Source organism: Cajanus cajan, chromosome 6 (assembly GCF_000230855.2).
Source record: "Cajanus cajan strain Asha chromosome 6, NIPB_CcT2T_4, whole genome shotgun sequence".
Taxonomy (NCBI): Eukaryota; Viridiplantae; Streptophyta; class Magnoliopsida; order Fabales; family Fabaceae; genus Cajanus; species Cajanus cajan.
In genome coordinates this window covers 61,053,071-61,197,249 of record NC_138522.1, presented here as the reverse complement: position 1 = coordinate 61,197,249, position 144,179 = coordinate 61,053,071, and the positions used below count along the sequence as shown (strand labels likewise).

General features: G+C 32.2%; 9 protein-coding genes, 2 long non-coding RNA genes and 1 pseudogene across 25 annotated transcripts; 8 read left to right on the top strand and 4 right to left on the bottom strand.

The window, feature by feature from the left end:
* Nucleotides 1-7,092: 7,092 nt before the first annotated feature.
* On the bottom strand, nucleotides 7,093-9,839 carry LOC145958879 (uncharacterized). The gene is made up of 3 exons (XR_014434422.1): nucleotides 9,617-9,839; nucleotides 9,383-9,488; nucleotides 7,093-8,834 (listed from the first exon to the last, which is right to left on the bottom strand). It is a non-coding gene; the product is annotated as an uncharacterized LOC145958879 (long non-coding RNA).
* A 7,359-nt stretch (nucleotides 9,840-17,198) lies between these two features.
* On the top strand, nucleotides 17,199-17,855 carry LOC145958801 (uncharacterized). Its single transcript, XM_083076347.1, has one exon. It carries the CDS (start codon nucleotides 17,199-17,201, stop codon nucleotides 17,853-17,855), a length of 657 nt encoding a protein of 218 aa, XP_082932473.1.
* Nucleotides 17,856-34,754: 16,899 nt separating this feature from the next.
* Nucleotides 34,755-35,986, top strand: LOC109797713 (uncharacterized). Its single transcript, XR_002239720.3, has 2 exons — nucleotides 34,755-35,117; nucleotides 35,386-35,986. It is a non-coding gene; the product is annotated as an uncharacterized LOC109797713 (long non-coding RNA).
* A 9,649-nt stretch (nucleotides 35,987-45,635) lies between these two features.
* Nucleotides 45,636-48,783, top strand: LOC109796589 (phenylalanine ammonia-lyase 1). Its single transcript, XM_020356267.3, has 2 exons — nucleotides 45,636-46,112; nucleotides 46,859-48,783. The coding sequence occupies exons 1-2, from the start codon at nucleotides 45,739-45,741 to the stop codon at nucleotides 48,606-48,608; spliced, it is 2,124 nt and encodes a 707-aa protein (XP_020211856.1). The 5' UTR covers nucleotides 45,636-45,738; the 3' UTR covers nucleotides 48,609-48,783.
* Nucleotides 48,784-55,118: 6,335 nt separating this feature from the next.
* LOC109795700 (uncharacterized) lies at nucleotides 55,119-78,253 on the bottom strand. Of its 13 annotated transcripts, none has more exons than XM_020355207.3 (18): nucleotides 78,042-78,253; nucleotides 73,985-74,085; nucleotides 73,617-73,759; nucleotides 70,398-70,588; nucleotides 69,925-70,049; nucleotides 69,525-69,827; nucleotides 68,485-68,634; nucleotides 67,638-67,892; nucleotides 67,359-67,499; nucleotides 66,993-67,292; nucleotides 66,635-66,808; nucleotides 63,886-65,035; nucleotides 63,523-63,707; nucleotides 62,436-62,540; nucleotides 60,499-61,260; nucleotides 58,972-59,403; nucleotides 58,664-58,865; nucleotides 55,119-55,589 (listed from the first exon to the last, which is right to left on the bottom strand). In XM_020355207.3, the coding sequence occupies exons 2-18, from the start codon at nucleotides 74,054-74,056 to the stop codon at nucleotides 55,504-55,506; spliced, it is 4,776 nt and encodes a 1,591-aa protein (XP_020210796.2). In that variant the 5' UTR covers nucleotides 74,057-74,085; nucleotides 78,042-78,253; the 3' UTR covers nucleotides 55,119-55,503. The 13 variants fall into 13 exon arrangements, with proteins under 13 accessions (XP_020210796.2, XP_020210793.2, XP_082915351.1 ...); XM_020355204.3 differs by lacking the exon at nucleotides 78,042-78,253 and adding an exon at nucleotides 74,779-74,866; XM_083059225.1 differs by lacking the exon at nucleotides 78,042-78,253 and adding an exon at nucleotides 74,746-74,764.
* Nucleotides 78,254-88,667: 10,414 nt separating this feature from the next.
* LOC109796673 (adenosine kinase 1) lies at nucleotides 88,668-91,555 on the top strand. Its single transcript, XM_020356420.3, has 12 exons — nucleotides 88,668-88,820; nucleotides 88,934-88,987; nucleotides 89,128-89,174; nucleotides 89,437-89,468; nucleotides 89,559-89,660; nucleotides 89,757-89,824; nucleotides 89,995-90,071; nucleotides 90,180-90,277; nucleotides 90,351-90,421; nucleotides 90,507-90,573; nucleotides 90,674-90,857; nucleotides 91,147-91,555. The coding sequence occupies exons 1-12, from the start codon at nucleotides 88,738-88,740 to the stop codon at nucleotides 91,287-91,289; spliced, it is 1,026 nt and encodes a 341-aa protein (XP_020212009.1). The 5' UTR covers nucleotides 88,668-88,737; the 3' UTR covers nucleotides 91,290-91,555.
* A 1,787-nt stretch (nucleotides 91,556-93,342) lies between these two features.
* Nucleotides 93,343-95,794, top strand: LOC109797712 (uncharacterized). The gene has a single exon (XM_020357830.3). The coding sequence runs from the start codon at nucleotides 93,538-93,540 to the stop codon at nucleotides 94,939-94,941; it is 1,404 nt and encodes a 467-aa protein (XP_020213419.1). The 5' UTR covers nucleotides 93,343-93,537; the 3' UTR covers nucleotides 94,942-95,794.
* Nucleotides 95,795-100,479: 4,685 nt separating this feature from the next.
* LOC109796385 (protein SMALL AUXIN UP-REGULATED RNA 12 pseudogene) lies at nucleotides 100,480-100,857 on the bottom strand (annotated as a pseudogene).
* Nucleotides 100,858-106,984: 6,127 nt separating this feature from the next.
* LOC109796855 (Translin family protein) lies at nucleotides 106,985-110,678 on the bottom strand. Its single transcript, XM_020356677.3, has 7 exons — nucleotides 110,327-110,678; nucleotides 109,917-110,013; nucleotides 109,694-109,809; nucleotides 108,732-108,776; nucleotides 108,299-108,324; nucleotides 107,938-108,073; nucleotides 106,985-107,467 (listed from the first exon to the last, which is right to left on the bottom strand). The coding sequence occupies exons 1-7, from the start codon at nucleotides 110,628-110,630 to the stop codon at nucleotides 107,355-107,357; spliced, it is 837 nt and encodes a 278-aa protein (XP_020212266.1). The 5' UTR covers nucleotides 110,631-110,678; the 3' UTR covers nucleotides 106,985-107,354.
* Nucleotides 110,679-114,234: 3,556 nt separating this feature from the next.
* Nucleotides 114,235-120,402, top strand: LOC109798061 (serine/threonine-protein kinase PCRK1). Its single transcript, XM_020358264.3, has 5 exons — nucleotides 114,235-114,538; nucleotides 115,047-115,444; nucleotides 115,956-116,216; nucleotides 116,969-117,091; nucleotides 119,286-120,402. Exons 2-5 carry the CDS (start codon nucleotides 115,061-115,063, stop codon nucleotides 119,799-119,801), a joined length of 1,284 nt encoding a protein of 427 aa, XP_020213853.1. The 5' UTR covers nucleotides 114,235-114,538; nucleotides 115,047-115,060; the 3' UTR covers nucleotides 119,802-120,402.
* Nucleotides 120,403-131,285: 10,883 nt separating this feature from the next.
* Nucleotides 131,286-137,000, top strand: LOC109797555 (OVARIAN TUMOR DOMAIN-containing deubiquitinating enzyme 12). 3 transcript variants are annotated; one of them, XM_020357627.3, is made up of 11 exons: nucleotides 131,286-131,401; nucleotides 132,466-132,882; nucleotides 132,981-133,135; nucleotides 133,722-133,795; nucleotides 134,059-134,113; nucleotides 134,563-134,637; nucleotides 134,747-134,820; nucleotides 134,931-134,979; nucleotides 135,573-135,657; nucleotides 136,240-136,296; nucleotides 136,668-137,000. In XM_020357627.3, exons 2-11 carry the CDS (start codon nucleotides 132,543-132,545, stop codon nucleotides 136,727-136,729), a joined length of 1,026 nt encoding a protein of 341 aa, XP_020213216.1. In that variant the 5' UTR covers nucleotides 131,286-131,401; nucleotides 132,466-132,542; the 3' UTR covers nucleotides 136,730-137,000. The 3 variants fall into 3 exon arrangements, with proteins under 3 accessions (XP_020213216.1, XP_020213214.1, XP_020213215.1); XM_020357625.3 differs by lacking the exon at nucleotides 131,286-131,401 and adding an exon at nucleotides 131,423-131,592; XM_020357626.3 differs by lacking the exon at nucleotides 131,286-131,401 and adding an exon at nucleotides 131,618-131,766.
* Nucleotides 137,001-138,655: 1,655 nt separating this feature from the next.
* LOC109797605 (RNA polymerase sigma factor sigF, chloroplastic) lies at nucleotides 138,656-143,200 on the top strand. Its single transcript, XM_020357699.3, has 9 exons — nucleotides 138,656-138,807; nucleotides 139,036-139,178; nucleotides 139,768-139,892; nucleotides 139,998-140,201; nucleotides 140,302-140,590; nucleotides 140,674-140,904; nucleotides 141,166-141,306; nucleotides 141,511-141,711; nucleotides 142,654-143,200. Exons 1-9 carry the CDS (start codon nucleotides 138,780-138,782, stop codon nucleotides 142,939-142,941), a joined length of 1,650 nt encoding a protein of 549 aa, XP_020213288.1. The 5' UTR covers nucleotides 138,656-138,779; the 3' UTR covers nucleotides 142,942-143,200.
* The last annotated feature ends 979 nt before the right edge of the window (nucleotides 143,201-144,179 follow it).

The following is a 144,179-nucleotide window of genomic DNA, read 5'->3' as shown; positions in this document are numbered from 1 at the left end:
GTTACCATTAGCATCTAGGTTTGGAGTGGAAATTAGTGATTTTACTCATTAGTCATCAGTGAAGACCCAAAGCCTGATTTCAAGGAGTGTGACCTTGTAAGTGAAGTGAGAACATAATCTGGATTGCATTGTTTTTTGGAGCCACCTTGGTCAATGTTGCTACATGACAAATTTGAAAGAGTGTTATACAACGAGAAACAATAGGCTTTTCCTAGCTGATTTTGGTGTCGACAAAAGGCATAGCATTAGATCAAATGATAAAGTTTGATTAGTAGGTCAAGACAATACAGGGACATACATGCATGAATTATAAAGTTTTTGCAAATATATATGGGTACAGAGAAACACTTGTTTATATAATTAATGCTATATATCAATAGCTTAATTATCTTTTTGAAAGATATATAGAACAACCACCACCCCTTTGTTTACTACGTTTGTTTTGCAAACTTCTGTGTTTCATACTGAAATACGCTAGAAGCTTCTTTAAATTCCGGAACGGGGCAACTTTTCCTACTCAACAAATTTACAACTTTTCGAAAGAAAACATGATTATGAAAAGTACTCACAAATGGGTTACTTTATTTTTTTTCCCTTTTGTTTTTATTTAAGATTTCCAGATACGAAAACCAATTTTCAATCGGCTTGAGTCAAATAAAGTACTCCAAAGCAAGGAACAATCATATGTAATAAATAGGGTAGCATGTGCTTTTGATTGCTTTATTAAGAGAACATTTGAAAATGTAGCATATCCCTTGCATACCCACGTTTTTGGATTGGAGACTATGCATGACCCACCACAACTCAAGTTTAAGTGCATCTCTCTCATGTATTTAATCCTGTTTCTTATATTCTTTATCGCACATATATGCAGCTACCTTTTTATTAATTGTCATGAAAAAATTGTGGGAAATTTTTAGGGTTTACTCTCATTTATTTTATTTTCTTAAAGTTTTGAACCAGCTTTCTTGTCCCACGGCATGGGATACATATAAATTCGTTTGTCAATATAGCATTTAAAGTCGCAATAATTGTTTTAAAGGTGACATGAAAATCACATTGGTGCACTTTTGACAAAATTATCATCGTAAATAGTAAAATGGATAGAAATTCAAATATAAAATTCATATAGATTTATAATATAATTGATTGATCTAATTTAATGCTAATTAAAGAAAATAAAAAAAATATTTATTTTAAGAATGCATAAAAAATAAAGAACATATTTTTAGAATTTCAAGAATAAGAATACAAATTAAAAATAAGAATTAAAAATTAATAAATAAAATATGTCAGAAATTAATTTTAATGACTTTTCTTACATGTATCTTTGTCAATTATTATTTTAATTTTAATAATTATTAAGTTAATTCAATAGCCAACAAATATATTTTAACCATAATTTCTTAGGCAAAAATTTATTATTTAAAAGAAATCTCAATTCTTTAGAGACGTTTGTTAAACAACCCACATTAAGATTGAAGACATAAAAATTGACTAATAGAACTTATCATATTCCTAGTAATAAATGTTATTTGTATTATTCTTCAAATTGTAGTTTTAAAGGAGTTTCTCAACCTTGATTAATTCTATGGGATCATGAGTGTAATTAAGCCAAACATGCATTAAGAAAAGAAAAATAACAATTAGCTAAATAAAAATTTTTAATGGATAAGAACAAAAAAAAGTTACATGAAGTAAAATAGCTATGTCAAACCCAAATAATAGATAACTTAGTCGCTCAAGGAAATTCGCTCACAAATGCAAATGGAGATAGTTGAGGATCCGTGATTAGAAGGTTGTCACTCCATTCTCTCTAATCTTTATAAGTAATACTGGAAAATTAAGTAATTCACTACATTTCTCGAACTCTAATTTTATAATGTCTTAAACATTTTGAATTAATTTGAAATCTGTTGGGATAGGATTTTTTCATATATGAAAATATGTGATTTAAATCTTTAAAACATATACATATATTTAGAAGAAACTTAAAATGGAATAGATGTATCTATGGATAATTCATTTTGAAACAACTAATCCCTAGATACACAATTAACATGACATGATATTTTATTTCAAAATTGAATCAATTTAAAAATACCTAAAGTTAAGAGTTTCTCATTGGGTGATGTTGCTCTAATACCTAACCAAAGGGCAATTAAGATACAAATCAAAAAGATGGTTGTTGCTACTAGACGTCGAAATGGTTGTTGGTACTAAAAAGGGTATTGTTAATAATCTTATGGGTGGACTTTTTCTACGTAGGACTGCTTAAGTGACAGGTTGACTCTCTTAAGCTATCTTGATGATGTATTTTTATTAGCCCGCTTAGAGTGCTTAAATAGCTTGCTTAAACGAGTTTTTATGGTGTTTCAAAAGTGTCTTTTGAGTTGACTCGTTTGAAATGTCCAGATAATTCGCTCATGAAGTCGTTCAAAAATTTGTAGTTAATTATTGATCAGATATTGGCTATGTCTTTGTGAAACAAATATTTTTAAGCATTTAAATTTTGCTACATAAGGGTATCACATCGGAAAAAAACATGACATTACATAAATGGTGAAAGAAAAGGAACATTATTCCTTGACAATAATTTTAAAGAAACATCATCCATTTCAACACTTAGTGATTTCAACTTACAATCATATCTATACACATCTATAGCACAACAAATAAGAAGAAAAATACAAATTGCAACCAAATATTGCACTTCAATCAATCTTAATCACACTAATTCATAAACAATCATCTCAATTAGTTATTTAGTATAAAAAGTTAATTTCAAACTTCAAAAATCTATGAAAGGGAAAAAGAAATTGAATTGTTGAATAAATTCTCAATCAAATGAATCATGCAATGTAAGAAATAAATAATTAAAACATTTAATGGACAAGTATGGGTTCCAAGAGCTACATACTCCTTCTGTTATAATCATGAGGTAGAAGAATGGTTTAAATTTTAGAATTTGAATGATCAAAATCTTCCAATATTTTATAGATGGAGATCAATATGCTTTAAATTATCATTTGTTACTAACCAATTAACTTTTCTAATCGAGACTTCAAATAATAAAATATTATAGAAAATTTTCTGTCATTAATAAGATAATTGTCATGTACACAGGATCAAAGGATTAAACTTTGTTGCTTATAAAAAGCTATAAATATTTTTACCATGCTAATATATATAAAATGGAGACAATCAAATGACAAGAACAAAACTAAGTGTCTAATGGTGCCACATCCATATACCAAATTATCATGAATACTAAACAATGATTAATATCAACAATATTAATATTCTAAAATACCAGGAAGACCAATTCTTACTATTCAAACATCACTAATTTTTTAATGTCAATTCCTGGTATGAACGAGGCAACCGATCAGTAATGATCGGAAGAATTGCACTCGTGAATATATTAATAAGACTTTTATGCAACAAAAATTTATAATCCCTAAATTAATAATTAGGATTGATATAAATTAAGAAAAACTTGCTCCAACAATCAAGTCAATCAATAATTCATTAAAATTAGAAATTAGAAATGGAAGTTAGTTCATACCTATATTGTTGTGCATTATGGGTTACTACACATATACACATGTCTCCACATTGATGAGATATTGTTTATTTTGGGCCTAAACTCTCATGGTTTTGCTTTTGGACATCACCCAAAAGGTCTCTTTACCAATGGGGACAATTATGTGTATATAAACTCATGTGCATCCTCTTGTTTGAACGATGTAGGACTTTGTTTGCATACGAACAATCCTCCCCTCAAACAAAGGACCACAGTTTAACTCATCCTCTGCCGCGGAAATTACGAGTATTAACTGATGGTGGCCCCACACAGCTCACCCACAGAGCTTACCCACAGAGCTCACTCACGCTCAAAGTGCTTGCACCGCCGCTCTATCATGAGCGCGGGACATGCCTCCTAATCTTCCATGTTACCAGGAAGGACCACGGTTTTACCCCCTTCCCCTGCAGCAAAAACTACGAGTATTATTCGATGGTGACCCACAGAGCTCACTCACGCTCTGAGTGCTTGCACTGTTGCTCCATCATGAGCGCGGGACACACCTCCTAACCTCCATGCTACCAAGAACTCACTCACGCTCTGAGTGTTTGCACCGCCACTCCATCATGAGCGCGAGACACGCCTCCTAACCCTCTATGTTACCAGGAAGCCTCTCTTCCACATGGACCCACCGTTAGAAAGACTTTCGATACAAGGAATCCCAAACTTGGATCCACCTACCAGCCATCATGCCATCATACTCGTTAAGTTGGTCACCTGATCAGACATCAGCTCTAATACCACTTGTTGTGCAACGGGAGTTACCACACACATACACATGTCTCCATATTGACAAGATATTGTCCGCTTTGGGCCTAAGCCCTCATGATTTTACTTTTGGACATCACCTAAAAGGCCTCTCAACCAATGGAAATAACTGTGTATATAAATCCATGTCCATAAATACTCGTGTTTTGTTAGTGAGATAGACAATTATCTATGAGATGAATGATTATCTATTAGATAGATAATTAATTTTCTTTTTGGATTGTACACAAAATATTTATTAACTTCTATCAATATTAATTTTTTACTGAAAAAGTTGGTGTCATCTCTTATTTACATATTTTTTATTTACAAAAGTCAAACTTATAACTTTTTTTTAACAAATTTAAACTCAGCTTTATATTAAACCATGACTTATCGTTAATTAGCCCTCTAATAAGAACGTTATAAAATAGGAGAAGAAGTCTCGCACTCTCCTTGTATAAATTTCAGGGAAATGCTATAAGGAACAAGAATCTAAATTACAATGCAAATACTTGTACGCTCCACCATTCCACAATACTATAGCCTCTTTAATTAAATACTCACCAAATATATATAAAATGGATAAAACTCATTAAACCACAAATTCAGCAGGTGTGTCGAATCTGTCGCATACTCTTTTTTGGAGGTTAATTATCTATCATGCCTACATAAATTTTAATTTGTGTCATGCATACACAATGTGAAGGGGATTATAGCCAAAGAAAGAATAGCGATCATTCCGGAAGAAAAGACAAAAGCAAATGGTGCATATTTGAACATGGAATGTAGTTGACATTTGACAACCTTAAAGACTATTTGTCACTTATTTTTGAGACAACGTGATACTCAGACTGCATTCTCGGCACTACACACTACTAAAGCTGCTTCTCGGAACTTTCTTTCTTTTTCTTTTTTCCTTATTTTCTCGTCTAACATCTTTGATATATTTTTGCGTATAGTTTTTCTTTTCTTTTATATTTTAACCTTGAACTAGTAATTGGCAAGCTCAGTAATGAAATTATTGGTGTAAGGAGGCTGAGGGGGAATAAAACAGGTGTGAAGTGAATTAAAGGAAACGCTACCATTTATTTTATGGTTGCATTAATAGATATGATAATATTGGTATATTAAAATGTGTATTACTATGAAAGCAAGCTTGGAATGGTAGCATAATGTTAAAGGATATATAGTCCATGCTAGACATGATAGTAAATGAATGAGTTTGCCACTTCGTTTAGCGGAATGAAAGCTTTATGATACATTGTTTTGAGTTAATATATATTTCTGATTGGCTTTGCTTGGAAGACAGACAGATTTCCAGAGTGCATGATATTAGTTAGGGACTCTACTCTACTCTCTAGTTGTGACTTATCTCTTACATGCATGCGCTCTCTTATCATTACATTTAATCAAATTATTCAAAACATATAATATGCCCGTGGCAACTCTAATATGCATAAATCTGCATGCCATGTACCAACTTCGATTCATTTTGTAACGTTTAATAGAATTAATCCCTTTAAATTAGTAATATAGAAAATAGCAATAATTATATAATTAATCAATTAGTTGAAGCATTGTAAATCGTAAATTTGATTAAACATGATAAATTGATACCAAAAAAATCATCCATTTGAACTAAAATCGAAAACAAGTTTTAGGAGATCAAAAAAAAATCGACAACAATTTATTAATTTGAATACAACTGAACTCGATTCTTTTAAATAAGAAATTTAATTCAAATCTTGTAAATAAAAATTTGTGATTAAAAAATAAATTTTTACTAAAAATAGTTATTTAAATTTTCTAAAAAAAATTATTCATTTTCAAAACTATTGAACATTGGTAACATAGTTATACGTACAAAAATGATAAATTAATACTTACATATGCAAAAATAACAACATATAATTTTTTTTCTATTCTTTTTATCACGTCTTTCATTTTTTGCTATTTCTTTTTATTTACTCATAGGGTATTATATAAATGATTAGTTTTGTAAGTGGATAATAGATTTGTAATAGTTGAAAAAAAAAAGGTTTGTAATATCCTCTAGAACTTGGTTGGAGAATCTTTGGTTGAAATTGTGGTGATGTTGGTCAAAAGAATATGCTCAAATGCTCATGATTCCCATGCCTATGGTGATTCCATTTATTTCTTGGCCGCCCAAACTTCCTGTCTTAACTATTATATTGGGACCCACCTTAGCCATTTATAAAATTTTCATCATTTCTCAAGTTTCATTCATATATCTCAGACTTGTTATCATTAGTTCATTACAATTGATTCCTCCCTATCATTCTCTTTTTCCCCACTTTTTTAAGAAAACAAAAGTCAATTTTCAATAAATGGTTGTGTACATATATGATCCCCTTTTCTATGTAAGTATATTTCTTTCCTTTTGGATCCGTTAGATGTAATTAAATGTGGGGCAACTAACAGAAATAATTCAGACAACATCTTAAAATTGATAACTAAAAATTAAAATTGACAACTAAAAATTAATATATTTTTATTGGATATGATTAAGTATTACATTTAGAAAGTTACAACATAGATCATAAAAATATTTTAAAATAATATGATAAATAGATTAAAAAAAATGTATTTATGTTTCTTTTTTCAAAAGTATTACGTACCATAGTTTTCTTTTCGGTGCATTTGAAGGTATCAAGATAGGTCCATAAACATTATTATATACGGAAGGTTTTTATAATTACACTTCCCATAATTTATAAATATGCTTCTCTCTCTCTCTCTTCATTATCTTTCTTTAAATATCCTTCTATTTTATTCTCTCATGAAGCTCTTCTGAACCACTTTTTCACTCACGTCCTACCCCTTTTCTCCTTCGTCTCTCACTTTCGTCTCACTCCTTTCCTTCACCGCTCACTTCTTTAAATAATGATATTCGAGAATCGAGATCTTTTGCCAAAAATATATATACTATTTTGTAATTTTTTATATTATTAAAAAGATGGTTCTATCATAATTGTACGAACACGCATATCTTAATTAAAAAATAATGACCATTTTTTTTAAGAAAATACACAAACTTGATTAATCGTCAAAGATGTCAATCTCATATAATGTATTAAATAAATCACAAAAAGTTATTGATGAAAAATATAATTTAATACATTCATCCGTTCTTTTTATTCGTGATAGGAAAATGTGGTATATTCTATTATCTTTTATAAGGAAAAAAAATGGGGGATAATAGATGTAAAAGATTTAAATAATAATAAAAATGAGACTAAAAAATAGAATTTAAAGAATGATAAAGATGAAAATGTGAACATAAATTTTTTTTAAAAAATGAGATGCAAGTGTTTTGATAAAAAAAAATGAAAAAATAAAAAACAAGAACGATAAATTGAAACATAGTGATAGTGGCCAAAGAAATAAAGTAACGGAGGAAGAAAAATGGGGTGAATAGAACAGAACATTTCCAAAAGAGAGTTTATTTTCAAAAAAAAAAAAAAGAAGAATATTCAGAAATTATTTAAAAAATATATAAATATATTTATTAATAAGGAGAGGTGTAATTATCATTTGTGAATTTGGAATACACTTGGGTTATACTTTTCTTAAGACTGTTAGAATCGATTTGGGTCCGAATGTTTTGTAGAAGTACACAAGAAGCCTTTTGCAACAGGTTTTCTCTCAAGTTGTAAAAAGATGCATCAAGTTTGAACCAAAAAATATGTCTTAAAAAGCGTTATGCCAAACAAAAATACCTCAAAAAAATATTGGCAGATGATAAACACACCTCCACTCTCGTATAAATACACTTCTTTTTAAAAAAAAAAATTATATAATGTCTAAATTACTCTTAAAAAAATAAAATTCCTAAATTTACACCTCCCTTCCCCGTATCCCCGTTCCCCGCACTCCCCTTCCACTTGTGATTTGTCGCGGTTATTTTAGCAGTTTCTGGCGGTTAAAAACCGCCACAAATCGCAGGTAATTTTTTATAATTTTTTTTAATATTCTAATGCTATTAAAATAAGCATTTGTTAAAGAAAATCTCAACCAGTATTTGTTTCCTATCAATTTTAGTGCTGAAAATAACATTTCTATTTTTCAAATTTGAATCAGCAAAACTGCAAGTGAAGCAGTTTTGACGGTTAAAGAATGAAAAACAAAAGTAACAAGCACCATTTATAAGGGCTGTGATCTAGCATCAGAATCACCCGTTTCTCTATTTTGAGATATAAAAAAACCCTACGAAAAAGGAAAAAAGCAGAGTGGCAGCCTGTGATCTCGCACCAACGTTACTCACAAAACGCTCTCAACAACGTGTCGCCCAACCAACATCGTTGGTGACACGCCACTAAAACTAACGTCGTTTCTCCCTTTATCACCATCAAACACGAACATAGTTGCATAACCCATCAGTTATTAGGTCCTCAGGGGTTTCAGTTCCACGTATAGCAATTACTACAGATTGTAGATTATGTAGAACCACAATAAAATATGCAGCCTCACATTTGACCTGGCATGGGTATGAAACAATTTTTTTATTATAAATAATTATATATAAATTCAACCAGTATAATATAAAAACAGAAATATTCATAACATCATGCATAAATTGAGCATGTTATCATCTCCAGTTGGGTAGAACTGAATTACCTCACATTTCAAAAATTAAATTATTATCTTTTGGAATAAAATTACTGATTAGTCCAAACGAAAAAAAAAGCGGCAGTTAGTCCTTGATTTTAAGTTTTTAATAAAAGGCCCAAAGTTAAACAAAAGAATCATACTATTGTTGGTAAGTGACATCTTCCTTTTGTTTTATGTGAGTTTTTATTTTGTTGTTGATGATGAGCTCCCTTCAATAAAATTTGAACATAAATGATGGCAACATCATTTAAGCAATGTTATTTATTATTACTGATATTCAAGCCCCTCTTCGATTTTGTAAAACTTCACGAGATTTTGTGCAGAATTTTATTATTTCACATTTTTGTATGGTAAGCCTCTGTGTCCTATCACCAAAGCATTGCAGAGAACAATCAAATATTTAAATTCTCTAACCTGGTTGACTCGCCCATGTCTAAGCACTTCTGGAGGCAAATTGACGTACTTTAGAAAAGCTGCAGCATGACCTCGCCACCAGTTATCACCATCCAATACTGGTCGACTATGAAGATGAAATAGGAACAATAAATCACAATGTTGAAGATGAAAATTTTTGAATTTGAATATTGAACAAGGCATAATGTAAAGGGAGAGATTGAGAGACAAAGAGAATGGAGCAAAATAGCATACTTGAGAGCCAATGAGTTCTAAAGAAAAATATTGACACAAGTATTCAGAAACAAGGTTCAAATAAAAATGCATTTTGTGGCAGTTTCAAACCGCCACAAAGAGATTGAATTTTCTTGAAAAAGGCCAGCATTTACAAAATGTCCGCCACAAACGATTTTTTTCAATCGTAGATCCGGCGGTTATTAATGAGGCGGGTGATGCAATTTGTGGCGGTTGGCGGTTAAAAACCGCCACAAACTGCCAAAATAACCGCCACAAATCACACATTTTTTTGTAGTGGAAGGGGGGTGTGGGGGGTGTGGGGGTGCGGGGAAGGGGGTGTGGGGTGCGGGGTGCGGGGAACGGGAGTACGGGAAAGGGAGGTGTAAGTTTAGGAATTTTTTTTTAAGAGTAATTTAGACATTTTATATATTTTTTTTTAAAAAGGGGATGTGTTTATACGAGAGTGGAGGTGTGTTAATCATCTGCCAAAAATATTTACTTGGATTACCAATATAGACTGTTGGGCCGAATTGTATGGGAAGAACTCACAAGCCCATAAATGAGGCACAACTAATGTTAAAAGTAATAATAATGTTTTAAAACTTTCTGGGACAAATAATTCGGTTGGAATATAACACCACAAGATTTTCATCTTATTGTGTTCGCCTTGAATTGGAGTAATGATTAACGGGAAGAATTGAGATATTTATATTTCATAATCACATTAAATTTTTGGATTTAAAAAGACGAATAATTGTAGAAGTATTTGTTAATAATGTTTTTAAGGATTGTCAGGGTGCATCAGACATCATGCCATATATAGTGTTCTTCCAACTATTGAACCCTACTTTTGATTGAACTATTTATACATGGGTAGGTTGCTAAATAGAAAAGATAACTCTTTTTAAAGTCCCCATTTCTAAACATTAGGTTATTACTCGCTAGTTATCAATTTTGGACTTTGATATAATGGTTATTGATACTTAGGATAATAGTTTTATCCTATACTTAAATTAAAGATATTTATAAATCGATAAAATTTAATAAAATAAAGGGAAAATATTTAAAATATTAAAATTGAATTTTATATTTTTATTTATAAATTTATATACTAGTCATGTTTACATTTTGATTTATTATATTTGTAAATTTATTACATAACTTATACTTTAGTGATCATTTATAGTGTGTTTGGATAAAGAATTTTACAAATTCAAGGAATTTTAAATTCTTGGTATTTGAATTACTTTGATTTCAATTTCTATCATTCTTAAAATATTTTGTTTTGATAAGTCAATTTAAATTTCTCAAATTTTAAATTGTTAGGTTGGATATAATAATTTGATTCTATCATGATAAAATTGATCTTAAAAATACATTTATATGTTGAGATTTTTAAATTAAATTTTTTAAAAATAAATATTAGCTAATTTTTAAATATTTAATAATTTAAAAAATTAATATTAAATAATATTTAATAATTTTAAATATATTTTTGAATATTCAATAATTAAAAACATGAAGACATAAGAGATAAGATAAAATATATAAGTGAGATAAGAAAAAAAAAAGTATGAGGAATTTCAAATTCTTACTCTTTTGAGAGAATTTGAAATTCTACTATTTCAAGAAATTTCACAAATACTTGAATTTCAAATTCCTTATAAATTCCTCATCCAAACAAGGTATTTCACCTCAAAGAATTTGAAATTCTTCAAATAAACGAATTACTCCATTTAAATTCTCCATCCAAATACTCTATTAAGTAAATCTATATAAATATAATTATAAGTTGTCTAATTTTTTTTAATACTTTATATTTGAAGAGTTATATTACTATTAGTTATATAATGACTTATTAATGAGATATTAATATTTTAAATTATTTTATTATACATCTTACAGTTTATTAAATACCTTTTTCAAAGAAAAACAAAGCTAAGAGCGTAACACTAAAATAAATCTTATCTAAACCACTTTATATGGGAGTAAATTTAAATTTTAAAGTAAATTAATTTTTATATATTAATATATATATATATATATATATATATATATATATATATATATATATTAAATATGAACGGTTATATTATGAGAAAGTATTTTTTAGAGACTATTATTTGATGAAACACTTTTAAATATTTTTTAATTTTTTATTTAATTTATTTTTTATATATATCATATTTATTTATTAATTAAATTTTAATATTTTAAAATAAACTATTAATAATTAAAAATAATATTATGTTTAATATAAATTATTTATTTTAAGTATAAAATATAATTTATATATTTAAAAATATCTATTTATATAAAATTTAAATATAATTTGTATATCCAAATATAATATTTATTTGTATATATAATTCATAATAAATTTTAGTCATATTCATATATGACATATTTAGTCAGTAAAATACACAAGTTAAAATTTTTTATATTTATACATTCAAATATATTCATTTCATCGTGAATTTTAATTATAATATATATATATATATATATATATATATATATATATATATATATATATATATATATATATGTGTGTGTGTATTAAAATATTTTTTATTATTAAATTTAAAGTTAATTTGATCATTACGTGCATATCGCGGAGAAGAAAGCTGTTGCGTATAATATTAACTATTCAATCTCCTGTTCTTCACGTTGCATTAATAATGATTTTTTTATGCAAATTAAAGTCGAGGGACCTTAATCAATCGTTGTCCAATTTTCAAAGTTTCAGTGTATTATTGGTGATTAAAGACAACCAAGTGTTGTAATTTAATAGTTATGGAGTATGAATTAACCTTCATTTTAGTGAAAATTCTTTTCTTATTTGCAAGTATTCAATATTAATTCATAAAATTTTAATTATATCTTTCAATTTTAGATACTTACTTACATTATCAATAACTCAATAAGACATATTGTCAAAAAAAAGTTTTTGACCTAAGAAATTTCACACTTAAGTTTAATGTTTTTCAGTATCAAATATTTATCTAAAATTTTGAAATCAGACTCTAATATCACTATTGAATATTCAAAATTCATATACACACATTTATTTATTAGATAATATTAGATATTTTAATTAAAGATACTTTAGTGATTTTATTATTATTATTATTATTATTATTATTATTATTATTATATATATATATATATATATATATATATATATATATTACTCTCTTATGTATTGTTTTATCGATGAAATTCTAACCTCTTATACCGTATGGTGGCCGACCTGGCCGAATACCCGACCCCTTGAACACTTGGACCGAATACCCGACCCCTCGAACACTTGGGCCGAATACCCGACCCCTCGAACACTTGGCCGAATGCCCTAACATACCAACCACTTGAGAATCAAACGGAATATATCGGTATACTCGGCCAAAACCATGTGCCTACTCCAAGACGATTACAAAGAGCTTAATTAACGTAATGCATTGGATTAGCCCCTTAATTTCCCGGGGCCCAGTCCCTAATCACGGCCCAATAAGAAGTCCTATAAATAGAGTCCCAACGAGGTACGTAACTAACTTTCACCTACCGCATTTATTACGTCGAGCACTTACTTGAGCGTTGGAGTGTCTTTGCAGACACACCCCCCTCACACCGGACTACCCGGATAGGAACGAGAAGACCGAGATCCAAGATCCGACCCGCTACAAGGACAATTGAAGTGTGTTTCCTAACACAGGAACATTTGGCGCCCACCGTGGGGCCCGAAGAGACATTTTCAGCCCCCTAGAACTCTACAACTGAGACCGAGGCATGGTAGTAACTCGCAAAGGACAATCAACGACAACTCAACCAATCCCAAACCCCGAAAGCAATCCCGTTATGGCCAATCAAGAGCGTTACCCGTACGGAATGCCTCAAACTGAGCCGGAGCCTGTGATACAAGAGGTCCAGCCGAACTCTACTCGAGACCAACATGATCTCCACAATGATTTGCGTACATTGCGCGAGGAAATGGCCGCCATCCGAAGGCAGAGAGAGGCCGACACAAGGGAATTGGCCGAGTTGCGATGACAGAATGCCGAGCTCCGAAGCCTTAACCAAACGTATATACCGTCAACCCCTACCCTCCAAGAGGAGTCGGCATATCATGCCCCGACCGACCACGTGACCCGAACCCCGATCACCTCGTTCATAGCTAACAAGGCCGATACCACCACTCACTCCCTAAGGCATCCTTTTTCCCGAAGAATAATGGAAGCAACCCTGCTAGACCATTGGAAAAGCATGCCGATTGAGAAATACGACGGATCATCTGACCTCGAGGAACATTTGAACGTCTTCTTGACTCAGGCGACCCTCTCCACTCAGGACGACTCAGCTTTGTGCCGAATATTTCCCACATCGCTGAAGGGAAGAGCATTGAGCTGGTTCACGAGGTTGCCGAGCGCCTCCATAGACTCGTTTAGCGAGTTGTCGTCCCAGTTCGCCCTACAATTCGCAACGAGCAAGCCGTACAAGACGACCTCTTTAGCCTTGGCGGGGATCCGTCAAGAGAAGAAGGAAAACCTAAGAAGCTTCATGGACAGGTTTAACAAGATTGCGATGGAGATTGGAGATCTTAATCCCGCCGTGGCATTGGATCGGCTAAGCACGGCCCTCAGGCCGGGACCATTTGTGAACAGCTTGTGTAAGAAGCCCCCAGTTGATATGAACGACCTCCGGTGCCGAGCAGAGAAGTACATGCAAATGGAAGAACTTGCGAAGACCCGGAACCAGGCCAGGGTCGAAGAAAATTTTAACCAGAAAGAATCTGGCCGAGAGCAGGTGAAAAAGGTGCACGTCGAGCCCTCGAATACTCGCCCCCCAAAAGGACCTCGCTACGCGGCATACACTCCCCTCAATGCGAGTAGAGCCAAAGTGATGGAGCAGGCCCTCGCATCAGAAATCCTTGCAATGTCGAAAAGGGCGAACACACCCCCAGAGCCGACAAAGCCAAGGCGTGCCGATTTCACCGAAACAGGGGGCACTCCACCGAAGAATGCTCTGCCCTGAAGGACAAGCTCGAGGACCTTATCAAACAGGGTCACCTCAGAAGCTTTATCACCATTCAAGACCACACGTCAAGGGAAAGAGACCTCCACTCTCGTGAAGCTCGTCCGCCGAGAGACCGACGTCGTCGATCGCGTTCAACCGAAAGGCAGGATCGATCACAGCGCCCCAGGGGAGACGATGACCGACCACGGAAGGTGATCAACACAATAGCCGGAGGTTTCGCCGGAGGCGGGTCCACCTCATCGGCACGAAAACGACACCTCCGGGCCGTCCGATCAATAAAAAGTGTGAACCAATCGAGGATGCCCAGAATTCCGCCTATAACCTTTTCCGTCCAGGATTTCCGAGGGGTCGACCCCATACAAGACGACCCCATGGTGATTTCGGTCGAGATGCACAACTGCATTGTGAAGAAAACATTGGTCGACCAGGGGAGCTCGACCGACATCTTGTACTGGAATACTTTTGTGCAGCTCAGAATCCCAGAGGAGAGCTTAGAGTCATACCACGAACCACTAGTCGGCTTCTCGGGCGAAAGAGTGATGACGAGGGGATGCATCGACCTATATACCCGCTTCGGGTTCGACCAACAGTCTTTCCGGGAGATCAAAATCCGTTACATTGTGGTGCACGCAAACACATCGTACAACATTCTTCTTGGCCGACCATCAATCAATGCGCTGGGGGCCATTGTTTCGACACCTCACCTATGCATGAAATTTTCGTCAAGGAATGGGCAGGTAATCACCGTACACGCCGATCAGAAAACAGCAAGAGAATGCTACCTTTCTAGCTTGAAGGTGCAACCGATGGCCGTCCCCCATGAGACGACGAGAGGCGTAAACGTGGTCCGACAAGAGAGGCTGAGTACATCGACCTTGACCCTCGTTTGGGAGAAGAAGAGCGAATCGATCCCGCAGAGGACCTTGTCCCGTTTCAGCTGGGGCGAGAGCCCGAACAGGTTACTCAATTGGGATCCCAACTGAGTAAAGCTGATTCTGACCGGATGAAACGAGCAGTTAGAGATAACAAAGACCTATACGCATGGACGGTGGCCGATATGCCGGGGATAGATCCAAACTTCTTGTGTCATCGATTGGCTGTATGCTGGGACGCCCGACCGGTTGCTCAAAAGAAGAGAAAGATGAGAGAGGAGAAAAGAAAAGCTGCGAATGCCGAGGTACAAAAACTTTGACATGCGAGGTTCATCCGAGAGGTCACATACACCACGTGGCTGGCTAATGTGGTGTTAGTGAAAAAGTCGAATGGGAAGTGGAGAATGTGCACCGACTACATCGACCTCAACAAAGCATGTCCTAAGGACGCCTATCCACTCCCATGCATTGACAGACTCGTTGACGGCGCTTCCGAGCATGCTATATTTAGCTTCCTAGACACCTACTCCAGCTACAACCAGATCAAAATGCACCCAGCCGACGAAGAAAAGACAGCGTTCATAACCGAGAATGCAAATTTTTGTTATAAAGTAATGTCGTTTGGGTTGAAGAATGTCGGGGCTACCTACCAGAGGTTAATGGACAAGGTGTTTCACGGTCAGATTGGCCAGAACATCGAGATATATGTGGATGATATGGTGATAAAGTCCAACTCTCTGGCCGAACACTTAACCGACCTGGCCGAAATCTTCGGTGAGCTCCGCAAGCACAACATGAGACTCAACCCTGAGAAATGTACCTTCGGGGTCAAGGGAGACAAATTCCTAGGTTTCATGCTATCGGCGAGAGGCATAGAAGCGAACCGAGACAAATGTCAGGCCTTGCTGGACATGCGAAGCCCAAGCAACCTAAAGGAATTGCAACGCTTCTCTGGAAGATTAGTCGCCTTATCCCGATTCCTCCCACGGTTAGGCGACAAAATAAACCCCATGACAAAACTCCTATGGAAGGCGTCGGTCTTCTCATGGGATGAACACTGCGAAATAGCCTTCACGGCGTTGAAGACGATCTTGGCGACACCACCGACCCTTACGAAGCCTGATCCTCTGTGCCCGATACTTGTATACTTAGCCGTGTCCGAGGAGGCGATCAGCTCGGTTCTCGTGCAAGAAAAAGAAGGCAACCAAGCTCCTATATATTTTGTCAGCCGACTTCAACAAAACTCAGAAACCCGGTACCAGTTGATCAAAAAGGTGGCGCTCGGTCTAGTACACACTTCCCGACGCCTGCGCCATTACTTCCAAAGCCACCGAATCGTCGTACACATCGACTGTCCCATCGCTAAGGTATTATGCAAACCCGAACTCGCCGGAAGAATGATGGCCTGGTCGATGGAACTCTCACAGTTCGACATCACCTTCAAACCAAGGGGACCAATCAAGGCTCAGTGTTTGGCCGACTTCATAAATGAACTTCACCCACATGGCCAATTCGAGGAACAGTGGTGGACCCTCCATGTAGATGGATCCTCAAACAGCCAGGGGAGCGGGGCATGAGTGATCTTAGAGGGACCGAGAGGGATAACCTTGGAACAATCGTTGCGTTTTCGGTTCAAAGCCTCGAACAACCAAGCCGAATACGAGGCTCTATTGGCAGGATTGAGAATGGTCGAGGACATGGGTGCATCAAAAATCAAATGCCAAACCGACTCCAAAGTGGTGGCCGAGCAAGTTGGCGGAAGCTTCCAAGTAAAAGACCACAACATGATGAAGTACTATCATGCCTATCAAAAAATGAAAGCGAGCTTTCAAGAGGTGCAGGTCGAGCACATCCCGCGCGAAGACAACACCCGGGCCGACCAGTTAGCTAGGCTTGCCGCGACCAAGAAGCCAGGACATCTGAGAACGATCATTCAGCAAGAGTTCGATCGCCCTAGCATCGATGCAGAAGTGGTTGCAAATGTCATTGCCGACCATGCCGATCAAAACGACTCTGAAGACTGGCGAACCGAAATCAAAGAGTTCCTCATAAGTGGAGTCACGCCAACCGACCAGACCGAGGCCAAACGATTAAGAACCCAAGCCAGTAGATACGTTGTCATCGCCGGCCAGCTGTACAAACGCGGTTTCTCTACCCCGTTACTTAAGTGCCTAAATTCCGCCGAGGCTGACTATGTGACGAGAGAAGTGCACGAGGGTATATGCGGACTGCATTCGGGGGCAAGGATGACCGTATCTAAACTCCTACGAGCTGGGTACTATTGGCCGACCATGAACACCGACTGTGCAGCGTTCGAAATAGATGTCAGCCATGCCAGAGACATGGCAACTTGATTCATCAACCGGCCGAGCAGCTACATTGCATTCCTCAAGCCTGGCCGTTCGCCACGTGGGGGGCCGACATACTCGGACCCTTCCCAGTTGCCAAGGGACAATGCAAGTTCCTCATCGTCGTCGTCGACCTATTCACCAAATGGATCGAAGTCGAGCCCTTGGCACGCATTTCGGCTCGTCAAGTCCAGAAATTTCTACGGAGGAACATCATTACCCGGTTCGGTGTCCCGCACACTCTGGTAACCGACAACAGCCTTCAATTTACCGACCGAAAACTAAATGAATTCCTAAACGGCTTGGGCATACAACATAAGGTCACGTCGGTCGAACACCTGCAGACGAATGGTCAGGCCGTGTCGGCCAATAAAGTCATCTTGGCAGAGTTGAAGAAACGCCTTGGAGAAACAAAAGGGGCATGGGCCGAGCAGTTACCCGAAGTGCTATGGGCCTACCGATGCACCCCTCAGTAGACTACGCAAGAAACTCATTTTCGCCTAGTCTATGGATCCGATGCAATGATCCTAGTGGAAATCGGAGAACCTTCGTTCCGCCGAGCCCACTACGACGAGTCGAACAACGAAGCCGAGCTCCGGGCAAACCTGGATAACGTGGAAGAAGTTCGAGACCAAGCACAAGTCATGGCCGAGGCCACCAAACAACGTTACAAAAGAAGATTTGACAGCAAGGTAAAGCCTAGAGAATTTCGCGAAGGCGACCTCATTTGGAGAGCCACAGGCGAGGCAAGGAAAGATCCGAGACATGGGAAACTCGCCCCAAACTGGGATGGTCCCTTCCGAATCCGACACAACCTGAACAACGGAGCGTACAAGCTGGAGAACCAATTCCGAGAACCTGGAATTCTTCTCATTTGAAAATGTATTACAGCTGATGTAACAGTGCACTCTTTTCCTTAGCCGACTCTTTTTTCCCTAAGGAGGGTTTTGGGTCGGCAAGGTTTTTAACGAGGCACTTCATTGATAAAAGTTCCAAAATCTCATTATATCGTTTGCAATTTTATTGTATGCCCAGGTCGAGCACTACCCATGGAAGCAATGACACCGACCAACATTTGGTCGACGACGAAAAACACACTCGTGCCCCAGGCCGAGCACTACGCACAACGCGTACTAAACCCGAGCAATCCTCAGTCAAGTTTGAAATGTGCACTCGCGCCCCAGGTTTCCCTCCCGAGTACCCTCCTCGGCTAAGGATGTGCCTGGGCCGAGCACTATGCCGACGATGACGACACCGACCAATGTTCGATCAACGACGAAAAACACACTCGTGCCCCAGGCCGAGCACTACGCACAACGCGTACTAAACCCGAGCAATCCTCGGTCAAGTTTGAAATGTGCACTCGCGCCCCAGGTTTCCCTCCCGAGTACCCTCCTCGGCTAAGGATGTGCCTGGGCCGAGCACTATGCCGACGACGACGACACCGACCAATGTTCGATCAACGATGATGTAGTAACCCAATTTCATCCGGGAAATATTAATTTTGTTCTTAAAAAATAGAAAAATAGGTATATGCAAAAAAGAATAAAAAAGGACAAAATTTCAAGCCCGGAACGGGCCGTTCCAAAACCAGAACGGGCCATTCCAACTTTCCAAAAGGTACTAAGATTGCAGGTCTGGAACGGGCCGTTCCCAATCTGGAACGGGCCGTTCCAGCTTTCCTAAAAGCCCTAAAATTTCTAGCCCGGAACGGGCCGTTCTGGATTCAGAACGGGTCGTTCCAACCTTCCAAAAAAGGCTAAATTTCTAGCCCGGAACGGGCAGTTCCAAAACTGGAACGGGTCGTTCCAAAACTGGAACGGGCCGTTCCAACCTTCCAAAATACCTCTAATTTTTGGCCCAGAACGGGCCGTTCCCACAACTGGAACGGGCCGTTCCCAAATTGGAATGGGCCGTTCCAATTTTTAAAAAAAGACCTATAATTTTTAGGCCGGAACGGCCATTCTCGAACTATCAAAATACCTAAATATTTTAGCCCGGAACGGGCCGTTCCAAAACTGGAACGGGCCGTTCCGAAAATGGCCGTTGTGAGTAAAATTGCCACCCCGGAACGGGCCGTTCCGGATTCAGAACGGGCCGTTCCGGTCCCTCCAGAAAGTCTATAAATAGCGCCCGTCCCCTTCCCACACACACATCTCTCCCCCCTTGGCCTTCCCAAAGGATACCCTTCCCACACACATCTCCACCTTCGACCAGAGGGAACCCAGAGAAGGAGACCCACTTCTGTAGCGAAGAATTGTGAGTATATTAAACTCATTTCTTTTTCTTTTTTTTATTTTATTATTTTTATATTAGTAATATCTTTAGTCCTTATTTAAATTCAAAATTTGATTAAATATCATAATATAGTTTTAAAATATTTAATATAAATATATGAAATTATTGTATTAAAAATTTTATTGGAGGAATGGTTAATTAGATGTGACATCTTTTTAACCTTTGAATTTAAAGTACAAGTTGTGACAGCTTATCTTTAAATTTTTCCTCCAAAAACAAAAATGTCTGACTAAGAATTTTTAACATCATAACATCGCTAGCAATAATTATAATTAAAATTTTATTGAATTGACTTTGGTGTACACCTTAGTTAATTTTATATTTTTAAGATGAATGAGCTGAGACAGTTCAAGAATCTTATATTTAACAAAAATAAAATTTAATTAAAAAATATCAACACACAAATATTTTTTACAAAGAACTACGTGACTCTGATTCTTCATTACACATGAAGATACGTAGGAGCAAGAACTAAATCTTGTCGAGCCAAAAAAATAAAAAAATATATTATCCTCCTTTTTATATAACAATAATAATTTTAACCTTTTTTTCAATGCATAATTTAAATTAGTTAAATAAAATATATTTGATAATTTTAGTGAGATAAATATTTTATAAATTATAAATAATTAGTTTAATTAATTAAAGGTAATCGTCTTAGGACGAACGTTGTGAGGTGCTAATACCTTCCTCATACGTAATCGACTCCCGAACTCAAAAATTTAGTTTTCGCAGACTATTTTCTATTTTATGGTTTTTCCAATGTTTTTCCGTAAAAAATAACATTGGTGGCGACTCCTCTTTTTCAATTTATTTTTCGCCGTCCCGTCGCGACCGAGGTTGCTACAGATGGCGACTCCACTGGGGATATTTTTGAGAGTCAAGCCTATAATAATTAGTTAAACTAATTAATAATTTTTGAAAATGTTTATCTCACTTTTATTTTTTTATATTCCTTATTTGTTGTTTGTCTTATATGCATGAATTATATAAATAGGTGTTGTGTAATTTGAACTTTAGGATATAAGGATTTTATTTTATTTTATCATATGTGCTATGTTTTGTAGATTGGATAGTATAAGGTTGCTCCCTTCACACACTTCACTTGCATAATTTTACACACGTTTATGAGTGGGGTCCTATGCCCGGACTTGAGTGCAACTTAGGATAGTAAGAGGTTGAGTAGTAGTAACCTTCTTGATGAACATCTTGTTTGGTTATTATGAAGACCTCACTTAGAGTTTGATCCTTTCAAGGGTATTATCACCTCTAATAGTTTACCTATTATTGTGACTAATATCCTAAGAAGGGTTATTGGCTCTAGGAACCTGTTTTAGAACTATAGTCCCACCCTTTTGAGAGGAACACGTGTTAGTAGTCCATAGAATTTTCAACTTAAGGATGTCCTTATTAAGTATCACAGGAGCAATATTCTACCTTTACGTTCGAATGACGCAAAAAAAAAGAGAATTTTATTCATTTCATAATACACATCATACATTTTTTTTGACTTTTATCATATCTCACGCATCTTCAATATAACATTCATCACCACAAAACTATTCATGCATGCATGCATTCATCTACATTTCATAATTCATTCATGACATACATTTTACATCTTTGCATAAATTTTTTTTTATGAAATCATGCATACAACTTTAAAAGATTGCAATTGTGATCATCATTGACACTTGTTTCTAAAAAATGAATACAGTTCTCTCTTGCATAATTCAAAGTAAGATCATTATTCATTTGAGCATTTAGTCTAAAATGTATCTCATAACATTCAATATTTTCATAATCTCCCATGACATTCACGCATAAGCATTATTTATATTAAGTAATCATGTTAGGTATATTCATCAACATATCCATCGTCTTTTCTTATCATTCTCCATAATTGCATTCATTCTCATTTCATCATCCCGAATCAAATGCATTTGTTTCTCTAAAAAACAAAAACAAAAACAAAAAAACATTTTTTTCATTTCAAATTCTTCACTCCAACATTTTTCTTTTATACATGCATTTCATAGTAAAATAAAGGTCTAATTGATTGCTCATTCATGTCATTTTTTTTAAAAAAAAAAATAACAACTATCTAATTTGATTATTTTCTTTTAAAGAGGATGTCAAGCAACAAATTTATGCAATGTCTCAAAAGAAAAAGAAAAAAGCAGGAAACAAAGAAAATAGGGAATAACATGAAATTATTGTTCTCACTTACATTTAATTCTCAATCGAGAAGATGAGCTTCTTTGACCATTTAACTTGTCAATTGACGTGGTTTTAAATCCATTTTTAACCTTTTGAAGCATTCATTTCATTAACTTGCATAACAAGTTGTGTTGTTATCTTCATTGTCATAAATCGTCTTTGTCCCATTACATCTCATAGTTTCCTCATTATTCTTTCAAAAATAAAGAATTTGTCCTCATAAAAAGTCAAGTCTATTAGATGATTCTCAATTAGCAAGTTTGGCAAAAATTTGAAGATTTCTTATCGGGACAAATTTATCATTTTTATGAGTATCTGGCCCACCAACTACCACATTTAATGGAGACAAGTCTTATGAGCAAAAAAAAGAGTGAAAAATGTAAAGTCCGTTAGACTGAAAACCCAAAAGGGCGGTCTAAGCAAAAGTTAGGACAAACAAAAAAAGAAAAAAAAAAAAAAAGACTAACATGGAGTTCATTAAGTTTTGTCTTAGGATTAACCTTTAAAAAATAAGTAGTCAAGATTTGAAATGATGTATGACCATCACTTGTCACCCAAATTTGAGCCTAAAAGTGAAAATTTTCCTCAAAAATTACCTCAAACAAGGCTCACCCTGAAAATAGGGGCAACATAATGTTCCCATTTCATTCAATTTGTTCATGATATCATCTAAACAATGGAAAAGGAAAATAAGATAAATGAACCAAAGGCATAAAGAAGGAATTGTTTTATCCTTGATGTTATTGGTTAAGATAGCTTCTTATGCTAGTGTGACAAGTAATGTGGTGGTTAAGTTCATCAAAATTCAACATCACAATCCTTCACCATATTGTCCTAAGATGAATGGGGCAATAGAAGCGGCAAATAAGAATATAAAGAAGATTATTCAGAAGATGGTGGTCGCCTACAGGATTTAGCATGAAATGCTCTTTTTTGCTCTGCATGGATATCACATTTTTGTTCGCACCTCTACTGGGGCAACTCTGTATTCTTGGTTTATGGTGTGGAAGCAGTCATTCCCATTGAGTTTGAGATACCTTTTCTAAGAGTATTGGCCGAAACCAAACTTGGGGAAGCATAATGGGTTCAGGCTCGCTATGCTCAGTTGAACCTAATTGAAGAGAAGGGATTGAATGCCTTGTGTCATGGTCAATTATATCAAAAAAAGGATCAAGGGAGCTTTTGCAAAAAAAAAAGGTCCGCCCACAAGAGTTTCAAGAAAGAGATTTGGTATTAATTGAAGAAGATCTTACCACCTCAAAAAGATCATAGAGGGAAGTGGATGCAAAGATCTATTAAACCCAATAAACTCTAATGCAGCCAAGAAATTCTATGCAAAATAATAACAAAAATAAAAAGCTCGCTATGCTGAAAACCTGAAAAGGCAGCTTAGGCAAAATTTAGAGCAACCTGCTAGGCTAAAAACTCGAAAAGAGCAGTCTAGGCAAAAGTTAAGGTCTAAAAAAAATGAAAATAAATAAAAGAAACAAGAGCTCGCTAGGCTGAAAACCTCAAAAAGGCGGCCTAGGCAAAAGTTAGAGCAACCTGGTAGGCTGCAAACTCCAAAAGAAAAAACCTAGGCAAAAGCTGGGGTGAAAAAAAAAGAGGGGCGAAGAAAAGAAACCGAAAAAGCATTGAAACCAATACTATAGCAAAGATCCTTGTTTCGAATAACCTCCAAACACACATTTGGGCCTTTGTATCTTTTCTTTCATATCCATCTCACCGACCAGTGTTACAATCTGATAAAGTCCATACAGATCAAAAATTGGTTGCTTCTTTTTTTAAGTTTAGTCTTAAGACAAAACAATTGAACTCATCTATCATCGTTAACACGATTGCTAAAAAAAAAAAAAAAATACAAATGCTCATAAGACTTGCACATCCATTACATCATGGAGAGAAACAAACATGTAGTGCAAAATCTTCTATTCATCAATGTTCATTGATTACTATGCTCAATAATTATGAGAATCATTCAAAAGATTAGATTGGGAACAAATCACAATTCATGCCTTCCTTTGATTCCCCCTACCCAATTAAATGAGACATTTGTTTCATGTCTGATTCCTCCATCAATTCATATATCAATGTCGTTTCCCTGAGTCAAAAAACAAAGCAATCACATTCATCATTGTCTCTTATTCTACCCCTTCCTTTCAAGACTAAATTGGGACAACCACTTCACACTGGGGCAAAGCATCTCATTGTCATTTCATCACCTTAACTTTCAATTGGAATAATTGTCTAGTCCAACTTTGTTCCCTATTTCTTCATAAATTGGGGCAACTCAAAGTACTCCTTTTATACCGGGACAAGTTGTCAACTATCATCACATTTTCATTCCAACCATATGATCCATGTGTCTCAAGTTTAATCAAGTCAATGCCTGTATCATCCATATTCCACCATTCTAAATACGGGTGATCCTTCCCATATGTGTCACTGTTTGATTCTATCCACTAAAGTCTAAAGTCATGTAAATCATTTGTCTCACTTGTTCAAAGTCCAAGTTAGTCCAAATCCTTCCAGTTTTCACTCCATTAATTTGACATCAAACTGGGACAATTGCTCAATCTCTTGTTTCCATCAAGTTCTCAATTTTTGTCATATCTTGGGGTCGTTTGCTCTATTTTCTCTACATCAAAACAAATTCACGTTCAAATATCCTTTTTGAATAGCATTCCAAAAAAAATCAGCTGTCATTGTTATGCATGTTGGTTAAATGATGTTTCAAAAGGAATGACAAGGTGGTGATAATCACTTGATTGACAAGTTAGGCCAAATGAGTCTCACTTGATTCTAGGTGGGATAAGCTTGAAAAGATAAATTGTGAGATCATTTTTCAAAGAAGAAAAGAACAGGATTTCATGGATTTGAAAAAATGAAAAAAAAAAAGGTGAATAATTGAGGCACAAAAAGGGCTTTGCATGGATTTGCTTTCTCTAAAGAAAATATTCATTTTTATGATTTTCTAAAAAAAGAAAAACAAAAACAAAAACAAACAAAAAAACAAACAAAAAAAGAAGAAAAAAAAACAAAAATTGAAATGTGTCTATGACACCTCATAAGAATCCAAACATCGAATCAAGCATTACATCATTTGCATTAATATGTTTAAAGTGTTCGTTCATGTCCAATCATCACTTGGCATCCACTTTGTTTGCATCAAAGTTTGGTATTTTCCTAATACATGCATTCAAATTCATCACTTGCATATAAAGTCTCGCACTTGTCTGACATCTATATCATCTACGTTTGAGTTTGACACATGTTTGACATTCATTACATCATAGTTTGGTACACCCATTCAAATCCAATACTTGTCCAACATCCACATTGTTCACATTAATGTCTAATACTTTGTTTAACACATTCATTCAAGCCCAATGCATACTTGTCATTTGCATCACCAAAAGTTTGGTCCATCCCTAACTCATGCATTCAAGTACAATACATGCTTAGCATCCACAATAGTTGTACCAAAGTTTGGTACTTATCATGCACATGTAATCAAGTAATGTACTTGCATAACACATTCAATGAAGTTTAATATCTACTTGGTATTAACATTGTTTCCATCAAAATTCACACTTTTATGTTTCGGGTCCCCGCGCCCATGTTTTTAATATTTTGGGTCCCTACGCCCATGTTATCAATCTTTCGGGTCCCCGCGCCCTTGTTTTTAATTTTCAAGTCTCTATCAATCTTTCGGGTCCCCGCGCCCCTGTTTTTAATTTTCAAGTCTCTATCAATCTTTCGGGTCCCCGCGCCCACGTTTTTAATTTTCAAGCCTCTATGTTCACTCTTTTAATTTTCAAGCTTCTATGTCCACTCTTTTAATTTTCAAGCCTCTATGTTTACTCTTTTAATTTTCAAGTCTCTATGCTCACATATCAATCTTTCGAGCCCCCGTGCTCACTCTTTTAATTTTCAAACCTCTATGCTCACTCTATCAATCTTTTGAGTCTCGTGCTCATTCTTTTAATTTTCAAGCCTCTATGCTCACTCTATCAATCTTTCGAGCCCTCGCGCTCACTTTTTTAATGTTTTGAGCCCCTGTGCTCACTCTCTTTTAATGTTTTGAGCCCCCGTGCTCACCTTTTTAATGTTTTGAGACCCCGCACCCATGTTGTTTAATGTTTCGAGCCTTCATGCTCACTCTTTTAATGTTTTGAGTCCCCGCGCTCATGTCTTTTAATGTTTCGAGCTCTCGCGCTCATGTTTTTTTAATGTTTCGGGTCCCCGCGCCCATGTTTTGAGCCTCCACGCTCACTCTTTTATGATTCGAGCCCCCGTGCTCACTCTTTCATGTTTCGGGTTCCTGCGCCCATGTTTTTAATCTTTCGAGCCCCCGTGCTCACTTTTTAATTTTCAAGCATTTATCAATTTTTCGAGCCCCCGTGCTCGCTCTTTTAATTTTCAAGCCTCTATCAATCTTTCAGGTCCCCGCGCCCATGTTTTTAATTTTCAAGCCTCTATCAATCTTTCGGGTCCCTGCGCCCACGTTTTTAATTTTCAAGCCTCTATCAATCTTTCGAGTCCCCGCGCCCATGTTTTTAATCAATCTTTCGGGTCCCCGCACCCATGCTTTTAATTTTCAAGCCTCTATCAATCTTTCGGGTCCCCGCACCCATGCTTTTAATTTTCAAGCCTCTATCAATCTTTCGGGTCCCCGCGCCCATGTTTTTAATTTTTAAGCCTCTATCAATCTTTCGAGCCCCCGTGCTCACTCTATTAATTTTCAAGCCTCTATGCTCACTCTTTTACTTTTCAAGCCTTTATGTCCACTCTTTTAATTTTCAAGCCTCTATGTTCACTCTTTTAATTTTCAAGCCTCTATGTTCACTCTTTTAATTTTCAAGCTTCTATGTCCACTCTTTTAATTTTCAAGCCTCTATGTTTACTCTTTTAATTTTCAAGCCTCTATGCTCACATATCAATCTTTCGAGCCCCCGTGCTCACTCTTTTAATTTTCAAACCTCTATGCTCACTCTATCAATCTTTTGAGTCTCGTGCTCATTCTTTTAATTTTCAAGCCTCTATGCTCACTCTATCAATCTTTCGAGCCCTCGCGCTCACTTTTTTAATGTTTTGAGCCCCTGTGCTCACTCTCTTTTAATGTTTTGAGCCCCCGCGCTCACCTTTTTAATGTTTTGAGCCCCCGCGCCCATATTTTTAATTTTCAAGCCTCTATGTCCACTCTTTTAATTTTCGAGTTCATGTGCTCACTCTTTTAATTTTCAAGCCTCTATCAATCTTTCAAGCCTCCATGTGCTCACTCTTTTAATTTTCATGCCTCTATTAATTTTCAAGCCTCTTTGCTCACTGTTTTAATTTTCAAGCCTCTATGTCCACTCTTTTAATTTTCAAGCCTCTATGTTCACTCTTTTAATTTTCAACCCTCTATGTTCACTCTTTTAATTTTCAAGCCTCTATGTTCACTCTTTTACTTTTCAAGCCTCTATGTTCACTCTTTTAATTTTCAAGCCTCTATGTCCACTCTTTTAATTTTTCAAGCCTCTATGACCACTCTTTTACTTTTCAAGCCTCTATGTTCATTCTTTTAATTTTCAAGCCTCTATGTCCACTCTTTTAATTTTCAAGCCTCTATGTCCACTCTTTTAATTTTCGAGTCCATGTGCTCACTCTTTTAATTTTCAAGCCTCTATCAATCTTTCAAGCCTCCATGTGCTCACTCTTTTAATTTTCAAGCCTCTATCAATCTTTCGAGCCGCCGCGCTCACTCTTTTAATTTTCAAGCCTCTATCAATCTTTCGAGCCCCCGTGCTCACTCTTTTAATGTTTCATGCCTTTATTAATTTTCAAGCCTCTATGCTCACTCTTTTACTTTTCAAGCCTCTATGTCCACTCTTTTAATTTTCAAGCCTCTATGTTCACTCTTTTAATTTTCAAGCCTCTATGTTCACTCTTTTAATTTTCAAGCTTCTATGTCCACTCTTTTAATTTTCAAGCCTCTATGTTTACTCTTTTAATTTTCAAGTCTCTATGCTCACATATCAATCTTTCGAGCCCCCGTGCTCACTCTTTTAATTTTCAAACCTCTATGTTCACTCTATCAATCTTTTGAGTCTCGTGCTCATTCTTTTAATTTTCAAGCCTCTATGCTCACTCTATCAATCTTTCGAGCCCTCGCGCTCACTTATTTAATGTTTTGAGCCCGTGTGCTCACTCTCTTTTAATGTTTTGAGCCCCCTCGCGCTCACTTTTTTAATGTTTTGAGCCCCTCACGCTCATGTTTTTTAATGTTTCGAGCCCCTGTGCTCATATATCTCTAAACTTTAGACGAAATTGGTATTTTCTTTACTTATATTTTACTACGATAATATGCAACAAGAGTTGTTTATATTATCTAGTAAAATTAAGTAAAGAGGGGCAACTGTAGTAACCCAATTTCGTCCGGGAAATATTAATTTTGTTCTTAAAAAAATAGAAAAATAGGTATATGCAAAAAAGAATAAAAAAGGACAAAATTTCAAGCCCGGAACGGGCCGTTCCAAAACCAGAACGGGCCATTCCAACTTTCCAAAAGGTACTAAGATTGCAGGCCTGGAACGGGCCGTTCCCAATCTGGAACGGGCCGTTCCAGCTTTCCTAAAAGCCCTAAAATTTCTAGCCCGGAACGGGCCGTTCTGGATTCAGAACGGGTCGTTCCAACCTTCCAAAAAAGGCTAAATTTCTAGCCCGGAACGGTCAGTTCCAAAACTGGAACGGGCCGTTCCAAAACTGGAACGGGCCGTTCCAACCTTCCAAAATACCTCTAATTTTTGGCCCAGAACGGGCCGTTCCCACAACTGGAACGGGCCGTTCCCAAATTGGAACGGGCCGTTCCAATTTTAAAAAAAAGACCTATAATTTTTAGGCCAGAACGGCCGTTCTCGAACTATCAAAATACCTAAATATTTTAGCCCGGAACGGGCCGTTCCCAAACTGGAACGGGCCGTTCCGAAAATGGTCGTTGTGAGTAAAATTGTCACCCCGGAACGGGCCGTTCCGGTCCCTCCAGAAAGTCTATAAATAGCGCCCTTCCCCTTCCCACACACACATCTCTCCCCCCTTGGCCTTCCCAAAGGATACCCTTCCCACACACATCTCCACCTTGGACCAGAGGGAACCCAGAGAAGGAGACCCACTTCTGTAGCGAAGAATTGTGAGTATATTAAACTCATTTCTTTTTCTTTTTTTTATTTTATTATTTTTATATTAGTAATATCTTTAGTCCTTATTTAAATTCAAAATTTGATTAAATATCATAATATAGTTTTAAAATATTTAATATAAATATATGAAATTATTGTATTAAAAATTTTATTGGAGGAATGGTTAATTAGATGTGACATCTTTTTAACCTTTGAATTTAAAGTACAAGTTGTGACAGCTTATCTTTAAATTTTTCCTCCAAAAACAAAAATGTCTGACTAAGAATTTTTAACATCATAACATCGCTAGCAATAATTATAATTAAAATTTTATTGAATTGACTTTGGTGTACACCTTAGTTAATTTTATATTTTTAAGATGAATGAGCTGAGACAGTTCAAGAATCTTATATTTAACAAAAATAAAATTTAATTAAAAAATATCAACACACAAATATTTTTTACAAAGAACTACGTGACTCTGATTCTTCATTACACATGAAGATACGTAGGAGCAAGAACTAAATCTTGTCGAGCCAAAAAAATAAAAAAATATATTATCCTCCTTTTTATATAACAATAATAATTTTAACCTTTTTTTCAATGCATAATTTAAATTAGTTAAATAAAATATATTTGATAATTTTAGTGAGATAAATATTTTATAAATTATAAATAATTAGTTTAATTAATTAAAGGTAATCGTCTTAGGACGAACGTTGTGAGATGCTAATACCTTCCTCATACGTAATCGACTCCCGAACTCAAAAATTTGGTTTTCGCAGACTATTTTCTATTTTATGGTTTTTCCAATGTTTTTCCGTAAAAAATAACATTGGTGGCGACTCCTCTTTTTCAATTTATTTTTCGCCGTCCTGTCGCGACCGAGGTTGCTACAGATGAAAAACACACTCGTGCCCCAGGCCGAGCACTACGCACAACGCGTACTAAACCCGAGCAATCCTCGGTCAAGTTTGAAATGTGCACTCGCGCCCCAGTTTTCCCTCCCAAGTACCCTCCTCGGTTAAGGATGTGCCTGGGCCGAGCACTATGTCGATGGCGACGACACCGACCAACATTCGATCAACGACGACAAAACACACTCGTGCCCTAGGCCGAGCACTACGCACAACGCGTACTAATCCCGACCAACCCCTCCGTCGACAAACTCACTCTAATAGACCGCATAAACATAAGCCGAAGCTTAGATGACCTAACGTTCACGAAAACCGAACACGCTCGTATAAACAAACACAACGCGCATCGAACACTATCATAAATCACGAAATCTGGCCTCTCGGCCACACATACAACTCGATTTATGTTAATATTATTGAACGATTATACACGGAAAGTTGAAAAGCAAATTCAATTAAAAACAAGTATGGCTGACCACAACGGCTACTTACAAAAAAAAAAGTAACTATCTACCGGCGCCGATGGCCAAATTACAAAAAGGCACTAACGGCCCGGTTACAAAAAGCAAGCAAACCTACTCTACTCCCGCCAGAACCGGTTCCTACACCGCGGCCGAGACGTCCGGATTACCATCGCCTACCACGTCTATAATCGGGTCATCTTCCTCCGTAGGCAGAGGTACCGGCGCTTGCGTGGAGATGCCTCGGCGGGGAGCCTCGTCATCAGGGCTGGCCCCCTTTGGGAACTCGGCATAACTAATGTACTTACCCCCGTAAAAATCCCGACTGACGTCAAAGTTAAAGTCAACCGGGATCTCGCAGAAGTACTGGGCTTGTCGGACTGCTTGATGGAATCTCGCATCATGTTGTTCGAGGATATTTTTTGGTGGCCTTAGCTTTTAGTTTGGCATGCGCCTCGGTCAGCCGAGAAATCTCAGCCGCCGCAGCCGCGCTTTCAACTTTCATCCTCTGCACCGACAACTTCAAGTCATCGGCCTCCCTCCTATAGCCATCGGCCGATTTCTTCAGTTCGTCGGCCGACTCTGTAACTTAAGCATTGGCAGCCAAGGCCTCCTTCACTGTCGCCTCGGCCTCCTTTAACCGGGTTTGAAGTCGCTCAGTCGAGACAGCCGACCTCATCATCACGTGCTTGGCCACCAGCGAAGTCCGCACGTCGAGCTCGCAGAAGAGCTTGTACTCGGCCTCCATAGACATACCTTTCAAATACTAGAGCCCCCCTCCGGTAGCGAGGTCCGGGCTAACCAAGTTCTCGGACTGGACGGCTGGGGCCAAAAAATTTGACCCAGCAACAACAGCCGGGATAGCAAACCCCCCACATCCGGACTGCTCCAGCGTTATTTGTTTTTGGCGTTTGGAGGAGGTGCCCGGCTGCTCGGTTTCCACGTTCTGGTCGGTCTGACGTGGCCGAGAGGTCCCTGTCCTCTTTCTCTGGTCGGCCAAGGGAATTATTACAGGCGAGGGCTTATCCCTCGGAATCCTCAATCCCGACTTTGCCGGTGCCACCTTCCCACTGGCCTTAGCATCTTTGGCTCGCTTGGCGAGCATGGCGGTCACGTCGAGATCCCCTCCAGCCATCAATCCTGCAACGAAAGAAGTTTTAACATCAATTCAAAACACTGCTACACTACCGAAGCCTAAAACACATACCTAGCAAGGCCATCTCGAAGTGAGACGTTTCGAATACGTCCAAGAGGCCTTGGACAGGTAAGCCCTTCGGCAACTTATTAAGAAGCTCCACAATTTCTTTATCCTCAGCGGGGAGCTTGGAAAAAGGTATCGCCTCGAAGCGCGTCGGCCGCCTCGTCCAATAGAAGGGGAATAGCGGGTTGTCCTCCCGGTCAAAGAAGCAATGTCTCAAATCCGAACCCCAACGAACCTTAAAGAACCCACTCTTAAATCCCTTATAAGAGGAGGTGAATGCTCGGAGAAACCCACGCTTCGGCACTCGAGATAACGACACCCATTTCACCGGCTTGCTCGGCTGGCAAATGTAATAATAGAGGAAGGCAAGAGGTCGAGGTGTTAGACCGAGGCATAAGCATAGATTACGGAATGCTTGCATGGCCGGCCAAGCATTAGGGTGTAGCTAGGTCGGCGCCACGTTTAAAGCACGGAGGACTCCCATCTGAAAATCATCGAAGGGCAATGTCACGCCGAGATCCTGAAACCAACACATATAGGCGTAGAAATTGTCATCCTCATCGGATCTTGGCTCCAAGAACACGAAAACAGTGTTCGGCCCATCGTCCTCGCACGCCTCGGCAAGCAACGAGAACTCGTCCTCCCCACTCCCGAAACATTTCTCTAAAGACACGAAAGTATCCAACAACTCTTGGTCGGATAACTTTGAAAAGTACACTCCGACCTCTCCGTCTACCCATTCACACCCGGGCATCTCCACCGTTCCGTAATCAATCTTCACCTTTGGCTGAGTCCTCGGAGCAGCCACGGCTTTGCCCCGACCATCATCAACCACTGCCAAAGCATCTTCAATCGCCTCGGCGTGAGTCACCTAGGCCGGAGCGCTTTGCTCGCCGACCTGTCCGAAACCCCTATCATCCACCTCGGTGGCTCGTGCTAAAGCCACGGCCAAAGTCAATGGGGGTGATACTTCTATCACTTCGTCCCCACTATCCTCCTGCTCAGCAAAATCGGAAGGAAATACCACTTCACATTGTAAGGGAGGCAACCGTGATATTTCACTTGAACCTGATTCCTCTCGATCCGACGAACGGCCCGACGCCTCCGAAGATGTACAAGTCCTACCCGAGGAATAGTCCTTATCCATTTATTAAGCAGAATAAAGAATACAAAATTTACCTTTGATCGGTTTGCTCGATTACTTCTGAAGTCGAGAGCGCTCGGCAAATTTACAGCAAGTAAGTTCACCAGCAACCCCTCCCCTATTTATAGGCAAGGTAAATGGGGGAGGTGAAAAGACGTCCCGACACCCCAGCCGTTCGATCTAGGCCATCCAACGGTCTAGATTTAGTAACCGTTGGACCCGTAACCGCTAGGGCTAACCTGGCAGGCCACACCCGCCGAGGCCTTGGCGCAAACTCTAATAGCTTGGGACCTCGGTGTAGGCTTCGTCCATCGAAGGCCTCGACATATCCTCATCCCTAAACCTCGGCCTAACCACCGTCCAGCAGAGGTATCGGCCTACATTTATCTCACCACGAGGTCGCGATATTCGCTCCACGCGTCATAGGTCTCGGCCTAGATCTCTCTCACTTGATGTCAGAGGTCTCGGCCTACATTTATCTCACCATGAGGTCGCGATATTCGCTCCACGCGTCAGAGGGATCGGCCTAGATCTCTCTCACGTGACATCAGAGGTCTCGGCCTACATTTATCTCACCATGAGGTCGCGATATTCGCTCCACGCGTAAGAGGGATCGACCTAGATCTCTCTCACGTGACGCCAGAGGTCTCGGCCTACATTTATCTCACCATGAGGTCGTGAAATTCGCTCCACGCGTCAGAGGTCTCGGTCAAAATCTCTCTCACTTGATGTCATAGGTCTCGGCCTACATCTCAATCACCCGAGGCCCTGACCCCAGGCTATGCCATGCCGAGACTTGTCAAAACCGCCCCTATTTTTCCACCAACAACCAGGATGTCACACAATTCTTACCGTCTTCGTCTTTTACATCCTCGACGCTGCAGGGGTTGTATACCGTATGGTGGCCGACCTGGCCGAATACCCGTCCCCTCGAACACTTGGGCCGAATACCCGACCCCTCGAACACTTGGCCAAATGCCCTAACATACCGACCACTTGAGAATCGAACGGAATATAACAGTATGCTCGGCCAAAACCATGTGCCTACTCCAAGACGATTTCAAAGAGCTTAATTAACGTAATGCATTGGATTAGCCCCCTAATTTCCTGGGGCCCAGTCCCTAATCACGGCCCAATAAGAAGTCCTATAAATAGAGTCCCAACGAGGTACGTAACTAACTTTCACCTACCGCATTTATTACGCCGAGCACTTACTTGAGCGTTGGAGTGTCTTTGCAGGCACACCCCCCCTCACACCGGACTACCCAGATAGGAACGAGAAAATCGAGATCCAAGATCCGACCCGCTACAAGGACAATTGAAGTGTGTTTCCTAACACAGGAACACCTCTTTTATTCTTTTCTATTATATTTGTTGTCTTTTTCTCAATCTTATCAATCTTTATATTAAAATGATATATGTTTTACTATAAACCTAAATTTTTTATGTTTTTACTTTTATATTTCAACAAATATAACACTTTTAAATATATATTTTTTTTATGTTAAGGGATCTGACATACACCATGTTTATATATATAAAAAAAAAATCAAACATAACTGTTGTACGAGTATTATTTTTTACGGCATAGCAATAATAGTTAGTGCTTTAATTAAAACCATGTAAAAGAGTTTGAAAGTCTGGAACGATGTTGTGACACGTGGGATTACGTTTCACTACAAACGGTGTTGCCTTATGGCTGTTCCACCAGATTCAGATCGCATCAATTCTTCCTTTCAATCTTTCTTCCAAAATTGAATATACTTTTCTCATCATTAAGCGCCACTTCCCACTATTCAATACTCCAATCCCTCTCAAGATTTTGTGTTGCAGACGCTGCTTCCTTCACTAACATCATCAGTAACAGGTACGCAATCAACAATTTCTTAATCTTTCAATTCTTATTTCCCCCCTCAGATTTCCTCTTCAAACAATATGTGGCAATTCCCAATAAACTATATATCATCATATTTAGATTCTACAATTTGTTAATTATTAACTTATTTGTGGTCATAATTATTTTCTAGTTAGGAAAATTAAATTGAGAATCATGAATATTAAAAGCCACAAATATGTATCCATATATTTGGCTGTTGTGACATGGAGTTCTGAGAAACGAAGATGGTATGGCGTAGGTATATATAAATAAAGACGAGAATGGCTTTCACGTTGGTGATATCGTTGCCCTTAATATTGTTCATCTTGATATTGGTTTTGGCATGTTACCTGTTGGGTAAGGCCAAGAGGAGACGACAACAATCTGGACCACCAGCTCCACCGCAGGCCCAACCCTAATAACCAAAGGCCCATACATGCTACCCATTTCCCATTATTGTTGCTCCGCCTTTGTTCACTATTATGCACTTTGGAGTTTGAAAAGCGTTAGTGTAATATTAAACATACACATAGTTTTGTTTTTTTGGGTAACAACATTATCCACATAGTTGTCTAGTTGATGAAAAACTAATGCCATGGAATCTTACTATTCATGGATTAATCTTCAATAAAATGTTAGTACATTGAAATTTGTTCCCCCACTAGTTTGGGTTTGTTAGGTGATTTATGACTTTTGAGAAAAAAATTTTGTATTAATGATTCGTGCATACTAATATTTTCTTTTTCTTCTTTTCTTTTTAACCTTAATTTATTGCAGTTATGTACAATTTGCCAACCGACCAAAATTATTTTATCGGTGTAGTTACCAACACACACTAATTCTTATTCAATTTTTATGTAGCTTAGCTTAATGTTCTTTTGCCCCTTCTTTCCCACTCACTTTTGTTCTTGGAGCTTTAAGTTAGAGGTGTAACACTTCCTTTTATTTGTTTTATGTTTTTTTTAATGATATTTCAAAATTAGTTTTATGTTTTTTTAATGATATTTCAAATTTTTTGAAAAAGATAGATATGCTAAGACATCATTATGTGAAAGAGAGATTCTAACTAGGTTAGCACCTTAATCCACACCAATCATCTGCAACATATCAAAAATACACTAAATAAAAAGGAAAAGAAATACAAGTACAAATATCAGTCCCAACTTATCCTGAGAGATTCTAAAGTTGGAGAGACCACCCCGATCCCTAGAATAAGAAGTCATGATACAAGATGGAACAGAAGTCCACCAATAAAAACCAATGTGCCTAAGACCAAAACCAGCTAAACTATCAGCACATCCATTCCCCTCTCTAAAGATGTGAGAGAAACGTAACCTCATCCGCCTAATAGAGAACAACATGTTTAACCACTGAACATACAAACATCAAGGAACTAATGATGGGCAAGAAAAAGCTTTGATGACTAATAGTGAATCCGTCTCTATCCAAAGCGACATTCAACCATGATCCCGAGCAATCTGAACTGCACGAATAACGGCCAAAAATTCTACTTCTAGTGTTGATCTGGCCTCCACTGACACAGCTAAGCAACCAACCATGTTGGCCCTACTGTCGCGAAAAATGATCCCACACGCAGCTGAGGAGGAGAAGGTAGAGAAAGCTCCATCTGTGTTGCACTTGATCCAACTAGTCGAAGGAGGGATCCAACGTACCTCAACGGGATGATCAACTCTCCTACCCCTGCAAGGCAATAAAAAACTTTTCAATAGTTTAAGTTCCTATATGTTATTATTCATAATCAAAGGAGAGAGAGAACTACAAGAATTAACAAGTGATATGCTTTTGTTTTTCAAATGTTCAAGTGTAGTAATGCGATTATGGAATTTCATCTGATTTCTACTATTCCAAAAGTCAATTGTAAAAGTGATAGCAGCTAAAATTACTAGTTTAGCAAATTTGCTCCAAGGTTTATCTAAAATATCCAATATGTATTTATAAGATGTAATTTTTACTAATCAAATATTATTTTAACCTAAGCAAGAATCTAAAAATAAAGTATTAAATTGATTTTTTGTGTTTCAGAAAAGACCTTACAACCAATAAGTTAAATTTATCTCCTTGAAATAACATAAAATTTGTTTTATATTGAATTTATCAAAAGTTTTTTCTTGAGGTAAGTTTATCTATCTCCTTTTTTTCTTTATGTTTTATTTGCATTTTATTATTATTGTTATAGTTATCTTATTATTTTACTTAAAGTATATATATAAAAAAGCTAATCAATGAACGTTGACATATTAATCCTATATTTTAATTTAGCTCATTTAAATTGTAATTTCATAATAATTTTAAAAAATATTATTATTATAATCCTCTTATATATATATATATATATAAAAGAATTGATTGCAACATGAATCCTTGTTAATTTCATATTTTTAATTAGAGATATGAGTTATGATAACTTGATTCTTCTAAGTTTTTTTTTTAAATTGTTGTGAAAATAAAGTTTTTTGAAAAACAAATTACTATTATTATCATTATTATTATTATTTTCTTAAAAATATATAGATTGTTGAGGTGTGACACCTTTTAATCTTATATTTTAATAAATGAATATGTTAAATATGAATAATTTATCAATACCTTAACTTATTACAGCGTATGCTAATTTTTTGTTTTGGTCATAACTCACATTTATAAAAAAAAAAAAATTGAGGAAAAAAAAATACTCTCTAACATTTACTAGTATTATTGATAATCCCTCTCCTCGGTTGTGTGTGCGACTGCGTGTTAATTTATTTAGCAATTTCAGTTTCTCAGTTAATTAAGAGTGGAGATTATTTGTTTTCTTTTAGTTTGTATTTGTGTTAGCAACCTACAATAAATGGGTAACTGTAGCAATCGTTTGGTCTACCAAAACTTTAAAATTGGACTCGTATCTAAAGTATGAACAGATAACAAATGGGTAACTGTAGCAATCTAATTTTAATTTAGTTTTTGGTCCATTTAGCATTCCAACTTGTAACCCAAATCTATTGCCAGTATATTGTAGACCATACACTAGCCCATTGTACTATGTTAGGCTAACAACAAGTGTTTATTTGATAGTGTTTCACATGATGCTCTTCTTTATTTTTTAAAAATATCTAATGTTTTGCGTGTTATTTATTGTAAATGTTGTTAGATATTCTTAATGAATGATGTTTTGATAAATAAGAAAAAACTTCTGTCGTAATCTGGCCAATTTCTATCCGTGTATGCAAGCTGCATATCTTTGTCCTCCACTCTCCGTTAATATTTGCACAAAAATCATTTTCTTATCCATTTCAATAGTAATAATATTTATCAATTTATTAATGAGTAGTTAATTCATGTAATATATATTTTCTAGTTCCTCCGGTATTTTTATTATAAAATCTAATTGTCTAATTCACTAAAATTGAAGTTAATTAATTTAGTTGATAACATTAAATTTATTTATTTTTTCTTTCAAAACTATCTTTAATATTAATGAGACCTTCACTCAACCAACTACTTATTGAATTAAAAAAAAAAAACTTTAATTAAGAGTATTTCTTAATCGAACAAAATTGTTTCATGTAATTTCAGATGAAAAGAAATCCATCATTTTTCACACACGGGTATATCTACAAACTTTAAGATAAGTAGGTAAGTCTAAATTTTAAGTGCATAACATGTTAACACTCCCCTCAAAAAAAAAAAAAAAAACATGTTAACACCATTTTAAAATATTTTTTTATAACAATTGTCTTAAGGAGAATGATTAATTTTTTTTTAAAAATAAAACCATTAAAATCACATAATATTTAATATTATTAATATATATATATATATATATATATGTGTGTGTTTTATAATTTTTATTTATTATTTTCTTAATTAGTATCCTAAAGTAATTGTCGGTATGACAAATTTTAAAATGAATAATTCTAAATATTTCTCCAATATAATGTTAATCATCAAATGAAAAAATATTAACATTTTTTATTTATTCAAAATATTAAACAGATATACTTTTGATCTATTATTTCTTATGTGACAGTTTTCCAAAATAAAACACTAATAAAACTATAGCCTTCTACAGGAACACACACAAAAAAAAAAAAAAAAAAACCTACAAGAAGATAAAATTTTAAATATAAATTAACCTTGTTAGCATTGAAAACGCTAGTGAGAATAGAGTCTTCCATTAGAAGACAAAATTTCAATTCACTTCCATGCTACATATATTATATGTGGAATAAAGATGATTTGGCATGACAAATTATTAATATATTATAGCGAGTGGATAAATATGCTTTTTCATTTTAGTCAAATTATTAATATATTTAAAAATAATATATTTTATATTATCTAATTTTATATATTAAATTTACTAACAATTATTTTTATATTTATGTTTTGTTCGTTATATATATATATTTTTTATGTCTTCACTAACATAGGGTCTTGAAACCATCTATATTTGTATTACTAAAATATTTATGAAATGAATTACAATGGTTGGTAAAAAAAAGAAAAAAAAAATAGTATCTGAGATTTTTTATACATTAAATTTAGCCTTTTTCGAGGAAGGGTAGAGGGAAATGAACGGAAACATCCTTCATCACCAGTTGACCTTTTCTTCGAAGATATTATTCACAAGCCAGCTAATTACAAACACATATTTATAATTTCTCATTGAAAAATTCCAAACACTTAGCATTGTGTGATATTTATTTTTTTGGCCGGGACCATATGTCTCCAAACTTCACTCTGCCTTTAAACAATTATTAGAAGTCGGTCCTCACTTTGGTCACTGCTTTAATTTGGGTCTATAAAGTTCAGTGACTTTCTTAAAACATAACCAAAATCCAACTAGATTTTATTTCTTTAATTTGAAGAAGATTTCGAATTTCAACTTTGTCTGTTTCTCATATTAAACAAATTGTACGTACTCTCTAATCTCTCTGTAGTGCTCGATTAAATATCAATATAATACGTAATATTGTTAATGTGAAATTTTAATGTCTGATACTTTATTTTAATTAGACCAATATTATATTAAAAAAGACAATTTAAATATTTGATATTTCTTAAATTTTTTTGTTAGTAGATGAATTTTGTAGTGTTAGTAACCTTTATAATTTCTGGTGACTTTAGTCTTTGTGGAAGTTAGTTAAGAACTTGCCATGGAGAAAAAAACTAAGCTTTATAGAAAGGTATGGACGTCTAGTAAAATAAAAAAAAAAAACAGAAAGCTTTGGACGGACAATGTAATATGGCTAGTGGATAATGAAGAACAAGACATAAAGAAATACTAAGTATGACTATCATCCAAATATCCATAGATTACACCTTTTTTTCTTTTTTAAATTTGAGTAAAAATTAAAAATATTTAAGAAAAAAAAATATATGTCGTTTGAGATGTTTTATACGTACATTAGTCTCATACTGAACTGAAAATATATGTGATGGGACAATATATATATATATATATATATATATATATATATATATATATATATATATAATAGTTTAATTTTTTAATGGAGAAAGATAGAGGTTTTTTTAACGGTTAACAATTTTTTGTCTATTAGCAAATATATTTTTGTTTCAATATAACGTCAACAAATAATTACGTTGGTATAATTAAAAAAATTATTAATACGTATAATTAAATTCTATATATATAATACATCATATTATTAGTGTTCATCCAGAATATTTATACCCATAATTTAACTTTTGTGAGTTGTCAATTTTTTCAAAATAAATATTATATCTATATATACTGTTAATAAATTTTTTTATCCTATTTTACCTCTATATATAGTTATTTAAGACTTCTTAGACGACTTTCTAATGGTTAACCATGTACACTTATATATATATATATATAACTTTAATTACTTTTATTTATTATTTTATTCTTATTTTTAATATAGGCATAAAGTGTATCTTTTGTGCTAATTAAAAATAAAACAAATACGTGTATTCAAAATAAATAAATTAAATCATGATTTCCTTTTAAAATCTATTCATGCATGATGTTAAACTTATTTGATTTCTCACAAGTATTAATTCTTGTTAATTAGGAGACCATTTTATTTGAGGTGAATCATATAAATTAATCGTGATTCGTGAACACCTGTCTTAACCAAAGATTTGAAGTTTAATTTATCATATCGCGAGAATAGTCTCTTCTACTGAAGCTAATTCCCATTGGTCCATATATATGATAAACTTGAAATTTCATCAATTTACGTGGATATTTCTCTGCATGCATCGATGGAGTCATGAGTGTGAAGACTAATCACGATTATACGTGGAAGCTTAGTACAAGCAAGGGGTAGGTGGAAAGCAGCGTGTGTTTCAAGCCTATACTACAGAGAACATGGAACCTTACCTGCAGCATCGCACATGTTTCTTTCCTCACCTAATATAAAATTGGACTTTTTCTTCTTTTAATGCTTTATCGTGCGTTCAAACTGGGTCGCCCTTTTTTGTTTTTTTTTTTAGTCCAAGGCTGACATACTTATCTTCAAGTCCCTTTATTTGACACCAGAAAATAAAATTGTAATTAAAAGGGGGAAAAAACAGTTGCATGTGATTTATTTTAACAGACGATTTCATTTCGATGTGTGTGTGAAATGATAAGTGGAGAATTTTAATCCCTTGTTTTAAACTCCAAATCCAAAGGAATGTATTACAATGGTTTGTGTTAATGTAGATATTCGTCGAGAGAAAATAAACACGCACACGGGCACACCCTAAGTTCATTTTCTACCCCATACAACTTGATTATTCAGATGATCCACGTCCTCGAACTATGATCGCAAAATATATAGAAAAGAAAATGAGAAGAAAAAAAATCTTTAAACTGTTCCTGTTTTTTAGTTTTCAAAACACTTGTTTTAAAAAATCATTTTCACACCATGTTGAAAATATTACGTTGACTAAAGATATGATAAAAAAAAAAATCTCATATTTTTAAGATTATATCAGAATTTATCATAATAATTATTATTAATTAATAATGTTATCCATTGTTAAACTATTTACACAATTAATTTTATCTTTAACATATTTTGGTCTTTGGTATAAAAAGTATTGACCCTAACTAAAATAAATTATACACAAGTAAAAATAATTTTTATCATGAAAATATATAGTTTTGTAAAATAAAGTTAAACTCAAATCCACATTTATAAGAAAATAGTATTTTTGGTGAGAAATTAATTATTAAGTAGGATGAAATTACGTACAACTTTTAAACTAAAATGTAATCTCATTATTCTAAAATTTACAAAAAAAAAATGCTAAGTGTATACCCTAATTTTAATATTTTTGAGCGTACGTGTGAATGAAAGAGAACGATATAGAAAAATAAATAATAATAATAATAATAAATATGACAAATAATGTGTTCTAGTGAATTATAAAAGAAGATAATATATGAATTTAATAACTGAAATTTTACATAACTGTTATCTGTATTATTAAAATTGATTTAATAATAGAAAGTTAGAGTAGTATATACAAAACCTATGGGTAATTCTGATAAAGAAAACGCAATAAATAAAAACTGTCATCTCTGATATCCTTTTAGTGTCCAAAACTTAAAAAAAAGAAATGCATTACCGGCACTAAATAAAAAGATAGAAAGAGATTCCACCTAATTAATGGTTGACTAAGGCAGAGATGAGACTAGGGTTATAAATTTCCATGGTAAGATAAGATGCAAGCAAGAAGGAGCCAAAGCCCACAGTGCTCCACCATGTCACCCATTTTCTTCTCTCATATCATTTTACCTCAATAATGTTTGTTCCCACCATTTATTTTTAAGTTCACACTCTTTTAACTTTTGCAAAACGAACTTCACGTTTCCCTTTTACATATTTTCTCATTCATTATCATCACATAAATTAGAGGGTTAAATCTAATTAACTACTCTTCTAAACTAGGATATATTAGTTATTTAAACTCTTATAATCAATTCTCTTTAGATATATCACGGATCGAATTTTAACTCTAGCCCCGATAGTAAACTCTTTAAGTTAATTGCGGATATAAGTCAATCTTGTGTATTGAATTCACCTAGTTACGAGTCAAACTTGTATTCTACTTAAATTAGGTTAATTTTCGGGGTCAACCTTGAAAAATCCACTGAACGATTAAATCTGTAAAAATACTATAAATTAGACGGTGGCTATATATGGTGAGGAAGTGACTAGTGTGATTTACGATGGACAAATAAACAATCACTATCTTGCTAATTTTGATCTGCGAATCCCAATCTTTATGTATTTGGGATGCTACTTCTCCTCTACACTCCATCCTTAGGGATTGTCCAAGGTGATGCTTTGTTTTTATTTTTCTAATGAATCAATATATATATATATATATATATATATATATATATATAATTAATATGTGTAATTTAATTTAGTAGCAACTATTTATTTGACGACTGTAATTAAATTATCAAGTGTACTGTACATGTGGCAACAAATTAATATCAATATTTAAATAATCAATTAAAAAAATTTAAAAAGTAAGAGAAAGACTGTCTGCAATAAATTTTTGAGTCCAAATCAAGAGTAATGCGGTAATTTAACTTTCATGCAATTAATATAATTAAGTATAATTAATTAGTTTAATTAAAATTAACACCTAATATATGTAATTAAATGATCCTTAATTAGTTGCTAGTTTTGATGTGTAATTTTATATTTAATTATTCTAATAAAGCTTTTAATAATTTTTATTAGCAAGTAAATATTTTTTTTTACTTACTTCATCCAATAACTCATATTTTATATCAAATTTTAATGGTACAACTTTTAAATTAAAAATTCTTAATATATAGATCAAGTTTACCAAATTTTAAAAAATTTAAAAATTCTATAATATTTTATTTTATTAATTCAAATTAACAAATAATATTATAAAAATATTTTATACATTGGTTTGTATCTATATAAAAACAATCATATGATTTTTAAGTTTTTTAAAAATTTGTAAACTTGATCTATATATTAAGAATTTTTAATTTAATAGTTAGATCATTGAAATTTGATGTAATATATATATATATATATATATAGAGAGAGAGAGAGAAATTGTTCACTTACTTCAACTGTTAAATTAAAATTTTTTAACATATAAATCAATTTTATAAATTTTAAAAATTAAAATTCATAATGACACATTGTTATATAATGAAGTATCAAATATTTTTCAAATTTTTAAAAATACATAGATTTGACCTATACATTAAATTTTTTTAATTCAAATAATTAAAATTTGATGTAAAATATATATTATTAAGTAAATAAAGTTTACAAAAATTTATTTTTATAATAAGTGAATATCGCTCTTTATATAGAGAGTGAAAAATAAATAAAGAAAAAATGTTATTATCACTATTACTACCACCATCATTACAGTTGTAGTCATTGTTACTATTATTATCATCATCTCCATCGTTATTGACAATCAATAAAATATAACATTGCATGTTATATTTCGATAATTATGTAAAAAAAAATTCTTTAAATAATATATATAATGATTGATATAATTAAATGGACAACATATATATACTAAAAAAAAATTCATTAATTTGATTAATATTTTTAGTTTTTAATATTTAAAAAGAAATAGTAAATATGTCTGACGTGTGTGTGAACAACCATGATTTTACTAAAATATTTAAGTTGTCAAAATAAGTCATGAGAAAATGAAATTGATAATAGTTATATATTCTTTTAAAGGTGAAATAAAATCTCTAGCAAACTATAACTCTTCCTTTAAATTTAAGATGTTTAAATTACAGTTGTTCTGTAGAATAGTGTATTTTAGTGAAAGAATTGGTGGATTCATTGTTTATGAGGCAGTTGAGTTGAGTGGCAATGTATGATTATTATATTCTTGGTAACCTTTGATCTCATTCAATCTGATGCATATGATGTAGGTGCGTTGCTAATGTAGTCCTTGTGACTGTTTCATCCCACGTGCCTTGACTGAACATTGTTGTTTTTAGAAAAATAGAAGAAAATAAAAAAAAAATGATTTGGCATGGGAGTAATGAAATAGAGAATAGAGATGAAAGCATAAAATAAAAAATGGTTGTGTTGAGAGTTGAGAGTTGAGGAGAGGAGGAGTAGATGGGTATATGCATGTTAGGGTTGACGTCGTAGGCGTAGTTCCCTACTTCCCTGTTGCCTACTTGGCTCCATCATGAATCATGAATCATGAATCATATTCATGATCATCATCTCACCAACCACCTCTATTTTGTTTGGTCTACTCCGTTGGGCAATGGGCGCCACCGCCACCCCACCCAGCTACCAAGAAACGCGAATAGGGTAGTCCACGTGGCGAAATCGTAGCCGGTGAAGGGGGAGTGGGAATCGAAGGGGTGGAAATAACTTTCAACAAACCCCATTTGGTCTTCCCTTGAGGCTTGAGCTACCTACCAAGCACAGTACTGCATGACAACACACAAACCTCACCTCACCTCTATATAACACCCCAACCAAACTCCTTCTTACCTCAGGAAACAACACCCTAACATTTCCTCTGTATTCTCTAATTCTCTTTCTCTTCCATCAAATACTATAATACATACATCACCATCACCATGGAACCCACCAACAATGCTTCCTTTTGCCTCCACACTGACGCTGACCCCCTCAATTGGGGCCTTGCGGCCGAGGCCATGAAGGGGAGCCACCTCCACGAGGTCAAGCGCATGCTCGCCGACTACCGGAACCCGCTGGTGCGCCTCGGCGGGGAGACCCTCACCATCGCTCAGGTGGCGGCGGTGGCTGCACACGACAGCGGAGTGGCGGTGGAGCTGTCGGAGTCCGCGAGGGAGGGCGTTAAGGCGAGCAGCCAGTGGGTGATGAACAGCATGAACAACGGGACCGACAGTTACGGCGTCACAACTGGGTTTGGTGCCACGTCACACCGCCGAACCAAACAAGGTGGTGCTTTGCAGAAGGAACTCATCAGGTAACTAAACTATACGCATCTACTCCTCTAACGTACCTTCTTCTTCTCTTTATTCCATCTACCCGCCCAAAAATATATCCAAACTTAAACTCTTGTTTTTTCTTCCAATAAATAAATTAACACTATCTTTTTCCATTCATTGCCAATAATTTATTAATTGATAAAAATATATATGAGACGGCAGAGGGGACTGACTCAGTTAACCATCCCGGGAAATAATGATTTCGTCCGGAAATGTGACTTTGATGGGGTAACTGTCCCATGGATTGAAATTTGAAACAGAGGAAAAAACATAATAAATTATTTATGGGGTTTGGGAGTTGGCACAATTGTGGTAAAAATAGTAATTTTAATTAGACGAGGGGTTGGTGCGACCATCATTCCAACTACTATGAATCGTCAATCATGTTTGACTCCTGTTCTTTTGTTGATGTCACTTTCTAATTTTGTTTTATTTTATTTTTAAGTTGGAGGGCTTTAATGAAATTCCTTAACTAACTAAGCTGAGATTCTAAAGTGGGTCATCTCGCTAGTATTCTTTCATGTTTAGAAAACTAAAAGACGTTATTAGTGTAAAATAATTATTTAAATATAAGGTTTTACATTCTCTCTCTTTTATTATTTTATAATAATAATTATTATTATTACAAACATATGTATACGACGGGAACATGCTTTCTTGAAGATGGATTTAGTTTACCATAAAATTGAAACAAAAATCCTAATTAATTATTATTCTTCTTCAGGTTTTTGAACGCTGGAATATTTGGAAATGGAACTGAATCAAGCCACACGTTGCCACACACTGCAACCAGAGCAGCCATGTTAGTGAGAATCAACACTCTTCTTCAGGGGTACTCAGGCATTAGATTCGAAATCTTAGAAGCCATCACGAAGCTCCTTAACAACAACGTTACCCCATGTTTGCCTCTTCGTGGCACAATCACGGCTTCTGGAGATCTTGTTCCACTATCTTACATTGCTGGCTTGCTAACTGGCCGACCTAACTCCAAAGCTGTTGGACCTTCTGGAGAAGTACTCAACGCTAAGGAGGCTTTTCAATTGGCTAACATCAATTCTGACTTCTTTGAGTTGCAACCCAAGGAAGGCCTTGCCCTTGTGAATGGCACAGCTGTGGGTTCTGGCTTAGCTTCCATGGTTCTCTTTGAGGCAAATATACTAGCTGTCTTGTCTGAAGTTCTATCAGCTATTTTTGCTGAAGTGATGCAAGGGAAACCTGAATTCACTGACCATTTGACACACAAGTTAAAGCACCACCCTGGTCAAATTGAGGCTGCTGCTATTATGGAGCACATTTTGGATGGAAGTTCCTACATGAAAGCTGCTAAGAAGTTGCATGAGATAGACCCCTTGCAAAAGCCAAAGCAAGATAGATATGCCCTTAGAACTTCTCCACAGTGGCTCGGCCCTCTCATTGAAGTGATTCGTTTCTCAACCAAGTCAATTGAGAGAGAGATTAACTCTGTGAACGACAACCCTCTGATTGATGTTTCAAGGAACAAGGCATTGCATGGTGGTAATTTCCAAGGAACCCCTATTGGAGTCTCTATGGACAACACGCGTTTGGCTCTTGCATCTATTGGCAAACTCATGTTTGCTCAATTCTCTGAGCTTGTCAATGATTTTTACAACAATGGGTTGCCTTCAAATCTCACCGCTAGTAGAAATCCTAGCTTGGATTACGGTTTCAAGGGAGCTGAAATTGCCATGGCTTCTTACTGCTCTGAACTCCAATATCTTGCAAATCCAGTAACAAGCCATGTCCAAAGTGCCGAGCAACACAACCAAGATGTGAACTCTTTGGGTTTGATTTCATCTAGGAAGACAAATGAATCTATCGAGATCCTTAAGCTCATGTCTTCCACATTCTTGATTGCCCTTTGCCAAGCAATTGACTTGAGGCATTTGGAGGAGAATTTGAAAAACTCGGTCAAGAGCACTGTGAGCCTAGTTTCCAAGAGGACTCTCACCACAGGTGTGAATGGAGAACTCCATCCTTCAAGATTTTGTGAGAAAGATTTGCTAAAAGTGGTTGATAGGGAGTATGTATTTTCCTATATTGATGATCCCTGCAGTGCTACTTATCCATTGATGCAAAAACTGAGGCAAGTGCTTGTAGATCATGCATTGGTAAATGCAGAGAATGAGAAGGATGCGAACACATCAATCTTTCAAAAGATTTCAACCTTTGAGGAGGAGTTGAAGGCTCTCTTGCCAAAGGAGGTTGAAAGTGCAAGAGCTGCTTATGAGAGTGGAAAGGCTGCAATTCCAAACAAGATCAAAGAATGCAGATCTTACCCACTGTACAAGTTTGTGAGAGAGGAGTTAGGAACTGGGTTGCTAACTGGAGAAAAGGTGAGGTCACCAGGTGAAGAGTGTGACAAATTATTCACAGCAATGTGCCAGGGTAAAATTATTGATCCTCTTCTGGAATGCCTCGGGGAATGGAATGGAGCTCCTCTTCCAATCTGTTAATTTTACTGTCACTTTTAAAAATATGTTCTTTGTACCTATGCAAGTGCCACGATAATCGTTTGGTTTGTCAAGCCTTTTAGCAAATCAATATGAAAAGCCTTATTTCGATGTTTCCTGATGTCAAATACGACCTTTGGAATTTAATATTATAATGGAATTTCAGTTGTTTGCCCGAGCTTTGTTCTATTATATATTTAGTCTCATTCTTTCCACATTCAATTTTTTGGATTCACATCTTTCCTTATCTCTCTTCTTTAGTTATCACATTCATCACATTTGTATACTTTTTTCTCCCTTATGTCTCCCATTTTTACATTTACCATCTCTATCCATTATCTAATTCATGTTTTTTTTTTTTTTTAAATTTATGTAAATGGTGTTTTTTGAAAATTCTTTTCAGTCTCCAAGCGAGTAGGTAGTGGTAAAATCAATTATTCTGATATCCAAATTCTATTTTGTACCTTTAACCTCAAACACAATCAATTTAATTTCAAAGTTTGTTAGAAGTTATTCTCACCCAAAGAGCTATAACTAAAATATGTATACTTACATAAAGTAAATAAAGTCATGATACTATATATGTAGAAAAAATAAGAGAGACGAGGTAATACTAATGTTGTGGGTGAACATAGCAACTCACTGTGTTTTTTATTGAATAAGAGATGATCTTTAAATAGCCATTTTACAACGTACTGAACTAACAAGAAGATAATAAAATATCTTATCAAATCAAAACTTATCAAAAAACTATCTTATCTAATCTGAAACAAAATAACTCAAAAGATAAATCAAATAATTCGAGATAACTTAAATCGGATATCTCGGATATCTCGGAATCTCTAGAAATTTAAGATTTTCCAACAAAACTCCCCCATAATCTTAAATTTCTCCTTCTTCTTTCATTTCGATGCCTCTTCCACCAGAGCGCGATACTCCTCCGCGTATCATGGCCCCGCGAGCCACGTGACGTCCAGCACCCCCGGCGCCGCGGTGGTCGATGCCTCTTTTGGGATACAAAAATACCTGTTGTTCTTTGGTCCACCTCTAAACCCAGAAAATACTTCATGATGCCCAAATCGGTCATCTCAAACTCCCTCTTCATCACTTCTTTAAATTCCTCAACTAGCTCAGCTTTGCTTCCCATCTCACTCTTCCCAATTGATCTGATCTCCTCATCCATTTCTTTCTTCCATCTCTCATCAAGTATTGCCTCTTCAAATTTTATGTCTTCTGTTCCTGTTAATAGACATGCTACATGTAACTCGTCAGTGGAGTTGTAGATGTCTTGCAAGCTCCGAGTTTTAAGCTGCTCAGGTTCATCATCTTCCTCGGAATGCTCATTGGTCCTATCCGAGCTTCTCCCTATTATCTCTGATCTCTCCCTCTCAGAGTTCGAGCTCCCCGAAGTCTCTTCAGAGTTACTCCAGCTCCACTCGCTTTCCTCATCTACCTGGACATCTCGGCTTACCAGAATTTTTCCTGTAACAGGGTTGTACAATTTGTAGGCTTTTGCCTTTTCATCATACCCGATCAAGATATACTTCTTGCTCCTATCATCAAGCTTCGTTCTGAGCTTAGCTGGAACATGACCGTAAGCAAAGCTTCCGAAGATCTTGAAGTGATGTATACTCGGTTTTTGTCCACTCCATGCTTCTTGAGGTGTCACATCATCCAATTTTGAATGTGGGCACCTGTTCTGTATATATATAGCACACTGCACTGCCTCTGCCCAAAACTTCTCAGGCATATCCTTCCCTTTAAGCATAGCTCGGACCATATCAAGAATAGTCCGATTCTTTCTTTCAGCTACTCCATTTTGTTGTGGTGAATATGGAGCTGTGAGAAAACGTTTTATACCTTGCTCTTCACAGTATTCCATAAACTCTGCCGATGTGAATTCTCCACCTCTGTCCGACCTCAAAGCTTTAATTTGCTTGTTAGTCTCTTTCTCCACCATGACTTTAAACTTTTTAAAAGCTTCAAATGCCTTTGATTTTTCTTGCAAGAAATATACCCAAGTCTTTCGAGAGAAATCATCAATGAAAGAGATGAAATATTTCTTACCACTGAAGGATGCAGGAGAGATTGGTCCACACAAGTCAGTGTGTATCAGGCCAAGTTGCTCCTTTACTTTGTACTCGGACGAGTTCTGAAAACTTGTTCTTGTATGCTTTCCGAGTACACATGCTTCACAAAACTTCTTGTCAAACTCAACACCACGTAGTCCGTGCACCAACTCCTTCCTTGATAGCTCGGCGAAACCTCCAAAGTTCAAATGCCCAAAACGAAAATGCCACATCATGGTTTCATCCTTCACGTCCAGCTTCAAGCACTTATTTTGAAGGATGTTCAGCTCCAGTTTATACATCCGATTCTTTTTCATCTCTACTCGGGCTATTAAACGATCATGTTTGTCCTTCAAATAAAGCACTCGATCCTTCATCAGAACCGAGTTGCCTTTCTCCATCATCTGCCCCATACTTAAGATGTTGCTCTTAAGTTCGGGAACGTAGTAGACATTTCTTATTTCTCCAACTCGTCCATCCTTCTGCATAAACTTGATGGTTCCATGCCCTTTTACCGCAACCTTGGAATCATCTCCAAATGACACGAATCCAGCCTTCACCTTGATGAGTTCGTTGAAGAAACTCTCTTCTCCACACATATGATTGCTCGCCCCAGTGTCCAAATACCAGACCGAGTTGTTTAAGCAACTCGAATCAAGCTCGGCTTCTGACTTCTCATCTGAGCTTGGAAGCTCAACTACTGATCTCTCCACGCAACTCAAGTTTAGCTCATCCTCGAAGGCACAACTCGGACGTAGCTTGGTCTCCGAGCTCTGCGTCATCATCAAAATTCCTGCTTCCTCGTCCTCTTCTTCTGTGAGAAGATTCTTCTCTTTCTCTTCACTTCGGCTTTTAGCTCGGCAATACTTTGCTATGTGACTGTATTTGCTACAGTTGTAGCAATTTGCCGATCTGCATTCTTTTGCGTAGTGGCTGAGTTTGCCACACTTATAACATTCCACCTCGGACCTCGGCTGACTTCCTTGGCTACGATCACCTCGTCCTTATCCACCTCCATGATCACCTCGTCCTTGATCACCTCCATGATCACCTCGTCCTTTGCCTCGTCCTCCATGATCACCTCGTCCTTTTCCTCCTAATGTTCGGCCCTGGGTGTTCCGAGTTTCATTCAAATTAAGTTGCGCCTGTAATGCTTGATCAAGTGTATTCTTCATCTTCCTCCTCCTTTGTTCGTGGGCTTCGAGTGACCCAGCGAGCTCTTCCACTGAGAGGACTGACAAGTCCTTTGACTCCTCAATTACGCATGCGATACTCTTGAAATCATCTGTTAATGATCTCAAGATTTTCTCCACAATTCTACTTGCTGGCATTGACTCCCCATTCCTTCCGAGTTGGTTAGCCACCTTCTCCACCCGAGTTATGTACTCGGATACTTGTTCCTTATCCTCCATCTTCAAACACTCAAACTCTCCTCGGAGAGTTTGAAGTCGGATCTGTGTGACACGGTGATTACCTCTGTGCGCAACCTCCAAGATCTTCCATGCTTCCTTTGAAGATGCAGCGTTTGCAATCTTCTCGAAGCCTGACTCATCCACGGCATTGTACAAAAAATACAAAGCCAATTTGTCCTTCACTCGTGTCTTTTCCAATGCGGCAATCTGAGCCACAGATTGGTCTTCGTCCTCCTCGGGTTCTTGAAACCCCTTCTCCACTATATCCCATAGACTTTAGGAACCCAACAGGGTCTTCATCTGTAAACACCAATTATCATAATTGGTTTTCTTTGACAGTTGTGGTACGGTCATTCCATTAACAACCTTCGCCATTACTCTCTCTTTCTTCTTTCCTCCCCTTCACAGGCGCATACTATTTTCCTCTCACACTCGGCACTCAGAGCATAAAGCTCTGATACCAATTTGTAGAAAAAATAAGATAGACGAGGTAATACTAATGTTGTGGGTGAACGTAGCAACTCACTGTGTTTTTTATTGAATAAGAGATGGCCTTTAAATAGCCATTTTACAACGTACTGAACTAACAAGAAGATAATAAAATATCTTATCAAATCAAAACTTATCAAAAAACTATCTTATCTAATCTGAAACAAAATAACTCAAAAGATAAATCAAATAATTCCAGATAACTTAAATCGGATATCTCGGAATCTCTAGAAATTTAAGATTTTCCAACAATATAGTCAATGTTTGACCATGCCTTTCAACTGTTGCATCATCAGTTTGTTGCTTTATATAATATAAGTCATGAATATCGAACACTCGCGGATTTGAACAGTCAAAACCAAAACGTGTTGAGTTCTCTGCTTCTCTTGCCTCAAAAGCTCTACAAGTAAATTATGGTGTCCTTTTGTCTGTTTGATGTATGGCTTCATTAATTACATATTGTCTTAAGTTCCTGCAGTTTAATGTTATTCTTGCAAGCGCTCTTATGAAGGGAAACAAGAGCATTTATACTAGTGCTTTGGATTGGTAATATGATATTATGAGCTTGGAAGTTGGTTCGATGACAGCTATGAAACAGACATTGTTTTAAAACGGGATTTCATGCAGATAATAAAATTAGCATTGTTTATTACTATTACTGTTGGAGCCCCATGATAAAGCCGATCGAATTCAAAAAGCCATCCTCAACACAATTTTAGAAAAGGAGTATCAAACTACAAACCTTGAGACAGTTCAAACTTCAAAGACGATTGAATTAAAAAAAATGTGATCATCTTTTAGTTTAGAAAAATGCTGACTATACTCTTTCTTACAGTATCTTACTAATACTTTTATCAGTTATTGGGTAAAAATTACAATTTTTTGTTTAATCTATAATTAAATAAAAAGAAACTTATGAAATGATTTATTGAACTTACAAGACTTATAATTTTTAATAAATTTTAATTAATAATAGAGTGTTCAAATGTCGCTGGCATTACTCTTTAATTTTGGACTAGAAGAAATTGTTTAGTTTTTAGATCTTGCTTTCAGTCAAGTACTCATTTTTTTAATAAATCAAATTCAATTACCCATCGTGGGAATGAACTGACAGAAAGCTTAAAACATGAAAATGTAATTGCGTTAAAACTTGTATAAAAGGAAACCTTACCTCAAATCTAAATAGAATGGATCAACCTTCTCTCAATAAATAAATAAATAAATAAACATAAACATAAAGTTGATGCTGTGATGTAATTCACACCCCTCTTTATTATTCCTCGCTATTTTTTTTGTAATTTTTTTTACAAAAATATCTTCATAGAAACTAATGTCTACAATATAGTTATGTTTTAATATATTACGAAAACTAATTTTTGCGTATTATAAAAATTTACATTATAAAAAAAAATGTTTCTGGTAGCTAATATCCCTTTCACTTGTCCACCTAATGTTTTAACACATTATTTCATCTAATTACTATCTTCAATACTAACAATAAGTCAACAACAACAAAGAAAATGTCCGAGACACATTCTAATTTCTACTTCTATCGATCGTCTCTACAGTTAAAATATTACATCTTATACACAACACTTTCGTACCAAAATAGTATGGAAACTCAACTTCTCAACTAATTTTTATTTATTTTATACTTAATTATAAAAAAAATTGTTGTCTCGATGAGTTAGTCGACAGACACTGAGTCACTGACCCACTGCAACCTTTTTCTTGATTGACTAAAATGAGACAGACAAAAATGGGCTGGTGGGTTGAAAAATCCCAGCTCAGCCCACCTTAGAGAGTGGTTACATGGGTCATCCCATTAGACCTAGCCACCACTGGAGATTCAGAAGATGGGTATTTTAAAATATCATAAAAACAAATAAAAAAAAGTAAAAATGTGAAGATAAAAAAGGGGATGTGAATACCATGGCCCATGGGCCAAAATATAATCACAATCAAGTAGCACTGCTTTTATAAATTTTGTTTTTATAATATCACTAACATTTTAACATATACATTTCACATGTTAAATATTTATTGTATAATTAAAATTTATCATAAAAACTTATATAATTTATATATATGAATGTATAATTTATATTTAAAACTTATATAATAAATATTTTTAAGTATATAAATTATATTTAAAATTTAAAATAAACAATTTATATTATAATACAAAATTATTTTTAATTGTTAATAATTTATTTTAAAAAATTTAAAATTTAATTCATAAACATCATAAATGAAAATTTTGATCGGATAAGAAATTATAAAATATGTTTAATATATAAAAGTTAATTAAAGTTTCGAATAAAACAAGTTTGACGATGCTAATACTTTGGTTAAATACCACTATTAACATGCTTATTTTTTAACTACAAATTATTCGAAACAATTTTGTACTTCTAATAATTATTTCTATTTATTTTCATACATTCTATAAACTCTGCACGGCATTTGGTCTTTCCTTATTGCAACCAAAAAAAGTGATCAATTAACACTGATCTTCCCTCCCAACGGCAAAATAAAATGCATTTAGATTTTGACAAACTTCACTATAAGGCAAACTATTTTACACTCACTTCACCAGATGACTACATTGGTTCAGAATTTGGTATAAAAGTACATCAGATGCAGTGGCTAAAGATGTAAAAATTCAAGTCATCAAAGAAAGGAAAGGGAAATTGATTTGTACATCCTGGCAGCAAGTTTTAGCGGGATTTCTAAGCATCACTTATAACTTGCAATTGAATTTAAAAGCTTGGTAATTGTTGGTATGATATTGCACTCCATCAATTTGTAATGAGAGATACTGAATAAGATGAGGCAGCTGAAGAGTCTATAGGTGGAGACGAGGCTAGCAAATCATAGCCATCAAGAAGATTGCTGCATAACTGAATCATAGGATCAAAGCATGCTCTAACACTGTTGATTTCTGGAATGGTTGACTTTATCTTGTGCGGTCAAATGAGAACCAGGCATTGCCGTTGCAGAGAGGAAGACTACTAAGTAGGAAGAGCTATTAAGATTTAAATGTTGCATATGCATGAAACAAAAATAATACAAGGCATGCAAAAGCCACATTCATTACATCAATAATTATGCCGTTTAGGTATAAAAAAATTTAAAATTAGTTTTCCTACAAGCTAAAAAAATCAATGTTTACAAAGAGATAAACATGTGCCTAAAATCTAATTGATAGGGTGCAGGCCCCTGTTAGACAAGTATGTTAGGCAAGTCTACAAGAGGAAGGCCCAACGGAATTAGATAATAATAAGGATTAGAAAAGAGAGGCAGAAACTATATATAGGAGAAAATAATTAGAAAGAGGGTGTGAAAAATAGAGTATTGTTAAGGAAGTTATTGGTTTCCTTGAACTAGCATGACAACATTGTTCTATTTATTTTTATCTATCATCAATAAATAAATATTATTCTTCCTTCTTTTCCTGTTTTCTTGGTTCGGGTTTTATCACTCATCGTACTATACTATGTTGACACAAAGACCATAATACTGAGCACAGTTGTGCCTTTGAAACATAAAGGTAAACAGGAATAATAAAATGAAGAGATAGAAAATAAGTAAACAATGAAACATTTACACTGTTAATCAACATTTAACGTCTACAACAATCACTCAGAATGTCTTCATCCGAGTGCAACCTCCAGATCTGTTATAGGCTTATAGTTCATAACTTCATATACATATATCAAGGTAGAAAGACCACTGATAAATGAAGAATTTAGCCAGGGTTGGGTGCCCTAGCATGAGAATCTGACATTTAAATAAGATAAGCAGAGACCCCTAGATCAACTACAAATTTTAACTAACCTTACCCAAATAAATAAATTATAATGCCCAAAATTAAATGTTAATATAATATTTTGGAATTGAACTAAATTTCACAAGTTGAGAGCCGGTTTATGTGGCTTTTGCCAAGATATTTCATAGAAAAACATGTCACAATACGGTTTTGCATTATTCCCCCAAACATAAGCATCTTGGAAGTAGTTCAGTTTTGATACTATGATCCCCAACTTGGTCCATTATTTACGGTTTTGTGCTTATGCAAAACCAATTCATGGAAGTTATAGTACTCTTAGTCTAACAGCATAAGTACACAGACAATATTAGAATCAATCGACACCATTTTAAGAGTTTCACATTTAACACCAACTTTAGTCCATTCATTTGGTTTAATCTAATAGCTAAAAAGCATACAAATCTTATATGTGAAGTCGGACATTAATTAATTAGGGTAAAAAGTTCGTATTGGGTTTGGGAGTGAAAGACAATAGATGTTTCTATAACTGTTAACAGTTTGAAATAAGACATTTCCTCTTGTTTACAAGGATATGAGGCATAGAGTTATGATCCCCACGTTCTTTGGTAAAGTTATTCTCTAATTTTGCATATTGGCTTCTTTCAAAAAACAAATCTCAATAAAAGCCTCCAATTCTCATTCATCCGCATATGATCTTTTCCCCATCTTCCTCATTCTTGGAGCATTAGGTATTTCATATCTCCTGTACTTTTCACTATTCAACTTTTATTTATTTGGGTGGAAGAAAAATTAATGGCACTCTCAACTTACCTACTCTTGTAGTTACTCCAATCCTAATTACCTAAAATATCTAATAATTAAATGCCCTATTTTGTGAATCAAACTTTCTTTTACGCATACTTTATTTATAAATGCTTTAAATTAAAATTAAAAACCAAAGAATTTATTTCCATTTTCTTCTCAGGGTATGTGACCGTCAATTATGATAAAACACAAATGGGTTTGGCCCTTCTAAAAATATAAATTTGGATGGAAATAATATATATATACACACACATACAAGATAACGAAAATTCTGTCCGTTCAAGAAAGTTGATATTAATCCAATTCCTCGCAGAAGGTGATATGAATTGGCTCTCTAATGAATGTTGACATAAAATTTGCTTCTACATCAAATGCTTTATTAGCTACTCCCATGGTTCATAAACAAGATGATTTTGACGTCGCTCTCAATTTTCAATAGTTGAGGACTAATAAATTGATGTTAGTTTTCTTCAAAGAATCAAATTACTCGATATTTTATATTTTTCATGTATGAAAGTATGAATTAAACCAAACTTAAGTAATACAATTACCATTTATTTAAGTACTCGATTTGACCTTATTCTATTTAAGAACTGAGTAAAATTTAGTTTTGTAAATAATCAATACACTGGGAAAACGGGACTTTCATTGAAAAGATATTGACAACATAATAAAAACATAATCTTAGAGCAAACAATAAAGCATATATTGTGGGTGTAGGTGAAGTGAGAAAAGTATTTATTTTTTGCTCTCTTCTCTACGTAAAGGTGTTGAGTTAAAACCCTTAATGTAATTTTCCTTTTAGCTAATTCATTCATGGTCTCTTTGAGTGAGAGGAAAGAAAATATGCTATAAAATGTATTTTCTTTTATTTGGTTAAAGAAAAACTTGACTCACGGGGAAAAAATCATTTTTCTTTCTTTCTATTTTCTCTTAAATTGATTTCCATTCTTCTCAAACAAGCAGAGGGTAAATGATTGTTTTTATAAACAGATAAGTGATAATAAAAAGAGTAAACTTAATCTTGAGATCATTAATTAAGGGCTCTTAATGTAAATTAGTATTGTAAGAAATTAGTAATTAGTATCTTAAGAAATTAGTGCATAAATATACAAAAGTAGTGCCAAAATCTATCAGCTCCTTTTAAATAAAAGGTGATTTGCAACCACCAGTGTAGCAGTTTATTGCAATACCAATCTCTTTATTTTGGAATAGAGCTTAATTTAGCTTGTTGAAAGAATTTTTTTCAGGATTAACCCAGATTGGTAACTTTGAACTTTGGATTCTAATGGATGGGAGTTTCGCGATTACTCAACTTAAATAAGTCCCGATTATAAATATCTAGGTAGATGAGACAAGCGCTTACATGTTAATTCATCTTCCTAATCTGTTTCTATTCTATTGTTCCTAACAACTATTGATGTCATATAATATATGGATAATTAACAGACTAACATATATATGAACCTAAACCTTACGCATTATCCATACCTTGGTCTGTCCATTGTGCCACATCTCTTTCGCTATGAATCCAAACTTCAGCTAATACCTTATTCCTCAAAACTAATTTACATTGTTTCTCAAGTTCCATTCCTTTTAGTGTTGCTTCAGTATTGACATTCTCAAGCAAAATCTTGTACTTTTCACTCAACTTTTCAAACTCCTTTTTATAGTCAGATTGGAGCTGCAATAACTGTCTCACAAAGAAACAAAAGTAAGCTGAAAGTAGAAGGAATCAGAATCTAAAAGATGAGATTTAAGAAAAGGGCGGGGAAAGAGAAACAGATTGCTGCTCGTACCTTTTGCTCATGTATCTTGGAGGCTTCTTCATTCACCTTTTCTATTCTCTCCATTTCAATTAGCAGCGGGTCTGTGAAGGCTTCTTCATTCCCGTTTTCTGTTCTCTCCATTTCACCCGGTAGTGGGTCTGGGTAGGCAAGGTGGGACATTTCAGGAGTGACAGAGTAAGCTTGAGAATTGTCACTGTTCATATATCCAGGAATATTAATTCTGCCAGGTACATGTGTCGTATTTTCATTCATGAGCACACCATTGAAGGGTTGCAGTATCACTGGTGAAACAAAGAAAGAGTTAACTGGTTCTTCCAATATGACTTCAGCCTCATGAATGTAGCAATTATCCTCACTACTAAGATAAAAAATATCATCTAAAGGCCTGTCTGTACTGACTGCATTGTGCTCCGGAGAAGATGGAATAGCAGACATTGCCATCTGCAAGATACAAGGAACAGGCATGAACCCATATGATGGGAATGATTTCAAAGCACTCCGAATAAACATCACATGACCATATATTATTTTATCTTTTCTAATAAAATTTTATGAAAAAAACTATATTCTTTTTCTATTAAAATAAAAAAGAAAACCTTTTTTTTGGCAACCTCATCAAAAAATTTAATAGGTATACTATATTCCAATTATTTTAGAGAAAGAATTAGTAGACGTTAAGGGATTATTTCAAATACACAAAAGAGTACACGGGTATGTTTGTCCCAGCATTTTTTTTCACTTAAGTAACTTATAAGTTAAAGCTAAAAATAAGAACTTAAAAAAATAAGAAAAAGTTGTTTGTTAAATTTCACTTTTTTTAGCTTAAAGGTTTCTCTTCTAGAAGTTATTTGGTATTTTGTTTAAAAAATTCAAATTTATATAAAATTAGTTATTCATCCAATAAAAAAATTATGAATAATTATTGTAATAATAATAAAAACAAATAAAATATTGAAAGTTTAATTTTTAAAATCTAAAAAAAATTACTTAATTAATGATGCTTTATTTAATGATGATTTACAAAAAATATAATATGAATTAAGGAAATTTAAATTATAAAATATTTAAGACATTATATGTTGTTCGATAATATTTTTAAAGAAATAAAAATTTATTTAGGCAAAATCAATAATATTAAATTACATTAAAAAAATATTCAAAAAGTATTATACAGGAAAAAAAAAAACTCAATAAAATAATAAACATTTCATGCAAATATTATATCACATTTGCTCATGTAAAGGCCATTAGGCTAAACATGCAGTTAAACCACAAGCTCACCATTATCATTCAATAGAAAAATAGGTGGAAAAAGGATAGCCTAGATTGAACTTCAAAATATTTTGCTAGAAACTAATATAATGTAGAAAAACGAATCTAAAAGCTTAACTTCCCAAGTGATTGCATAATGACTTTCAAAATTGTAGCAATGATCACAAAGCAACAGGAAGTTGACCAGATTTTGTTGCATTGCAACACAAGATTATCAATAAACACTAAAAATAGTATCAAAAGACTTGTACAAAAGCTACTAACCTGAGCAGTTGACTCACCACTTACAGGACCCATTACACTGTATGATTGTCTGCCCTCGGGAACAGCAGCACTAACGCAAGTTACAGCATCTATCTCAACACTGTCAAGCTGCACAGGATGAGTAAACGTATTCATAGCATTGTCAGTAGCAACATCTTCATTCACTAAAAAATGAGGATCTTCAGAAACTATGCCATCAGATTGTGTAATATCTGTACTTCTAACAGGACTCTTTATTTCCAAAGAACCTGTAACAGGGTTGACATCATTACTCCAGTGCTCAATGGATGAATATTCTGCTCTTATTAAGGTCATAGAATTCATTCCATCATCTTCTGAGCAAGATTCCATGGAGATAGCATCTGCTTCCACAGGAAAACTACTGGGTGTCTTTGGAGATAAACAAACTTCATTAGTCTGGTCTTGGGAAACCCCTGTTGGGGGAGTTTTCATTTGAAGATCATGTTCGTTTGTGACAGATTTCACAAGTTTTGAAGCACAAGTACCCAGAAAATCCTTCTGCTTCTCTGCCAAATCATTCAGCTCAGGTTTGTTGGAATCTGAAGCACCATTTACATCACATTTCTCAACACAAATTCCATTTTGTAAATAATTTGAAAATTCCTTCACGTGCTTCCACAGTTCTGAGTAAACATCTGTGGCTTCCTCTTCCTTACAATTGAAATTCAAGTACAGTTTTGCAAGGGCGAGTGAATCCTTCCTATCAATCTTGTGTTTCAACAAAGAAGCTGCTAGCCAACACTGAAGATAAACATTTCATCACACAACTATCATGCTTAAAGACTAGTAATATTTGCTTCACAGAACAATATTTGCTTCATAAAACAAGTATTGTCCAAACATGTAGATATTAGCATAAACAACACTGCAAAAAAGGAGCAACAACCAAAAACACCTTTTGCAACATATACAGTACAGCAGGCAATTCAAACTCCAATGAGAGTTTTGCCCAACCATACACTACGATCTGGGCCCAAAAAAAAAAAAGAGAGAGAGAGAGAGAGAAAATGCAACACAAATCTCAGCTTATTTTGAGATTGCTGGAATTTTTATCTTCTTTTAAGGAAGATATCCCCTAGGTTCCAAGTTGGATAGTACCTCTTGGATACTCTTGAAATTTAGGTTTAAAATTTAACTTGATCTCACAGAACCAGCTTGTAAAATAAGAACTGTCCAAGCTTCAAAGGCTCTATTTAAGTCATATCTTAGTCAATGTGAGATTATACACCACCCTTGCTGCAATTCAATTAGCCTCCAAAGAGACCGCAACTAATTGTAATCAAGGCAGCTTTCCAATAAATACCATACTAAAAAAAAAATCAGAGAGAAAATAAGGGTTTGGAAGTGTGAGAGCAGAACACCGAATTAGATACAAAATAAAAAGGTTTTAGATGAAGCATTATATCAATTGATCCCAACTTACACCGCCATTTATACCAGATTATATGTAGGAGAGATATTTTCAGCATATTTTGTTAATCAATTACCTTAATAGACAAACCAACCACCTCCCCCCCCCCCTCCCCCCTCCCAAAACAATGAACAACATTGGATCACTCAATCAATTACCTTAATTTAGCAGTCAACATTTTCATCATTCTAACAACTTTTCCCAACAGCTTTCCAAATTCTTAACAGGTAGGAAGTATGGCTATAAAATGTAGAAACTAGAAAACATTTCCTCAAAATCCGACTATTGTTAGCCATACCTTGTCTGAGTCAGGTATGCAGTATGAACAACTGGAACCAAGAAACAGACAAGCTAGCAAGCATTCAAAAATTATTGACAATTAAAAAAAGAAAGTTCTAGTGGCTCCTTTCTTTCTTGACAGAAGCAACGTTTCATCCAGAATCTAAACAAATATGTGACCGGTTACTTATGTTTTTGATATAAAAAAATTAGAGCAAATACTAACCACAGATATTTCAAAAGCCTGTACAGTAGAAACTTCTTGGCAATTAACATTGTAATGTTTGAATATGTGCTCAACAATCCTCTCCGCCACAGCCTTGACATTTTTCTGCATAAGAAATTAAATGATCATGCAAAGCAATCTTTCTGTTACATAAATAGTCATCATCCTAATATAATATTATTATAATTCAATCATAAAAAATTGGGCAATTATTACATAGAAAATGTGATCAATAAAATACAAATACTAACAGTAAAAGTTTCCGAGCAATTAATGCTTTAGAGGATTATATAATACAAATTATTCTACTTTCGAATTCTTTTCTTTTAATAAAATTCCTTCTTTTATTGACAAAGCTCCACAAATGGAACAGATAAGCATGCCTGCCCCATCAGTGTGAAAACTTTTCAAGACAAATCCAATTGTAGTTACTAGCAAAAGACGTCAAGTTATATGGTATTAGTACAGAGTGTTGTTGGGCTGATCATAAACATGCTGTGCTACACTAGTAATTGAGTAACCAGACCTAGATTATTGATGTAAAAGATTTATGAGGTATAACATTTTATTATTGAATTATTTTAGATAATTACTAATATCATATCTTCTTTCTCTCCCACAATCTTTTTAAATATAGTATCAGAACAATACCATCTGGCATGACCTATACCCTATCTCCACTGTATAGATGCCAAAACCTGGGACCCTCTAGTTTTTTGTCCATTTTTTACCGTATCTTTTGTGTCCTGGTTCGCAAACAGATAATTCTCCTCCCAGTGCCTGTATTATCCTCTCTTATCACTATACTTGTTTTAAGATAAACCACATTGGTTAGGAAAAATGGCAAGGTTTTGGGAAGTTGTGCCCAAATCATTTCTAATTCTTTTAAAAGGAGATAAAGCCAAGACTGGTTTGGGGTGATTCAATGTAATACCATTATTGAAAGTTTGAACCAGGAGTCACCAGGAAGTGTACTTGCACTGACTTGGGCAACCAGACCTCCACAAGAAGGTGCCTTTATGAAAGTTCTAACAAAAAAACATGCATGTTTAAGCAAAGGTTAATGAAGTATGTATTGAGACCCTACCGAAAAATGTAGAATGTCACAAAGTCCTGATATATTAGGCTTTGGCAAGCAATTGATGCTATTTGGCATGTCAAGCAGTTTCTTTTTCTCTGTAAATTGCATGCTTGTTGCAGTTGCTTGTGCTGTCTCATTGGTCAAAGGATGCACTGTGGAATCAAGTGCATTAGACAAGCCTTTTGAATTACCTGTGGGCATGAAAATGAATTAGCAGTAGCATGAACCTTTGAGAATAGTTCCCACCAACCTCCACACTCCAAAAAAATATACTTCTGTCATGAATAAAACTAATGTTTGCAAGTAAAAGGTTGATTGAAGAAATAAATAAAAGACTATAAAAGCAGCAGGAAAAAAAATCAGCAGTACCATTTGATTTACTTGCTCTAATGACAACACTGGGATTCTTCTTGCTCTTTAACCTTGTTTTCTGACATTTGGCATCAGCAATATTCTTGGACACTTTCCTGCCCTTTGAATCAACAATATCAGCAGACACCTCCCAGGTCTTAGGATCAATGGCATGATTTAACACTTTCCTCCCATTTGTTTCAACAAAATCCTTGGACACTTTCCTCCTCATGGGGTCAACTTTATCCTTGGTCAATCTCCTCCACATAGGATCAACATTATCCTTGGACACTTTTCTCCTCTTGGGATCAACATTATCCTTTGATGTTGTCCTCTTTCCTATAAAGGTATCATTTTCAAATTCAGATTCTGTTAGTATGTGATCAAACTGTCTTACTGTTTTCCTGATCCTCTGAGATGAAACAGACAAAAATTTCCATGGAGGATGCCTTCCTTCAAGATCACTCCAGGAAAAAGCAGATGGCTTACTGCCCAATTTCTTCATTATTCTTTCTCCTAGCAATAAACTGTTCCTCGCATATTCCCCTTCATTCTGCTGTATTATTGTTATGAATGACAATCCATGACAATCAGTATCATCAGCACCACAAACCAATTGGGATGATAATTCACAAAATACATCACTTAGAAGTGACAGATCAGCAATGTCTGGAGTAGAAACTGACGTGACACTGGCATGTAACTCATCAAGCTTATTGAACAGATAGGAGTTACCCCAATTTAGCAGGGTGTGACAAGTATTCAGGCTCATCAACCGTACATTGCTGTCAAGAGCTATACCCTCTTTTGCAAGCATTAAAACCTTTTCTTCAACAGTGAAATATGAGTACAATCTGAAAACTGAAAACTGTTTGAACTGTGAGCTAATAGACATCCTTTGTAAGCCTCTTAGATCATTTTGTGGGTCCAAATCACTGTCAAACAATATAACTGTATCCACGGAAGAAAGCTTAACGCTAGAGAGACAAGCACGATTTTCCATCAAGAAGACAAATTTTCCAATTTCTTTGTCATTAAATGTGTCTAAAGCAGCTTGCTTTGTTTTGGGGGCATAACTTCTATCATATCGTACATAGCAATCTTTACCAAATCTCTGACAGAGAACATCATCCAAAATATCTCCAATTGATCCAGAACCACAAGTTGACTGCAGTTATTTAAAATGAAAGAGAACTAACTGAATCCTCGAGAATCTTAAAAATACATCAGGTTACAATCATGACATTAAACAACAAAAATATGATACATAGATTTTATGAGAACAGAAATTATCATATTTCTAACCACTTGACAGGCAGTATAAATAATAACTAAAAAATGCCACAGAAATCATATATTGATAAGGTATTTTAATATATAGGAAGAGAGGCTATTTCATATTCAATAAAAAGTCAGCAAGGAAACAAGGCCAACAAAGTACTTGGATTGCCAAAGTATGAGACACCACTTCAATACCCACAAGTATCTGACAATCTACTTTAAAGGGATTTTTTGAAATTACAGTAACACAAGATAAAAGTTTGATGACAGTTTTTATATGCCAGCCCAGGCATTCCTATTTTATTGGGAAACTTCAAAAGAATGCTAGGAAGGTCAGATTCTATCAAAATTCCTGGCATCCTTCTAAGTTGGGTTGTTCCAACCTGCATCAAATGGTAGACAGTAGACTCCAATCACAGCAAGTGGCATACATTTTTCTGCTTTAATTTTATTTTATTCTTTTTTCTAGAAGATTTAGTTAGTTAAGATCAAAATCAGTATTCAAATATGATTAGCTCTTATTCTCCTTTATTTTCTCCCTATCTTCATATCTCCTAGCCATCTCTGCTGTATAAACTCTCATGTAATTTTGATCAATGTACACCAAATATACATAAGTTTCTTCTCCTAAAATTACAATATCAAAATTCATAAATTTAGTCGCATAATTCAAGAGCTCTTTAGTGAATGAAATTGAATTCATGCCCTAAGGCAATAACGGAACATAAGGAAAATGAAAAAGAAAATCATTACTAGGGCAATTCTCAATTAAATTAAATGTAAATTTTATGGGATATTTATCATGCAAGATAATTCCTATTTCAATCAACCTTCCCCTTTTCCCAACAAGGATTAGATGCAGTGGTAAGCAAATCAAACCCCCGAGGAGAGGACTAAAGTTCATACCCTAGAGAAGGCAATTGTTGGAAGAGCATCGTAGTTGCAACAATACCCAAGGTATTAATCTCACAGCAATTCAAAGAGGAACTGGACATATCCTGGTCAAAGACCAAATAAACTGTGTTTTTTATCATTAGGTGCTATGTAAAATTGACCTTATTCCCAACTTTTGGTTGAAAGACAGGTTTCCAGCTATATTGCTCATCCAGCTTCAAGCCACAACAACAATAAATATTCGTTAAAAAAATGTAGATTAGGTAATGAATAAGTTGACTTTTATAGAACAAGTATATGGCAATAATAACCTGACAAGTTAACTAAATTAAAACAACAAAAAAATGTAATTTTTAAACAATGTAATAGCAAGCAATATCTATATTATCAAATCATCCCAAAATTTGGCACACTAAATAAAATATTATTAGGTAAGTAGAGTATTACATTAATGAGGAAACATGCCACAATAGCACAATCAAGCAATCAGCATTAAAGCTCTCTCGATATAACAAGAAGTGAATAAACTCACAAAAATACAAGAAACTAGACAAATAATAAAAAAAATCAAGGGATTTCAATGGATGACTACCTGAAATAATATTAACACCCTTAACTGACGACTTCTTGCCTCCAAAAGGATTTTTTCCAGAAGTTGCAGTTTTCCACTTGCTTTTATATCAATATTTAAATGCTTTTCAACAGGTAGACCTTTAGTAACAAAACTATGCAGTGTTGGATCCAGGAGATAAGGATGGTCACAGCACTGTAAAAATAAACCAAATGCAACTATCATCATGCTGTCTTATTGATGATGCATTTAGTGCTATAGCTTTTATAAAAATTGAAGTATTATCGTGAAAGGAATGCTGAACTAAAAGTTGACAATCAAAAATGTGTGATATATGAGATTTTAGCTAATTTGAAATTATGTTTCTTATCATGTCTACCTTCCTTGTTGAGATAATAAGGTTATGGAGGGCATCAACGGAGTCAGACTTTTGGCCTGAGCATAACAACATTAAGTTTGAAAGTAGCATTGAACAATACTGCTCAAGCTGCAAACTGGAAAGGCAGGCAGGAACCCAATACTCTACAAACTTAGTGGAGTCTGACTTGCACTTAAATACAACATATTTTTCCAGTTGGCTCTTCAAAGTGGAAATGCTACCAGAAATATAAGCTTCCATTTGAGCAATATTTGACCCATGGAGGAACGAAAGTAGTTTGATATAATCAGCTCGATCTTCCTGAAATTCCATCAGATAAAAAGTCAACAGAATGGAAAATACCAATATTGAACACAGGTAGTTTACCTTGATTTGCCCACTAACAAGAAGGAGCCTCATTTCAGCTTTTAGAATATTGATATTGCCCAAGTGTCCTAAAATTCTGGATCGCTGGCATTCATCAATTATTATTGCTTCCCATGGAATGCATCTTAATGCATGTAAGTCCTGTATATCATTTTAAAATATGATAAGCACAAACAGAAAATTAATAATTTTACTTTGAAACTTATTGTAGAATATGTAAAAGCTTAAATTGTTTCTGAAGTCTCTTATCATATGAAGCTGTTAGATATGAAAGTATACCTCAACAATAACATCAGAAGATGATAATAATATTTGAAATAAGATGTCATCATATTCATTCAAAAACTCTAATGCCCTGATGCCACTCCGTACACCTCTGTTTCCCTTGTAAACAACCATATTGGTAGATGGTGCCAAATTTAAGAACTCTGTTTCCCATACAGAGAGGGCAGTAGAAGTTGAGATGATGAGAAAAGGCCTCTTCACATTACAATTCAAAGATAATATAAACAAAATCACCTTCATAACCCGCTCCTGCAAATGTAGTTTAACAATAAATCAGGGACTTTGATAACCATAAGAAATGAGGGGGTGCGATAGTACTAAAGTGAGGAGGTGTATTAGGAAAAATCCATGTCTCACCTATGTTAAGTCATTTAAAGAGTCATTCACTATTTATCCATGCACCAAGTTCAATAGTGTTGAGCATGAGAAAATATATTGAAAAAAACTCAAGTCTCACATTGAAAAGAGATAAGGCTAAAACAAAGTATGTAAGTAGGAAGCAATCTTCTTCACCCTATAAGCTAATTTTATAGGATTGAGATAGATTCAAATTCACTTTTTAAGATTAAAATAGGAACAAAGTGAAAACAAGGCAGCATTTTTGCAATTATTTGTGAAAGAAAAATCTCAAATTAAACAGACCCTAAAGATTGACTCACGCAGCTTTTTTTTATTCATGTTATTTAAAATGAAGTACTTCATACACCCTAAGTTTTATTTAATAACAGAATATCTAAAGATAGGATAAATTACATATTTTATATAGAAAACAAGGATGAACAGCTAAGAAATGAAGTAATTATATAACAACAAAACTAGAGTATATGGAGAGGAAAATGACCTGGTCAATTTGATCATCTGCAATAACAGCACTCTGACCTTCATGCCAACACATGCGAAGCTTGTTCACATAACTCAAATGCTGGTTATAAAATCCTGGTGATTCTCCATATGGCAACTCTGATAATTCAGCAAAGGAAGCTTTTCTCTCCTGCAGTGCCAAACAAAATGCTCATTAGATAAAAATATTTTTAGTATAATCTCCTGCAGTGCCAAGCAAAGGCTGGGAAGACCCATTTTCATCCCAACAGTCAAGATCATGCTTTTGTGTATAATTTCCTTCATTAGTTTAATTCTACTAATAAATGACTCAAATCTCCAATGACAGGTTTTTCCAAATTGACTTGTTATCAATGAGTATTTATTTATCTGGAGAGCAGGAGAAAAAATCTGTCACCAGGAATCAACAATCTCAAACAAGTGAAAAAAAATTCTTTACAATATAAATCATATTGCCATCCCTACCATTTGACTATGGACATAGTTGTCATGCAAAAGAACCCTCATGTTTCATTCATTCACATGATAACCAATCAATTTTTTTAATATAGTCCAGTAACCTCAGTTGAACAAAGCAACAGAAATTTCCATACATATCATAAAACATTACTTCAAACTAATGATGCTTTCACACTTGACGGGTCACAATCATGCGATCCCATTTAATTTTACCTACAACTGCATTAATGTAGAGTTAAAAAAAAATCCAGTTGAATGCATACAGGATATCAGTTCAGGTTAAAATCAAGTTGTTACGTCAGGAAGTAAAAGACATAATGATTTCCTACACCAATAATTTTTTCTGTCTTTTAGAGGCTTATAAAAATCAGTTAATTCATTAGTTGCGTCATAGATAGCATCCCATAATGGTCTGAGTACACCTCGTTAGCTTGTAATAAACCAAAAAAAGTATAAAAAAAAAATGGCATTGTAATAAACAATAAAAGTTATATATATATATATATATATATATATATATATATATATATATATATATATATATATATATATATATATATATCGTTAAACTAAAAGAAGTACCTTGTTAGCTTCAAAATGATTTTTTGGCAGTCTATCTGCTCTCTGGCGACAACTTTCATAATCATATATGAGTTTCATGCCTTCAGGTGATGTCAAGAATGAAGCATCATCTAGCTCCCATGTAACATTATCATAACCAAGACCAGTCCATTTGACAAGCCACTCATATCGGCAAATTGAACCATTGTCACCATGCCCATCAAAATGTTGATCATTTTGTTTTGATAATACAATTTCCCTTTTTAGCAGCAAGCGGTGAGGTATTTTCCAATCTTTTTTCCACCTAACCTGGAAATTTGGAATCTAAAAAAGAAAAAAAATTCATGGATAGTTCCAAAAAAATCAGACTAACAAACCAAAAAACTATTGCTTGTCCCAAGACTATGAAGGGTAACTGAACCTGCAGTTTCCTCTTAAATTTGGCCAAGAGCTTAGGAGCCTCAAGAAGCAATTCTGATTCTAGAATCCAGAGGTTGTGAGCATGAGCGAGGCCATGATACTTGACAAGGTACTTCCTTTGCATCACTAGCAACATGCTACTTATTATCAAAAATAACCTTACATATTATCTTATATAGATTCCATGAACAAGAAATGTAGGTGAAACATAACAGGAGTAAACTCACATTTTAGTCCTTGAAATTATAAGCGAGTTACTTTAGTCCCGTACTTTGTAAAGCATTGTACATTTAGTCCTTTTTATTGCAAATTAAAAGTGGAAAGGGGTTAAAGAAATGACTTTTTGTAAAGCCAGGGGCTAGAGAGAGGATTCTTTGAAGTTAATGACTAAATTGACCAACACTTACAATCTCACAGACTATAATGGGAAGTCTACTTGTTAGCAAATTTCAGGCAGGGTTTATTAGACCATACCATTATTGTTTGAGCCCTCTTCTGTAAAATCCAAGATGGTTGACACTCCTTCAGAAACAGAATGCACACCAAGCTCAATCTTTTTCTTAATGCACCGGATACAATGCCAAAACCCCAAAGGAATGTAATTGAAAGGAAGATTCACACAAGAGGGATGGTACCTCCTTTGACATCCTTTTCCACAGCAACATCTAAAATATAGTTTCACATTAATAATCAAAAGAAAATAAAAACAACAAAAATATGCATTAATTCCCAATTGCCCAAGTCAATTTTAAACAAAATACAGGTACAGATAAAACATTTTCCATTACTTACTGTATAGAAAAGTGTAAGTAGAAAAGGATTTTTTTAAGGAAATGTTTGCTATGGTGCTGATATCTTTTAGAGTTAAATAAGTTTTTAGTCTATGTAATTGGTCAACATTAGTCTTCATCCCTATATTTTTTAAAACCTTTGGGTGCAGTCCTCCAATTTCTGAAATACACAAAAATTAATCCCCCATACTAATTCTATAAGTGTGATTACTTAAGTGTTGTTGGAGATTCCACATCATCTAGTGATAAGGCCAGAGTAATGTATATAAGTGGGAGGAAAACCCACCTTGCAAGCTGTTTTGTAGAATTAAGTTAAACCCAAACTCACATTCAAAAATGATATCAGAATCAATCCTAGGGATTGACATTGAACCTATTGTGTCACCTGCTACTAGGCCAATATCAAACCATCTACAAATGCACAAACTTCACACTTGAGATGTTCAATCCTCAATATGAAGGGGATGTTAGAGATCACATATCAACTAGTGATAAGACCAAAGTAACGTATATAAGTAGGGACAACTCTCTCACCTCACAAAACGATTTTGTAGGGTTGAGTTAAACTCAAACCCACAACCTAGGAGGTGTCTAATACATAGCCACTTGGCATTCACATGTCAACCATGTGGCATCTACATGACTTGGCAAGGGTTGCATATTTTTTTATAAATGTTTTTAATCATTAGAAAATTTTCAGTTTTTGATTCTATTTTCCATGAAATTCAAATTTTGATCTAGTCCTTATTAAATGTCTAACTTGTTTTAGGCATTTTTAAATGTCTTATACTTTCCTTATCTATATCCACATTTGTCTCACCAACATCATAACACAATATTGTTCAAGCTGAAAATAGAACCACATAGCCTACTCTAACAATAAACACGTGACCCAAATCCTAATTGGGCATTAAAACCTCCATGTACCCTCAGTAACTAACGGAGCTCCATCACTTAGAGTTCTAATTAGACAATCTCAACAAACTTAACTATTAACAGGGGCAATGTCATAGATTTATTTAGTGTTAATATAAATGATTGTGAATAGTGAGGAGTTTTGAAGGCCGAGTGTAAAAGGGTGTAAGCATAAACCACTTTAATAACAAAGAAATTTGAGGTTTTATCCCTAATATTATTACAGTTTTGCAGAAGTTGATGAATTAGAGCTCCAAGTATTGGAACTTTGTTACCTATTGAAGGGTGTCAAATAACATGCCTTGGAGGCTTTGACACCCCATATCCCTTATAGTGGTTTCAACTTTCAATGATACTATGCCAGGAGAGGTGAAGGTGGAAGGGAATGGAGAAGAGATTAGAGATTTCAGACATGACTAAAACAAGATAAGATAAAAATAAAAAAATTAATGGTTAAATTGAAATTTGACTTTTATGGGGACTAAAATCAAATTTGAAAATTTCTAGGGAAAAATTACATTTTTAAAATAACACATGCAGCACTTGCCACATGGCTATTTGTTAGACACTAAAGCAACCAAACTATTAACAAAGTTAGTATTGGGGAATATTTTCTATGTATTTCAGAAATTAGAAGACTGAGCCCAAAGACCAAAGTTGACCGACCATACAGGAACTAAAAATATATTTAACCTTGTACTTCTTTACAGCTATCAAAGGAGAAAATAGTAATTGAGAGACAGAGCAAGATTCATCTGGTTATGTGAGACAATAAGGTACCTCCACCCCAAACATAAATAGAAAAAGAAAAAAGAAAATCAAAGGCTCAAATTTGTCTCAGCTTTGTCCAATCTCTTGGCATAATAATAACATAGCTCCACTTAAATCACAATGAGCAAAAAATGTAAGGAGAGCCACCCTTGCAAGTTGCAACTATGAGCATTCTCTCCAATCAAATTCACTTAAAAGTTAAAACCAAAAAAGCTACATCCAAGGACACAAGTTTAAAACATCCTACTCTTTACAAAACTTTCAAAGTGTATTATGATTCATAAGAAACTACTCCTATGTAAAAGAACATAACCAATGACCAAAAAGTCAAAAACTTGAAATAAATCTTTACAAAAGCTTTCAGATACTATAAACTGGAAATAAGTAACAAGTCTAATACTGTCTGAAAATCTTTACCACACAAGTTGTTTATCCCTATAGAGAAGTGGGGTTGATATAGGAAAAAGAATCAATGCAGAGTTGCATTTTTGGTCAAACAGGATTTGTTTATTTTTCCTTCACTTAAATTGTTCAATGATTAATTTCTTAAATAGCAGCCTTCCTCTTCCTACTATCAAATGATATTTATATCTAACTATAGTAGATGAACATCACAAGTAGCTTTTAGCAAGTGCTTCATGTTGACCAAAAGTGTCTAATATACTTGTCAAAAAACCAAAACATAACTGAAATATCAAAATGCAAAGATTCAATATTGTCACCAAGAGTATATAAGATAGCATTGCATATTACACCGAATATACTAAAAATATTCTATACATTACCATTAATGAGGCACATTGCAAAATTAGAAATATCCACATGCAGTTCAGTGCATCTTGAAGCACATTGACATCACGTAAAGAAAGGGATCAGAGAATGCAAAATGACTTTATCTAATAAATAATAAACAAAATTAGATACATATAATTAAGACCCCTACACAAAAACAAGTGGGAGGAAACTATTTAGTACATGACTTTGATAAAATTTGTGCACTCCCGAGCTTTCCTGAAGTCTCAGAGGTTGACCCCGATTTGGGCCATTATAACCATGATTATTTGCAAGAAATAAAGTACAGCAGAAGTTACAGAAGGAAAAAGCAGTAAATGATTTTCAACGTAGCATAGCATTTATAAGGCAGAGGAGAGAACCATAAAAATATAAGGTGAAAAGGGCCAATTATACGGACAGAGGTGAAAATCCAGAAACTCACAAAATTGCTCCACCACGCACGCAATTGGAACACACAACTTCCTTGCTGCCTTTTTTATCTTTCATATAAAGATTTGCTAGTGTCTTATGTTTATGTGCTTTAGCCAATCCCTTGTTGCACCTAGAACGGACATCCCCTCCATCCTAGCAAGATGTATGAGTGCAAATCAACACAACCACTTAGAATAAATGTCAACATAGACTGCTACTCTTGATCCCAAATCAGATTGACAACTAAACTCATTGTATATCATCCCAATGGTACTTTGTATATTTAGATGTGATTAAAATAAACAGTGGCAAATTAAGATACTGTGCAGCATGAGAAGAAAGTATTCTATATATTGCAACTGGAATCACAAAACCTACTTTGTTCATAGCAAGAGTCTCGGCATTCATGTCACAAACAACCGTCTGATTCACTAAAGAAGTAACTGTCATTATATTATATATGCTTGATCACGAACTACCTGAAACATAAAAACGGAGGAATCGGAAAAGCTTAATGTAGATTGTAGAGGGTATAACCTTCCAAAAAATAATTTCGACACTCAAAGCATGTTCTTCTAACTTCATTACTTTAAAGATAAAGTACCATCCGCTTGAACAATCAACGACACGAGACCTTACAGAAAATCATTTTCTTCATTTTGGTAAGATCATGAAAACAGCTTATCAGTAAGAAAAATAAAGTTGGATAATAGTTTACCATACAAATTTTCTTACCATTCACGCTAAACAGAACAATCACAAACCAAAACCCTACTATGTCTTTAAACAATAATAACCCAAACATTACAGTGATCAAAAGCAACTTTTGGTATATACTACGAGTCCGTTCAGTTACCCCCTAGTGTTCAAATAAACCTCAATAAATAAATTACCACAGAATGTTCCACCTCGAACTGCAAAATGTGACAAAAAAAAACTATATATAAAAAGTCTTTGGTTATACTACGAGTATGTTTAGCGAGCTCATGGTGGACAGTGATTTATCAATTATCAATATCAACTTTAACCAAATGGAAAAACCCTATGTGTTTGAAGTTTAGAAAACATTAACTAAGAATGAAAATAGCATGCAGAGGAACGACAATGCAAGGCACATAAAAACCGCGAAGAAGAGTAACCATGGCCATGGCATCGCATCATTTTTCTCTCACCGTGAAATCACTAGCTTCCACTGTACGTTTCACAAAGCACGATGAAAAAGTTTCATTTTTTTTTCTTTCTTTCTTCAAGCTGGAATCTAATATAATGTCTGATTTATTTAATAATATGATATATGAGGCATTAATTTTGGTACATTATTAATTAATTACTTTAAATATTTTTTAATTGATATATTTTTACTTATTTTACTTTTTAATATACAATTTTAATAAATATTTTTAAGTTTTATATTTTTGTTTTTTAAAAAAATAGTTATAATTAAGATAATCTTTTTAATCATTATCTATACATATTATCTATACATATTATAAAGGAGATATATTTTGGTAACCACCTCTTTTGTCTCCACTTTTTAATAGACGATTATACTCCTTGAATAAAAAAAATCTTTTTATATTTTTCTTAAATAACTATCTATAATTTATAATATTTGTTTGTGTGTAACTATTAGAGATACTTCTAGTATTTATAATTAAAATTATTTTTTTAATTATTCTCTTTTTTTATTATTGTCTTTTTTTTATAAATACGATAAATATATTAATTTAACTTTATATATATAATTTAAATTTATTTTTCTAAAATTATCCTAAATTAGATTCATCAATTCACATTTTATATTCTCACATATAATGTCTTCTGTTGAAACTTTATTTTTTTTTTCTCACAAAGTCAAATACTTTTAACATGAAAACACGAAAGAGACTATAATAAAAAATAAAAATAAAAAAAGATCTAAAAAGAATTTTAAAAAATAAGTATAAAAATTAAAAAATGTGTGTTAAATTATGTAAATTAAAAATGATTAATAGAAATAAATATAAAAATTAAAAATAAATATTTTTAATTATAAAAATTAAAAGATAAAATAAATAAAATTAGACACCGAAAAATATTTATCTTTCTTAATTTAAAAAATATATTATTTATTATAATAGAATGAGAAAGATTACTATCACAAATTTTAATAGTCTTAATTATTATTAAAAATTATAAAAACATTATGATTCTTATCTCTTATTTAATAAAACAAGTCATGATTTTTATTTTAAAATAATAATATTCAATATCAATAAAAAAAAACATACAAATGAAAAAAAAAATGTATAATGCTACTGTTAAAAGAATATTATATTAGCCGATGACTAATCTCTTCGTTACGAAGGAGACACCTCAAATGGTAGGATAGCTGTCCCAAGATTTAACGCGCTGCATATACAAGGCATGATTCAAACCCCTGACCTTGCTTAAACGTGAATCAACCCCTACCGCTGAACAATATACTTGAGATTTTCATAAATTTCTTTTTGGCACTTATATAAAAAGGATAAATATTAAATTATTCACAGCTAATCACTTTTTTTGTCTTTGATAAGCTACTTTAATATCTTGTAAGTTGTTTAACTATCTTATGAGTTAAATTTAATCAAAATAAACTTTATACACATTTAAGTTTATTTTCATGTTAGCGTAACAAGTATTTTAATTTTTTGGTTATCAATTTTTTCCTGTTTCTATCTTTATCCTATTAATTTACCTAAAATCTCTCTTATTACTTTTTAATTAATCATTACATTTTTTTATTTTAATTAAATTTTTATTTATTAAACTAAAGTCGATAATAGTCGAAATTATAAGGGTAATATTATTTTAAAATAATATTATTAAAAGATATTTACATATTAATTTTATATATTAAATATAAACAATTATCTTAAACGATAATATTTTTAAAAATTATTATTCTAAAAAAGTATTTTAGAGATTCTCTTATATAATTTATTTGTTATTTATTATATTTATTTATAAATTAATTTTTAATATTTAACAAATAACTCATTTGCCACAATGTTATACACACGAACTCATTTGGCACTCATTATTTTATAAAGTGTATGTTATAAATCACATGGCACTTATAAGGATGTAAGAATTATCAAAAGTTTTACAAGATTAACTTCTTATTAATGTGGTGTTATATATGTCCTCACACCACACAAAAAAAGGCTAGGCTACTAGTAAATTTGTGCCTCATCTAGTAGATAAATGTTATTAAACTATTTTTATAATATTATCAATGTTTTTAAAATTAAAATGATATAGATGTTAATTCAAAGTTCAATGGTTCAATCATATATTAATAAAATAATAATAATTTTTATTATCAATACAAAAGTAATATTAAATAAATATAAGTTATAATTTTATAACACTAAATATTAAAATAAAAATTATATTTATAAATTATTATCATTTAATATACATAGTAAAATTTTAAATTATATATAATATAATTTTTAAGTTCTGATAGAATATAGTAATGTCCACTAATAATAATAAATTTATATTTAGAATAAAAAATATCAAATTAATATAATATATACTAAAAAAATAAGTTATTTTAATTTATAATTTGTATTAAATATTATATTTATTAAGATATTTTAATTAAATTTTTAAAAAGCTTAAAAAAAACTAATTAGACTAGTTAAAACTGATTTTGTTTGTTTCAGGACCGGTTTTTCTAGATTTTTACTGGTTCAATGTAGAACGATTTTTTGGTTAAATTGAACTAGTCGATAACTAATTCTCAGTCAAACCATTACGACTAATTGTTTCGGTCTGATTTTCACCACTATGATAATTATTCTACCACATCTAAGATGAACATGTTTAGAGAAACACATCCTACGACTTTAATCTCGCATCAATCTTATTGTTAAGTGATGAATCTTTAATCAATCTCAATTTTACCTATTGAACAAAGGTTGAATAGGAATTAGAAAATGATGAAAAATAACACTAATCATCATCGCAACCTTTTCACAATATTGTAATTGTAATCACAAAAAAATGCACAATCACTACTAAACATCACATATTACAAGGGGAAAAAGGTATGATTTATCACAAAAACACACCAAAAGACTAATCACCCCTTGTATAATGTCTATCACATAGTGGTTAACTAGTTATCAATAATGAACTCATATTTTAATAAAAAGGTCATATTTTCCCCACACCACAATTTATACTAAATAACATATGATTGCAATAAAACTTTAAATAATACATGTTCACTCTTAAAATAATTTCGTTTATATTGAAACTAAAACAATAACACCCTAATTTTTATTTTTTTTTAATATCTCAACATAATAAAATATTTCATCATCATCAAATGACTAAGATATGAGAAATAACAAAAAAACCTAATTAACATACAAAAGTGTAATCGAGATTAGGATCCTACCTTTCATCCATGCTATCGTTGCTCACACAAATCAAAATAATGATTTGCTCACTAATTTCAATCCCACAAACTTTGTTGATCATAGACAAAATAACCTAAAACATGTGATAGTCAATCACCTTGTCCTTAAAAACTTATTGGTGAGGTATACAAGCTCACAAAGATTTAACCGGTTCTTCTCAGATTTTGTTGAGGTGACAAAACTAAGAAGATCATCTTTTTAAACAAATCCAAAATCCTAGAAAATTCAAGAAGGGGAGAAAAAACAATGAATTTTAAAGAAAGTAAGTTTCAAATGAAGGTATAAATAAATTATAGCATTAATTGAAAGTTATCACATATATTAATATACATTAAAGTCTTGTTTGAAAATTCAACTAATATAGACAAAAGTAATCAATGAAACTTACACCTTTTTTTTTAATATCTAACAAAAATAAAATACAATGTGTACCCTTTGATTATATAGACAACTTTTTATATATAATTTGATTGAAATGCATTTTTAACTTCTCAAATATCATAATTATAAAAATTTGGTTCCTCAAACTTCATTTGAGTGGAATGTATTCTTAACAATTGTATAACCTTTAATTTTTCTGTTAGTTACTTGTTAATGATTTTTTTTTTAAAAATGATGTGTGACAAATGATGTGATGTTAATAGATGATATTATTACCATGATATGGTGTTTTTGTGGTGATTAAAAAAAATATTAATATATCACTCACAATGTGATTATGTAGCACTTGTAAATAAGAGAAAAAATCGTGAAAATGTTAAAAGCAAAGTTAAGCACCTTTTATTTAATTATTTAAGAAATTCATTAGTTTAGTGTTCTAACCAAATGATCTAAAGTTGGGTTTGGGTTAAAAATTTTAGAAATTCAAAAAAATTAAAATTCTTAAAATTTGAATTATTTTTTAATAATAATAATAATAATAATAAAAGTACTTTGATTTCAATATTCATCTTTTATCAAATTTATTTAGACAAATCAATTTAAATTTCTAAAACTTTAAATTCTTAATATGAATAATGTAATTTAATTTCTACTATAAACAAAATTAATTCCATATATGTGTGCGTGTGATTAAATATGTTTAACCTTTGAACTTTTGCTAATTCTCACTTTTAGTTTCTATTTTTTTTATACTAATTTTAGTCCTTTAATTTTTTCATTTTTTTTCTTCCGTTAAGATTTTGGTCTCTACTATTAAAAATTTTTGTTCATGAAAGAAAATTCTTAGGACTATAATAAAATAAAATTTATTCAATGACTAAAAGTAAAAATTCAAAAAGTTTAGAAACTAAAAAAAAGTATTTAAACTCTCTATACATATACATATATTAAAACTTTAAATTTAACGTTATAAAAGGCTATTTATAAATATTTAATAATTTAGAGAGAGAGAGAGAGAGAGAGATAGAGAGAGAGAGAGAGAGCGAGAGAGAGAGCGAGAGAGAGAGAGAGAGAGAGAGGAGGGATTCGTTAGATTTACTCCGATCAATAACTTATGTTTTACATCAAATTTCAACAATTCAACAGTTGAATTTAAAGTTCTTAATACATATATCAAATCTGCAAATTTTTAAAGAGAAGGAATTCGTTAGACTTACTCTATTCAATAACTCATGTTTTACATCAAATTTCAACAACTCAACCGTTGAATTTAAAGTTCTTAATACATATATCAAATCTACAATTTTTTATAAATTTTGAAAATCATTTGATACTTCGTTTCATTAATTCAAAACAACGTATAAATTAATTTTATGATTATCCGTCAATTTGAATTAATGAAATGAAGTATTAAATAAATTTCAAATTTTATAGAAATTTATAGACTTGATCTATATATTAAGAACTTTAAATTCAACGGTTGGATCATTGAAATTTGATATAAAACATGAGTTATTGAACGGAATAAGTTTAAATAAACTTACTCTTAGAGTAAACAGATCTCTCATCTCACACACACACACACACATATATATATATATGTATGTATATATATGTATGTATGAAAAAAAAGGAGGATAAAAGAAAAGAAAGAGAGAGATTTTTTAATAAAATTTTTATCCAAACAAGAGATTTTACTCAAAAGTATTTCAAATTCATATAAATGAATAAACTACTCTTTTAAAATTTATTATTCAAACACAATATGAATAACTAATGAGTAGGTGAATTGAGTATAATTCAAAATTGTTTTGTACTCCAAAAAAATTTAGAAGTTATTTAATTTAGAAAGTCATTAATTTGAATTATTACGTTTAAAATTTGTCGGTTGAATTAAAATTAATAAAATTAAACAAGTAATTGCAAATATAGGGGTGCATGGTTTAGTTAAAAAAAAAACTGCACTAAATTACACCACACCATTTTAATAAAATAAACTGGTTTATAAATTATGTGACCTACTTTAATAAACTATTTTAAAATTAAACTACTTTAATAAACAAGTTTATAATCAGTTTAAAACCAGTTTTATAACCAAACCAGTTTTTAACTAGTTTTAAGAAATAAACCACCACTTGCCAGAATTCCCAACTTGCCAGAATTCTAATTCTGTTACTTGCATCTGATTCTTTATTAGTTTTAAAAAATAAAATAATAATGAACAATTAATTAATAATCAATTTCTTTATTAGTTAATAAAAATCAACCAATAATTTTAAAAAATATCATAATATTAAATATAAAGAGAAAAATATGATATATTATTAATTTATTTTTTCATTCTTTTGTAAATTTTCATAAAATATTAACTAAAATTATAAATAAGAATTTATTGAATATTATTTTTTTTATTTATAATTTATTTATTTTTATTTATATCTTTTAAATTATCTTTTATTCCAAACATGTAAGCACAAGTAATAAAAAAAAAAAAAAAACATGTAAGCACAAATAAAAGAGCCAACGCGGCAAATTAAAAGCGCAAATACTACACAATAGCTAGCCAACTGAAGACAGGGAATACTGAAAGGTCACGTGTATAGCATTCCTCCCAAATTTTAGTGAACTTGAACCAAACCTTTTTAAAAAAATAGGTTCAGTTTTTAAATTTTATTTTAAAAATTAAATTCAGTTCAATTTTATTATAATTGGTTCTAGTTTTTTTTTAAATAGTTTGGTCTAGTTTTAAATTCAACTTTTGGTTTTTTTGAACAGCCCTACTCAATGATCCAAAGGACAAGAAAACCTTAATTGCAATCCTAAGTGAAAATAATCACTTTTAACCCACCATGGAACACCTTTGATTTTCAATTTTCACAAACCCCCAAAAGGAAAAGCTAAAACATTACTCTAAACAATAGAGATATCACAATTGGAAAAACAAAATAAACTTACTAATCATTTTACGTTTGTCTCATTTTTACACGAACAAACACGCCTTTGAATGACTTGGCAAAAAAATTTCTATCTAACTTTTTAATATGTTATTATGTTTTGCACTATAGAAAAACTTGTATTTGTAATAGATATATGTTAATTAGGAAATAAAAATATTAATTAATATAATTTAAATAATAAAGAATAAATTAAATAAAGGTGATTAAATTATTTTTGTAAGCATAATTTAATTAATTAATATATTTATTATTTCGTATAAATGAGGTAATTATATGTAATTTGATTTTATAATTTTAACTATATTAAGAATAATGATTTCAGTGATTTTTATTGTATCTTACTTGTTAATTCGTTAAATTATTTTTAATAATTTTATATTTTTTTAATATTATAACTTACCTCGATGTTCACGTACCTTTATTATTATTATTATTTAGCTTTTTTTTACATTTCAATTCATTAATTTGGATGAATTATAATGTAATCTCTAAAAATAAAGGTAATATATTGAAAGTAAATTATTAAGTGTTTTAAGACAATTATATTTTTTTAGAAAATTAAAATATTAAAATTAAATTATTAGATTGAGAATTATAAAATAAGAACAATATTAAAATCAATAAAAAATATTGTTTATAATATATTAAACTTTTTTTAAAAAATATATGCAATTCATTAATTACGTTATTTGTATAAAATAATTAACATATTACTTAATAAATGATGTAAGTATAAATATCTTTAATTATTTTAATTTAAATTATTATTTGTTATTTTAATTATCTTAGTTATGTTATTTATTTCGTTAACTATTTTAGCATTAAATTAATTATAGTTAGTGATAGAGAATAAAAAAAAAAGACAACAATATATGACGAATAATATTAATAATTGTAAAAAAAAAAATTATTAGTTACTATAATTTGCTATGGGAATTGGTGAATTAATATAATAAGTATGTTATAATTGAAATGTTTTTATTAAATAATAACAAAGCTAAGATATTTTATATCTTTATATGTATAAATAAAAAAAAATACCTTATTTATATATTGTTGTGGTATAGTAGTTTGAAAGAAATTTATCGTAATTGGTAGAGCGAAAAAAAAAATATATGAAAAAAATGTTTTATTTTAGAGGAGTGAGTAGTTATTAATGAGTAGTTATTTTAGATGAATTGAAGGATAACAAGATATGTATCGTAAAAGCATGAAAAATAATTTTACTGTAGATTACTAACATGTTTTAAGAGGAAAAAAGTATATATATCATTTATTTATTAATTTAGATTACGTATGGAAAGGAAAAAAAAATATTGAGAGAGAAAAAATAATAATCAACACTTATATGGGGACACTTCAACAGCATAAATATCTTATTTATTTATTGTCTTTCTTTCAATCACATGGTATATCAAACATACTTATATTTGATTTTTTTTTTAATCTTTATTTATCTATTGTATAGATTAGGTAGGGACATAGTAAAATTTTTTGATCTAACACAAATAAAAATTAACACTTATATGCGGACCTTCAACATAATATATATATATACAGGGAGCGTATCAAGTGAGAGAAAAATTATTATGAGAGATGAGAGGGTTAAAATATAACCCTTAGATTAATTTTATGAATCCCTAATTTTCAGCGTATCAAGTGAGAAAAATTAATTTAAGGGTTATATTTTAATCCTCTTCATAATAATTTTTTTTTCACTTGATATGCTCCCTATATAAAGTTTTTTTTACACAGACAATCAATTATATCTCTTGATTGTGTCATGTCACTGTTAAAAGTAAATGTGTTTACAGTGACATGGCATAATTAAGAGATATAATTGGTTGTCAGTATAAAAAAAACTTTATACTGACAGTATATAGGTGATTAACTTATATATATATATATATATATATATATATATATATATATATATATATATATATATATCTTTCACATGATATATCAATCATACTAAAATTTGTTTCTTTTACATTTCTTAACAGAGCATTTAATACATGAGAATTTTTTTTCATGTCCAATATTCATAAGAATCATAAATCTTGAGAATTATGATTCATAAGAATGATTAAAATCTATTTAGTTAATCATAAGTATTCTTGAAAATGTTTATAAATGTTGTCTATAGATAAAAAAATATATTGTATTAAATATGAAAATAAAAATAACATGATATTTTATTAGAATAAAACTTTCTGTTTAAATAAAAAATGTTAGGTTCTCACCCTTCCTATGAGAACAATCTGGTGAAAAACTTGTCTAAAAAAACGTTTTTGATAAACAATGTTTTTTAGGAATGTTCTTTTTTACAAGATAAACCAAACATGAGAAACTAAATAGTCGTTTGATTTCGCAAAATATTTTTACCAATGTTTCCTACAAAACTATTCACATGGGAGTAGGTGAGATTCTAACATTCTCAAATTAAAATAAATGTTTTATTGTAGTAAAACTATTATATTGTCTTAATTTACTTAATTGTTATAGTAAAAATCTTTGATTTCTAAGTAATATTTATAAACATTATAAAAAATATTTATGACCAACAAAATATATTTAATCATTTATGGAAATTATGATTCTAGGATTTATGATTCTCAATAAGGGTGTGACAATGAACCGACCCAACTTGAAACTAGATTGAAACTCAATTTAACAATTAACTCATTGGACTTGATTCATAAACTAAATGAATTGAAATTGAGGTAGAAATTTTAGAATTTGATGGGTGTAAATTGAGTTTTATTATTATTTTATATAAGGTGAAATAGTTTTAATTTATGTAGACTTTAGTTGTAATTATATTTCTTCAAGGTCATATCTTGTAATCTTGCAAAAATCAATAGAATAGGTTATGTTTTTTTCTTTTAAAAAAATATTTTATCTAAAATTTATTATTAAATTAAAAATTTGTAATATACAAGATTTTTAAAAATTTTGAGATTTGGCTTATGTAATTTGAGCTAATGAGCTAACAAGTTGAATTGAGTTGTTAACAAGTCTAAATCGAATTAAGTTCAAGCTAAAAAACAAAGATTTTATGTTGAAATAGAGTCAAATTACAAGCTGAGCCAAATGTTATTGAGTCAAGTTGAACTGGACTAAACTTGACTCAACTCAACTCGTTTTCACCCCTAATTCTCATAAATTGTGATTCCTAAGCATGAAAAAATTTATCATCCACCAAAGGCCCCTTAATTTTCCTAATTTTTATTTTTGGAAAAGTAAAAAAAAAAACTTGTGCCAAACAGGTAAACTAACATAATCATTTTTATCTATCAATTTATACATTTGTTTTTATAAATTTTAAGGAGGTCATGAAAATATTTTTATAGCAATTTTAATACGTTTAAGAAAAAAAATAAGAGAGACTATAGCCCCATGTTTCTTTTTTCCTCCAGTATTGATGATAGGTCACTAGTAAAAAATATGCATACGACATTGACATTTAAAATTGGTTAAATGAAACTAATTTTAAAAGAGACATGTTGACATTTTTGTAAATAAGGGATTCATTTTTAAAATTAGTTTCTATTTAACCAATTTGAAAAGCACTTACAAAATCAATCACATGCATAATTGATTTCGTAAATGGAATTGTAACACTAGTGATTTTTGAGTTTTATTCATTAATTATGCAGTATGTGATTAATTATTGTTCTAATTGTTGTTGTTTTAAAGATGTAAGGATCAACGACCCTTAAAAGTTAAGTTGTTATTGAGATATTTTTAGTTAGGGTCAAAAATTGATTAAGTTTAGGAAATGACATATAAGATTTTTTTTAAATATAAATTTCGTAAGCTCGTATATTCATAAAGCTCAATGAGAAGTCAAAGAGAGAGAGAAATTAAACTAATCATTTGTAGGAGATCTGCATAAGTTGATATACAAGACAAAACATTAATTGTTTATATTGATAATTTTGCGCATGTTGTAAATTGTATTCAATGATTAAAAGTTGTAAATTATGATGATAAATTGATGTTGTGTTATGAACTAGTTTGAAGTTGTTTATATCGTATAAGTTATAAATTTATTTATTGTTACTATGTTGATTATTTCACAAGCTTATTCTTTGGTTTTCTTATAATTGAATTGTAATAATCATACTTGATATAAGAGCATGACAAAATTAACTTTCATAGTTAGCTTGTAGGTGAATGATCATGCTAGAGATGACCAATTTTGTTTATACTACTATGATATAGTATGGTTGTATATAGACGCTTGACTTATGATAAAGTTTATGTTTATAGTACTTGATTATTTTGAGATATATTATATATATGTACATGGTATAAATGTATCCCATAAAAAACTTTGTTTTTTAATCTTATATGAAGTAAATATTTTAAATTTTTTGCACCTTTTATATATATATATATATATATATATATATATTTTGCATGAGTTCTAAGATAATTGTTGCATAAGAATGTAATTGATGACTTTGTGTTTTGCATTGCATAATAAATGTATTGTATTGAGTAGAGTAGTCTATCGGGCTATTACAAGATTTTAAAAAATAGAGTGTTTAGAACAATTTTACATGTAGTCTACGAATTCAATTTTAAAAGAACCAATCTTATATCATTCACGTTTTAAACACAACTCTGTTCCCCGTTTGCTTATATCGTCTGGTGCGGACGCCTTCTTTCCTTTACTTTCCATTCACATTTTGAACAAATACACCAATTATTAGCTCTTAAAGATAAGACTCATAATAGGAAAATGATAAAACGTTTGAATGGCATTCCAAAATACATTCTGAATAATTAAAACAATAATTTAAATTATAAAATATTAAAGTAAATAATTATTTTATAATAAATTTATTAAAAAATATTAATTTTTTAATAGTCAGAGGATGATTCACAAAATCCCATTATTTGAATCATGACAACCAACTCAAATTTCAAATTCTTCTCAAATCTAGAAAATGAGTAAGGACATTGAATGTTATAGTCTTAGACTATCTCCAAATTGTCCTTAAAATATTTTACACACAAAAAATGCTAACAACATATTCTAATACATTATTTTTGAACATGTTCCTTATTTTTAATTGAAATTTATTAGAAGATCTCAATCTTTCATGAATCTCTTTTTTTTATTTAAAAGAATCTTTGATAATTATATATATATATATATATATATATATATAATTTCTTCAACTAATAATAGTGTGTGCAAAAAAATGTGTAATAAACACACATTTTTTGCACACACTATTTTTTGCTAAAATATATTTTTGATCTTCTTTCATATTGTTAAAATATGTATCAGTTTTTTATTTAAATATTAATTTTGTTCTCTAACTTACAAAATTGAGTTAATATTTTTTAAAATATTAATTATTTTCAATTTTTGGAGGCATAATGTTGAAGTATTTTTTGACCTATTCATGACATAAATTTTGCATTGTCAGATTCACTTTATATGAAAAATGTAGAACCCATTTTAAGTTGGAACCAAAAAGTTCCACAAAAATACTAAAAATTACGGGAAAAGTAAGTCTGACAAACAACCAAAAATTAAAATCTTTAATATCAAATTATTTATCAGTTGTACGAGTCAACCTAACATATTATTAGTCCTAAAACAAAATTTAAAATAAATTTTTAATTAATAATAATATTTTTAATAAAAAAATATTATATTTTAAATATAAATTTTGAAAAAAATAATTATATTTGTATATTTTTTATAAATGAATATTTTAGAGAAAATTTTTAAGAATAAAAAATACCTTTAAATTATAAGTCTTGAAAAATTTATATAAATATTAATGCGAAATATTTTTTCAAGAAACAAAGTAAAAACCTTATTAATCTTATGCTTGGATCGATTCTGGAATGATAATGAAACTTCCTTTTCACGCAATTTTTTCCATATGTTAGTGACACCTTTTTAACTTAGATATATTGATTGAATTTTCTAATTATATATAAGTTAAATTAATTAAATAAATTTTACATTTTGAATTAATAAAAAGAAATTGTACTCCAAAAACTAAATAAATTAGTAACTAATATATATATATATATATATATATATATATATATATATATATATATATATATATATATATATATATATATATATATATATATATATATGGGGAATGTTAATGTACTCCCATCTATTTTTTAGTGGGAGTATGTTAGTAACCTACACCAAAATTTTAGGAAAAAAAAACTACTAATTTCTTTTGATTTGGTTAATTCGTACAAAAGATATTATAGTAATTTAATTTAATTTTAAATAAAAATAAAATATTTTATCTCTCTTATTAATTTCATTCTCCAATTCATTTATTTTTTCTATTAATTAATTTTTATTTATTCAGATAGAGGGGAGACATCATGAGAGATGAAAGAGAAATGAGTTAAAGAAAGAATTTAATAAGAAAGAGATAAATAAGTTAGAGAAAAAATTTAATAAGAAAGATAAATGAGTTGGAGAAAAAATTTAATAAGAGAGAGAGAAATGACTTAAATACTTAAAAATATATCTTATAGCCCATATCATTTCATTCTTTTACTTTCTCTTGTATCAAACATTGTAAAAAGAAAATATTTTTCTCTTTTCTCTTTTTCTTTTTTTAAACCAAAATACACTAATACTTAAGAAATAAATGTTAGGAACGTGGCATTGACACGCTTTTTAAATGCTTTTTTTATCAGTTTAAATAAAAAAATATAAAATATGATGAATCACACATCTTATTTAATATTTTTTCATAAATTTTAAAATTTTAAATAATTTTTATCCAACAATAAATATATTCAAAGAAATGCATTAAAAACTACCGCTTCTTATTTGAAAAAAAAATATAATAATGGTGAAAATTCATACAAAATTTCAAGACTTAATTGCATTTTTTTACAATCTATGTTTTTTGATATGTCATTATTTACAATCTAAAATCATTATCATAGGATGTTAATTTAATAAGTATTATATCACATTATCATTCACATATGATATTAACAATTAATATATTACTTCAATAATCAATATATTATATTAATAATTAATATTATATTATCAATTAACTAAGCACATAGACAAAATGAAATGAGTAAGATATAAAATTTTTTTAAAAGTAATTTGAAAAGTTGATGAGAAAATACAGAAAATGGTGAAATAAGAATACAAATTTAGAATATCTAGGTGGGCCCAACAGAGATACTGATACACCCGAACCCAGTCCCAAGTCCCAACAAATTAAGAAATGGCGAAAGCAGTTATAAATACGCATTGCATTGTCTTGGGCAGCAGATCTGGGCGTTTGCTTTCATCACTTTCACTATGGCTTCCGAAGGCGTTCTCCTCGGCATGGGCAACCCTCTTCTCGACATCTCCGCCATCGTCGACCAATCCTTCTTAGAGAAGTACCTTTTTCTTTTCATCTGCACGACACCGTTTCATACCACATCGCCAATCCTTTACTTCGCTTTTGAATGATTCATGATTTTTTTCTTCTTCTTGTTTTTGTGTGTGGCAGGTATGGTATCACCTTGAACAACGCGATTCTTGCGGAGGACAAGCACAAACCTATGTAAGAAAGATATTTTGCGTTACGTTATTCGCCCTACCGCGATGTCGTTTTGTATAGTTGAGTGTGATTGCTAGAATTTATGAAGCTTTGTTAGATGTGATATCTTTTGTGGGTTGGTTCATTTATTACAATCATCGCAGGTATGAAGAAATGGGCGAAAAATTTAACGTGGAGTACATTGCTGGAGGTACTGCACTAGATCTAGATTATTGGATTTCGGATAATTGCTTTAGAGCCGGTTTGAATCTAAGTTTAAAAACGTTCAACTTAAAAATACTCTTTATTTCCGGTAGAAAATCTTAAGAATGTGATTCTAGCTTGCATCCAATCATGTCCTTAATATTTAACATCATAACCAAATTTGGTAAAAAAAAAATTCAGCAGTGGAATGGAAGTGTGCACGTTTTGATCATGACAATTTCTACAATTTTGTTTTTTTGTGCTGGCAGGTGCCACTCAGAATTCAATCAAGGTTGCTCAAGTATGTATCGGTCTTGTTAACAATACTCTGAATTTATAGTAGCTTTGGTTTAGTCAAAGTAATGTTTACCTTTAATTTTGTCTCTTATAGTGGATGCTTCAAGTGCCCGGGGCAACTAGTTATATGGGCAGTATTGGAAAGGATAAGTTTGGGGAAGAGATGAAGAAGAACTCGAAGCTTGCTGGTGTAAATGTAGGTTTAATCTTATGATTTATCTTCTCCTTTCATTGTCATGTTGTTCTGTATAGTGGCTGTTTTTAGTAATAAACTTATTTATTCATCCGTCAGGTTCACTATTATGAAGATGAAACTACACCTACTGGAACTTGTGCTGTATGTGTACTTGGTGGCGAAAGGTCGGATGATCAGATTTTCCCTGTGGTTTTTGTTTGTGTGTTGCTTTTTTACCAATTGGAATTACTTTGTACGCTGTTTCTAATTTCTAAAGAAAGTATATACATTCATTTTTAACTTGTTTCCAAATTTTTTTTTTTGAAACCTTACATTTGATTGCATCTGAATACAGGTCTCTTGTGGCTAACTTAGCAGCTGCAAACTGCTACAAGTCCGAGCATTTGAAGCGACCAGAGAATTGGGCACTAGGTACCCTGTTGTTGGTCTATGCAGGCTCTCTTTTATTTCTGTCTCCTTTTTATATCTGAATAATTTGGAGGACTGACATTTTTTATTGTGCAATTTTCCCTCACACAGTTGAAAAGGCCAAGTATATTTATATTGCTGGCTTTTTCCTCACTGTATCACCAGATTCTATCCAGTTAGTTGCTGAGCATGCTGCTGCAAACAACAAGGTTAAGTACGACTGAAAAATTGGTGTTCCCTATTGTCAGTTTCTCATATTTTTAATTTTATTCCTGTATGCAGATTTTCTCGATGAACCTTTCTGCCCCTTTTATCTGTGAGTTCTTCAAGGATGTACAGGAGAAAGCTCTACCGTAAGGATCCATTTCTGATAAATAAATTAAAAGAATGAAATTTTACATATATGTTTTTCTTAAGGGTGCCCATTACGTGATTCAGGTATACAGACTTTGTTTTTGGAAATGAGACTGAAGCAAGAACTTTTTCTAAAGTTCATGGATGGGAGGTAAACCACATCAAATTTGTAGGCTTGCAATTGGTGTTGAACTGTTGAATGTTAAATAGTTAACCCCGTACATCTTTTGACCCCCTTCCCTTTTTTCTAGACTGATAATGTCGAGGAGATAGCTCTAAAGATTTCCCAGTGGCCAAAGGCATCGGGAACGCACAAAAGGATAACAGTTATCACACAGGGTGCAGATCCTGTTTGTGTTGCTGAGGATGGTAAGGTGAAAAAGTTCCCTGTGGAACTTTTGCCTAAAGAGAAACTAGTTGACACAAATGGAGCAGGTACTGGGCTACTACTTTTAGGAGTTCAAATGTGGAACTTGCGTATATAATTTCTATGCATTTATGTTCTTATAAATGATCTCATTCTGGTTTTCCATGGTGGTGGTAAGGGAAACTCGATTGGGGTAGAGTGGATTAGTTGGAGGATAGCACCTATAGATAGAAGTGCAAAATCATTAGGAAGGACTTGGATGTTGCTTGTTGAGTAAGGGGAAACTTGATTGGGGTAGAGTGGATTAGTTTGTGGAAACATTGCTATATACTTATCTTCCTTTTTTTGTGTTTGTAGGAGATGCATTTGTTGGAGGATTTCTTTCACAATTGATTCTGGAGAAGCCCATTGAAGAATGTGTGAGAGGTGGCTGTTATGCAGCAAACGTTGTCATTCAGAGGTCTGGCTGCACGTACCCAGACAAGCCTGATTTTCACTGAGTTTTTGATTGTTAGGAAACCTTTTGATGTATTTTGATAATTGCAGTATTACTGCTTTTGGATTTTTCTGATTTTCATCGAGTTCTTTCTCTCGAATCTGTTGGCTTTATGAAACTGTTTGTGATTGTTAAGAAACCTTTTTATTGTAGTATAACTGCATTTGGAATTTCCAATACCAAATGGGGAAAACGAGGAAAAAGTTTTCAGCGGAAGGAAACAAATAATTCAACTGTTATATTGCAGTCCTATTAGGACATCGTTTCATATTTTTGATGAGTTTGTTATCGAGTCTATTTTATTTGATATTAAACAATGTTATTGTGCTTAGACTCTGTCTAACTTGCCACTTCTAGTGTCATTTAACGGCCGATTGATAAAGTTTGAGAAAGTTATAATATAATATATTTCGAAGATATTATCTAGTTTAAGAAAAAAATAATAACTTTTTTTTTGTTTGTAGTTTTTATATGGAAAAATGCATAATTACGTCATAGACGGGTCCTTGGAGACAGGATTTTGTAAATGCTTGAAATTGGCAAAATTTCCTAAAAATCATTTTTTTTTTGCCGGGTTAGTGATTTTAGAAATCGACTAGAATGCCCCATAAGATTTTATTTTTAATATTTACAAAAAGTTGATTATTTGTTTATGATGGTTTGTTTGTCACTCCCTCGTAAGAAATAAATTAGTATTTTTTTTAATTATAAGAAACATAAACTTATTTTAAGATACATTAATTGTTAATTTTATATTCTTTATATATTGTACAAATATATTAATAAAACATTTAAATTGATGCATATATTGATCCTCAAAAAATTGGTGGTTGACTTTAATTTTACACAGAATCATTCTTTGTTATAATCAAAACTTATTATTATAAAAAAAAAGTACATTAAATCATCTCAGAATTAGGTGTGATGTTATTAAATATAATTATTATTTAAATAGTTTAATTTAAAATTTTGAAATAAAATTTAAATTTATGACATTAAGGAAAATTAATTACTTAATATATATATATATATAAATATATATATATATTCTTTTAAATATATATTATTATATATATATATATATTTTTTTTTTTTCTTTTAAATTTGCAATTCAAAGTAATTAGTGAAAAGAGTAAATATAGAAAGAGTCAATAAGTCAAGATGGTATTTTATCTATTGGATCTCATGCTTTTTATATGGACCTCATTTATCAGGCAACAAGAATCAGACAGGCCTCAAAGCACTTTATTAACGTGTGCAAAGGGTTTATTATGCCTTTGCTTAGACCAAATTACCAATTCATTGACACTTTTATGCAGCTGGATCGCTATAACATGCTTTATCAGATTTCATACAAATCAACCTTAATTTCCCCGACAAATACTAGTTAAATAATAGCCTGATACACATTTTTTTTTTTAAAAATATATTTTTAATTTATTAAAATTTGCCAAAAACCATAAAAGTTTGTTAAGTTTTATATTTTATTTAATGATATTTTTTTCCTTTTAATTTTATAAATTTTAATTAATAATACTGGAAGGGAGTATATTACCATTCCTCATGTCTCCTTTATTGCTAAATGTCATTATTCTATTCTAACCTTCCACTTTTCGCTGAATAAGTTTAATATCGAAATGATTTCATCACTCATTAAACGGTTTTCTCAATGAACATACATATTTGAGTTTTTTTTTAATTATCATTTTTTACAGTTTTTTTGCCTCCATTTTAACAATAAATAAATATTTATCACCGGTCCTAATAGAAACTTGCATGAAGTATTTGCGTAAAAGTGAATCTTTAAATTTTGGAGCCATTTTCGAAGAATGGGACGGAGTATTGATTAATTGAACTATTTATTTATATATTTCAAACGAACTTTTCATATTCGTGTTCCTTTTCTTTTGCTTGCAATGTTTTTGTGGTCACCAATTTATGATCGAGAGAGTGAGTTAGTATTTTATGATGATTATTTTGAATTTTGGAAGCCCAAGCCCATGATGGACGATCCAGGAGGAGGAGTTGTTGGATTTGATTTGAGGCAGAGCGTTGAAAGCACGGGCCTAGCGAAGCGCGTGAAGGAAGGTCCCTTGGCCTTGGGAGAGTCATAGCATAGGCATTAGGGAATAGGGAGGCACCACCTTGTCTCTTGTCTCTTGTCTTAACCGTGTGGAAAGAAATCGCTCGCAAAGAAGAAGAGAAAAAAAGAAGAAGAAGAAGCCCCAAAAAAAGGAAGGTTTGGAATCGCGATGAGCGAGCAGCACCCACGGTTGCAGCAGCTGCGTAGCACCTCGCACCTTCTCCGAGAATCAATTAACTCATTCTCCTCAAACCTCATCACATTCCTCTTCCTCTCACTCCTCACCCTCTCTTTCCGCACCCTCGTTGAAACCGGCACCGCCCATGTCACCGCCTTCATCGACCGCGACCCCTCCCTCCGCGCCCTCCTCTCCCGCCTCGACCTCGCCGGAAACACCAACGCCCACGGCCACGGTCACGGTCACGACCTCCCTTCCCCCAACGCCGCCCACGCCCTCCGCCGCCGCCGCCCTTTTCTCCACCTCACCCGCGTCGGAACCCTAGACGACGATTTCTTCTCCGGCGACGACGACGACGCCCGCTCCCTCTTCGGCTCCATCGCCAAGCCCCCCGCCAACGCTACTCTCCTCGCGCTCCACCCCTTTCCGGCCACCTCCGCCTTCTCCGATCTCCTCTCCGACGACGGAATTAGGGTTTCCGAGGTCGTCCGCTCCGGAACCTCCTTCAACACCGACGGATTATCCCCTCCATTGACGGCGATTCGCGACGACGAAGACCGCGGCGGTGAGGATAAGGAATTGGAGAAGAGGAGAGAGGGGAACGTGGATGTGCAATTCTTCGTGAAGGGGATGGAGGTGGGCCGGCGCGACGCGGCGGCGCTCTTCTTTCTGGTGAGTTTCCTCTCCGCCGCGTACGGTTGGGTGATCCTGGTTTTTCTGGTGACGTACTCGTGGGTGCTTGGTGTTGTTTTCGTTGCTGTTGTTAACGATCTTATAGGGAGGTTTAGTTCTGTTACTGGTCTTGTTTGGGATGGCTCGAGGTTAGGTCTCAAGAGGCTTTCGGGGTTTATTCTGATGCGTTGGGCTGTGAGGGATGCGTTGACTCAGATTCTGGGGTTGTGGTATTTCGGAGAAATTGAGGATCAGTACTCGTTTTTCAAGCTGTTTGTTAGGTTGAAATTGATGCCCTTCTCGGTTATGTCGCCCTGGGTTAGAGGGTTTGAGAGGGAGATTTCTGGGTTCTTGTTTACTTGGTTTCTGGTGGATACTTTTGTGGCTTTTATATTCTCTGTTGATGCTTGGGTTGCCATTGTGGATTCAAGGAAGAGTGGGAGAGAGATTGTGAAGGAAGGGTGTTATCTGATATCTACTATGTTGAATCAAGCTATTCAGGTGAAGTGCTTGGAGGCTGTGCTTTGTGGGTCGTTTGTGAGGTGGGGTTTGGGCAGAGTCTTCGGGAGGTCGTTCGCCAAGATGTTTCAGTCAACCATGGAGGTTTACTTCATGGTTGCTTGGCTCTTGTTTTACTTTGCGGCACGGTGTAGGGACGCTGAACTTCAGGGTAGGAGGTTTGGGCAGAGGGAGTTGGAGGGGTTGGTTGAGGGTCACAGATGATACTTGGAGGTGGTTGGATTTGGATGGATGACTTTTTTTTAATTGTGATGCACAAGTAGCAGCAATGTTTCACAGGTTCGTGTCTCTCCCACTTTTGCAGTTGCTGTTGGCTGTTGCCGCCATTCTATAGTTTTGTCACCATCGATGATGTGTCAAATGTGTACTTCACCAGAAGGGCAATATACTTGTGTATATTCTGAATGAGGATAGTTCTTATGTATATTATTCATGGAATTTTTTAATTAGTTCACTCGATATGTGTTGGTGATGATAGTCACAAATTACAAGGTTTGAGAAATCAGGAATGGTAATGATTTTTCTCCATGCAAGGTGGAGTTATGTTGTGATGACAGTAGCTGCATAGCACTTCTGTTTTTGTTTTTGTTTGGACAATGGGTGGCATGACTGGGGCATCATCTACAAACATTGAAAGCTCTTTAATCTGCAAGAGAGAACAGGGAAAATTGTTAGCGATTTATGGATTGATTTTCCCCTTTTAGAAATTCTCCAAGAAGGCTGATCATGCTAAGTTAATTTTTTGTTAGTTTTGTATGATTATCTACATCTTTTTCTAAGCAAGCCTTTACATTTTCTGTATGTATAAAATCATCTTGTAGAAAGTTCATAAAACTTGTTTTGCATCATGGACTTACTTTGGCTATGTTTGAATGAGAGAAAAACTTAGGCTGATAACAAAATTAGGGCTATATCAGAGGGGCATTCCAAGTGTTCAAGTTAATTGTTGAAGAGCTATGTGTTTAGTTCTACAAGACTTGTGTGGCTGGTATCAGCTTTGTGTTTTATTGAAGAACTGTGTTTTAATAGTCAGAGTATATAGTTGATGTTCTCTGTTTGATGGTTGGTATGTTTATTTTATGTTCATTTGGCATCCTGAATTTACTACTTTTTACCTTTGATTGAAGAATGTGGGTTTTGATGTATATAGATGTATTTTTTAGCTGAAATGGGATTACCTGAAGGAGATTTGTGATATAAACAGTGTGCAAATGCATTTTGGTTGCAATTTTATGAATGGTATAGTCTTCCTTCTGGTTATATGTGATTGAATGGATTCCAGTTACTGGCCTTGAAATTAGTGAAATTTAAAATCAAATTGTAGATGTACGAGTTCCAATGATTCACTTAAACTGTCTTTTGAGGGTGGTTTCCCTAAGGCAGCAATATTGAGGGTTATGTGATATTGAAAAACCAACATTCTTTGAAGGTTCCCCCTCCTCCTATTGCTCATAACAATCCCATCAATAGCAATGCAGGTTAATTTTTCATCCAATTCTTCATGAAAAATAAGTGCAATCAACATTCTTTGGATTTCTGTTTTTATAGGGTTTCTTATTACCATTTTGTTTTTGTCAATGAAGGGATTAAATTAAGGGGTTGGGGGATCAAATGGTATAGTAGTTCTGTTGGTAAATTGGAGGATTAGAAACATGACTATTGCTTTCCAATTATCTGTTTTTGCATTAATTGCTATTTCATGTATTTTATTGTTTAGTGTGTCATTTAATTAGCTTATGGGCAAACTGGGTTTTCTGATCGATAGTCTAGTTCATTTTGAACCAGGTAGCTTTAGAACTGACTTACAAAATGGCCATTGCGAAGAAGGGGAAGTGACCGGTTCTTAATTATTTGCATAATAGTCAGTTTTTGTGGTAGTTACCGAAATGCACTTACTAACGGCTCACCATTTTTGTGTTATGCTACATTTGGAGCGATAAAAAGAAAATTTAGGGGATGGATTGAAGTTTAAATGGACGAAAAATAGAAGCAAATAAAAAATTGAATTATATTTTTGTAAATCAACTTTTACCTTTTCATTTTGTCTTCAATCGAACGAAAAATAATCAATATTTGTGTTTTATTTCTTTGAAGCATACCAGTACTACAAATGTGCATGCAAACACATTCTAAGGAAAGTTTCCAAATGCAAACCCGAAGCGAAAAATAATTGTAAAACAGCTTCAAGCACATATGAATAACAATTATGAAGTACAGAACCAAGTCAGGTTTCAAAGAACTGTTATAAGAAAAAATGGGGGAGGGTGGGGAGCAGCTAGGATCGCCCTAGCCCTAAGCAAGATCCTCACCATTGAAGGCAATAGTTCTTGTTCTTGTTTACAGATTCAAGTGTAAAAGTAAAACTAGAGGCCACCAGAATCAAATTGTGTTAATATAATCCACACCCTTCAATCTGCCTCGATGAAGACCAATATGATCCATGCCTATTTGGATCAACTCTTTTTCCAACGATGTCCTAAATTCCCAATACCTTCAGAGCAACTCCAATGGGAATGTTGTTAATACTTTATTGATTAACTTAAGTACACCAAAATCATCTTTAGAGAGTAACCCTTATTGGAACCCACTTTAATGTGGGCTGCAAGAAGAGCAACCTTAGTTCTCTTTTATTTGTAGGGCATAATACATAAATAATAATACAGTATGGAAAGTTAAGCATGACTGGAGCTGGGTCAGTTAAGCAAGGCAGATTGTGGGATTTTCACCACTTGCAATGGTTGATATCGACCAGAATGTTGCAAATCATTTGTGTAATAAAGCAAAATTGACCGTTAATAGTTTCATAGCATTTTCATTGCCCTGTACGTTGCAACGGTTGATCCATGGCTTCCAACTTCACCAAATGAGGTTTTGGCTTCCAACAGTATCCCAATTACTATAATCCTTTTTTTTTTTTATAAACTGGATGCAAATTAAGATCAAATAATTAAAATATTAAAAATTCTGTGATGCCTCCATAGTTCTCCCCATAAGTCAATATGGGGGATATTATCCTAATTTTCATTCTTTGGTTTCTTTTAACCAAATGCCATATATAGGCAATATTGGGCTTAAAATGAATACATTTTTTATTCTCAACGATGAGTAGCGACAAAAATTATTCTAATAAACAACCACAAACATCAATGGGGTTTAGAATCTTATGTTTCTTTATTTTTCTCCCAAATTGACTTGATTATAATTAACGAAGATAAAAATTGAGTAATTATTCTATCTAAAGGATTACGATGAGGAGAGATATACTACTCATTCGATCATGGTTAAATGTTTCAGAAGTTCCAATTATAGAGGTTAAGGACATGCTTTCTAGCTAAGGATGAAAGACAATTATAATAAACATCATAGTCATAAATGAAAGACAAGAACAAGTGCACTAAATTCTCCTTGCCAAAAGATAAATTCTACACTTTAAAAGTTTGTTAAATGATATATCCAAGCCATTCCAAGGAAGAAAAATGGAAGCTTTAGGAATGATGTCAAGAAATATGCATTTGCCTTTTTAATATAAGATGATGAAGAAGAAACATTTAAATTTGATTACTTAAATATAATCTCATGAAATTCAAAGTTGAGAAGAGGTTCTTAACACAAAAATAAAAATATTTGCTTTAAGGGACATACACACCATTATTTTCAACATGATTGTTAAGGATGAGTGAAACATATAATATATGTATATATAATTATTACAACATGATCACGAAGATGAATAAAAAAAAAATGATAATATTTATTTTTATACAATTGTCCAAATAATGATGTCTTTAAGATTTGAAGATTTTAACTATTCTCATCTTCAATTTTAAAAAGTAATTAGAAAGAAGAACATATTTTATATATATAATACATAGTCATCTTGAAGTATACTTATTGAAAGATATTCGAAAATATTTTAGATACAAGAATAACCAAAATTAAATTTGATTTTAATAATTTATGTATTAAATATAGAAACTCAAGTGAATTAGTTGGATGAATAGGCCACAAGGCAGCACTTGATCAGTTGCCGAATGATATTAGATTATAATGTTCGAAAGCAAAAGTGTTTGAAGCTATCTGGATTAGAAAAACTGTTGAAGTTTTCCTTGCTATGATGGCTCCAAAAGATTTTGATGGAAAATCTTCGCAAATATCTTTTGGCTCAATGATTCTGCTACAAACTCTTCATGTGAGTTATCATCTGCAGAACAACAGAATTTGTTGGATAAGAAGACAACTTTTTTCATGGATGCGACATGGTGTCACTTAACATCACAAGTAAAGTGAGAAACTCCGAATAATTAAGATTCCCCAAAGCTCTGTTTGTTATCCCACTCAAACGGCATTTGCACTCATTTCAATGCAAAGCACACTTTTGTAAGATCATTTCAAACGCAAGTTTTATCTTGTCATCTTGATTTTGTCACAAGGTACTGTTACCAATTACAAGAGTTGCTTATAGAAGCAACTAAAAAAGTGGAGATGCTCATTTTGTTTATAGAATGTGTGGCTGAAAGAAAAAATAAGCAACGTATCACCGTTAAAAGTCTCTGATACAAACAGGGACTAAAGGAAATTTATGTAAGCGATGATTATTGTTGTATTTTAATAAAATCAAGGGTTAAAGTAATTGATACTTATAATTTTAAGTTGCTGAAATGAGGGTTTATTCTTTTAGAAATTGTAAATATCAGACTGTTTGCCATTTCTCATACCACTTAATATATTGTATTTTAATAAAATTAATGTTAATCATTTATTTAAGATTAAATCATCACGCCTATAATTAATTCTTTTACTTAATGGGGGCAAAGATCGACCAAAGATCCAAGAAACGTTTATAGTCACTGTTTGGATCTTAAACACCGAAATTTAATTGCTACTATTTTACAATCTTTGTTGATATTTAGTTATTTATGGTTACACCACTGAGTATGATCGACACACTAAGTTTACAGTATTAGATCCATAACATAATGCTATGCCCCTGTACTTTAATCGCAAAATGTTCGTTGACATTTGTGGATTCCTTGTCTCTTAAATATGTCCGTTCATCATGTCAAATATTTAATGCTTGATTTCCAACACAAATAATTTTTTATTTACAGATCCACCTTTAACTTTGTGGGGGCAGTTCCAACTTATTTATTTATTTATTTATTTATTATTATTATTATTATTATTATTATTTTATCTTTTTTAATATATACATTATAATTATAAATTACTTTCATAATTTAAACTACAAGAAAAGAAAGTAATATTTAGTCAGCATATTACACAACTTAAAAATATTGGAAAACTTGTTATAGAGATTAACTTGTTATGGGAAAACTGACTTTCCCTCAATTTGATCAATTTACCAACTCTGCATGTTAAAAACAGAACAGAAACTCACCATTCCTGAATACGACATTATATGGCTAAATATATTTTGTTTGGATAATATTTTTCCGAAAAACACCTCTTATAAAAGAAAATAAAAAAAAAGATAAAATAAACTTCTTAAGTTAAAATTAATTTATTATAAATTAATATATTGAAGTTGTTTTATATTATATTATTAAAGTCAATAGATATTTATCTCAATAGCAAGATCATAGTACTGAAAAAAAATATTATATTACCAAAAACTTATTTTTAACTCAAACTAAATTTAACTCATTGAGAAACTTGCATTTTTCTTCTTCCTACTTTCTTGTTTATAAATGTTTTTTTTTTGGAAAAGTTTATCCAAACATTTTAGAGATGGAAGACTGAGAGTGGTTGTTGATTATGAGAAGAGCTTGCATGGCGAAGGACAGTGAGGAAAAGATGCTCAGTGCAAGGAATGTAGAGCTTTGAGTCTGCAACGAAATCATACTCATCCTGAGCTTGATCCAGCAAGGCCTTGAAGAGAGGATGGTTGAGCAACGTAATGTTGATGACATATCTCTTATGTTGCTCTCCCACGTACACAACCAAGTGACCCTTTGGCACATCGTTGGGGATGGAGTCTCCTTCATGCATGGATGTCCACACTTCCCATGAGCAGCAGTAACCATACGCAGCACAATGGATTACTCGACTCCCCATTTTCTTCCACTTGTTAAGGCACCCTCTTAGAAACTTTCCCTTCATGCTGAAACTCAATTATAGAGAGAGGGAGAAAAAGTACATGCAGTACACGGAAAATGAAAAGGTATATATAATTGCGGCATGCCAAGTACAAATGCATGGGTGTGTGCTTTTATTAGATAATAGTGAACCACGCGCTTCTTAAATGTTAATAATTTTTTCTTAAATTGAAAAACTTAAATATATATCATGGTGTAAACATTGGGACCTCCTTGGTTAAAAAATTTTAAGGTGAGGTTAAACTGTTAATTTATCCTGATCATAACCACACGGTGTTCAAAAACTTGCTAATAACTTAATTAGTGAGGTTAAACAATCCCATACCCTTAAACATAGTTGGTACAATCTTCTTAAACGATATTAATCATCTTCTGTAAGGTTGTTTTTAAACTATTTTTACTTGAGACAAGTTATACTACAATATATACCCTTCAACTAAAAGCCAAACACACAGTAAATGGTTGACATGATACGTCGTAGCTTTTGCCTGTGCAATAATCTCGGATACATCAATATCTGATATATATTATTCTAGTTGTGTTAGATACTTGGGATACATCAATATCCAATATATATTATTCTAAACCGTGTCAGATACTTTGCTGACCTTGGCGTCATAACTCCTTTTATAGCATTGCACCTTCCTGCGAAATTCTACGAGCATGCAAGTAGAATAGAAAATTGCAGAGCTAGGGAGAGTTATTCTCAGCTATGAATTCTTAAAATTGGTTTTTATTATGTTTAATTTAGGAATATTTTGATTCAATAAGCTTAAGTTAAAATTGAATGAAAGTAGTATTTTTATATTGTGAAAGAAGTCGGGTATTTGCTACAAATGCAAATTGTGCCAGATATCTACATTTGTCACCAATTAAAAACATGTTTAGTCTCAAACGCACAATTTCAGTTCTGAAAACCTAAATCCAAACACAGTGTTAGAGTGTATAGCTTACCTAGCTAGATTATGAGCATCCATTATTAAAAATGATTCAAATATTTACTGAAACAAAAACTACACTGTAATTCAATGTTCTAATTAAGTTAATGTCTTTCCCAGGATGTAAGGGCAGTGTCTTTCTCTGTAATTTTTGAAGGCCGGTGCCTGATGACTGACCTGTCGAAGTTCTTAAAGTTCAGACCCCACAACTTGGGGAGGAAAAGATAAGATATGAATGAGGAATGGGATAAAGTTTCTTGGGTGAAGTGCAAACCCACTTCTTTCTATTCAATTTCCATTTTTTTTTTCCATATTTCTTTTTATCTTACAAGAGAGAAATATACAAAAGAAAATTTAATAAACTTTATGCAAGAAAAAATATATTCTAGTATATAACTATTCCTATGTGTTCTACACTTGTATCACAGATCAATAAACATGAGAAGTTCCAAACATGCATGTCAGAAAGTGTGCTACTCACATTTTTCTGTGTTATATTAAGAACATTATAAATTTAAAAGTATTTTGGAGAATTTTTTTTACTGAAAAATATTTTTTATTTTTAATAAAGAAACTTTTAAAATTATTTCTAAATTGTATTCAATATAGAACTAATTAGGCACTTTCTATGAACGTTGGTGTGTGTGTCAATTCTAGGTGCTTTTTCTAAGCATGTATTGATGTGAATTTTTTTATTCTTACTTGGACTATCTTAATAACCTTGAATTTATTATTCTGTTATATGTGCAAAAGCTTGCATTTTGCATGGAATAAGCCTATGGAGGATACTATCCGTACAATAAAATGTTACTTATTCAGTCTTCTAGGAAAATGGGTTTGTAATTAGTTTTATTGTCCCCACGTAGCTCTCACGAACGTAGGAATGAGAATCTATTTTTTTTTAATATTTTTTCTACAATTAGAAAAGTGATGAGAAAAGAATAATGAGATAGAATGAATAATGTAATGAAAATAAAAAAGCAAAAAAGTTATATAAAAATTTTCATTATATTATAAGAATAAAATATCTGGATCTCTTTAAGAATATGGGCTATACATTGTATAAGGGATGGAAGAAAACATGTACAGTTGCAGACAGAAGAATGAGTGTTACAGTTCTTTACCCTGAAATCTTTGACCATCGATATATGAGACATGTTTGACTTGATTCCCGCAATCCGGTTTTTCATGCAAAATTCATTGATCTTTAGAATTTATATAAATCTTAACTAGGATATTGACATTCAACTCAATGGTATTGGTTTCAGATTCTAGTTTCAACCCCTTATTGATCTTCTTATCATAGCATTGTAGTACATGACATAATACAAAAAGTGTAACCAAAAGTATAAACTGAAAAAATCAAAGAACCGAAAAATCTGTGCCAGGACAGTTCATTTTGCCACTTTGCTTTGGTTGAGACTTGAGAGAGGTTGATGAAAAGGTGGGGTAGTTTTTAAAATCATACTTTTCATTGTATAATTACAAAATTATAAGGGAGATGGAAACTTAATTTTCTATGAAGAATAACTTTTAGCACTTGTACTGAAATAATTGTATATAATGGGGTTTGAGATTCCCTTTTTCCTTAGACAAATGCTCAGAGACCACTGAAACCCAAGATACTGACCTTTTAAGACAAAAGTGGGTCGTGCTTGGTTGTTTGAAAAGAATAGCATGTCCAATTTGACACAACCTGCAACAGTTTTCCAGATATAAGAGGGACCATAGGTCAAGTATATGTTTTTGAAAAGCCCTTCTGTGGATCTTGTGAAATTAATTTTGTAATAGATATACTATTTATTCAATATCATAATGTTAATGCAATTAAAGTCCTACTTAAGTAGAGCACCGATTCCAAATACAAGAAATAAACAATTTTTTCCATAGAAATTGGTCCTGCTAATAAACCAAAATTAACAAATCAGTAAAAGAAAGTGAAATTTCAATTTTCAGGAAATTTGATCATATTATAATTAATGCTTCATGATTTATGATTTAAAACTAATTTACTCTCCTCTTCTAATAACTGTTATCTTCTTTAATTTGTGCAAGAGTGTCTTTTTGTATTGTGTTCTAGAGCAATATTGTTGTTACTGAGAAATTGTTGATGTAACAGCTCTGCATACACACATATCCAATGGCTATTGAGAAACATGACTTCAGTTATACGAGAGGGTGCTCAAGGCTAGATGAGGAGAAGTGGAACCATAGGGAACTAGTTACTAAAGCATTAACATACATGCAATCTACTATCCATTTTTTGCACCGAAATTATTTGATTTGACTTGTTTTGCTCCCATTCCACGTGCATTTCTGTGTTCACATGAGCTGGTGCTACATGCCACTCTATCAATTTGTCCCAAAGTACCCCACCCACATCCCTCTATTAATTCCTCTCCATGCTTCTTTTTAGGGAGCAATGCCTCTCTGTACTCTTACTGTGAGGATTTGGTTTGGTCAGAATTGTGTGAAATTTAAATTTGTGTCGGTTGTGTATGGGGAAGGAAACCTTGGTTTTAGTCAATTTGGTGACTGAACCGATACTTAGGCTAAACAATAATAGTTACTCTTTTCTTTGGAAGAAAAAAGGGTCCTAGTCTTTAGATGTCATTCCACCATTTGAGTTTTAAATAGTTTTAATGTGTGATTGTTACCGGTCATTCGCAGAGTATTGGTGATACTTGTAAAAACACTTTAATACTAAGTTAAAGATGATATTTGAACATAATAATAAGTTTGTATAATTAATATAATAGTTAATTTAGTTGATAATAATAAATTTGTTTTATTGATATATTTTTTTAAAAAATTAAATCTTTTTTTAATTAATATTCATATTTTCTAATCAATTATAATATGTGTTATATTATTTATCTCTCATAATTAATATTTATTTTTGATTAATTAGAGTGTTAAAGAGTTTATAATTAATAATTTTATCAAATTAAGAGAATATATTTTAATTAAGAATATTTTAATATAAAAATAATTAATATATGAGATAATATTAATTTAATCTTATATAAAACAACACAATTATTTTAAGTTAAGACTTAATAATAATATGTATATAATACAAAAACAACATGTTTATACTAATAAAAGATGTTACCCGTCATTAACTTAATTTAAAGACATATTATTACTTGTTTAAAAGATAGTAATGATTTAACGTTATTCTCTCACGATTCCTTTTGTAATAATATACATTTTGGATTACAAAGTTCTAAACTACTCTCTTAAAGTAGGGTAGGTGTTGTATGAAATTGATGGTAAAAAATGGGTACTTTTATTGATAAATGTGACTGAGATATGATGTATTTCAGTTATTGTTGATTCGGTGTTGCTTTTGTTTTAAAATAAATGCAACTAATTTTGATAGAATTGATATTATATCATTGAATGTAATAAAGATGTATGTTCAAAACGATGATGGAGTAGCTAGATATTTTTTAATAGAAATTAGTGATTAAAAAAATCAATACTTTGTATTAATAAAATAATTAAAATTAATAATAATCTCAATTTTAGACTTTATATCAGAAAGTGTGCACTGCGTAAGAAATTGGTTACTTGTGCAAAATAAACAGCCCTTCGATCTTTTGTTCACCGTTTACCACATCCCTGCATTTTTAAGAAGAATGATGATAGTAAAAGATATATATTTAACAAAAATAATTGTCTCACATCCTGTGGAGGGTTGTGAGATGCGTGAGAGAAAGAGACAAAAAAAAATAGAAGAAATAAAAGATGTGATAAATACTGTGATGTATAGGAAAGAAAGAGTAATGTACGAAAACTAAAGTTGTATATTTAGTTAAGCATTTGCATCTAATATTTAAGTGGATCTGGATATTTTTCACGTTACAACTTCGTCAAATATTTTCTTGAATTTAAAAATGAAAGCACTGTGCAACTCTTGGAATCACAATCCAAGTACTTTAAGAGGCGCATATTATAAAATATAAAAAAAAAAAAAAAAAAGTTATGCTTTTTACTGCCTTTTTAGAGCAATGAACAAAGAAAAACATTAAAAAAAAAATCCATAGAAACACAGAGGATAAGCCATGAGCTGTCAAAAGGGTATCATTATCTGATATGATTCTCATAGGGAAAATTCAAATCAAACAGGAGACTGTGTATAAAAATTCCACTTATTAAAGGCAGTATTATATATATCATTATTCTACTCTATGGTTATCGTTTAACAAGATTTTCCTAGATCGTCATTGCACGAGTTTGAAAAATAAAATCGTAGTGAAATTGTGTGAAAACCCACCTTATCTTATCATATTTTAAATGATATAATAATATAATTGACATTGATAGTACATAAAGCCAGTTCTCTCTATGTAGTGTATGCCAGCCTTAATTTGCGTTTTTAAAGAAATTAAGCAAGGAACCGAAACTAAAGTGTTTCAACATGAAGCTCATAGCATTTTTAATCGCAATTATAGTGGTGGCCTCTAGCTTGAGAGAGTCAAGGGCCTCAGGAATAGGTGGGATATATGGTCAAGAGCAGAGAAATCGCGTTGGAAGGGGAAAAGTGATAGAAAGCATTGAAAAAGAAAAGAACAATATTTATAACCCAAAAAGCAGTGTTAAAAGTGCAAACCACCGTGCCAAGCCTAAAGAAAACTACAACGATGAGGTGAGAACTTCTCAAGGAAATGATGGTAATAGAAACGAAGACGGCAAGTTCAAACATAGGATAGTCCATGCATGAGAGCTACATGACGTGGTTAGCATGCATAGGTTGCACATGATGGTATTATCTAAGCTCAGTCACTTTTTAAATATAGTCCAAGGTTATGTTGTATGTGGTTAAATTGGAATAAGATGTATGAATTGCTGGCATATTGGGTTGCTACGTTGTAGATTCTATCGGTGTGTTCTTATGTGCGAGTGTAACAGCCTTAAGAACTAGCTTGCGTAGGCTGTTTGTAAGTTGTAACCTTGTTTGTAATAGATGGCAGTTTAGTTTGCTTGCACTATTGTAAAAAGAAAAAATTTCACGTTGCTTCTTGTTTAATTCAACATTCGCATTTGCAAATCTGACTTGTATTCTTAAAAATAATCACCAGCTTGTTCCCTGATTCAACATGTCCATGATTAAAAAAAATCTAAATTTTGTTGTGAAATAAATGCATATTTTACTTAAACAAACTTTCCTGCATACTTAGAGTAACGTTAGAAAAAACAATACAAACTACTAAAATAAGTTTCAGGGTACACTCCATGCAAATTCCAACCTTCTGAGCTGACTACGATAATTCCTCAAAATTGTTGTAACACCCAAAATTTATAACAATCAAATAACCTGGAAAGTGTTATAAAATATTGATTTATCTTATCAAACCTGAACTTATTATTTGTTTAGTTTTGAATGCCTGATCCTAAGCTGTTACACACCCCTTTCGTGCTTCTTGTCAAGAAGTCAATCAATTACCTTCTCTATTCCGTTTCGAGCCTATAGAAGTTTTTAAGGTGCGTAATTGTTGAGAAGCCAGTAAAGCTTCCTGTATTGATATTCTCGCTTTGGGTCTACAGCTATCACAACTTAAGACTGTCCTTGGATTCCTTGATCTCCAATTGACTCACCATTAGGTGTCAAACCCCGAATCTTAACATCATAGTAAACTTCTTCGACCTTCCTGAGGTCATACTTCATGCCTGCCAATGGTGAAAAGATACCGTTCAAACATATGGCACGAATAAATACAACTTTATGAAAAGTGAAAACAGTATATGCAAACTGCAAATAACGTTGGTATACATATATAGTTGATTTTTGGGGATTATAGTAATCCTCAGATGCTATATATATTTATTACCCCTTTTTTTTTTCTGGGTAAGTATGTGATGTTGATACTGTTACTCATTGCAGTTAGGGAATTGGGGATAAAGTAATCCTCGGATGCAATATATGTTTATTACCCCTTTTTTTCTGGGTAAGTCAAATGACGACATGAGGTTGATACTGTTAATCATTATCGTTAGTAGACCAATCTTGCTTTAAAGTGATAAATATTTGTCACAAAATTGAGAATGCCATTTCAGTAACATTATTTGATGAAGGTAATGCAGTGACAATAAGAAAGAAAAGAAATAATGCATAGGACGTGGTACAGGTAATAACATACCATCAAACTTCTTTCGCAAAAAGTCATTGCGAAGATTTAGCATGCGGAATGCAGCATGGAGATCTGTTAAGAACTTTAAGACCTTCCTCGGACAATCATAATCCCCAGCTGTCACTTGATTCACCACATACCTTGGCTGCAAAGTTAAATGAATTGCAAAATAGGGTGCAACTGTCATTATGTCTTTTTCTTTAAATACACAGAAGTTTGATAATCTGTTGTGTCTGTGTACGTGCAAGTATACAAACATTCCTCCATCTCTAGTTTATATTCCTCTGAACATTGATATATAGTGTTGTGAAATATGTCCTCTGTTTTGTACAAGTTGATATGTAACAATTAAGAGGAAACGTATTCTTACCAATTCATTAGACATAAAACAGACACCTGCATGGAAAAATATATCAATATCATATTACCGCAAAACTGTGAAATCATAATCGGCTATATAATAATCTGTGTGACAAAAACTAGACCTATGGCTCAAATCAAAAGATGGGGTCGTGGATTGGAGAAGTTTTGTTGATTTCTTTAATCACAGAGTAAACAAATTAAGAATCATCTGTACTAATAACTAAATATAACATGACACATTTGGTTATTAAGCTCCTTTGCCCTGGAAACCATACTGATTCTAACTGTCATACCAATGTTCTTTAAAATGATAATTATATTTAAATTGGCCATTACTCCCTGAAAGAAGATAGTCTTAAAAAAAAACAAGGATCATGTTGATCTCACAAATGATTATAACACAGAAACAATTAATCTAAATACATATTTAGAAGACTCACCTATTAAGTAGTCTTCGACATCTAGGCCAAAGTCTGAACTATTCACTGCAAAATTGTTAACAGTAAGTATACAGAACTTATAAATCTCAGTGACTACGAGTGTGCATAAAGTAGTTAATGAGTCACAAAAGACAAGAATGGGTATGGTTCATGTAGAAGATTAACTTATAAATTGACAAAAACTATCAACTATATAAGTTATTACAATCATAAGTTCAATAACAAATCCTATAATTATTAGTAGAAGAGCCAAAACACTGCGTATCTCTAATAGTTACACACAAGCAGGATATTAGAAGATTACAAGTAGTTATTTAGAGAGGATATAAGTTGTTATTTTTTACATCCAAGAGGTATAATGATCCACTAAAAAGTTGAGACTAAAAGCGGTTAAATACTCCAATATCCCCTTTATAATAGGTATAGGTGTAAAATAGAATTGCAAAAGGTTGGAAAATTTAACTATCCAAAAGATGCTCTGAGGCATAGTTCTCCCATTTAGATGTTACATTTCACGCTAATGGAATTTTACATGAGGCCAGACTCTTAAGTGCAAAACAACCCATTCATAGGTATTTCTGCTTATATAATATTTCATTGAATGCTAGCTTTTGGTTTATCTAACTTATGCAGGGCACACTTAAAAGTATGGAGTTGATACTAGCCAGTAGCCACTAATGGAAAAATCAATGGTTCATATTTTTATAACTTTAAAGTACCTATAAAATAAATAAATTATAAATTACATATGAAAGAACACAGCTCGTTCATCTTATCATACTACACGAAAGTAAAATGCACCTTCATTTAGATTTTAGGACTTCATAGTGTATTCAATTAGTAATTAGTAATAGTAATTAATAATGTATAATTATATCAACATATGCAAGCAAGCATACATACCTAAAGAATAAAAGATTGATTGACATGCCAATAAATAACACGAGAGTACTAAGACATACACCCAAGTTTTTCCTCAGCTTCTTTGTGCTCGAGAAGGCTTCCTGTTTCAAGCCAATGCATAAAAGCAAGCATCGAAACTACGGACTGTGTCTCACTCCTCCAATCACCATGGTACCTACATCACATGAGGTAAAATACAAGAAAGAGATAAGTTACAAACACAAATAACACTAACGAAATAGAACTTGAAACAATACAAAAATTCCTCCAACTATTAATCACCTATAGTATTGCCCAGGGCATCCTCCAACAACTTCAGCAAGTTGCTTATACTGCTCCTTTAATACATTAATCTGAGACTTGGCCTTCTCTAAAACATCTATTCAAACCCAAAAGAACATACACACACATGAGACAATGAGAAAACACAATGCCTTGCTACATTGTACACTTCACCCCTCAACACTCATCAATGGATAACAAAATTATCTAACCCTGAAAATGCGGAACACAAGTTCGAGTTTTGACGCTTTCTATTAAACACACAAGCCTTAATAAACAAACCCATTAGCACAAAACAAGTACACGACCGAGAAACCCAGAGTCGGCCCAAAAGAGCAAAAATGTAAAAAATAAAATAAAATAAAATAAAAATGTGATTAGGGTTTAGAGCATTGTGTATTTAGTAGTACCAGGAGTGGGACGAGAGTGGTGAACGAGAAGAAGGGTTGCATAGATGAGCCTAGTTGAGGACTCAATCTCCGAAACGACGCTTCGAATTCGGTCGCGCAAGGTTCCAGATTCTTCGAGCTGAACCCTAAACGCGTCGAATTGCTTGTCCAGCGACGACGGAGGCACCGCCATTGAGGAGGAGAAGCGCGAAACGGGTGGTGCGAGGCGAAACCGAAACGGGAAGAGGACGACAGAGGTAGGGTTTAACGTTAAGGAGTGGCAGTAGAATGCCGCTTTTCGAAACGCTGGTTTCAAATATTGCATTGTTTGTTTTTCACTTTTCCTTTTGCAGATGTCTATTCATTATTCATCAACGATCACGTGCTGCCAAACGAGGATTATCATTTTGTTTGTGGTTACTACTAGATAATATAATTATCTCCTGGTTCAGCAGTAGGGGTTGATCCACGTTTAAGTAAGGTTAGGAGTTCGAATCCTGTCTTGTGTATACAACCACGTTAAATCTTGGGGTCAGCTATCCCACCCTTTGAGATGTCTCCAATGTAACAAGAAAATTAGTCACTCCATGAGCGAATTAAAAAAAAAAAAAAAAACTAGATAATAGAACTAAATATTAAATTCTGATGCAGTCAACTATTTTGTAGTTCGCTCACTAAAAAAGGATGTTGGGTTGGATTGCCATACTTTTTGTCAACTATTAGTGGTGAATCAACTTAAAAGAGTTTGATCGACTCATTTTACATGTTTTTACCACATGCTAAGTTATATCATTGATTAGCTATTGATATTTGTAGTGGGATTAAAGTGACTAATTACTACAATAGTTAAATTGAGATCGTTCCAAATATTTGTTGAGGAATTAAAACTGATTTTTATGAAAAAATATTAGAGACTTAAAACCAACAATCTCCCTAATAATTAAAGATAAGACTTGTTTTTATATTTGAATAAACAATTTTATATAGTGTTATTTAATGTAAAAAAAATACATAAAAGACTTAAATATATTTTAGTTTCTTAAATTTAAAGTAGTTTTATTTTTAATTTTTTAATTTAAAATTGACTTTTTATCTTTATAATTTTTAAAAATATTATTTTAATTTTTATACTCAAATTTTATTAAAAAATTTATTAAATATTGACACATAAAATCTAGGTTAAAAACCTATTTTGATCCCTTATAATAATTGTTTGTTTCAATTTAGTCTCACTTTTATTTTTGGTCTCAATTTGATCCCTCATAAGTTAATTAGTTTCAATTTGGGACTTCCGTCCAAATTATTTAAACGGAGTTAACTATTGGTCACGTGAATGTCACGTAGATGCATACGTGGATTCCACATGGACGCCAAAATATGTGAAAACACTTGGAACCAGAACGACACGTTTTGAAACCAGAACGGGCCGTTCTAGATGCACTCTTTGTATGTTAATTTTGCATCTGAAACGGGCCGTTCTAGATGCAAAATTAACACACCACCAGTACATCAGAACGGTCCATTCTGAAACTAGAACGAGCCGTTCTGGTTTCAAAACGGGTCGTACTGGATTCAGAACGGCCCGTTCCAAGACTGATAATAGAATATTCTTTATTAATTTTATTAAAAATATAATAATTTTGGAAAATATTTTTTATGGTAAAAATTTTAAAATTATTTATTTTTATAAAATACAATTATCTTATAAATAGAGTAATAACTTTTTCTTTTTTTCTTTCTGTCTGAAGAAATAAAATGATAAAAATTAATAGGATAAACATAATAAAATTATTAATTTATTTTCTTTTAGTATCCTCTAAATTTTTACATTATTTAAAACAAAAATATTTTATATGTTATTTTGAATTAATTTAACGAAGTATCATATGATTTTTAATTTTTTAAATTTTTTTATAAATTTGATCTATACATGAAAAACTTTTTAATTTAACAATTAAATTCTTAAAAATTTGATGTAGAACATTAATTATTAAATAAAATAAATCTATCAAGACTTACCACAAAATAAAAAACAATTAAACAATAAAATAAAATTAATTATTAATATATTTATTATATTAGATATAACAACATAATTAAAATATAATTAATAATATATATTTTATAAAATTATTAATATTTTATATATATATAAAAATAAAGAATGAAAAAATTTTTAGTGGAAGCAAGTGCCCCCACTATGATTAACTTAGATCTGTCCCTATATATGGTTGTGGTGAAATATTAGTCATGTGTATCCTCTTCTTTTACTTCAAGTTCTACCTCTTCAAGAACAGGTTGTTGTTGTTGGGGTACATCGTTAATGACTTCAAGGAAAAATATTATGTCATTTCATCATTTACTGTATAGTGTCAATTTGGTAGTAAGTGGTTCACTCCAGTTTGAAATGAAATAAAATCTGCTACCATTGTCTTTAGTGATACATTGCATTGTCCTTAATAATACACTGTATAGCCTAATTGTTTAGCAATTGAAGTTATTAATTTTCATTGACAATATTACAAAATTCAGTGTTTGAAATGTTTTGTACCTTGGGTCTTTTTCCTTCCATGATTCACAACCGTGAACTATAATCATTGATCGTTTATGCTTAGCAATCTGGAACCAGAACGACCCGTTCTAAAACCAGAACGGCCTGTTCTGGTTCTAGGTGTTTCCAAAAAATTGTCATCCACGTGGCATCCACCTATGCATCTACGTGGCATCCACGTGGCCACACAGTTAACTCCGTTTAAATAATTTGGACGGAAGTTCCAAATTGAAACTAATTAATTTATTAGGGACCAAATTGAGACCAATTAATTTATTTGGGACCAAATTGAGACCAAAAATAAAAGTGAGACTAAATTAAAACAAACAATTATTATAAGGGACCAAAATAGGTTTTTAGCCTAAAATCTACTTATTGATCTTATCAGTAAAAATAATGTATTAAATTCAATTGATATTACATAACTGTCTCAATTTGTCTCTTTTAAATATGTTATTGGTGATCTTATGGACTAATTTTTTTTTTGAAAGTTATAAGATTAAAAATAAATATTTTAAATTTGAGAGACTAAAAATAAATTTATTTTAAGTTTAAGAAATAAAAAAAATATTTTATATTTAAAAATTAAAAATATATTTAAACTTATAAAAAAAATTATATAACTCTTCAGAATATTTGATATGTAAATTAATTATAACACATGACATCATTCAACCGAAGGAAAATTAATAATTTTGAGTTTAAATTATAATATAATGTTTTAAATACTTTATTGAAATTTTTAGTTCGAGTTTTTATATTATTATTTTTAATTAGTCATTTTTTTTATTCATAACTAATCATTATTTCAAATTTGAGATTTAAATTTTACGGTTAATTGGATGTGAGTTAATAAAATATAAATTGTTCTAATTTAATCCATTATCTTGAGTTTTAGTTGTATACTTACATTAAGAGAATTGAGAGAGAATTAAATTATTACAATGTATTTGTTGGAAGTGAAAGAAAAGTTATGCGTAGAGTATAAAACAATTTTATATTGTTATTTATTTATAAACTATCTTATACATTAAATTTTATGATAATTTTCTTAATAGTTACTATTATATTAATAATGATTTTTATTAGTTGAAAGTGTAATTTTTTTTACCCAAACAACACATGACCTTTAATATTTTTTTAATTAAACAGTTGAATTCCTTTTATTTGTATTAGTTTTGAATGATCTTCAATTTGTCCCGAACAAAATGAGCTCTAATAGAAAAAAAAAATGTCACGAACAAAACTAAAGTACACGTACGAAAGTGTGATTTGGATCCATGGACCAATGAGAAACCTGGTCTTGGATGAATATCGGTCCCTCAACAGTAAACATTAACCTTGACACGAGCTGTTTCTCCCGTCTCATACGGCAGTGGTGCTATTGGAGTCAAATCTTAAACACCCTTTTCACACATTTTCCATCTCAACTTTGATCATTACTTTATTAGGCTTTTAACTTTACGTTTGTTGGTAAACTAAGGTGACCAAGCCAGCATCTGCCGTGTGGGGACTTCTCTTCCCGAGCCTGGACTGGACCCTTTCTTTCTCAAATTCTCAAAAGTCTCCACTTTTGGAGGCAAATGACTAATGAGGCTTGTCCTCTTCAGAATCTTGCCCCAAAAGGGACTTCCAACATCTGAATCTTATTAGATCAAACTAACTCTTTTTCTGCACCGGAGGTGAGTTTGAGCTTCAAAATCTCTCCTTTTCCTGTTTTTCTTTTTGTGTAAGTAAAAGGGTGCAACTGACTCCATATGATCCCGAAGATGTGTCAAACTATTCTGTGCTTTTTCTCTTTCAGTATGGATGCCCAATTTGGACACTTTCTATTCTTAATCATATTTCCCAAAAATAGTACTTAGTTTCTGTTAGTAGATTAGGATTGGTTCATTTCTCTGAATGCTGTTAGCTTTTTTTGGGGGCAAAAAAAGGAGAAATATTTCATTAATTGAAAACATTTATATTTGGGTTGTCTGAAATTGAAGACGTTGATCACGGGGGGAATTAAGTTGATAAGGGTTCTTTTGAAGGTGTTTGATGATATGGTTATTTAATGCTAGTGGGTGCTTTTGTTCTTTCTGAATTCAATTTGAGGACTCGTCATCATATATCACTTTTACTCTAGATGCTGTGTTGCTTTTCAATGGCTCTCAACTTTCCTTTTCTCTTATGAAAATGAAAATGCAGTCCAATCAGCAGCGATGAAGTGTTTTCCATTCTCCTATGGAGAGAAGAAAGATGAGCCAAAAGGCTTGCAGTCGACATCGGGTCGGTCAGACAATTCCACATGTGTGGAGGCTGAGGTTAGAAGATCTGGTTCTGAGTTAAATTCACAGGATGTTTCAGACAATGGCAACACAGAATCCCTCAGGAGGAATGCAATTCCCAGTTTGTCCCAGAGGCCCAGCAACCTTAGAGTGTTTACTGTATCTGAACTGAGATCAGCCACAAAGAATTTCAATCGCTCTGTTATGATTGGAGAGGGCGGGTTTGGGTGTGTCTACCTGGGGCTGATTAGAAGTGCGGAGGACACATCCAGAAGAATTGAAGTTGCAGTTAAACAGCTTAGTAAAAGAGGAATGCAGGTAAGAGTTTGCCTTCTGTTTTCATCTTAGTGAAGCCATGCACTAGTGTGTAGTTGTTTTGCTCTTTGTTTTTTAATATCATGATGCAAGATATAATGTATATATTATGAAAATTGAATGCTTTGAATTGTCATATTAGTTGCTGCATGTTTGTAGACATGGTCAAAAGAACTCTGTTTCCATACTTAAAATTTTCTTGGGTGAAAAACCTTCTAATTGTTACATTTTGATGACCTTCCTTGAGCCTAGAAAATTTCTGTTGTCAAGTGAGTGGGTGGTTGTTTCTGTGTTGCCTATGTCAGATGCACGTATTTCAAGTGAATTATAGAAGCCGTAAAGTGCAGCTTCTCTTTTGTATGTGATTTGATGTGCCTGCCAGATATGTTACCAAACAGGCAAAACACACACTAAGATGATCTGATTGCTACAGAAAATAAGAATTATGTGTGTTAATCCTTTCTATGTATTGTTTCCTCGGCTTTAATTTTGTTACTCTACTTTTGGCTTGTAGGGGCATAGGGAATGGGTGACAGAAGTTAATGTTCTGGGCATTGTTGAGCATCCAAATCTTGTGAAACTAGTGGGTTACTGTGCTGATGATGATGAAAGAGGAATCCAACGGCTTCTGATTTATGAATACATGCCAAACAGAAGTGTGGAACACCATTTATCTCATCGGTCAGAGACTCCTCTTCCATGGAGTAGGAGATTGAAAATAGCTCGAGATGCAGCTCGTGGGTTAACATATCTGCATGAGGAAATGGATTTTCAGGTATTGGTTTATAGCACAGCTTTCATAAATTCCTATTTGATCTAACAAGCCTTGTCTAGATTTTATTTTTTTTCTTCACATTTATATACACCACCTCCCAAATGGAAAAGGGTGAATTGCTGAATTACTCTCATCCCACCTGGATGATGCTTACATTATACTTTCCTCTCATTTTATTTCAAAAATTACACTCCCTTTCCTAAGAGAAGATTTCAATGTAAATGATTCTCTTAGTAATGACGAACAACTATGAAAGAACCTGCTAGGGACATTTTTCCTCTATACAACTTTTAGCTTAGATAGGGCAGCTAATTGTAAGCATGCTATAATTGATTTACGTCCTTAAACAAAATGATGTTTTAAACTCCCGTATCAATGGCTCTGGAACTTAACTCAATCTTTATTCATCTTATAAAATTCGTAAGTCAACAGTGAAGGTTCAAAGCTAGCTCTACCTATTAAGCTTAGAGTTTTAGAGATAGAAAAACTATTCCTAAGAGGTTCGTTCACATTAAAATGGACTAAATCATAACACATAATCTCTTGGGAAAAGGCAGTGTAATTTTGTAAAATAAAGGAGAGGACAGTGTAATTTAAGTTTCTACTACGGGAGAGAACTGTATTTGCCCCCAAAAGAAGATAGCTGGGGGTTCAATTTGACTACTTTGGTTAATGCCATGCTAAATTTATATACTATTCAAATATGTGCTGCAGTTGATTAATGCTATGCTAACTGTGTGTGTATTTTGCAGATAATTTTTAGAGATTTCAAATCTTCAAATATCCTTTTGGATGAACAATGGAATGCAAAGCTATCAGACTTTGGGTTAGCAAGGTTGGGACCATCAGACGGACTGACTCATGTCTCAACAGCGGTATGGCTATGTTTATTAATTTATGATTAGGCAAATGGATATTGTTAACATATGCAGGGGCCTTTAATCCTTTCTAGTTATCATTAACATGAAGTAGAGAAATTCAACATAAGACCGAATCTTTAGTTGTCCGTAAAGCTGCCAACAGTCTAATGGGGCTGACTAAATGATCATGTCAAATATGTATTATAATAAGGGGGGTGTATTGGATTAGGATTTTAAAAGACTTTTTTAGTTAAAAAAAATCCTGCATATTTTAGAAGACTTTGCAGGATTTTCATGACTTTTAAGATTTTGCAGGATTCTACAAGACTTAAAATTAGGATTTTAATGGATTCTGCAGGACTTTTAAATCAAGATTTTAATGGATTTTATGGGATTTTGTAGAGTTTTGACATTTGATAAGATTTTAAAAAAAAATCATACATTCAAATTTAAAAAGAGTTAAAGAAAAAAATAATAAAAAAAATAATGTCTAGATAAATAATAATAATAATTCTCCATAATATCCTATCCTCTTTTTATAGCATCCACTATCAATTGTAACAATTCATCGGAATCCTCCTTGGTCCAAGTTTCAAAATTTTTTCTCTCTTTTCCTTTTTCTTTATTATTTCCTTGTGAATCTCCCATTTGAATTACTAAAACAATATATGTTGAAAACTAGTTATATAAATAATTATGGATAAGAGACAAAATCAATAAAATTATATTATTATTTTTAGAAGCACACTAATTATATAAGATCGAATATATCTTGGCTATCCAAATAGATCAAATACCTCAGTCATTATAAAAAAAATGTAAAAACAAAAATATAGAAATATAAGATAATTTTTTATATATAAAAAAATAATATATTCGATACTGAAAAAATATTTAGATATATAATTTTTTTATATAAACGGAAGTATTTAGATATAGAAAATATATATATATATATATATATATATATATGATAATTTTTAACGATATTTATAAATGTAAATTATTCTAACAAATATTTTAACAATATTTCCTTTTTTAAAAAATAAGCTAATGAAGGCATAAATCCTAAATCCTAAAAAATTAGATATTGCAATGTTTTATGTTAATTTTCTTTTTTTAAAATATAAAAAATCTTAATTTCACAATATAAAACTAAAAAGAAAAATTCATAGTAAAAAAAAATAAAATAATTGTTGAGTCATAAAAGGAGGATAGATAAGAGTAACAAATTCAAGGGAAGGAGAGAGTTCGCAATTTTTATGCTGAGAGGGTTTTTTCCCCAACTAAGATCTATTTTCATCTCATTCTACTCACAGAAACCCTAACAAATTCATCTTATATATATATATATATATATATTGTAGAGATTATGATATCAATTTCATCTTTCATCTTTTTCTTTTCTTGACATGTGTTATAAAAAAAATTACCACTTAAAAGTTTAAATTTCGAGCATTTTTTTGTGTTATATAAAGGAACAAATTCAACTACATAGAATAAAATAAAGAAAGTCAATTAAAGAGAACGAACATAAAAATAGAGCAAGTCAATGACACTATCATTTACATATTAGAGTTTTACAAAAATGAGAACAGTACTACAATATTATATATGAGCAATGAACAATAGTGTAGTATTATTAGTAGAGAAAAAATGGAGAAGACAGGAGCATAAAAAAAAAGATGAAAAACTCACTTGAAAATTCTTGAAACACTTGAAAAATCACTTCAAACAATTCTTCAAAATTCGATGGGTTTGGATGTGATTGTTTTATGAATTTGGTATTTATAAATAACACTAGAAAGTCTTTCAAAATCCCTCTCACACAACAATCCTTTAAAATCCTTATATTTTTGAATACCAATGGATTGTTTTTAAATTGTAAAAAATCTCAAATGAATACCAGTGGATTTTAATGAACTCTTTAAAAAATCTTGAAAATCCAGATTGAATACCACAGGATTGTTTTTGAGTGACATAAAATCCTGATTGAATACCAATGGACTTTTTTACTCAAAAAAAAGTTTTTTAAAATCCTACGAAATCCTAAACCAATACACCCTCCTACATCATGATTCAGAAAGGAAATTATAATAAACTCTCTTGGTGTCTTTTACACTTTTGAAAGCTAAACTAATGCCAAAAATTGGGTTCATTTCTTGAACATAAAAAATTTCTCCATCATATGGCTGTCTATGTTTGTCAGGTTGTAGGAACAATGGGATATGCAGCTCCTGAATATGTTCAAACTGGACGTCTAACATCAAAGAATGATGTATGGAGCTATGGTGTCTTCCTTTATGAACTTATTACTGGTAGACGCCCTTTAGATCGAAATCGCCCCAGGGGTGAGCAGAAGCTGTTGGAATGGATAAGGCCATACCTATCAGATGGGAAGAAATTTCAACTAATATTAGATCCAAGACTTGATAAGAAACAAGTCTTCAAGTCGGCCCAGAAACTTGCTATGATAGCTAACCGATGCTTGGTAAAAAATCCTAAGAATAGACCAAAGATGAGTGAGGTGTTGGAAATGGTGAATGGAATGCTAGAATCTTCTTCATCCAGTTCCAGTCCACAGTTGCCTTTGCGGAGTGTGGCAACAGTGAAAGCTTCTCAGGATACAGAAATAAATAACAAGAAACGGACCATGGATCAGAAACCTGGAGAAAGTAATTGGTTTGTTAGGATGTGGAGACCAAAGCTTGTAAGAACATGCTGATTATTGTTTGTAGCTTTAAGCCATCAAAGCCTGTTCTCGAGAACAAAGCTTTTTCATGATCAGGGAAGATCTTATGCATGTTTCTCAATGCCATGCTGTCACAAACAATGTGCAACTTTTCCATCTTTTCCGTGGATCAGTGGATGTGTATAAATCTGCCATCACATGCTTACTTACCAACTACCATAGGTGTTTCTTTCATGGTCAAGCTATTTGAGGAAATTTTCAGGGATGTTTATGAATTTAAGGGGGGACGATAGGTTTTTATGGATATGCATTGGGATATTGGTTGAGCCTGGTGCACAATGTTGGAAAATAGTTTTAAATTAGTCTTTAGCAGCATGTAATCCTACTACTTTCAATAGAGTTTCCTATAAGTTTGCAGGGCCTTGCATTAAATGCACAAAATGCATGAATGAATTCTTGCATGGTAAATGCAAGTTCAAGTCATACAAAAGCAATTCCTACACGAAAACACATTATCCTCTAGCTTCTTTGGTTGAATTGATATAGTTCCATGGACGGTTTAAATGAGTTGAACTCGGGATTGGGAAGATATGATATGGTCTTAAATGCATGAATGAATATGATGTTAGTTTAATTTTGATATTTGTCCGTAAAATTTTCATACTTTTATCAAATCGTCATTTATGTATTCACATTTTAAATAAAATATAAATAATAATAATCATTTGAAAAGTTAAGCATGTTTAATAATGTGACAATGGATGATGATATAAAAAATTTAAACCTAGTGTGACTTAATACTAGTGTAAAAAACAGTTGCATTGCTTCTCTATTCGTGGGCATATATATATATGGTTAAACTCAAATCACCTTTTTTACTGTTCAAGTGTGTGGTATAACGTCCTAACAGCAACACCCAGCCATTAATAAGTCATCCGGGGAATCCAATAACTCAACATTTGGCTTAGCAGTAAAAATTTTATATATATATATATATATATATATAAAGCTTACATTTAAATATATTATGTGAAAAATAATTGTTTTAAAAATCATTTTAATATTTTAAAATTACTGTAAAAAATATGAAATTAGTAGTGGTATAGTTAGCTTTATATTTAAAATAATCAATGTTTGAGAATAAAATAAATGATTTGATAGCTTTTAATCATAAACTCCAAAATTTTACTTATAAGAAGTTATTTGATCCAAGACTTGACAACAAACAAGTCATCAAATTAATCAGCCCAGATAGAGACATACCTGCTATGAGCCTATGAAAGGCGAAGAACTGAAGCATATTTTTCAATGCCATGCTGTCACAAAACATGTGCAACTTTAATTTCTAGTTTATCTAACCATGTGTATAAATCTACTATCATATGATATGATACTTACCTATAACCATAGGTGTTTCTGTCTTGCCAAGCTATTTGAGGAAATTGATGCTATTCAAGTAAAGAGGAATCATTTATGAATTTCATGGGAGACGATAGGTTTCTGTGAATATGCTAAAACCATAAAATGCATGGATGGAGAATGCGAGTTCAAATAAAAAAGAAAAGGAAAATATATTAGATCAATACATTCACTTTTTCATGATAAATGAGTGAATGTCTCATCAAAAGACTTCACAGTAAGTTAAATATATTAAATAAAATTAATAATTAATACATTTAATATTTTTTATAATTAGAAGAAGAAAAAAATACTCTCAAAAAATTTCATTTATTATGTATATAAAGAAAAGAGGTAGTATTATTTTTTAATAATTACAGCAAAGATACCCATAATTCTAGGGTAAGTTTTATTCTTTTCCTTTCTTTCTTCATATGAGTATTGGCTTTGATAATGAAATTTCAATGCAACTTCTGTGAGAAAAATGTGATAGAATTGGGTTTGTTTGATTAAACCACCAATCTTTGTCTGGGCCGACCAAGGCTTTGGGCATTAGGAGAGTTACTTGAATGGGTAACAATATTTATTTTGATGTAGGAGTGGACAAAATGAAATGAATTGAATTAAATTTATAAAAGTTGTATTCAACTTAAAAGTAACTCATGTGAATTGAACTGAATTAAAACTGAATTATTTTTTTGTCTCATTAAACTGAACTGTACTGCATTATAAAAATTTGAACTGAACTATAATTTGAATTGCACTGAACTATTATAATATTTTGAATTGAAAATTTTGACTCGTTGATCCATCAAGATGAAACACATTTGCAAACTTTATTTTATTTTTCATTTCATTTAAAATTTTCATAGGAAAAAATATATATAAAAAATCAAGTCAACCAAACTTATTGGATTTCAAGCCTAAAAATTAGTCAACCAACATAGTTCGGTTGGCCCGTTGAGTTTAACAAAATTGAAATAATTTTTTTTGCATCACTTTTTTTGAAGCCTGACTATTGAGCCAATTTATTAAGATGGAATATGATAGACACAATTAATTTTTATACTTTAATAAAAATAATTTAATTTATTATAATTTAGTTCAATTCAATTTTCAAACAGTTCAGTTCAATTTTTTTTAAAATTTTTTATCTCAATTTATTTTTACAAACAGTTCAATTTAGTTCGCCACCAATTCAGTTCAGTTTGGTTTTTCTTACCCATCCCTACTTTGATGTAATGGGTTATGGGTTGCTCATTCACACACCACAAATGACTAGTCGCTTTTACTGTGTTATAAAACTTGGTGTCAAAAGTGGTTTGTTTATCTTTATGAGTTGACAGAAAATTAGTAAGTGTTACTTTTTAAACAATTTTTGTGTGAAATATGTTTCAAGTCTAAAGAGGTTTGATTCAAATAATTCTTGAGTTTGAAGTCTAGAAAGATTTTATTGTGATTAGTTACTTAAAAAGATAATTTAAAAACTACATAGGTTGAAGAAGGAGTAGTTTGAGTAAAAAGTATTTATCAAGTGTTTTTGTTAAGAATTTGACATAATCTTAGTGATAAGGATAAATCAGTATAAATTTTCATGTCTTCTAATGTTTCATACTTTATATTTATTGTCTACTTCGATTTTTTTCTTTTAAAAATAGTATTTTATATATCATCTTTTAAATATATAATTTTAAAAAATATCTTATATTGTCTTTTAACTATAAACGAAAGATAATCTTTGTAATTTTTTTAAATCATAATTCAATTTTTTTTTATTCTACATGGAAATTGCTTACAACTTCTGACATATCTATTTACATGTTTTAAAAAAGTTGAGATTTTTATCCACTACTTATTGAAATTGTATGTTTATTTGGTTTAAGAAAGAAAGTCAAAGGAAAGAAAATTTAAAAAAAGTAAAAAATGTGGTAATCTTTAGGTTGTTTGGTTGTGTAAAATGTAAATTTTTTTATTATATAAAATGAAATAAATATCTCAAATAAAAAAATGTATAATGAGTAAGGGTATTTGTTTTTGTAATATTGTCATCTCAACTGATTCAAGTCGTAGAGTGAAGATTCGCGATTACGAGATTGGAGCTCAAGCGCTCAGAGTTGTACGGAGTTCCTTCTCTTCTCCTTTTTCAATTTGATTCTCCGGGAAGATAAGGGAGGCTTGCCTTGGTTGTGTCTTATGAAGTTCATTTGGTGATTCTTTCAAACCCTTAATTTCTGAGTTGTGTTGCTAGAATTGTGGTGGTTGAGTTGTGGGTTTTGGGAGAAGTTGGTTTGGTTCTTGTAACACCCGTATAAATGTTTAAAATATATGGTTGCATGCCTTATTTTATGTTGATCTTTAGTTTTTTTTATGTATTTGATCATTTAGATGCGTTTCTTTGGTTTAGATTTGATATTGAAACTTGTAGGAAGCTTGGGATGGAATGGAGAGGTTCAAAAACCCCAAAATCGTGAAAAATAGAGACGGTTCATATTATGAAATGGCTGAGCCATTTAGAAATGACTGAGCAAAATTGAAAGATGAAAAATGGAGTGTTTTTGGAAGGAAATGACTGAGCCATTTAGAAACAATTGAGTAGTTTTGCAAATTAAAATTAGGTGTGTTTCTAGAAGGAAATGGTTGAGCGAAAATGCATATTAGAATCAAGTGTGTTTCTATAAGGAAATTGCTGAGCGATTTTGAAATGGCTGAGCAGTTTGGTGCTTTCCAAATTTAACTTTGTTGTCTTCATAAAAGTTGTAGCTCTAGCTGTTAGCTTTCCAATGACTTTAGAATCACCTAAAAAGGAGGTTTAGAATTCCAATTATGACCTTTTTAGTGAAAAAAGGTCAAGTTGACAATATTTGGACAAACTGTTGTGGTTTATGTTAATTTCAACATGATAGATGATTGAATTGGAACCTACGGTCTTTAAGAAAGTTATAGAATCTTTTTATATTTCATATGAGACAAAGATGAGTTTAATTAGATTAGTGGAACTCCAATTATGTTGTGTTATGTGAAAGTTGTCATTGTATGTTAATTGATGATTTTATATTGAAAATGATGTGTTAATTCCCTCATAGCATAAGGCAATATATGATATCCTAGGTTGTTATATAGTGAATTGTTGATATTTAGATGATGCTAAATGATAATATTTGATGATGAATACTAATGATGTGTTGTATATTGTTGATTAATTTGATGAGAGTGAAAAGTTGTAAAGTTGCATGTTGTATAAAGCGACAAAGTTATGGACATGTGGTTGAGATAAATGTTTAAGTTGAGATGCATAAATGCTAGAGGTGAATTAAGTTAATTTAAAAGTTGCTTTCCTTTAGAGTTTATGTGGTTTTGGTATGAAAGTAGTTGAATCATACCTTAGTTGAATGGCTGACCGAGTAAAGAATGTGACTCGTGTATTGTCTTTAAAAGATGACTAGCCTATTTATAAATACATGTAGTAACTAAATAATTATAAAAAAATATAATATAAATATAAATGGTAATAATTGATAGCGAATATTGATCTCCACTAATTGAACCACTAATTATTATTCATAATAATTTTGATATTTTAAAATTATTGTAAAATAATATGAAATTAGTAGTGATAGCAATTAGCTTTATATGTAGAATAAAATGTTTGATAGCTTTTAATCATAAACTCCAAAATTTTACTTATGATAAAAAGTTATTTGATCCAAGACTTGACAACGAACAAGTCATCAAATTAGTCAGCCCAGATACAGAGATACTTGCTATGATGCATATTTTTCAATGCCATGCTGTCACAAAACATGTGCAACCTTAATTTCTAGCTTATCTAACCATGTGTATAAATCTACTATCATATGATATGATACTTACCGATAATCATAGATGTTTCTGTCTTGCCTAGCTATTTGAGAAAATTGATGCTATTCAAGCAAAGAGGAATCATTTATGAATTTCATGGGAGACGATAGGTTTCTGTGGATACGCTAAAACCATAAAATGCATAGATGGAGAATGCGAGTTCAAATAAAAAAGAAAAGGAAAATATAGTTAATCAAATACATTCACTTTTTCATGATAAATGAGTGAATGTATCATCAAAAGTCTCCACAGTAAGTTAAATATATTAAATAAAATTAACAATTAGTACATTTAATATTTGTTATAATTAGAAGAAAAAAAATACTCTCATTTATTTTGCATACAAAAAAAAGAGGTAGTATTATTTTTCAATAATAACAGCAAAGATACCCATAATTCTAGCGTAGGTTTTATTCTTTTCCTTTCCTTTAAATGAGAATTGGCTTTGATAATGAAGTTTCAATGTAATGGAATTGGGTTTGTTGGTCAAATCGTGTGTCAGTTTTACCGTGTTATAAGACTTGAGACTTAAAGTGGTTTGTTTATTTTTTTAAGTTGATAGAAAATTACTGAGTGTTACCTTTAAATAATCATTGTGTGAAATTTGTTTTAAGTCTGGTTTGATTCAAATAATTCTTAAAAATAATTTAAGTTGATAGACTTATTATGATTATTTGTTTAAGAAAATAATTTAAAAACTGCATAAGTTGAGGAAGGAGTAGTTTGAATAAAAAGTTTTTACCATATCATTTTAAAAATATCTTATATTGTTTTTTTACTATAAACAAAAGATAATCTTTACATTTTTTTAAAACCATAATTTATTTTTTCTTGTGTTTTCTTGTATTCTACAAGGAAATTGCCAACAACTCTTGACATATTTATTTACATGTTTCAAAATCAAAGTTGAGAATTTTATCCATTAGTTATTGAAATTGTATGTTTTATTTGATTTAAGAAAGAAAGTCAAAGAAAAAAAAACAAAGTAAAAAGTATGGTAATCTTTAGGTTGCTTGGTTGTGTAAAATGTAAAAGAAAAGAAGAATCTATATAAAATGAAACTAATATCTAAAATAAAAAATATATAATAAGGTATTTGTTTCCATTTTTTTACTCAAATAATACTTTAAAAAAAATTACCCAAATAGCAACATTGCAAATTTATTTCCTCAACTAGCACCATTTACTACGTTCGAAACGGATCGTTCTCAAATCATAACAGGTCATTCCAGATTAAAAAATAATACATAGAAAATGGATCAGAACGGGCCGTTCTAAAATCAAAATTAGCAGATAAAAAGTGGAACTAGAACAGGCTGTTCTGCAAGCAGAACGGGTCGTTCTGACCTACAAATAATTTTTTTTTTCGATTTTCACTTATCAAATACCAAAACTTAAAAACTAACATCAAATAATTAAATTTATTGAATATTAACATTATAAATATATCTAAATAAATTTATTAAAATTCAATACAACAATAAAGATTAATGGTGACAGAAACTGATTATGTTGTTCTCTAATGTCCATCTCTGTTTTAATTCTACTGAACTTTGGCCGACCCTTGAAAGTTCGCTTGAGCTCTGAATTTGGTCACAAAGTTGGACCAGTGTAAGTAGGCCAATAATCTTCATGTCGGAGCTCTCCAAACCTTCCTTCGTATACCTTTCTAAAATTTGCCGCAATCATACCACATTTTATTTAGCTTTATTGTAAATCTTTCAGCGGGTCAAACTTTTCTCGGATGTTGCGTTTCTTTCAACTTTGTGGCCAAATCCAGAACTCAAGAGAACTTTCAAGAGTCGGCCAAAGTCTAGTAGGATTATAACAGAGATGGACATTAGAGAACAACATAATCATGTAAAAATTTGTTCTTATTGTCATACTTCTGGTCATACTAACAAGACATATCTAAATATTGGTCATGAATTTAGTTTCTGCCACCATTGATCTTTATTGTTGTAATGAATTTTAATAAATTTATTTAGTTATATTTATAATGTTAATATTCAATAAATTTAATCACTTGATGGTACTCTTTGAATTTTAGTATTTGATAAGTGAAAATCAAATTAATTTTTTTTATTTAAAGGCCAGAACGACCCGTTCTAGATGCAGAACGGCCCGTTCTGGTTCCACTTTTTATCTCTAATTTTAATTTTGGAACAGCCCGTTCTGATCCGTTTTCCATGCGTTATTTTTTAATTCGGAACGGTCCGTTCTGATTTCAGAACGACTTGTTCTAAACGTGAACAGTAAATGATACTAGTTGAGAAAATAAATTTACATAGTTGTTATTTGGGTAAATTTTTTTAAAATAGTATTATTTGTGTAAAAAATTCTATTTGTTTCACTATTTTTTTTTATTCCAAACATAGTTATACTATTTTTTTTTCTCACTATAATTAGATACATATACCATTAAACATCTTAATTAGTTTTAGTTGGATAGAACTGAACCTAAATAATTTTGGTAATGAAAATAAAATAACCTTTTATGAGAAAATAATTGAGTAGAAGGACAATATATACATCTAATTAACACTTTTTATTTTTATTTTTATATTTCTTCTTACCATATCATTTATAATATTTATACTTTTCACTCTTTTATTACTACTTTTCTTTATATATCATTTTCTTACATAATGGGATAATAGTATAATTATTTATATTAAGAAGTTTTAAATTTGGTTAGGGACAATTTTGTTCAATGTAGATCCACTAATGTTTCCTTTCAAATTTTAATATAACTACATGTCATAAATTTAAAATTCTAATTAAATTATATTTTTTTTCTAATTTTATTTTTATTGTTTATATTGGGGAGGACCAAAACTCAAATAAAATAGTTACATTAGATTACTACAAATGAAAATAAAACTCGTTATATTTCTTATCAATAAACATAACTAACCAACAAATTATGAGAGTCAATATATTTTTTTTATCATATTAATCATGCATTTTTATATCATTAAGAGTAAAAAAAAAAAGAGATATCTAAAATAATAGGCATATAAAAAATTAAATATTAAATAAATAAATATTTAATTGTTAAAGAATAAAAAAATTATTATCTTGTATTAGTATAAAATTATAAAATTATATTAAATAGTTAATAATTAAAAATAAAAAATGAAAAATATGATTATTCTTTTTTTATCATAATTTAATGACCTGAATCAAATTAAGTCAATATTAATAAAATTATTTTAGATTAATAATTTCATTTTTAAAATCTAAAAAAAGATTATTCAAGATTTAATTTAATTATGAATATGAATCGATTAAAGTCATGATGAATACGTCTAATTTTGTCTAACCAAACATATCGTGTATTAATTCTGATCGCCAGCACGCCATTGATGACAATGTCATTGGAGATGTGATTCTTTTGTATTCGTAGCTTCGTTGTTAAGGTGTGTCTTGCAAGTTGCAATTCTCTGAATCAGATTAAATTATGCACTGATGATATGGTTGAAAAAAGGACAACAATGAAGAAATAGAGGACACTGAGAGGGACATGAGTTGAAATTTTTCACTGATTGGGACAGGATAAGAACCAAACTATACTATAAATTACTATCTGTTATAGTGGATACAAATCAAAAGCCCCTTTACCATCAAATAAAATAAAAATCTTAATAGTTAATACAGTGTATTTTTATACACTAAATCAATCATATATTAATGTTGATGTGAGTTTTTATTTGTTTATTGTAAAAGTTAATAATAAGTTATCATAAATTAGGATCTGTGTTTAAATGATTATGTAAAATTATTTTACATGATAATGTATTGCCATTTTTTCATTTAAAACAAATTTTGAGAGGTGATTATGCCATTCTAACTTAACAAATACTTTGATTCTATCTCAAACATTTTAATTCTCAAGAAGTAATAATATTTGAATACTTAAATATTTTAAATATTTTGACACACATCAAATTTTTTTCTTCTTCTATAAACATGGTTCATGGAATTTATTAGAAATACTAAATTGATTTTATATCTTAAAATAAATTTTATTATTATTAAATTATATTTTATATTTTATTTTTTAATCTTTTTTTTTATTGCAACATTTATTTATTATATTTATCATTTTTTCATCTTTTTAAGTGCATTTCAATGTTAAACTGGACATGACTAAAAGCTGAGAAGAAATATCTACTATTTTGTTTTCATTTAACAGAAGACATTTTTTGATAATAATAATTAAATAATAATCATGAACAAAAGCTTAAAAAAATTATTTTCTGATTAATGTTACATAACATGTAGTGTTTGTTGCCTGTCAATGCAGACTTTACGATAAATATATAAAATTTTGTTTTGTTAAAAATCAATTTAAGTACATAGAAAATATGATAGTAAAAGGAAATAATAAATAAATAAATAGAATTTTACAATTACGCAACTGTTTAAAATTAAGATTCAGAGATAATGAAAAGGAAAAACAAGACAAAACAATATTCAACACGTAATTTTTTAAGCCAAACAATTTTTTTAAAAGAGTTGTTCAAAGTCTTGATTATGAGTTGAATCATATATATAAAATTGAATAACAAACATATCTATCCCTTCTCATTTTAGTTTGAACCACAATTTTTAAAAGGATAAAGAAAACTCTTTCATCATTTCTTTAATTCATCGAGTCTAAATCTTTATTTTAGTAAAATCAAATTTGCTTACTACTTAACCCTCTTGTATAATTTTCTAAAGAAAAATACCCAGTACAAATTTAGTATGCAGAAATGAACACTATTTATTTATAATTGTTTTATTTGAGTGAATAATAGTTTTATATAGGATATTAAAGTCGGTCTGACAAACTAAATTATTACCTTCTCAATTAGCCAAATTTGATAGAATTAGAATAAAAAATGTTATTGGACAAAATTACCTGATATTTTCTTAATTGATTGTATTTTCAAATTAAATGAATTAATAATAGATTATAAAAGGTACAGCTGATTTGAGTTATTTATTTTTCTTTTATTATCATACTTTCAACGGATTCAAAATTTATATTTTAACCAAATAAAAATATTGTATTTATCGTAAGGTCTTACATTAATGGATGGCATGTAGTTTAAATAGGCGAATATATTTAATTTTAATAAACTTAATAAATATATTTTTAATATATATAATTTTTTTAATTTAAGTGATAAAAATAGTTTAGAGTTTATAATAAAAATAAAAATAAAAAAATATAAGAGAGACAAATACATCATCGTACACTAACGTACATTTATAAAAAAAATCTTATTTAAAATAAAACTTTATATATTCTCTATATCCTATTAAAAATATTCTACACAATTAATTATGAAGATGAAAGAAAAAAATAAGATGCGACTATTAAATTTTTTATTTATTAATTTTATACAAATAAATAATATTATTAAGTATAGTACAAATATAAAATAAATTAATAATTTAATTTTTTAATTAAAAAATTATTTATTTTATTATATTATTAATAATATAATATGTATATTTTTTTATTATATTATATAGATAAATATATTAGTTTATAAAATTAACAATTTTTTTTACATAAATTTAACCTTAATTTTTTTAAATAAATAAAAAATTTAAAATAATCTTTTTATTAAATAAGTTAAATTAAGTCAAATTTTTAAACAAATTAGTTTATAAATTTCTCTTTAACACCGTAGTATTTGCTGTTGGTTCCTCATTTTCAAATAATTTAATAAATAAATCAGTTCATTTACTTAAAAGGTTCACGTGAAAGTAACTCTTCATCAATTCTCTCCTTTATATTTTTAATAATTTTTCACCTTTTATTTTTAATAAATATATTTAAGACACTAGATAAGATTTGTCAACACAAAACATGGACTAAAAATAAATAAGATATACAATAGTGTGAAATCAATGTGCTGGATTTTCGCACTCTTAATGGAAAGAAAGCTGACCTTTCAGCAAAGAAGGAGAAATAAAAGGAAAAAGAAAAGTCTTATTTATTATTTTATTTTTTAAAAAGTTAATTTGTGAAAATGCTGCATCAATCTCACACGTTGATTCTTTGTTTTCTTTACTGAACAACCGATCTGAACCGTTGTTTTCTCTTCTCATTCTCAGATTCTCTCTAAACCCAATCCCAACCCTTAATCAACGGTCATTAGTGCAAAATTTCTGCGAGATTCCGACACGCAAAGTGCGACATCGTTTGGAGATTTTCAGGATTTAAGAATCATGCTTGTGATTAAAGACAGAAACATTCGCTGATAAAAAGGAAAATAAATAAAAAAAACAACGATGCGGAAATACGATTAACGCAACCTAAGAAAGTGTTCGACCTTTAACGGTGTGGCAAACCGTATATAAACGCGTGAATTGAAGTGCGTTTTTGTTTTTATTTAATTTCTATTTTTTCTCACTTCGTATCATAAATATTCATTCAATTCAATGCATCCATAGTCGTCATCTATTGCGATTGTACCTTCCCAATGTGAATAGTGATTTCTTCTCAACAACCCTTTTTATTATTCTTCTTTGCGAAGCTCTTAATTCAGTGGACGTTGAATCGAAGGTGGAAAACTTCTTAGCTCTCTTATTTTTTTCTTGTTAATTTGCTTCTACCGATCAATTTCTGACTATTTTATTTTTCCTTTTCTGTTTCAAATTCTAGTGTTTCTTTCTCTGCATGTTGTTCTTGGTGTGAAAAATATTTGGGTTTTAGATTGGTGTAAGCGGTAATCTCGAGGTAATAGTTGTTGTTTGATCTCAAAATAATGAATGAAGATGATGATAAATGGTTTCTACTTTCGTGTTGTGATTTTTTCTGACGCATAAGATCCTCGGAGGAGGCGCATTTTAATTCGCTATCCTGAAAAGGAGAGCAAAGTGGACGTTTCCTTTGGATTTGATGATATAATAATATTGGGTGGTGATGAAAGTTGAAAGCTGAAAGCGATTATCAAATAGTACTTTTTTGAATTCCAATTAGTTTAATACCTGGCATTCACTTGGATTTTTTTATAAGGGGGAATATTGTATAGTGTATACCTACTTGGTTATTGCATTGTTTAGCTTAACTTTTCTTCACTACGTGTAGGAAAGGTAGTCTCTTCTGCCTCTCATGCTAGAACATTTAGACAGTGTTTATGAATGTTGGGGGAAATTCTCAATCGGTTCAATTCAATACGGATTAACATTTTGTATTTTAATTTTCAAGCATGAAAAATCTGGAAAGAAAAAGTCTATATTATCATGTATGGTGTATGATTTACATGCTCAATTTGCATGTCCACGTTCAATTTAGGTCCTTAATGTTATAGTTTGAAAAACTGTACCTACTCTGATAACTGTATTTCATATCATGATTTCTTCCTAATTAGTTGCATGTCATTGCCTTTGTTGCATCTTATGCTCCAATCTCTTAATCTAAAGCTTATTTGTACAGGTGGACTCTTTCTGGTTTGGAGTCATTTCAACTTTTGAAGAAGGTTTTTGGTTCCTTGTCATGATTAATTTTTAGAGATGGTTTTATATGAGCATTCAGATGTATTTCAGTGGGGTCTTAATCTTCTTGAGGGTGACCCTGCTTATAATCCTGGATATTATGGTAACATAATTCAGCATGATACTGGTGACATCTATAATGGAGACTACTTCCATAACCATTATGATAATGAATGTAACCAAATAGAGAATGATGAGATCATTGCCCGTACACTTCAAGAGGAGTTTTCACAGCTGGACATTGCTGAACCTACAGGATACTTACAGGCAGGTGAAGAACAGTTCCATGTTTCTGAGACCGAGCATACATATGATAATGGTTGGCAAAACTCTTCAATGATGCACTATTGTTCAGGAGGTATCATTAGAGATGTAAATTGATTTTTCTTGGTTATATTTGAGATTTATTTTATTACTGGATATTGGTTTATTCAATTAAATAGTTAACACATGCAGGTCACGATTATGTCCAAGAAGGAACTGGTGATGAAGAACCCTCTAGTTCATGTTCTAGTCCTGGTGAAACGGAGGAATATTCATTAGAGATTACTGACAATTATCCACTTGATGATGAAGTTGGGAGGAAATTGAGTCAAATGATACCAATTCCTGTATGTTAAGCCTCATCTGCTTCTATAGATTCCTTTTTGGATCATCTATTGAAGCAATATATAGCTATACTTATGACCTTTTAATGCTAATTTAGGTACTAAGCAGTTAATTCACCATGTTACATTTCTATCAACTTCTAGTGATTATTTTTTTTTTCTAGACTATATTTTCATTTTATTAAATTAATTTCCATTTGGAATATTTTTTTTTATAATTTTAAATTATTGGTTGCTGAAAATCTAAACCGTTTAGTCCTATATTTTGTTATTTTTGATTCTTACCGATGAATGAAGCAACTTCTGGTTTAAGTCATCTACTATACAGTGCTCATTTTTTTGGGGGCAGTAGAACAAAATAGATACTGAATTTCTCTAGATTTCTAACATTGAGGTTTCACAAGCACCCAATTTTAAAAGTTTTATCTGTTATTTTTTTTAAGTCATGGATTTTATCCCTTTATTGTCAACCCACAGCCTTTCACATATAGTATGATTTTTAGAAAATTCATTTCTTTTAATCAGTTGTATTGTTGTATGACTTGTGTATTTGAACACGTGCTTAAAATGCCTCCCTTTTCTTGTTTAGCATGTTCCAAAAATTAATGGTGAAATTCCTTCAATTGATGAAGCAACTTCAGATCATCAAAGGCTGCTGGATAGGTATTAGTCACGGATGATTTTTTCTTCTTATTAACTTAATATAATTGCTACAATGTGTATCATTTTCTTTTGTTTCTTCCTACCATTGAAGCTTAAGCTATTGTCACAAATTGTCTTCATTTTGAATTGTTTTGTTGTTTTTGAATTGTTTTGTTGTTTTTGAATTTGTAAATGAATTACCAGTTGAAAAATTATTTGTTGTGTACATTTTTTTTTATCGTATAATTGACATGTCAAACTAAACTATGCAATTTTTCAAACAGATTGCAGTTATATGACTTTGTGGAGCACAGAGTACAAGGTGATGGTAATTGTCAGGTCTGTTGCATTTAATGTTCATTCATTTCCAATTTTCTGAAAATCCATGGGCCAGAATATATTTCATTTGTTTTAGAATGTAATTATTGAGAAATATCAATTATTATTATCTGATTTGAACAATGTTTTGAATACAAGTTTTCGAGTCTTAGCAGTCCTGCCATTGTTTCCTAGTTTTCCTCCAATTTATTTGCTTAATATCAGGTTTTCTCCTATTGTTCATCATCTCCATTTTCTATTTTCACCCTATTAATTCACAAACACAGCCTCAGATTTTGAAAATCCTAATACACTTTTGCCCTCTACACTTGGTGAGCTATTATGCAACTGCTTGCTCAACCTAACCTAGAAACTTTCCTAATCACATAATAATAATTTATATTTTTCAACAATAATTATATTTAGAGCAGTTTTCATATAATAATTCTTTTATGTTCATTCCTCCTTAGTTCCGGGCACTATCTGATCAATTGTATAACGCACCTGATCAACACAAGTTTGTGAGACGACAAGTTGTCAATCAGGTTTGTTGCTCAGTGTATTATATTTTTATGCTTGTTTGGCTTATAATATCTACTCTGATTTTGTGCTTTTGTTCTCGAATTCTTATTGTTGAATTGTTTTTTTAACCAGCTCAAATCTAATCCAGAGATTTATGATGCATATGTTCCGATGGAATATGATGACTATTTGAACAAGATGTCCAAGTAATAATCTCTTTCTCTTTGTGTGTGTATAAATGTGCATGCGTGCGTGCAAGTGCAATTTCTTTTTGGTTAACTGACAGCTCCTTTACTTTCATCATATATGGAACTAGGAGTGGAGAATGGGGTGATCATGTCACTCTCCAAGCTGCTGCAGATTCGGTATGGTTGATGAAACTTAATTACTCTTCCATATATTTTTTTTTTGTAGCACTTGTCTGTTTTTATTTTGAATAAGACTTGTCCGGTTATGATTTAATTAGGCGAAGACAAAATGTTTTGTCTAATATCAGAAATAATTAACTGGTTAGTTTCCCAAGCTGTTGCTTAGAAGTTTCAAGTTTGGTTGTTGGTTTCATGCTTAAGTCATCATATTTAATTTTTCTGAAAAGAAGATGATTGAAATTGACTATGGACAACCTTAATGTTGTATCTGCTTATAAAATTGATCGATCATGTGTTGGATGTTGTAGTATTTTCAACTGTGATATCCTTCATATTACAAGGATGTTAATAGAGTCTATGATCTATCAATGAAGGTTGGTAAAATCTATAAAATAATTAATTAATTAATCTTAAGAGTGGGTATATCAATTTTTAACTCTCCGAGATAAATTTTCAATGATTGTACCCTGTCTGTTTCTGGGGAAAATATCATTGTAAAGTTTAGAATAGTATTTGGAATTAGCTATATAATGATATGCTTTTATATATGTACTAATATCTTTAGTTTTCTTTTTTTCTTTTTCCTCCAGTATGGTGTGAGAATATTTGTGATGACTTCTTTCAAGGACACCTGTTGCATAGAGATACTTCCTCATTTTGAGAAGCCAAAAGGAGGTTGGTTATCTTTGTCATGAATCTGGGGAGAGGATTCATCTTATCACTAAGCCCTGGCCTATTCTTTTACACGAGCTAAGGCCAAGTGAAGGCTGTTTTTCCCCTCTAAATGCTCATTTTCAATTTTCTTGCTATCTTTAATCTTTTCTTTTTCTTACTAGAATTCGTTGATGTCACAGTATTTCTTGAATATTTTTATACCTTGACCATAATTTAAGTTTTGATTTTTTCCCCTTTCAAAGCAATGGTGTCATGCTTATAACAAGATGCAATAATTCTGTTTGTTTCTGTTGTGGCAGAAATCTTAAAGATAATTGTTCAAACAATTATTTTCCACGCTTATGATCTGTGATCATCATTTTGTGGTGGAAATCTTAAAAGATAATTGCTCAAATATATATATTATATATATACTTTACATATGAACAGTGATCATCATTTTTTGTTGTATAAATAATTGTACTTGTATGAATGTTCGATCATTGATAGCTTTGCATTTTTCTTTGGATTTTAATTATTTTAAGGTAATTGTTTTAGTTTCATCTTATAAACAACTCGGCTAATATGTCTGTTTTGTTGCAGTGATTTTCTTGAGTTTTTGGGCAGAGGTGCATTACAACTCCATTTATCCCCAAGGAGGTATTTTTCATATTTTACATTTCAGAAACAAGTTCGCAAATGACTTCAATCACTAGATTAGTGTTTGTTATAATATATACTTGGTAGATTTGTTATACTAGATACCAAGATCTTAATAAAATTTAAGGTTGGATACTTCTCCACTAGTATATATTATCGATAAGATCACTTTATTAGAGCCTTTTCCTTTCTTAGGAGGCAGGAAAAATAGCTTATTATGAAAAAAGATGCTCTAAAAAGAATCATCATTAAGGTGTTCCCTCTTTTTTTTTTTTTTTTTTTTTTTTGTATAGATATTTTGGATGTCTGTTTATTTTTTTTAAGATATTGGTAATTGGCTAATGATGTGTTATATTTGCCTACTGATCCAGATATAGCTTCGAGTGAGTCTAGAAAGAAGAAAAGGTGGTGGAGCTTTGGCAGCAAGCATTAGAGTCTTAGCTGGCCTAGTGGGCACACACCCATTTTGAACCTCTACAATTTTCCTTCTTCAGGATTCAGGAATTAATGAATTTATATTATATCCCCATATTTTAGCTGGTCATTTTTTTTATAGTTAATTTCATTCACCCCTTTTTATTAATTACAGTCATAAATCTGGGTCTCCCACACACACTTGCATCCCAGTGACATTTCGGATGCCTTGTGGAACAAACCAAATTTTATTTTATACACAATAAAGGATTAAACATTAAAGTAGGTAAGATGCATGGTTGCTTTACATTATTGTGTTTCCATCTTGATTAGTACTTTAGTCTGGACACGTTCGGTTTTTGGAAGGCGCAACAAATTAATAATGTGTTGTTGAAAAGTCATCGATTTAACTTTTTAAGTAGTAGTAGTTATTAGTCAAACTTTTTTAATGTAATAACACATCATTATGCGGAAGGGTAAAACATCGATTCACAATTAAATTCTATTGCTATTATGTATCGTTTTCTTTTTTGTTATAATGGAACCTTTAAGATAATCATTCGTCATTCAAATAGTAATGTCAATTTTTTAATGCTACCACTAATTTTGTGATTTAGGGTTTGATCAAGATTTACTAAGTAGATGTGTCCTCACATCTTTAATAGGACTCACATCTTATTCGATTATCTGCGTTATCAACTTTTCACCTTCTCTTCTATAAAACAGTTAATTATGTGTTTTAATCATCAAATAATAACGTGTTGTAGCACTTTTTACTTTCTTTAGAATTAATAGCCCTAAAATGAAGTAACCTTAAAAAACTCGTTCGAGCACAAAATTAGTTTTTATTTTAATTTTACAGTAAAAGAACATTTCATTACAAAGATCAATTCATAATTCATTACATTGCAAATGGACTCTTGAATACAAGCAGGCATATAATCAAAGTAAGGGGCTAGCATACAAACTTGTTGATTGATACTTCTTATCTAACAAAAATAAAAGTTTACTATAAACATTGAGAGTTTATATTAATAAGTTGTTACATACTAATTAGCAATTTAATATATATAATTATTGTAAAACTTGTCCTGGAATATGGTCAACCTGATATTTTCGTTTGATTCTTGTTTGTATTAAAATAATGTTTGATCAACAAAAGTCAAGTTTTACGAGTACAAATTAGTTATTGATTGTTAACTTTAAAATATTGTGTAAACTATATTCATAAATCATATATATATATATATATATATATATAATCTTTACATCAATTATTTATACAACACATTACATTATTAAAATATTATCACAATTAACACATTTTTTTTATATAAAATTTCATGGTTCAATTTGCTTTAATGGTTAATTGGGTAGGCACACACGTCATGTTTGTCAAACATAATTAAAATCTACAACCTTAATTGAACTTACTCAATCATATTTAGATCATTTTAAGTTATATATTGTCAGAATATCTACTTTAAAGAAAGAAAAAAAAAATTTCAAAAGTTAGAATTATAAAATTGTACAACATAAAAAATTATAGAATTATATGATACAACATAAAAAAATTAATAGTTTTCAAATGACATAGATTCATGTTGATTTAGATTGTACAAGTTTAAATCCAATATTGAGGATATTATTGAATCGAGATGAACCCCATCTGTTAATAAGTAAATTGTAAAGTAAACCCTTCAGTTCTTACTGAATATTCGGTCTAAATTTTACCGTTTTACTGGTTTGGCCCTTTAAATTATATAAATAATTTATTTTTTTAAGGAAGATGTATAAATGAATCTTTGTAAAATGAAATAATCCAGGGCTGAAAAATGAAAATGAAAATGAAAACATGCTTGGGTGATTCAATTCAAGGGTTAACGGAATGAGGTTTGTTGGGCCGGATCAAATCGGGCCTGAGTGAAACGGGTATCATTTTTTTTTAATTTAAAAATAAAAAAGGCTTTGTTCGCCTCTCACTCACTTTTACTCTCTGATATTTTATTATGTCAACATTATCTTTTGCAAATGCCTTGAACACGTAGAGAAGAGAAGATACTAAGACCATGTTTTGTTCCTCTTCTCCGCCTTCAGGTAAACCTTATTACAACCACTTCATATTTTTATTTTCAATTTTTTACTTATCTTAGATATTCAATTGACAAGTGCCTGTGTTTTCAATTTCATTTCCCTCATTTTAAAAAATTATATGGTTTATTGATAGCATAGCTGTTAAGATAGTTCAAATTAAGGGTTTTAGAGGTACTGTGCATGCTAAGATAATTTTGTGGAATTTCATTGAGTTGAAAACCGTGTATGCAGTTATGATGCTTCATGAACAAGCTGCTCCAGCAGTTGCTGCCTCCTGGTCTTCTAGTTCTGCAGCTCAGCATTTTCCTGCCTCTGTTCTTTTACAAGAGCAGCGTGATGAGTATAAGCCCCTACTTCACGTCTATAATAAGGAGGTTCAAATCTTACCAAATTCTTCATTATGGGCCTTCTTTAATAAGATTCTTTTATCAAGTACCGACACTTTGATTTGCTTCATCTATCTATACCGATATTCTTGGATTCGAGCCTTTAAAAGATGTTATGGAAATCTAGTATAGCTACATATGTGACATAGAAGCATGTGTAATATAGAAACATAAAAGCATTGTTACTTGATGAACCAAAAATGAAAATTGTCGTATTTATGTATGGTCTCAAGAAAGTAATGAGATTGATATAATTTCTATTTGTAGACAATAGGAAGTGATTTATGATGACAATGATTTATAATTATTATTTTGTTTTAGTAATGTCCAAAAGTATGTTTTTAATTTGGATCTGCAGAATTGCAATTCTATATTAATTGTGTTTTATGAATTTTTATACATGTACCGTATCTTATATAGTTTTAGAATAATTTTATTACCATAAGAGATACGTATCATATCTGTGCATCATAGTGTTTATGTGTTTGCTTGGAGTGCCTTTTAGTTTTATCGGGTGTAATGATCCCATTTTTTGTGCATGTTATCGATTAATTAATTTCCCCTTTGTTTTTTAAAGGCAACATTAAATACTAGGCAGATGGATATGACCTCAGTTCATGAGAAAAGCAACACTGACAATGCTGATCAGTTAGTACATGACTTCGTTCAGCAGTTACATCTCCGGTCTCATTTACAGAACTTGTAAGATAAACCGAATTGCAGTCTTGTGTTAATTTCGTATTTAGTAATTGCTAGCATATCCAAGCTTGTGACCTTATAAGGTATATGTGCGGTGGTCTATTTCAGATTGACTTGTTCTCCGACAAGGGGAATTGCTCCTTCTTCGATTCTGCAACCTGTTGATATTGATTCAGAGAGGCCTGTAGATGTTCTGCCAGGGGATGCGGTTTCTCTTGCTCAGCAAGCTTTGTCAGCATCAAAGCAAGCAGCTTCAATAACTGAAGAGATGACATCAGTTGAAGCTGATAATGATGACTCACTTCCATTTGGGTTAGTTATATCTTTTGGTTGACTCTGACACCCTCAAATTGTTTATTCTGTTTATAGGATAATTTAATTTTGAGAATAATGCCTAATATATGCCCTTCAGTCGGGCCTCCACAAGTTTGGCTGACACTTCACTCAAAGAGAATAAAATTGTAAGGTCAACACGGATTATAGAAAGACGGTCTAAACAGAGAAAAGTATCAAAGTCAAAAGATTTTGACGAAGAGAGTTACCTTGCAAGAAAGTCTGATGTACAAAGAAGGTTACATTTAGAAAAGAAGTTAAAAGAAGCGTTTGATCAAAATGACCCCCTGCGCTTGTTCCTGTCGGGTCCTGAATCAAGGCAACTTTTGACCCGTGAAGAAGAGTCTCAATTGATTACTCAGCTACAGGTGTCACTTGGAATTCCATATTTCTTTAAATGCATGGTATGCTCTATTAAGGATAGTTTGCCATAATGCGGAATATGCAACAGGATTTATCAAGATTGGAAGAAGTAAAAGTCAAGCTTCAATCTCAGTTAAGGCGGGAACCAACATTGGCGGAATGGGCTGATGTCGTGGGCCTCAGTTGTTGTGCCCTGCAGACACAGCTTCATTCTGGTAAAAGAAGCAAAGAAAAGCTGTTTCATGCCAATTTACGCATGGTAGTTCACATTGCTAAACATTATCAGGGACGTGGTCTCAACCTTCAGGACTTATTACAGGTAGCCTCCGAGAAATCAAAATTCACCATTCCTCACTACCAAAGCCTATTTGTATTTCCTGGCTCTTGCATAGTTATAATCAAATTCTTAACGCTTAGTTTGTCATGTATGTGTTAACATTATTTTGAACAAAGAATACCATAAAATAAATATTTGGCTAAAGGATCTCTATTATCTCCTTTTGAGGATTGTTGCAATCATTACCTTAATTAATCATTAGTAGCTACGTCTTTACATTTTTTTTTTCTGGTGATATTATAGGAGGGAAGTACAGGTCTTATGATGAGCATCGATAGGTTTAAACCTGAAGCTGGTTGCCGTTTTGGTACTTATGCATACTGGTGGATAAGGCATTCCATAAGGAAGTCTATATTTCAACATTCCAGGACAATCCGTTTGCCGGTAAAATCCATTTGCATAATTTTTTTATTATCTAGTTAGTCAAATTTAACCATCTTCCTTCTGAACTGTCAATATTCATGATTTTTTTGCATGTTTACAAAGAACAACATAATGTTACTTTTGCATTAATTTTATTTTAATAGTATTAGTATGTTACCTATATAACAAACATCAATTAACATGTAATGATCGTATTTTCTTCAGGAGAATTTATATAGCCTTTTGGGGAAGGTAATAGAAGCGAAGAAATCATACATTCAGGAAGGAAATCTTCGACCCAGCAAAGAAGAATTAGCACAAAGGGTAGGAATTACAGTAGAAAAGTTGGAAAATTTGCTATTTGCTTCAAGAACTCCAATTTCGATGCAGCAAACTGTGTGGGCAGACCAAGATACAACGTTCCAGGTAGGGCCTTGAAGTAATTTGTTTTTTTTTTCTCCTGCTGTGATATGATTTATTAGATCTATAATTTGAAAGCAAGGAAAAGGAAAGCTCTGCATTGATATAATGATTATTTAGAATAGCTAATGCTTATTAAGCTTCCCATTTTAAATTGGCAAGTTCCCATATTAAGCCTTTTGCTTGTGCTGATAATTGTATAAACAAATTGATAGAAATCAAATTGCAAAGAAAACCAAAATGATAATGTAATTGAGGAATCATCTCAAATTTCCGTAGTTATTGCATTCTGTTGTCGCATGATGACAATGAATCAGCAGCAGCAGCTAAAAGGTTTTTATTGCTGTGGAGATAGTAGATCTCATTCCACTAATAATGTAATTGACTGCATGAATCATCTCTTACATATGTTTCTCACGTAATGTCATGCATGTGCATTATATACTCTTAATAGTAGAATTTGGAATTGGAAACCAATAAATCATGGATTGTGAACTATGAAATTTTTTTTGGTTTGAGGTTGATCCTCAGACCGAACTAGTCATTCTAGACTAAACCATGATCATCCCTAGCTAAACATGTCAGAATTAGTGATTGGACTCAAGTCAGTAAACTCTATTTGGTTCCATATTGAAGTTGGATTATTTAAATCTCCACCATATACCAGCTTTTTTTTTTATTGAAGTGGTTATTCATTTTGGCCTTGGTTGGGAATATTACAAAATCTTATCCATGTTTTCTTATATTTGTTTTGAACTTGTGTGCTAGTATCCTTGCAATGTGCTTTCCATATCGAGTTAAGTTAGTGTCATTCTGCTTTGCTGTAAATTGCTGTTAAGCTAGTCTCCTAATGTTGAAGGCTGTTGGGTATGATCAGAATACACCCTCCGCCTTTGTTGAGCAACATAATTGTTCAAATATTCCAAATTGATTTTGTTACAACTGCAGGAGATTACTGCAGACTCAACAATGGAGATCCCAGATGTGATTGTTTCAAAACAACTAATGAGGAGGCATGTGCACAGCCTCCTAAATATCTTAAGCCCAAAAGAGAAGACCATAATCAGGCTAAGATTTGGTATTGAGGATGGCAAGGAGAAAACGTTGTCAGATATTGGCAAGGTTTTTGGTTTGACCAAGGAGAGGGTCCGACAGTTGGAGAGACGAGCATTATCCAAGCTCAAGCAGTGTCTTGTAAGTCAAGGACTTGAAGCATATATAGACTTGCTTGCATAGATAAGACGAGTAGAGCACAAGATTATGCAGTTCATCTTACTTGGCTGTGACATTTTTCCTTGCCAAGTGCAAAGCCAATAATTTGATCAATCTTTTGAAGAGAAAACAGACCCTCAGCCATACTAATTGAGGATGAACGGGGGTTGCAATTAGGAGTTAAGGAAAATTCAAGAACTTAAAAAGCTTGTGCAGTTTGTAAAAATTGAGAAGTCAAAATTAACGCCAATCAAACCATGTTTTGATTTAAATTGCTGTAACATATATTGGTGCCATGTCATTTTTTATTATTATTAATTTGCTTATAAACGAGAGATATACATATATCGCAGTCAAACAGCTAAGCTGCATCTTTCTTACATAAGAGGGGGAGCTCATACTAACCAATATAAATTAACATTAAACAAAAAGAAAATGTATAAATTGTAGCATATGGAACATTTTAACATAAATTATGAAGAAAAAAAAAAGTAAATGGGCAACTTAGACAATAAAAATACCTAAATCCTTAACTTTATTTATGCATACCAATTAGTCATTAAAGTAATACTTTATCTTTGTCAACTGGAGCAACTAAAAGAAATAACTTGATACAAATTTTATAACTAAAAGTTTGGTACATGAATACTTATTAAAAAAAGAATTTGTTCGTAAGAATTATAATAGCAATAATAAAGTTTAAATTTAAAATCATGTGTATATTATTTTAATCTATCTAGTTGAAGAGTTAAGTATGAATGAAAGACATTTTTCAAGGAAAATGTTGATTATTTGCTTAAAAAAATAACTACCGTATAGGCCAAGTCACTTTGGGGATAAGTTGAATTTGCTTTTGGAAATTTATGGGAAGGGGTATGTTGCTATTTGCATCTCTCTTCAATTCGGGTTAACTACACCTCTACAAATAGATATGGTAGGGTATATAAGCTATACGACTAGATTCGTCTACACCTTTAACTAAATAGACATAAAACTTCTTACACGCCACTTCTTGATCACCAAGTGTCAGCTAAAAGCATTGTTCTCGAAAAAACAATTTGCGAGATGCTGAGAAATGATATATGCGTATGCAGCACAACATAGATTAATTATGAAGCCCCTCTTTGATCTATTGTATGTTTGCATTGAATTCACCGACGCAGTTATTCACGTCATATTGGAAGTAACTTGTATAGCAATAGCTTTCACGTCTTTACTGAAACTGACACGAAAATAAGGACATTCAACACGTTATTAGAGTT

Excerpts from the sequence above, each read along its gene's own strand:
- LOC109796673 (XM_020356420.3), top strand. The coding sequence starts at position 88,738 with ATGGCTTCCGAAGGCGTTCTCCTCGGCATGGGCAACCCTCTTCTCGAC. Across the intron at positions 89,469-89,558 it reads ATTCAATCAAGGTTGCTCAA|TGGATGCTTCAAGTGCCCGG; the intron begins GTATGTATCGGT and ends TGTCTCTTATAG. Across the intron at positions 89,825-89,994 it reads TGTGTACTTGGTGGCGAAAG|GTCTCTTGTGGCTAACTTAG; the intron begins GTCGGATGATCA and ends ATCTGAATACAG.
- LOC145958801 (XM_083076347.1), top strand. The coding sequence starts at position 17,199 with ATGGGTGCATCAAAAATCAAATGCCAAACCGACTCCAAAGTGGTGGCC.
- LOC109797555 (XM_020357627.3), top strand. The coding sequence starts at position 132,543 with ATGGTTTTATATGAGCATTCAGATGTATTTCAGTGGGGTCTTAATCTT. Across the intron at positions 134,114-134,562 it reads AAGGTGATGGTAATTGTCAG|TTCCGGGCACTATCTGATCA; the intron begins GTCTGTTGCATT and ends ATTCCTCCTTAG. Across the intron at positions 134,821-134,930 it reads TATTTGAACAAGATGTCCAA|GAGTGGAGAATGGGGTGATC; the intron begins GTAATAATCTCT and ends ATATGGAACTAG.
- LOC109797605 (XM_020357699.3), top strand. The coding sequence starts at position 138,780 with ATGTTTTGTTCCTCTTCTCCGCCTTCAG. Across the intron at positions 139,893-139,997 it reads CGGTCTCATTTACAGAACTT|ATTGACTTGTTCTCCGACAA; the intron begins GTAAGATAAACC and ends GGTCTATTTCAG. Across the intron at positions 141,712-142,653 it reads ACCAAGATACAACGTTCCAG|GAGATTACTGCAGACTCAAC; the intron begins GTAGGGCCTTGA and ends TTACAACTGCAG.
- LOC109795700 (XM_020355207.3), bottom strand. The coding sequence starts at position 74,056 with ATGACAGTTACTTCTTTAGTGAATCAGACGGTTGTTTGTGACATGAAT. Across the intron at positions 70,589-73,616 it reads GTGCGTGGTGGAGCAATTTT|ATGTTGCTGTGGAAAAGGAT; the intron begins GTGAGTTTCTGG and ends ACTATATTTTAG. Across the intron at positions 66,809-66,992 it reads TTATTATCTCAACAAGGAAG|TGCTGTGACCATCCTTATCT; the intron begins GTAGACATGATA and ends TTATTTTTACAG.
- LOC109796589 (XM_020356267.3), top strand. The coding sequence starts at position 45,739 with ATGGAACCCACCAACAATGCTTCCTTTTGCCTCCACACTGACGCTGAC. Across the intron at positions 46,113-46,858 it reads TTGCAGAAGGAACTCATCAG|GTTTTTGAACGCTGGAATAT; the intron begins GTAACTAAACTA and ends ATTCTTCTTCAG.
- LOC109796855 (XM_020356677.3), bottom strand. The coding sequence starts at position 110,630 with ATGCAATATTTGAAACCAGCGTTTCGAAAAGCGGCATTCTACTGCCAC. Across the intron at positions 110,014-110,326 it reads CCACTCTCGTCCCACTCCTG|ATGTTTTAGAGAAGGCCAAG; the intron begins GTACTACTAAAT and ends GGGTTTGAATAG. Across the intron at positions 107,468-107,937 it reads TTTGCGAAAGAAGTTTGATG|GCATGAAGTATGACCTCAGG; the intron begins GTATGTTATTAC and ends CACCATTGGCAG.
- LOC109798061 (XM_020358264.3), top strand. The coding sequence starts at position 115,061 with ATGAAGTGTTTTCCATTCTCCTATGGAGAGAAGAAAGATGAGCCAAAA. Across the intron at positions 115,445-115,955 it reads TTAGTAAAAGAGGAATGCAG|GGGCATAGGGAATGGGTGAC; the intron begins GTAAGAGTTTGC and ends TTTGGCTTGTAG. Across the intron at positions 116,217-116,968 it reads ATGAGGAAATGGATTTTCAG|ATAATTTTTAGAGATTTCAA; the intron begins GTATTGGTTTAT and ends TGTATTTTGCAG.
- LOC109797712 (XM_020357830.3), top strand. The coding sequence starts at position 93,538 with ATGAGCGAGCAGCACCCACGGTTGCAGCAGCTGCGTAGCACCTCGCAC.